Source organism: Ziziphus jujuba, chromosome 12 (assembly GCF_031755915.1).
Source record: "Ziziphus jujuba cultivar Dongzao chromosome 12, ASM3175591v1".
NCBI classification, from domain to species: Eukaryota; Viridiplantae; Streptophyta; class Magnoliopsida; order Rosales; family Rhamnaceae; genus Ziziphus; species Ziziphus jujuba.
This window is the reverse complement of record NC_083390.1, coordinates 19,696,922-19,841,100: the sequence shown is the minus strand read 5'-3', so window position 1 is coordinate 19,841,100 and position 144,179 is coordinate 19,696,922. Positions and strand designations below refer to the sequence as shown.

Below are 144,179 nucleotides of genomic sequence, written 5' to 3'. Positions count from 1 at the left end.
AGATATAAATATCTGTGATTGAAATTCACCGCCACCATCACTTTGAAAGATTTTAATTTTTTTATCAAATTGATTTTCAACCATCTTCTGAAATTTGAGAAAAGTTATCATAGAAATCTGATTTCCTTTTTAAAGGATAAAACCAAATGAATCTACTGTAATCATCAATAAAAATAATGTAATATTTAAAACCTTGAGTAGATAAAATAGGAGCAGGTCCCCATAGGTCACAATGTATCTTATTCAAAGGAGCAGTAGAAAGATTATTGGAAGTACCAAAAGGAAGTTTACATTGCTTCCCTAACTGACAACTTTCACACACAGAGGAATTTGTCATCCAACTTGAAACAAAAATATTTTTATTTTTATCTAAGATTTGTAAGAACTGAGTGTTTGGATGACCCAATCTGAGATGCCACAATTCAGATGAACCACCTCCACATTTTATTGCTGCCAACGCTTGATTGTAACTGTCATCATTCAAAGCATACAGTCCACCTTGTCTACGCCCCTTGGCTATTATTTGATTGTTGAGGTCCTTAATCAAAAAACCAGTAGAGGTGAATTCCACACTACAAGCATTATCATCAGTCAATTTACTAACTGAAAGTAAATTTTTTTGTCAATTCTGGAACTACCAAAACATTTTTTAAAGAAATATTTTTCTGACGAGATTTAAGTGTAGTGTTTCCAAAATGGGAAATTGATAAAGCTTTCCCGTTACCCACATAGATAACATCTGATCCCTTGTAAGGTTTAGAAATTGATAAGGTACCTAGGTCATTAGTCATGTGGGATGTAGCTCCAGAATCTGCAAAAAATGTGGGTTCTTCTTGAACTTTATGGGCAACATTAGCTTCATGGTGTTCACCGAGTTCATCTATAGGATCATATTTGTTCCAACAATTGGAAGCAGTATGATAGGGTCTACCACATATTTGACATATGACTGCTTCTTTTTGAGAGGATTTCAAGGTCTGAGTGCCATTAGAAACTGGTGCAGGAGCCATATTACCGGAAAAATAGCTGCCACGGCCTTGTGTTGAAAAGTGACTTCCTCCACGATTATGGACAGAAAAGTTTGTAGGACTGAAAACTCCACGATTTGGCACAGAGAAGCTTGCGGGTCCAAAACCACGTCCACGGAAATTGAATCTGCCACCACGTCCTCTTCTTGTTCCACGACTTCGTCGCCCAACAAATGCATATTCTTGATTTAGGCCCTGTTTTTCTTCTGAAAAATTACTTAGAACCTGTTCATGAGACCTTAAAGAGAGAACAAACTGCGTATATGTCGGATATAGGGGCTTTGACGACATAGCCAACCTAAAATCTTGATAAGTATGGCCTAATCCTCTAGATAAATGAAAGCATTTATCCAAATCATTCACTGGTTTTCCAATTGTAAATAAATTATCACAAATAGAGTTAAATTTTTTGAGATACTCATCTAAGGTTGCAGATCCTTTCTTCAAACCCATCAAACAATCAGTTAAGTAGATTTCCTTCTCCTTTGTAGCTGGCAGCAGTTGCTCTTCAATGGCGTGCCAAACACTGAAAGCTGTCTCCAGGCCGAAGGTGAAGCTGAGCACATCTACTGTCATTGTCCCTAGCAACCAAGTTAAAAACAGGCCATCATTGTTGATCCATAGTTGATAATTTGGATTACAAACTTTACTACTTCCACTGCCTCCACTAGTTTCTATCTGAAGTTCTTCTAATGGACGTTCAGCATCAGTAATGTGATGTAGAATTCCCAAACTTCGAACCAAGGGAAGCATTTGTGATCTCCATAGTAGATAATTTGAAAAATCAAGTTTTAAAGATATCAAACTGGAACATTGATGAAAAGATTGGATGGTTAATCTTGGTTCAATTTCCAAAGCTACATTCAGATTAAGCTTTGGAGATTTTCCAAGCTCTGATACCATGATAAAAAACAAGAAAGGAACAACAAATGTGCTTGTGTATATTGTATTACTTAACTGTTTACTGCACTTTTTTCTGCATCTAATATTGACTTTTACAGCATTATTTATACAAGTATTTTCCCATACGTTAGTTACAAGAAAAGGCAAAATAAGGATTACCAATGACAGATAACTACACCAGCTACACCAGCTTTATCGCTGATAACCTGTATCCTGCACCAGTTTTGTTTTTATCACTTGGAGGTGATTTGTTTGAAGCAAACTCTTGTTGATCCAGATTGTATGATGACGTGGCTATGTGATGACATGGCTACGGCACAGTCAGCTTATTAGTTTTAACTTTGGAGTTCTGTTGAAGTCTGAAATCAACCGTTCTAAAAACACTTTGGTTTTATGAAAATGACTACCATTGTATTTGAATCATTTTCTATTCCAACCCCAGACAACATAAGACTGGACACCAGGTAACGTGCTAACACATATTGTACCCATTTACACTGATCATCACAATTGAGCTAATATAAATATAATGATAATGAGAATGATCCATTTTTAAGCAGCTTAAATTTTTAAAAAGAGTAGTAGTTTAGCTTTACAACATGTGAAAGAAATTTGGAAAAATTATAATCTTGAAGTCACAAATTGGGAGGATTAACTATTAAGAGAGTATATAACCAAAACTTACTTATGACGGGTACAATGCTGCTTCCGGTAAGACTATGTGATCGGTAACTGTAATAACCCCTTTCATGACATATCAGTAAGAATGAATTAGCTTTTGATCACTTTTTATACTTTGCTCATTAGAATGAGTTAGCTTTTGATCAAATTTTATTCTTTGCTCATTTTCTTATCAAAACATATACAAACTTAAAAGGTTATTAATTAATATATGAGTAGCCTCTTGTGATTATTTATATATTAAAAATCAAAATAATGAAGTTTTTGATTTTCCCCCTCTGAATCCATATCTCTAATCTCTATCAGTTTTTTATTTTCCCCCTCTCAACCCATATCTCTAATCTCTATCTTTCGGTACATAACCGAAAGAAAAAATAGCATATAATTTGTTCACAAATTAATACATATAGGATATATAAGCGTTACATATATTTAGTAGGTGGGGTGTATTGTGTATTGGAAGTAGTGATATTATTTCATATGGGTTGGGGGCTGATGAGACAAATGTATGTTTTGCCTGGGCCTAGTGCCAGATGCTGCGGCTGTTCCATGACTGAATCAAAATATGAATAAGGGGAACACATTTTATCAGGAGAAGACAAAGGGTCAATTTGATTGAGATGTTTTATTTTATTTATTTTTTGATAAAAAATGACATGTTTTATCAAACTACATAATAATTTTAAAAAGTGTCGGTGACGTTCGTGACAGTTCCCCCACTTTAACATGAAAAAATTGATAGTTGCTTCCACAACATCCCAGTGGAACCAACAACTCAGCGATAGAAACCATTATAATGGGTTCTAGCTGCATAGTGATATAACAGTTTAATAAACTACTATAAAAGGTTTAATTCTCCATATTAAAGTTTTAAAAAATTAAAAGAATATTAAATGCAATTATTTAATATTTGTTATACAAATTGCATGAGTTCTACTGGGGATAGCAAAGACAAATAGCAAAACATAAAAAAATAATTTTTCTATTGTTTTAAGAGAGTGTTTCGAATTCAATTCAGATGAATTTTTTCGGCACCAATTCCCTCCAAAGTTCCAATATTTTTGCTCTTCAATCCTTATAGACAGTATCAAATTAATATCAACATTCCCTCAAAGTCGTAAAGATAATATCAGGCACGTGGAGCATATAATTCAAGCCCAGTGGTAAAACCATTAAATTTTTTAACGCAAGTTCATAGTTTGAAATTAATATCAACATCCCCTCAAGTTTAAAAAGATAATTTTAGGCGCATGGGGCATATAATCAAAGCCTAGTGGTAAAACCATTACTAATTCTTCAGATTTGTAGTTTGAATTTCTTCATCCCACATGGTACATTGAAGCTAGACTGTCCCTACACAGATTAAAACTGCCTCTTTTTTTTATTATTATTTTTTTGGGGCAAAAATTACACTTTTTTATATTAAAGTTTAGGATTTATGTGATTCCTGCCATGAAGTTCCAATTTTAGCGATTTCGGCCTTAAAGTTTCAAAATAGTTGTAAATTGGTAACCTTAACAGAATTAAAAATTAATAGTACTGAAGGTAGTATGATACGGTGTTGACATCACTCTAACACTATATTGATGTCATAATTCACTTTTTAGAAATAAAAAAATTGGAAAAAGTAAGTTTATTATCTTTCCATTTTATACTTATGGTTCTTTTATTTGGACAATTATATCTATTCTTTTTTATATTTAAATTAAGTATCCACAATCATAATTAAATCCTTTTGAACCTAAAATTAAATAAAAAACAATAATTAAAATAGAATTGGAATTTTTGGTTTAATAAAAATAATTTTATTAGACTAAAAATTAAAAATAATTTTTTATGCCCCAAAAAAAGAAATGAAAACACCAAAATAAAAATTAGACCAAAAATTAAAAAATAAAAATAAAAATTTTTGGTCCAAATTTTTGTCTATTTTTTAATTTTTGGTCTAATAAAATTATGTTTTTTGGGTCTAATTTTGGTTCTAATGGTCAAAGTTTTAGTCTAATTATTATTTTTCTATTTTTGAATGGTTTATTTTTTAGTCAAACGGAATTTTTTTTTTCAAAAAATGAAAAAATAGACCATAATTCATTTCCATATTGATATTTTGATCTATAAATATAATTCATTTGGTCAATTAGAATATTTTTCAAAAATGAAAAAATAACAAATGTATATTTTATAATTTTTTAAAAAATTATTATTATTATTTTTTGTTTTGAAGAATGAATTAAGGCATTTGCATGAATTAATTTTTATTAAACCAAAAATTAAAAATTAAAAATTAGGTAAAAAAAATTATTTTAATTTTGTAATTTTGGTCTAATTTTTATTTTGGTATTTTGGCCTAATTTTTTTTTTTTTTTTGGGTTTGGGCATAAAAAAATATTTTTAATATTTGGTCTAATAAAATTATTTTTATTAGATCAAAAATTTCAATTTTATTTTAATTTTTATTTTGTGTAGTCTAATTTTAGGTTCTAAAATATTTAATTATGATAGTAGATATTTTAATTTAAAAATGAAAATAAGTGAAAACAAATTTTCGAATAAAAATCGTAAATACAAAATGGGGAAATAATAAATTTATTTTTTAAAAAATCTTTTTTTCTTAAAAAATTAAATTATGAAATCAGTATATTAACATTTTGAGGTCAGCACCATTAATTTTGAACAGTGTTGTTATTTCAAGTAATAATTTATACCGATTTTGAAATTTCAAAACTAAAATGGCTGAAATTGAAATTTTATAAGCGAAATCTAGTAAATTCTAAACTTCAAATTATTAAAGTGCTATTTCTCCCTTTTTTATTTTTTATTTTTATTTTTTTATAACTTCAATTGTTAATTTATGTATATTTTTTAAATACTAAAATCTCGTTTAGGTGATAAAACATAGAATACTAGCTAGCTAGCTAGAAAATCACTATAAAAAGGGAGGTCACTGCGTAGTGTTTTTCAACCTCAGCCTCCTCTAGCTGCCATTTAGTTGTCTTAGCTTAGCTAGTGTTAGGTTAGCGAAAGAGTATTTGAAGAGAAAAGCATGGCTTTGGTATGTAAACTTGAGACTGAAGTGGAATTCAAATCCTCTGCTGAGAAGATGTACAACCTAATCAAGGGCCGAAACCACCACATCCCCAATGTTTCAAACGGTATTCATGCAGTTGATGTTCATGAAGGTGATTGGGAGACTTCAGGCTCTGTCAAACTTTGGAAATACACCGTAGGTAAGAAAGACCATATATATTTATTTAGGAACTCTCAGGTTATAACTGTTTTGAATTAAAAAAATATATCAGATCTTTTTTATCAGCTTTTGGATTATTTTAATAAATCCATGTTTTTGGTTGTGAATCAGAAATAATTATTATTAGACTAAACTTAATTTGTTGCGGTTTGAAATTATACACTACAGAAGAGAAAGAGGAAACTTTCAAGGAGAAGGTTGAGATAGATGATGAAAACAAAAGGGTGACTCTGGTGTGTCTTGAAGGACATTGCTTGGATCATTATAAGAGCTACAAGGCCAGCTTCAAGGTTACTCCAAAGGGACAAAGTGGAGTCGTGGCAATAACTTTGAATTATGAGAAACGACAAAACGACAGCCCAGATGCAAACAAGTACCTTCAATTTTTGGTCAATGTTATCAAAGATATTGATGCATACCTTATCAAGGACGCTTAATATGCACTGCTATTAAAGCAGTAAATAAAAGCATGGAAACTATAGATATATATGTAATTATGTACATCAATATATATGTCCATCACGCATGGTTGGTTCATCAATATCCCGTGCTATGTATATATATCCAATAAATGAGGCATATTAATCGTTTGTTTCCCTGTGACCTTTGTAGTTTGTAAAGCTTGCTTGCAGTCTTTTATGATGGTTTTAATGAATATTTAGTGCTCCATTTCCTATGTGTTTCTTTTATTCTTAAAAATTTTCATTGTTTAATTCTTACTTCTAGATTTTCATATAACAAATTATTAATTAGTCACATTTTGTGAAGATTTATTAAGTTTAAAATTTTAGGATCAGTGGTGATTAAATGTAGCAATGTTATAAGGTGTGAAAAAAAATATAGTTTTAGTATTGACTGTTAAATTTAATGAATTGAAAAAATAAAAGGTTGTAATCATAAATGATGGATCCAAATCTGGTGTACAAAACCTAAATTTGAGTCCAAAATTGGTAACTTATTATTATTATTATTTCCATTACTTGCCTATTTTCTCTATTATTTTGCACCCTTTTAAATAAGATACCTGGTAACAAACAAAGTGGCACATAAGCAAGCAAAATATGCGGTTTCTAGTGAACATGTAGAAATATGGATGGAGGGTGGGCCATTTTGGCTTCAACCTCTAATCCAAGCTGAAAGTGGTTCTATTTTTATTTCTTAATAAAAGTTTATTTCAAAAAAAAAAAAAATCTAATGTACATAACTCATGACTATTTTGAACAAATTAATTATATATGGAAAGTCCCTATGAAACAACTTAGTGTAAAAATTAATGTTTCCTCGAATAATGATTTGAATTTGAATTTTTCTACCTCTACTATGATAAGAGTTATTAAATAAATGTTTCCAAAATAATGAGGCAAGTATTTTAAATTGCAATTTCATCCTATTTGTAGATTATTTAGCTTAATCTATAATATAACAACTTCTAAATTTTTTTAGAAAATATTTGAGTTTAAAATTTATAGAATCTCTAGCCCCCCAAAAAAAAAAAAAAGTGAATAATTTTTGAAAAAAAAAACAAAAAAAAAAGAAATCTTTGAATAAATTATTTGGTTTAAATTGCTTTATTTACTACACAACGAGCTTCATTATCAACCGTCTTCAATGGATTCCAAGAGGTTGTACAATCGTGCTGCTCATGAGGCCTGCAAAATTAAACATGCTCCCTTCAGAATTTGGTTTTTTGTCCATTTGTTTCGCCACAAGGACTTTAAGATAGAGCTTCATTTGGGTGGTTTGCTTGCCTGAGTGTATTTTTATTGTTCTGTGTTTCTCCCATTAATTTGTTGAATATTTTGGTGCTATTATGTCTGTAGTATGGGGCTACTTTGGACTTTCTTCGTGTAATTTGTTGCTCTTTTTTAAGGATTTAATTTCCGGAAGCAAAAACCAATTACATTTGAATTATTACTATTTTTTTTATTAAATTAAAATTGTACGTACAAGCCACCTATATATGGCACATGCATATATATCTTTAAAACTTAACCATAATTCACCAAACACACTGTTTAACTTTCCACTACATGCAGAGATCTGACCCTACATAGAGCACGAAAGATTCATCAAAGAAGTCAATTATTGGTACTGTCTTTTTAACTATGGTGCCTATATGTACACGTCTGGGGTTTATCAACTAGTACTGTGGCACATGTCCAAGTAACAGCCACAAATTTAGGGTCGATTATTGGTGTGTACCATCTATATAATTTTATTCTAGAGAAGAAGATTTCTTTTTTTTTTTTAGTAAAAATTTTAGAATTAAAAGAGAAGGGGATGGGATTTGAAGCCATGATATATGCGTGTGGTGTACATCACTGCCCCAGTTATTAACTAAATTGTTTTAGAATCCTCATCGCAGGCACCCTCAATTTTACCATCATAAGAATAATAATAATAAAATTCTAGTAACAAGTATAATTAAGAGTGTATTTAAAAATGTTTTTGGAGTTCTAATAAGTTTTTTTTTTTTAAATAAAAAAAAAATGACACTTGTGATTATGTTTAGAAAATAAACACCAAAAGTGCTTCTCTTTGCTTCTAAGAGAAGCACCAAACTAAAATTGATACTTCTGCAAAATACATACTCTAGAATTTTAAAAAGTAAACATTAAATATATTAATTAAAATATAAAAATATCAAAAATAAATTTAAAAGTATGTTTTCTATTATAAATAATAAAATATTCAACTACAAATTTTATGAAACACTTATTACAAAAAATGTTACAAAAATAAATACCATGGAAAATAAATACTCTTAAACAAACAATTCCACACACACTCTAAAACGTATGTTGGACTTTTTTTCTTTTTTCTTTTTTCTTTTTCTTACATGCTATTAAAATGTATATTAGGTTTCAATTTTTGGACGCATAAATGTATATTACATTGATTCAGAAAAAAACCAAAATAGAAAAGAGACATGTTACATCAATTGACTTAATATGTCCAAAGGCATATAAGGAATGCTAGGAGTAAATCAACTTGTGGCCCAACAAAATTCCAAAACAAGTAATCAAAACAAGTGTTGGATTTTTTTCTTTTTTCTTCCGGGCTATTTAAATGTATATAACATTGATTTAGAAAAGTAAAAAGGTACATCTTTTTGAACGACAACATTTTCTACTTACACTACTATTTCATTTAAAATTACCAAAAAATACCTTTTTTAACTTTTTTTTTTTTTTCTCTTTTAAATATTTTATTCTTCTTTTTTCTTTCTTTCCAGGGTAAATTTTCTTCCCTATTACACAGCAGCAACACAGTTCTTTAAAATTAAAAAAAAAAAAAAATTGCAGCTGATTTCTTGGTCTCCAATGGTTGGAGAAAGGCCACATGTAACTGTGACCCTCGTGGCAGACCACCGACCACTATCCACGGCGATTATCTTGCCACCGATTGGATTCTGGATTTGCAGGGGAATTAAAACTTTAAAATTTTCATTACCAGTTGCGAAGCAAAGCCTTAAGTTGCCGAATGTTTGCTGTTGAGCCTTGAAGGATGCTCTTCCCATAGGGTTGCTGCATGTTGGGGAAGATGATAAGAAAATAAAAAAATGGCGTATACCAAAAAAAGTTAATAATAATTAATAAAGGATATTTTAGTAATTTTACAAAAATTGGATGTGTGGATAGAAATTTGGGTCGTGTGAAAAAAGCTCCCACTGTACGAAGAGTTTTACCTAGAAAATAGAAGTAAAAAGACAGACATGTTACATCAATATACTTAATGGACCGAAAGACATAAATGGATTACTAGACGTCAATCTCCTTGTGGCCAGTGGCTCAATTATTATTCTTTTCTCTTTTTTTTTTTTTTTTTAATTTACTAAATTTATTTATAAAAATTTTAATAAACAATTATGATTGATAGATTATTTACGATTTATGATTATGGAAAAAAAAAATCTAATTATACAATGTATTAATACTATTTACCAAAATGTTGATACATATAAAATTACCAATACAATTATTATTCTATATTGAGCAATTGGAAGTCCCTTGTTTTTGCTGTAGGATAAATATCAATCTGCCATCCTCTTTTTAAAATTTTTTTCACAAATACATTTTTACTTTGAAATTTTTACTATAGCCGTTTTACATTTTATTTTTGTTTTATTTTAACCTCTCACATTTTATGTTTGTTTCACTTTAGTCCCTTTTAGTAGTTTAATTGTTAGTCAACTTACATATTTTGTTTGAATAAAACTTCTAACCTTTTTACTTATTTATACATACCAATAATTTATTTATCTTTATAATTTTTATAGTTTTTTCAAATAATAATTATACTTTTTTTTTTATAAATGTATAAAATGTCACAAGAACATTTATAGTTAATAAATTTTAAAAAAAAAATTGTGAATGGTTTGACTAATAAAACGGGCTAAACTGCAAGAAAAATGAAATATAAAAAAAAGATTATACTGAGATTTTCTATAATAAAGATACATTTGTGAAAAAAATAATAAAAATAGAGGGGCAAAGTGATATTTGTCTTTTAAATTTACATATTGTTATGTCATAAGATCTTATATATTGTTTTATTTCAATTTTAGACATCACACGTTCCATTAATGAAATCCAATTAATCCTTCTTTTTAGATTCCGATGTCATAAGTAATTTACCGATAAAGACGACAATACTAATTAAAATGGTGGTTTCAATCAACTGACGCAGATCCAAATCTCATAAGATTTGGTGAATCCATATGTATAAAATATGTGGATCACAATCAATGAGTCACCATGTGCTCTACAGACAACTCAGGCCTTGCCGGGATTAGCAAGACTTGTTCACTGCTTATTGCTTATCCATTCAATGTTGCAGCGTCTTCAATGTGGATGTGATGGGACAATATCGATGGCTAATTCAAAAAACTATTTTTCACTAATCTCCAAAAATATTATTAATTTTTTAAAATTGACTTTTTAAAAAATTCTGTTTTTACAGAAAAAAAAAAAATTACGATGTTTATAAGAACTTTTTGTATTAATAGTAAACAATGAATGTACCGTGTTAACCTTCTACACGTTATTATTGAATAATAATTTTTAAAAATAATATTATATTTATATATGTATTATGTTAATTTTTACAATTTATATTATTATTAAGTTGCTTTTATATATAATTATATTAAAAAATATTTCTACCACTACTAATAATATTCATCACTCCTAATATTTATATTTATATGGCAATTTAATTCAACATTCAAAAAGTTCACTTTTATTTGTAAGATTTTTTTTGTTTAAATTAGAAATTCATTGAATAAAAAAGAAAAGCTATTACAGCAATAATCTAAATTTAGAAGACTGGGCCAATTCATTTGCTTTTTTTGGGGGCCAACAAAAAGAGTAGTTACTAAAATTATCATAATACAAAGTAATGTCTTTGAAGAAATTACTTGAAAGACTTTTAGCTCAAAAAAGTCAAAACATAAATTAAATGTATCCAATTACTCATATCTATAATGAAATTCATTAGTGCTCGTTGACAATGGTGAACTGTACACTTCATGGTGAAATAATTTACTAAACAATGTTATTAGATTTATGATAAGCAACGTAACATGGTATCATATTTTCAGTTTTATTTATTTATTTTTAGTTACGTCATTGTATATATGTAGTTATTTTTCATTAGGCCAGCCAAAGTTGATAGGATGTATGATTAATATATATATATATATATATATATCTAGAAAAATTGACAATATCAATTCATACACTTCATCAAAATTGATAGGATATGTGTCATCTATATTATACCATCTTAAACCGAATGCAAGCTACTAGTAGGAAAATTTTATTTAAGGAAAATAAGATTTGTTGGAATCTGATGATTAACAAATATATTTTTAAATTTCAATTTTTGATATAATTCAAAAGTTAAAAAAAAAAAAACATTAATTTTGATATTAAAAAATTGATTTGAATTGGAAATTATATTCACATACATACATGTGTATATAAACTGTAAATAGCAAAATAATAAGGTTAAAATCCAGAAAAAGCAGTTTAAAAAAAGATTTTACATAATAAATATTACTTGGAATAAGTTTAACAAAGTATGAATTGAATCACCATATTACAGGTAGTAGTTTAGTGAAAGAAAACCACTCAATTATCATATATGGGTTTGAAAGATGTTACTCAAATCTTAAAAAACTTCATTATTATCTTAGAAAGTTCCATACTGCTATGCCGCATGGTGCAAGACCTTTAGTTTGATGTCTATGATATGACCCTAAACATATTTTTTATTTGAAAAAATAAAAAGTATAAATTGAATGATTTCTATTTCTAAAATCTTAAATTGATGTAACATGGTTTATCATTATTTTTAGGGATAATTAGACTCTATCAATTTTGTCTTAATTATATTTTTAGGAAGAATTTTATTTAGACCCCTTCAATTTTGATTTAATTATATTTAAACCACACTTTTAAAATATCATCATTTAGATCCCATTTTTTAGTTTTTATCAATAATTTTAACAGTTAAATATCATAATTATATTTTCATAACATTATTCAATCATAAAAGATTGATTATTATTTTTCTTTAGCATTTAACAGTAAAAAAAACAAAAAATTGATAAATGGGTTGTTTTTGATAAATATAACAAAAAAAATTAATGATAATTTTTCAAAAATATATATCTAAATGTAATTATAGTAAAATTGAATTAAAGTAAATGAAATTTGCCCTTAGTTTTATACATTACCTTAACAGTATATAGATATCAATAATACTAAAAAAACTAATGTTATATACTTGTAGCAATTTAGAATCTAGATGATAAGTAAATGATCGAATATATTTATTTATTTGTGTCTGTGTTTCTTGTTTTGAGGTAATCTTGTGTATCACAGCAAAAGATCTGAAAACGAAGTGTTGAATAGATCTTTCTGAACCATCAACTGGTAATATTATAATGTACGAGTGAACGATAAAAAAAGAATTACAGAGTGAGAGAAAGGGAGAGAGAGGAGCAGAAATTTATAATAGATAGTAATCGTACATGCACTTCCTTCTTCTTTCTTTTATTTTATTTTTTCCCTCCATTTTTGTTATGGGCATAAAAAATATTTTTAATTTTCAACAAATTTCAATTTTATTTTAATTTTAATTTTTGATCCAAAAATATTTAATTCTGATTATGGATGTTTTAATTCAAATAAAAAGGTAATGGTACAAATTTTCAAATTAAAAACCATAAATATAAAATAAAAAAATAACAAATGTACTTTTTTTTTCAATTTTTTAAATATATATTTTTATTTTTGAAAAGTAAATTAAGATATCAGCTTTTAAATTTAGTAGCTCTATTAGAAATTAGATCAATTTGCATCGAATTTTAAACTTTAGAGACCAAATCGTTTAAATGGAAACTTTACAATTCAGATTACGTAAACCCTAAACTTCATATAATAATGTGCAATTTTTCTGAAAATTATTAATTTATGTACATAATATATGAATTATAAATTGTTAGACTACGGTTTAACCCTATAGGTATGTATAGCGTACTAATAGGGTTGCAAATTAATTTGCACTGATGAAAAGGAGGGTATAAGAAAGGGCATTTCTAGAAGAATAATACAGAAAGAAGCATATCCTACCCAAAAATATATGTAGAATCTTCTATATACCAATATTATGTAAGCTGGAGTTGGTAACCATGAAGACTTCTATATTTCAAATGCGGGAAGATTAATTTATATATTAGTAAACTCAACTTGAACTTTTACATGATTTCAATTTTCCATTATATCTATATATATATATAAACATTTTTCTAAGCAATTTGCTCCTCGATTATGTTATAATTAAAGTCAAATTGTCCATTCTCTCCTTTTTTTTTTCTTTTTTTTTTTTAAACAAGGTTTGACAAAATTACACCAAAAAAAATAGACAATAAGATGAAACAAAACAATATAGTCTGAAGTAGTACTAATTCAGCTCAAAATGGATTGAAATGTGATTGCTATATTGTATGATTGGAGGAGCTATTGTGGCTAGCGTTACCAAAGAAGAAATAATAGTAATAATAAATAAATTAATTAAATAAGAGCTAACGTGGCTAGCTAGTGCTAGCTCTCAAAGTCTCCTTTATTATTATTGTTCTATATTATACCAGGCTTATATTAATATTATAATTTAAAAGAGAGGAGATGATTTAAACCCACGATATCAAAGGTGTGGGTGCAACAAATGGCATGCCATTAGATTAATTTTACTTGTAAACTCTCGCAGTGTAGTCTCCATAGAAATGATTTTCCTTTTCTTTTTCTACTTCTATAATATTATATATATATATATATATATATATATATATAATCGTCACCAAATATTTCAGTAAAAATTTAATTAGTTAAGGCAGGGAGTGGGACCGGAGAGAAAGAGAAGTTGAGTAATTCAATTTCTTAATTAATAGTCTCTATTTAAAGGTTGAAGGAAGCGATCAAAGAAGGCCAAACCATAGCCAAAATATCAATCAGGTTCATAATCAACTGGGATTCTGGATTATTATTCCTAAATAGGGAATAGGCATAAATGGCCTTGGTTGGTAAGTTGGAGGCAGAGGTGGAGATAAAGGCTGCTGCTTTTGTGGTTTACAATATCTTTAAGACCCAGCTCCATGTTCTTCCCAACATATCCTCTGATATCGTTCAAAAAGTGGAGTTACAAGAAGGCGATTGGGGCACTCTCGGCTCTGTCAAGAACTGGGATTATACCTTAGGTAACGTGTGTGTATATATACATATACAAAGATTTGATATTATGCCTTGTCCCTCCATTATAAACCGAGAGATCTGCTGTCTGATTATACATAATTTATAAGATATATTTTCAATTATATGTGGCTAAGCTAAGCAGTGATGCCCAAACAAATAAAATTTATATATATATATATATATATATATATCTTCTCTTACCAATGAATCCTTAATAAATTTTTGTGTAGGAAAACATTTTTTGATAAGACTTTAATAAGGTAGTGCCATTGTACTTTATATAATAGTGCTGGACTTTATAATTTTTGTGGAATTCAATAGCTATAAGGTAATTATTTTATTCATGACATTTTTATTGGGAAACAATATGTGGGATATTTTCCCAACCAAGCTATAAAAAATTCCATGAAAATATTAAAACATTATAAATATAGGATTTTCTTTTGGATTGCTTCAGTAGCTAAAATTTAAAAATATATTTTAGGTTTATCTTACCATTTCATAATGGTTTATATTGTCCTCATAAAATATTAATATTTTACTAAACTCATATAATTCAAGATAAAATTTTTGAATCTCATCTGTTGAATTAATTTCATGATTAATAATAAAGGTTATCATGGGAAAACTATTAAAACATTTTGATAGAAAAATAATAGAAGTATATAAATATATAAAGTCTCTAATTAGGTTGATTTAATGGTTTTACTAAAAATTTTCTTTATCAATCATTGTATCACTTTAAGAATTAAGGTTTAAAAATAAATTTATGGATCCCTGGTCCCTATAGCATTTACTTTGTTGGTATAACTATACTTTACTAATCACGAATTAATTTTTAAATCTTAATCTTAATATAATCTACTTAATATAATCTAAATGCCAATAAAGAAGAACTACTTTACATTGAAAATTTATTGACATGACAAGTGCAAAAAGGTTGCCACTCATCTTTCAATTCAATAAATGAATTGTAATCTTTTCTGTTTGCAGCATCAACACTTTTCCATGTTATGTAAGGAACATAAACATGAAGACATAACTCTCACCCTCTTTTAACTCTCTCTCTCTCTCTCTCTATATATATATATATATATAGCAGTGAATCTCTATTTAATTTATTTGTGTAAAAATAGCAGTAAAAAATATATCAAATATATCTAGTATAAAGAAAGATTTAATAATTTTAAATTTATATGCAACAACAGAGTATATAAATTCAATGAAACATTTGAATTTTGTACTTATAAGCTTTATTACAAATTATTTGTTAACTATAACCATTAAATTTATATTGTCTTAAATACTATAAAAGCCCTATTTTCCTTTTAATCAAAATTATTTAATTATTTTTGTGGAATAACTAATATTCATAACTCAAATATTGTTTAAATACGAATATTTGGCTGTTAAACCTTATGTAGCATGGGAATTCCTTAAAAAAAAATATAAAAAATCTTAATGTTAGTTTTTTATGTGTATATATATATATAAGATATGCCAGTATTACCCTTTGCTAATTAACGCATATTTTATTTTATGAAAAATTAATCGTAGATGGAAAGCAATTGAGTATTAAGGAGAAAGTTGAAGTTGTGGACGATGATAACAAGTCTATAACATTCAGCATCTTGGATGGAGCAATTTTGGAGCATTACAAGAGCTTCAAGGCTACTATTCAGGTAACCGATAAGGAAGAGGGCAGTTTGGTCAAATGGACTATGGACTATGAAAAATTGAGCGAGGAAATCCCACATCCACATTCTTATATCGACCTTGCACTGAACATCGTCAAAGATGTTGAAGCTCATCATCTTAATCCTAATACTACCGTTACAAATATCCTTTAAATATTATACTACTAGTGCTTAATGAAAGCGATTATGGTATGGAAATCAAGTTTGAAATGTTCCATCTATATATATATATATATATATGCATATTGTATGAAATAAGTTTTGAGAGTGTGGAACAAGGACCTCTTGCCACATAAGCTGCCAGGTCATCGTCTGTAACTATACAGTCAACATAACTAAGTTTTCGTCACTGTCAATTGTCTCTTGCAATTTTGCAATTAATCTATGTTTAATTAGTCGGTGCCGTGATGAGAGCTCTATATAAAGCACTTGTATATAAATTCAAATCTTTAGTAATACATATATTATAGCTTTTACATAAACCTCTTGTCTGTTCTCTCTGTTTTCCTCTTGTATTTTGTTTCCTAGCTAAGTATATAAAACATGGAAAATGAAGTGAATTTGGATTTTGATGGAACATTGATTTAACTAGGATTTAATTTATGTAGGATATTCGTATACATTTTACCCTCAAATTGACAAATAGATTAGAGAGATCCACTTGAGTTTGATGGTATTTTGTAATTCTTAGAAGGAAAATTTAAGTTAGAATCACAGAATTTTGGAAACTTTATGTTAGAATCACTAAATTTATTAACTAACATTTTGAATACCAATTTATGTAACACTGTTTTTATTGAGTTCTTATTTATACTAACAAAGGGGATATAACAAAGTAGCATTGTTCATTGGATGCTAAATCTTCCTTTCCTTCAACGTACTATGCTTCAACTTCTTGTTTGATAAAACATTAAGTTGGTTCAAATTTTAGTAAGTGGTTAACTTATGGTGAATTTGTTCACTAATTTTGAATATGTTCCTGGTGTTTAATATGGTTATGGAATTATTTATACACTGAGGAAGGAGTTGAAATGAAGATGAAAATTTTATAGAGTTCAGCAACAGAACAAAGAAAATATCAGGGAAAGTCAACTTGGATTATATTGAAATTATTGCCTTTTAAAATTCAATAAAATAACGCCTAATTCTTCAGACTTCATTAGCATATTTAAATGTCAATCGTAACCCATATTCCAAGTGCAATTTCATTTTTCACTGACTTGAGAATTTACAGTCTTCTTGATTACTCTGACCCTCCTCCACATTCCAATTTGTTGTGTATGTTAAAGTCATAAAACATTAATTAGCAACAACGAAGAAAATACAGAATTCATGGCTATTGGGCCCCAACAGAGTTTGAGGCTGCATCAGTGAGTTACCTTTCCCGTCCGTCCTCCCTCGCCTACTATGAGCTCTGGATCGAGAGAGACCAAGGGCGCGATTCCTGGCTAATGGCCTAGCTAGAGTGATTACGAAAGCTGTTTGCGCTGAATACTGAAAATCAATTATGAAAAATTCCAAATTAGATGCAGGCTTAAATAATATTAAGAAATCTTAATATTATGATGTACCTCAACTATTGTAAAAAAAGAAAAATGAAAAAAAAAAAAGTACTTGCTAATTTTTTTTTAAACAAGCTTGTGACCATAGCTTTGTTAAACAAGCATCACACAGAGTTGACAATCCGATGTTGTGCAGTACCAGTCATTATTTTTAATTAAATAACGCAAATGACAGAGAAAAACCAAATTAATTAATAAAATTGTTGATTAAATTGATTGTCCTAGCCAAATGGTTTGGGACATGATCCTATTCCTAGCCACATATCGCAATTAAATGTAGTTGGCTGAATTTGCTTATCATGTTAAATTATTATGTGCTACCTTTTATGGGTTGTGTAGGTTATGCCATTTCCACAGTTCAAAACTTCTTCTTCTTCTTCTTCGTCTGTTGCTTTCTTTTTTTTTTTTTTCCTAAACATTCTAAAGTTATCCTTGCTGTAGCATTTCAATTAAGGCAAAGCAATAGTATTTTAAATAAGGAAAATGCTAAGTAAGCATTCTAGATTTTTTTTTTTTTAAAATGACGCAGTAGATTTATAATAACCAGCCATCTAGGAGAAAAATAGATCTAGATGGTCACCTATATAATATAAACCCAAACTGGAAGGTGTTCCACGTTAATAAAAATGAAAAGTACAATTTGAATTGCATATGTATATATATATATATATATATATATTAGGATAAATTATATTTTGTTATCTCGACATTTCAGAGTTGTGTAATTTCAGCTCTGAATTTTTTATTTGTGTGAATTAAATTTTGAAATTTTAAAATCGTTGTAAATTGGTTCAATTTATAATACCAATATTAAAGTTGATGATGCTGACATTAATATGATATCATGATTATTTTTTAAAAAATTATTTTTAAAAAAATTTAAAAAATACATGTAACACTCCGTCCCAAAGTATAACGGAAATTTTCCAACTTTTACCGAGGTTGACTGTTGACCATTGACTTTGACCATTGACCGTTGACCGAAGGAGTTAAAAGTTGACCTTTTGACTCGAATGGAATTCTAGGTTGATTGAGGTACCGTTACGAAGTACACATTGACACGAGTTCGTAAACTAGTAGCACGTTGAAAACGGAGCTACGGTTTGAAAGTTATGAGCAAAACAAGTCGAGGTCCAAACAGTCCAAGGGGTGCCCAAGTTGACTTTTTATTCATACAAAGTTGAGCTTTGACTCATGCATAGTTATGAAGTACTCATCGATACGAGTCCGTAGACTAGCGGCACGTCTGATTTGGACATGTGGTTTGAAAGTTATGGACATGCGAAGTTTTCCAATTAACGCAATATGTTATTCTATTTTCGAATTATGCACAGTGCATGAACAATGACTCCACGTGTCGAAATCTTAGAGGTACACATGGGTGAACAGTGCCACCCACGGTGGCTTTAAACCGGTGTGAAAAGAGTGTGGAGGAGAGAGAAAGAGAGAGAGGAGAGAGAGAGAGAGAACCATCGGCTGCTGGAGTTGCAAACTTTTCCGGCCGAATCTTGCCTTTAGCGCCTCTCCATTTCGGCCAATCCCCAAAATTTCATGGCCAACCGACCGGCGACGAGCCCGGATCGGGGCTTTTTCCGGCGACAGTGCCGCCACATTCAAACCCAGATTTCTCCCAATTCCGGCCACCGTTTGCCTCACCGCCGGTCCCATTGGAACACTCACCTCGAGACCTACCTCTCTGCCGAAAATCAAGGTCAATGGCCACCGCACGCGCCTCCGGCGGCGACAGTTGCCGGTGATTGTGACGGCTCACCGAAGAAATTACTATTCCGGCGAGTTCCAGGTTGCACCACCCACCTTTTCCCACTAATTCCGACCCCCTGAACTCAGATCCGGGATCATTTTCCTCTAATTCGTGACGGTTTAGGAGAATCGAGACTCTAAAGGCTGAGAGCTTTCCGACGAGATTCCGGCCACCATCGGTCCAATCTCCGAGAAGTAAGACCAGATTAGTAATCCTTGTCACTCAAGCTTCGATTCGGTATATTACTCGTCAATTTTGGTTAACGTTTGTGTTTAACCCCCCGAATATCGGTTATTATTTATCCGAATAAAATATTAATTTATTTGAGATGTGTAATGTTGTTGTTCTAGGAGCATGTGTACGTCATGGAATTGATCTCATGGAGGATCTTGGATTAATTGCATGCTTCAGGTGAGTGACCCACCTTAAAAACTATTTTTGGGTAATAATTTATATTTATTTGGTGATATTTGAATATTTGGAAAATATATGTATGTGGTTGGAATTTTATAAAATTGGGTATTTATTTTATAATGTCAAATTTCGGATGTTTGATTATATGCATACATATATATATATTTTGATGCCATGATTGAATATTGGAGAAATTTAAAGAATTTATGATTTAAATTCTGGATTATTATTATTATTATTTTAACCGAGAATTTTCATGTACAATCAAGGGCTTATGAAGAGAGATTATATTTAAATATTTTTGTGAGCCTTATATATTATTTTGGAGGAAAAAATTGATTTAAAGGATTTGAAGAAAAATATTGGTATGATGGTACTGTATGTTTTAAAAAGGTAATTATGCATTTATAATGCGAGATGGTTGATTTCATGGTTTTGAGTAAACCATATTTCTTTTCTATATTGATGATTTATGGTGAGAAATGCAAGGAATGTGGGATTGGAGATTTTTATAACTCCCACGGTAAATTTCGGAAATTTTTGGTAATAATAAAAATGGGCTATTGGTATTTATTTTATTTTAATTATTTTAGACGCACTTATGCAGTATTGGTGTTCTGTACTGTACATGAGATTGTGATTAGCGCGCAGGTTTTAGTCTCCCGTAAGTTACCTATGGACCTGAGGGCAGACCGATTTAGTATAGTGCACATAACCGCCCTCCTCCTAGGCCGGGATGACAGTCTCCCATGAGTTACCTATGGACCTGAGGGCAGGCCGGTTTAGTATAGTGCACATAACCGCCCTCCTCCTAGGCCGAAATGACAGGTTTTAGCAACGGCGCTATCGGGACGCCGAAGCGACCGTATGCCGGTTCTCTCTTTAATCCCCGCCTGAGGGTGCTTAGGACGCTGAGTACCATAGGGCATCACTGGTATATAGTGTGGTGCGTCAGGCTATTTTTTATTTGAATTTTTAAACTTATTATTTGGAAATACTATTCAATTAAAAATGGTTAATTTATTTAAATTTTACCGTTTATTTCAAACAAATAATTTTTATGACATTTTTTATATGATTTATTGTTTGTTATTAAAAATTTACTTTATTCCGGATTATTTTTCTGAGTGCATTGGATTTCAAAAAAAAGAAATTGTTGCATTTTATTGGTAATTATTGAGTAAATATTTTCATATAAATTGTGGTGCTCTATATTATTATTTGCATGATTTTGTATTTTAAATGTTGATATTCCACTTATTTATTATTTAATTAATTATTTATTGGCTACCTTGATTTTGGGGAAATATAATTGCTGGGTTTTGTGAAATGTTTTAAAAGGGGAACTTTTCCAACCGAGTGAACCGTGAAGGTTTTGATAGAAATATTATTTTCAATTAATTATTATTTATTTACTCATTTATTGTTAATTATTCAAATGTACTATAATATTCGTTACTATTGTAATTGTACAGTAGATAGGGTCACTCACTGAAATGATTAGCATCTCGCGTTTTTAAATTCCGTTCCTTTAGGTTCGGGGTGGTAGACGACATCAGAATCAAGCTCGACATTTGTTGCTGTTGAGTTTCAAAGAGTTATGCTTCCTTGTATTCTATTGTATTATAACTTTCACACTCATCTGTAACTTATAATGCTCTATATACTGTATTGGACATTTAGTTACTAATTATGCACTGATTTACTGTTATTCATTTTGAAGTGCTGTAAATTTGTGGAATCAAATTGTAGTAATGTGGGAGGAATAAGGGGATATTTCTAGAAGTGTGTTTTCAGTGCAGGAAAATTGTGGTAAGTCCAACCTTTAGGGGAGGTTCTGTCGAATTTTCCATTGGAGGGTCTGGTAGGGTTTCCCTGAGATCAGGGCTTGTCTAGGGTTCTGGTGAGGAATTTTGGACGGGTCATGACATACATCTGTTATTTTTCTATTTTATATTTATGATTTTTTATTTAAAAAATTTTATTCATTCCTTTTTTGGACATAAAATTATACACCAAAAATGTTAAAATAAAATTGAAATTTTTGGTCTAATAAAATTGATTTTATTAGACCAAAAATTTTAAAAAAAATTAACCCTAAACCAAAAAAAAAAAATGCCAAAATTAAAAAATAAAATAAAAGTTTTGCTCTTATTTTGACCATAATTCATTTTTCAGAAACAGAAAAATAATATTTAATTTTTTTAAAAAAAATGCATTTTTTATTTATTCATTTTATAGATAAAAAAAAAAGAAAAAAGACCAGAATGGTTTAATTTTTCCATTTTGAAAATTTTTCCCTTTGACCTAATGAATCTTAGACCAAAATACCAATATGGAAATGAATCATAGTCTATTTTTTTCCATTTTTGAAAAAAATTTCCGTTTGACCAAATAATAAGCCATTCAAAATGGAAAAATAAAAATTAGACCAAAAAAATAAAATGGAGACCATTTTTCCATTTTTCCATTTTGGTCTATTCTAATTTTTCCATGTTTCCATTTTTGGCCTCCATTTTGGTTTATAAAATGGTCTAATTTTAATTTTTAAAAAAAATTCCAATTTTATTTTAATTTTAATTTTTTGGTTTAATTTTTGGTTGAAAAATATTTAATTATAATTGTGGGTATTTTAGTTTAAAAAAAAAAGGAATGGATATAATTTTTCAAATAAAAAACTATAAATACAAAATGGAAAAATAATAAATATATTTTTGTAATTTTTTACAAATATATATTTTTATTTTTGAAAAATAATTATAACATCAACATAATATCATACTAATGCTGGTGCAGTCAATTTTAACACTACCATTAGAATTTGAACCAATATGCAGCAAATTTGATCAGCTTACTAGCTTACGAATACGTTTTAAAAGTGGCCTGCCACTCTCAATTATATGTACATACGAGCAAAATTTGAGTATATCCATACATAATATAACTAACTCATACAGATATATTATATACTAATTAATATAAGAACTTTCAAGATGGAAACAGTCAATTCACAAGAAGTGAAGAATTCTTGGGTGGCTTCCAGTGATTGGATACTGTCTGAACCATGAGCAAAGCTAGAAAATACTGACCCAAAAAAAAAAAAAAACACACAACCTGTCCATAGTTGCAACACATAGTTACAAAAACTAGGGTTTTTGAATGATATTATGTGTACTTGGCGTAAAGTTAATGATATATGGCATTGGATATCCTTGTTTTTAAAAAAAATTAGCTTATCAAACATTAACAGGCTAGACTAGGAAAGTACTAACTTTCTTAAATTGTTTGATTCAAACGATTTTGCTATCATTTCACAATACATTTTGATGCTAAATAGCTGACTTACTCTCTCATATGATTTCACAATACTTTTTGATACTAAGGAAATGTAAAAAATTTCCAATTACTTTCTAAAGAAGAAATTTAGTGTTATTTAAACACCTTATAAGAATTTATTTAACTTGCATTGAAGAATTCACATTTTGATATTAGGTTTTTTGTATTTAAAAAAGAAAATATTTTTTTTTTAATTAACACTACCATATATTATTTGTCAATCTTAATCCTAAGTAATAGTAAATGTAAATTAAGGTAGCTCACTAAATTATTATTGTATGAATATATATATATATATATATATATATATATTAATTTGATTAAATGAATTTTGGGGTACGAAATTTTAACAAAGAGTGCTTTTATTTGCAAGACTCTTTTTTCTTCTTTCAGAGTTTTATATACAAAAGTTTGTAAAATATACTTTTTAGTATTCTTGTTCTATTTTATGTTATATTTGAAAGAGAATTATTCATCATCTTCATCGGTGGGTTTTTTGTGGTCCATCATGGTGTTGCCAAAGGTTGTTCCATGGACTTATCATGTGGAACTCTCTTTTTTTTTTTTCTTTTTTTTTTTTTTTGCATATTATTTTTCAATAAAATGTATTTAGGGCCGGAAAAATTTATTTTGGTTGATAAATTACTGAATCAAATTAAGTAGATTCAAAACTATCAAATAAAGTTAATAGGTAAAACTATAGCATTTGAGCTAAGCAAAACCCTCTATTTTTAGCCATGAAAGAAAATTCTTTTTCTTTTTTTTCTTTTTTTTTTTTTTTTTTTTTTGCTGTGAAAATTTATTTTTATTAATGCCGGACTTTTGCTCACTCTGGTTTGCTGAACATATCTAGATGGCTTGGTTGATATATACTGAATCTTACATTTCACTGTTGTTTGAGTGGAAACTACTGAATATTTAAATAATGCTTAGTAATATAAAAACAAACATTTTTTTTTGCCTAAAGTAGATAAGGATAGTTTAGTAAATTTAATATGAAAGGCACTGTAAAGAGCAAATCCGCCATGTGAATAGAAACCCCTTTAAGAAAAGTAATTGGGCTACATAAACCCCGAATATGTAATTTCCGTCGCAATAGCCCAAAGTTATCCAAAGAGGAAATCCAGAAAAGACATTTTTTAGTTTTTGGTCTAATCAAATCAAAGGAAGAAGACTCGGGACTCGGGAGGTCGCTCAGTTTGAGAAGGAATATAGCATTAAAATATTATTGGACTTGGTATACGAACTTGATGTTAGAATTTTGTTTATATAGAAAATTTTTGTAATTTTCATCATCATTTTTACAACAATATTTGAAAATTTTTTTTCATTAAATTATAATTTTTTTAATAAAACTTTTAAGATTTATTGTAAAATTTCATTAAAAATTAATGAAATCTTTACTTTTTTTTCTTTCGTTGTTTTCTTTTCGATACCAGAGTAGACTAGAAGATTCAAATTCCAAACTTTTTATCGAAAAAATAGAACTCTGCCATTAGACTGTTTTTTGAAATATAAACAAGATCTTTACCTTGCAAATATAATTATAAAGTTATTATTTAACAAATTTTACTATTTTAGGATTTCACATGTAAAAACTAAAAAGAATTTTACATTTGATAAATGACAACAAAAAAGATGAAGTAATTCTTATTCTTTTATAGATAGGCAATATATGGTGTCAACTAGATAACTTTTAAATTCTAAGTTTAAGACGTGGTGCTAAAATTTCACTTCATAAGTTATGGAGAAAAAATAAAAACGAAAACACAAAGCTGGTAATCTAAAAGTTCGTAGCAAAATTTATATTATCATGATAATTAAGAACATATCTACCTAAAAAGACATCAATTTATAAATAATATTTTTCTCAATATTTTTGTCTGCACTCATATTTAAAAAACCTTTGGCAATTATTGCCTAGAGATAGCGACAAATGGTTTGCATTTTCCATATGCAGAAAAAAAGTTTCCACCATATCATGTTTTTTGTGATTTCCTTTATCGTTTTCTTTTTCTTTTTCTTAATTTTTCCTAAAGTGATTTCAAAAATGGTAAGAAAAAAATATTTCTTAAAGTGGTAGGGCATATAAGAGCCAATGAATCTATAATATGATTGAGAGTCAAAATATGGTTCAGAAATTCTTTTTCGATTGTGGGAGCAGGTAAATAAGGCGTTCGTTTTATATAATATTCTGGACTTTTTTTAATAAATTAATGTAACGTTTTTGTTCCCTGTCGATCAATTTGTACAAGACCCCAGCCATTGAATAAAAAATACAGAAAAAGAAAAAAAAGAGAGAGACTGGTCGGTTGGTAAATAATTCAATTGGATTGATTGTATATCTTTGTGAAATGACGCATTTAAGACTTTATACAAACCTTATCCCAAAAATAAAAAAATAAAAAAAAGCGGTATATTCACACACTTAAATGTGGTATCCAATGTCTCACACCTATTTTCTTTTTTCGGTTATTTCTTTTCCAAATTTTCATATACTTTTCTTTTCAATTTTTTCATCATTATATATATATATATATATATATATATCAATATAAATTAGTTGTGGTAGCCAGCTAGGTGGACCTGGACTTAGCTATCGGCAAGGCAACTGTCCATAGGTTTCGGGCCCCTAAGTTTTCATGAGTCGGTGGTGGTTTTTATGGCAAAACAAAAGGAAATGAACAATCTAGAAGTATAATTGAAGATAATAAAATAACAAAGTTAGAGAGACATTTTTTTTTTTGTAATTCTTTCCGTAAATGGCCATAGTGACGTATTATTTATAATATAATATAATCCTGACGGTTGGATTTCATGTGAAAAATCAATATTTTTTCAAGATCTAATCATTCACCATTGATAAAATCTATCAATGAGATTAAAATCCTAAACATTAGTTATAATGCAGGATTGTAGAAAAGAGCACTATTGTTGTATGGACAATTTGACAAATTTTTATTTTATTATACAAATAATTTCTTAGCCTTTTAAATAGTTAATTTTATATCCAATTGAATTTGTTCAAGGGAACAAATCAAGATGACGACAGTTTTTCAAACAAAAATTAATTTTGAGTTACAATAATCTCTACTTTAAAATTAATTCAATTATTTAGATTGAGTTTGATGAAGTTAACCAAACACAATTTATGTAATTTTATTGGGAAATTATTTTGTTTTGTTTTGTTTTGTTTCATTTTTTACAGGCGTGTATGCCTCATATTTTGTAAATTCATTAGGCAAAATCGCATAATGTGACAAGAAAATAATAGATTAGGGGAATTTAAATTGAGAGAATTGGATTTCAAATAAAAAAATGATAAAACTGAAAAAATTGATTGATCAATGATCGATATAAAAGTGGATGCGGCGTGAGTAAGTAGTGGACAGAAAAATCGAGATTCGCCCAGTCGAACATATTTGGCTCGTGGTTTAATCGCCGTTGCTTTTTGATAATTTTTTTTGAACACTTGTTTTTCAATAATTGTTATTACTTTCCCCATTGTGGTTTAATTAATCTAGTTTCATGATTGACCCAGTTGTTGGATTAAGGAGGCAATTGCAAATTGCAAACCTATACGTCATGAAATAATTAAGTAAAGTAATTAAGGTCGACGAATTATAAAACTTTTGAGTAGAACATTGTCGGTACGTCTATATATATATATATATATATGCATAGAAAGACAAAGAGAGAGAGAGAGAGAGAGAGAGAGAGAGTAATTATTATATCAGGATATTATAACAATACTGAGTGATTTGCATACCCTGATGTGACTATATATATGTATCCTGTTATACTGATATTATTTCTCATTTAGTCATCGTAATCTAATGCTATGAGATTTTTTTTTTTTGTTTTGTTCGGATGTTCAACTTTTTGAAAAAATCTCGGATGTTAGTGAGTGTTAATTTTAAAATTTTCAGTTGTTAAAAAGTGTATTTTAAAATTTCAGTTAGATATAGATTCTGACATCATTTGTAAAATTTCATACTACTATTTTAATCTACCAATATTATTTTCCATTCAGTCATTGCATATCAGATTGTATGAGATTTTTTGTTTAGACTGTAATGATCCCACAGGTAATCCATTTTGAATTGCTTCTACTTAACTTCTGAATGCTTTCAAATATTGAAGTCAACAATTTGAAAGAGACTCATTTGTCAATAGTATATATCTTATATTTAAACTATCATCGTTCGATGACAGAATTCATCCCGAGAATCGTTCCAGAACCTCCCGAGTAATCCCATCTAGTGAAGTTCCACTGGACAATCACTAGAAAATATCCAATAAAACTTCATCTTAAAACGTAGATAATCAAACATCAACATTAACATTAATACCTCAATATATATATATATATATATAAATAAGCCTACAACTGGCCTACTGTACTATAGGCCATAACTACACACATAAGTACCATGATCTCTACTGAATCCCATATTTAAAATCAGAGCATTCTAAGAGTGCCAACAAAGTCTATGAGTACAAATAAGTAATAAATAAGTTCAGAAGATAACAATAGGTAAAGAAAGGATAAATACGGCTGCCGTAGTGGAAGGAAACAAGCGATAAACTGTGCGCGAGGTAGACTGCTACTAACTGTCTGGGCCTAGGGGAACGAATTTAAAACAATAAAACATGAGATAAAGAAATCTCAGTGAGTGGCATAGTATAATAGAAAAATAATGATTTATTTCTGAAAAATCTTTCTCTCAAGACCTCTCATTCCATTCGTTGAAAAGTTCCGCGTTTAAAAATTATTTCACAAAACCCAAACTTGTACCCCAATTAATATTATAAAAATCGATACTCAAAAGTATGAATGAACGATCATTGTAATATTATGAAATGTCTCAAATCAAGATATAAAAATTTGAGCATAAACTATAATAAATACAGTTCCACCAAATAAATATGAAAATGCAGAAATCACCACAATATTTATAAATCAACAATATATACAAACATATACAATGTACCATACGATGTACAAATCTGTAAACCGTGAGATACACCTACCTCACGACCCTCAATATATGAACAGTGTCGTGGAAATAATAAATAACCGTCGAGACGTATCCAGCCTCACGGTCCGTGGTAATAATAAACTATTGGATGATACCAACCTCACGGCACCGTGGTAATAATAATAAACCGTCGGATAAACCCGACCTCACAGTCGGTGGTAATAATAGATAACCGTTGGATGAAACCAATCTCACGGCACCGTGATAAACCCAGCGCACTGTAATATAATATAATATAATACTGATCGAAGGTATTGGCATTACATGGTACATCAATTTAAAAATGACCAATACAGTATACATGAAATAATCTTGTAAGATTATATATATACTTTTCCAAACGATACTGTATCGTAAATCATAATTTAACATTTAAACTTCCACTGCTTAATTAAATATTTCAAAAATTTCAAAACATCATTTCATACGAAAACCAGAAATACCACAGTGAAATATATTCACCATAAACCAATTTTAAGCATATAAAATTATAAAATATTTAATCATGCTTAAAATCATATAATTTTTAATCTGGTTTCTCAAACCAAATAGTTTCCAAAATTATTTAAAACCTCAATTTAATTACCAAAATATTTAAATACCACAAGTCCATTTATGGACCCATTAAAATTGGAATTCACTTAAAATATTATCAAAAGTCACATAAAATGATAACACATATATGTGAAAGCAGATATTTATATATGCATAAAATAACATTTCAATCAAATGGTATATACGTAAAATATTTAAGCCACATATGTATTATACTATATACCCAAAACATTTAAAAATAATATAACCACTCACAGTACTGTAGATACTCATGCCTGCTCCTCTACAGGATTGCCTCCAAGCTCAACGCGAGTGCCTGTAATATAATAAAATATTTCTCAGGCTCCAAACAACTAAACCAAAGACACTTGTATAACCAAAATATCTTAAAATAATTTACAGTACTACAAAACTGCATAAATTGGACACCAGGCAGTCCAATTATACCACGTGCCCTTAAGATCCAGCACCCAAAATTGGGGATTTTCACCCAAAGCCTAATTTTTTGAAATCGAACCATCTTATGGGTCCTAATAATATCCAATGTCACTAATTCAACTCCAATTTTAACTAATTTGACCAATTTTGTCCAAACATAGTCCTCAACTTATCCGAAAATTAACTAATGGATTCAAAAATGGAAAAATTATCAAACGACCTCCAAAATTTATAAACTTTATATTGACAGAAAGCCCAAGAGACAAGGAACTCATCAGTATGCTCATCTTGGTCCAAAGTTTCCTCCGGTGGCCGGAAAACACTGTTGAAGCATCGGCCGAACTTCCCGTTGTCAGATCTTTCAAACGGTGAGGAATCTGAATAAAATAACCATGGAAATGAGCTCAGAGGGGTCGAAAATAGTGGAAAAGGTGTATGGGTTGGCCTAAAAAGGCCAAAAAATGAGAAAATCCTGGGACCCACCTCGCCGGCCACCGCGGACTTCGCAGGCTCGATCTGGGCGTGTCTAGCCACTTCTTGCTGTGAAATTTCACGGCTGAGCTCACCTTCAAGTGATCTTTCTAGTTGGCCGGCCCGTGTAAGTGGTGGTTGGCCGGAATGGGCAAAACGGCGGTGATCCGGTTTGATGATTAACGGGTCGAAACGATCCAGTTCGGATCCACGGGTTTGAGGAGAGAATTTCTCGGGTTTTGGGAAAAAAATGGATATTTTGGGCTTTTGTTTCCTGTTTGAGACGCTTACCTAGGCTTATATAAAGTCTTGGGTCACTAACAGATAAAAACTGGGGACTGGCTTGGACATTGATTTAAAATTTATGCTTAAAATTTTTCAGAACCATAACTTTTTATTTGTAACTCAAAATTTGGTGTGCCACCAGTCTATGAACTCGTATCGATGAGATCTACACAATGGTACCTTAGTCAAACCAAAAATATTGGCTATTGAAAAATTCACATTGAACCCATATATTGTTCACCTGGTCAAACTTAGTCAATTTGATCAAACTTGTTTAATCATGTATATTTTTTTGGTACGGGGTGTTACATTCGATATCTGGACAATGTAAAATTGGATATCGAATAACTTTTGTCAATAAAGTAGCTTATTACTGTTCTGTATTCACCCGCACTTGCCCTGGTAGCCTCATACATTTTCAACCTTAGTCGTGATAATCCACTCCAATGTGTTATTCACTGATCTTTCCTCTGCTTATTTCGTATCTTTCAAGACTTATATATCTTACAATATATAGTTTTAACCGGTAATAATCAAATTCCACATTTTTAGGGATGGTAACGGGGCGGGTTGGGATTGGGGCAGCCTTAAACCAGCTTACTTGGTGGGTATAAGAGTATGTTTAGGTTCAAGCCAAGACAGCCTCCCTTGTACCCCTTCCCACCCCTAAAAATACTCCTATACCCACCTCATAACCATTTTTTTTTTTTTTTTTTTTTGGTAATTGGGACATGGCAGGGATTCCATGCTAGGGAAATGGGGTGGGGCGGAATTTTTCGTTTCTTCATTATAAAAAAAAAAAAAAAAGGGTTAATAAAAAATATTTTGTAACAAAAAAATATAAGCATCTTTAAAAATATATTATATATTCATAAAATTTATTCATAATTATTAATATAATTATATTTAAGAATAAGAAATATATAAAATATAAAAATAAAACATATTTTATTACTAATATATATATATTTTTTAATAAAGGGAGTGGGTATGGAGCGGAAAATATAATCCCTGTCTCTGCATTGATCTCAAACCGGGTATGGGGTTTTTGCTCCGTCCTTGCCCCAGTTCCCCCATTTAATTTGAGATTTCCCACCCTTTAGGGGCGGATCCACAAGGAAATAAGCGCATGCAGGGCAAATTGCCATTTTCATATACTAATTATTATTAATTGATTTATTTTAAATCTCTTCTGACTATTTTTAAAATAAAAACTTGTAAGGAAAAAGTAAACCTATCAAATGCAACTTCCACTCATCAATCATTACAATAACAAATAACAATTTCATTTTGCTCCATTTTGACACATGGTTGGCCCTTTTAACCATTGGTTTTGGGATTACAATCAAAGACCAAAGCATGATCCGAGCAAAATTGTCGACATGTCTACGCGTGGAGTCATTTTTTATGCCTCTTGCATTCCACAATTGTGGAAATTTTTGAAATCTAGTGAGATAGGGCTTAGCTTAAGTTACACTATGTTATAGAAAGAAAAAGAGAGGAAAAGATTTAAACCTTTTATTTGGATGGTTAAAATGAAGTAGAAAGGAAAAGGGATAGAAGAAATTTTTAATTTTATTTTAATCAACTATGATTTTCTCCCAAAACTTACACAAAACTAATGGAAAGGAAAAATATTTTAATGATTATTTTAATATTCCAACATTACCCTTATTTTTATTGAATGAAAATACTGATTATCTTTCATGTTCTTTCTTTCCTTTTCCATTCAATAAACATCCAAATAATAATTATTAATAAATTATTTCCTTTAGTTTCGAAACTATAAACTTTATATTGGAAAATGATTAATAAATGATGTTTATAGTTTCTTGCAATTGTTGTTATTATTATTATTATTTTATTTATTTAATAAAATAAATAATGCTTGTAATTTTTTATCCAAAAATATACTTTGGAAAAAAAATGCTCTTAGAATAGCGTTTTTTAATATTTTAAAAGCCTTTTCAGAAAAATTAGTTTAGTCGCATTCTCAAATGGAACCTGTACCTTCCTTTTCTCGCTTTAAAAATGGCTCTTAAGTCTTTTAATAGTCCTATGGACAGCCTTATGCCTTGATTTCAAGTAGTTTTGATTCCATATATACGTATATAGATATATATTGATTTCCACCAGTAAAAATATATATAGATATATCGACTACAAACTAAAAGTATTGATGTATTTTCACTAAGTTTTAAATAAAAATCACTTCCGTGGTTGTTTCAAAGGAAATTAATACTTTGAAAAAAGAAAAAAAAGAAAAAGGAAATAGTAGGAAAAAAGAAAAAAAAAAGAAAAAGAAAAAAAGCAACACATTATACAAAACAGATCGACCCTTAAAGACGCTATTGAAGCAATTATTGAAAGAATAGACATGATTCACGTGTTTTTGAAATTCTAAGAAATTAAAAATCAAAACTAACAGCTGTTAGGTATTCCACATATAGACAAATTTTTTTTTTCTTTTTTTTAATGAAACAAATCTTGGTTGCTTGATTTGTCCTTTTAGATGGATTAATCGATAATGATCACAGGGTGATAATTAAGACTTCGAATTAAGATTATTCTTCTTTTTCACTTCTATAGGTTTTTTTTTCTTTTTTCATTTTTTTGTTTTATTTCAAAGAACTTTGAAAAAACAAAAACACACACACACACACACAAATATACATATATATATATATATATATATATATATATATATATATATATATATATATATTTCTTCTAAAATTGTTAAATTTTTAAAATATGAGTGCTAAAATTCCCCTTGACCAATTTACTTAAAAAAAAAAAAAGAGCAAGTTATGTATACATAATTGTCTCAAACACAAAATTTAATAATTAAATTTGATATATTTGAAACAATTTACTTTTTCTTAAAAGAAAAAAAATTAATTATAATTTTGATCATATTATTTTTATTCATTATTATTTATCTTTAAAAATGCATAAAAGAATTTTATAAAATAAAAGGCAAATGGATCAAATTTTAATTTAATTGTTAATTTTTTTAAAAAAAAAGATGCTATATTGAAAGAAAAGTGAAATACGAGGAGGTTATACTGATATTTTTCATAATAAAAATGAAGTATTAAAAAAATAGCAAATTAAAAGGGGTTATAGTGATATTTATCCTAAGATCTCCCTCTCCAATTCATTAAAAAATAAAAAAAAAGTCATTGCTTGATTTCAATTGTGTTTTGTATAGAAATTGGCATATTACAAACAATATACATATAAAAAATATTAGTTGTCCCCATTGATGAATGATTATTAATAGAACTATATACCGTATGATAATTTAAATGGTTACTATTAAACGGTTCATTAAAATTTTAGTAAAAATAAAATAAAAATTAGAATTAAATGCCTTCAATTAAATTTTACAGTGACAAATATCGAACTCTATACATATATTTAAATTAAAGCAAATATGTAATAAAAAAAAATTAAAGCTTATATATGCAATTAATTAATTTGAATAATACAAAGTAAATCTCTAAACTAAGATAATCTCTAATAGTTCTGTTTATTAGTATTTTTTTTTTTTTTTGGCTACATAAGTTATTAAAAAATTCATCTCTAATCAATCCATCTAAACATTTTGTAAGGTTAATGTGATTAAAAAAAAAAGGCAAGGTTAAAGTGACTCTTTACTTTAGAAATGTTTGTTAGATATTCTAAAATTTTTTTAAGAACAATTTTTCTTTAAAAAAGTCAATTCTTAAAAAAAAAAAAAAAAAGCTAATAAAAAATTTAATTAATTAATAACTATAAATAACTTTCATGTATATTATCCTTCAAAAACAATTTTAGAATTTTCGTGCATTTGTATTGTTTATATTTATACAGTATCAATTTATATATCACATATAGAGTAATCCACATTTATCATTTGAAATGCTTTAAAATAATGTATGTAATTTCGGAAATAATATCAATCCAAATGAAGTGTATCAATCAAGTTATTAGTGTATTTATAAGCTTCATTTAATGGTATAATCATTAAAAATACATCTTCAAATTCAGAATTTTTAAATAAAATTTCTTTATCTCAATTGTAATGAGTTTAATATTGTGATAATCATAATAATAATAATAATAAAGTATCCATCGCTGACGTGGCATTCCATTAATTTAATACAGCATATGGAACATTGGAGAACATGGAAAGTAATGACTCGAGAGCGGAGATCATGATAGATCAACACATATACATACACTCTTTCCTATAAAAAGGGTGATGGACAAAGCTATTCTCTGCAAACAAAACACTTGCTTTTTCTTTGATTTTCTTGGGAAAGATTTTCTTCAGAGAGAAAAAAAAGAAAAAAGGAAAAAATGGCTTCGGCTCTGGTGGGTAAGCTGGAGACAGATGTAGAGATCAAAGCCTCAGCTCAAAAGTTTCATACTATTTTCAAGCACAGGCCACACCACATCTCCAACGTCTCCGCTGACAAAATCCAGGGTTGTGACTTACATGAAGGTGAATGGGGGAAGGTGGGCTCTGTCATCATATGGAAATATTTCCATGGTAAGACCATCTTCAAATCCTATCTAGCTATCTACTTTTATTATGTAGTTGTACATATATATACGTATATTTATATCAACCAAACTAACATCAAGCCGATCATATGGTTTTACTATCATGATTTCTTTTATCAAATTTTTGAATTGTTATTGGTTTATTAGATTCATATACATAGTGCTTATTTTGTTCACATAGGATTTTGGTAGTTCATTAGCTTCGATATTAGCCGCTAATATTTTTCAAGTTTCAGCCATAGAAGAGATTCTAAAGCTGATAAAAGAGATATTGATATCATGTCATCTTGTGAGCCTCTTAACATATATATAATTTTTCTCCTATCCACACTCTTTTATATATATATATATATATAAATGGATGTTGTTTATATTTGCATGCATATATATATATATATAGAGAGAGAGAGAGAAAGAGAGGGAAAGTATTAAATTGAGCAACATCTTGTGTGAATGAAGTCTGATATATGCCTTTGTGCGGAATTGATAGATGGGAAAGACAGAATTGCTAAAGAGGTAGTGGAAGCAGTAGACGAGGAGAACAATCTGATAACATTCCGAGTGATAGAAGGAGACCTGATGGAGCACTACAAGACCTTCAAACTAACAGTCCACTGTCTCCCAAAAGAAAAGGGAAGCGTGGTGCACTGGACCATTGAATATGAGAAGCTTCATAACGAGATCATTGACCCACACACCCTCGTTGAGTTTGTTGTTGCAGTTTCCAAAGATCTCGAAACTCACCTTCTGGAGGAAGACGAAACTACACAAGCCAATTGATCCATCCATCAATCAATCTCCCAATCATATGGTGTGTGTATGCTGTATCGCTTAATAGTTATATATATATATATATATATATGTGCAGAGCTACTGTAATAAGAAAGTTTGGGAGCATTTGTGTGTGTGGTGAAAGGTGATGACCAGTAATCAATGTTTACTTTAATTAATTATTAAAGATGAAAGTGGTGTTTATGAATGGTGGATAACCTGTTTCTTAGCCTAGCTTGTAATTGCAAGAAACTGTTATCCTCTTATGGGTAATGTATGAATCTTAATATATTAATTAAATCATGGGTTTTTGAGCTTCCAACATGTACATATAACTCTCCACTTGTTCCTCATATACTCAATGGCAAACAATCAAATTCATATTTGCTATTTCGAGGATTTGGGTTTTAAATAAAAAATATATTTATATAATTTGTTTCATATCTGATTAACTCTTATAATATTTTATCAAGATTTCTAATATTATAATAAAAGGATCCGAGTTTAAAGAAATATATAAATTCATATCCAGTGGATTATTATTTTAATAAATAATAATAGAATTATCAAAATATTTATGAAATCTATTTATCAAATAATATGATAGATAATATAGTAGTTTTTAATTGGTTTAATTTTTTTATTCACTTATTCATTTAAAAATTTAAATATCCATATTTAGATTATATAAGTATAACAAATAATAATATCTTAACTTATATCATTTAATAAATAAATTTAATAAATATTTTAATATTTTTGTAATATATATATTTTTTAATTGAGTTACAATAATTTATATTTTACGGGGGAAGGGAGAGAGTCTCAACCTACCACTATTTCACTTAGGTTATATTTGGCATGGTTTTTATTTGTATTTTTACTTATTTGTAAATGCTTATTAAGGAAGCTACTTTTTATTAGCTTTGATTAGAACTATTTTTAAAAGCCTAAGTACTTTTTGAAAATTATTCAAACACTTTGAAAAACAACAATGAAGACTCAAAAAATTTACTTCTCATTCTCAGAAACCATTCCAATTTCTTTTTTTTAATGTATCAGTCCACTTATAACATTATAATGGGGTCTCTAATATTATATTGAAATTTCTTATCACATTGAGGCATATCTTTTATTTTTTAAAATTATTTCTTTTTTTGATAAAATCTTTTTGAAATTAAATTTAAAGGATTGAATTTTGAATGGCTATCTGCACTTCATTTCCAACTACATAGAGTTCTTTTTTCTTTCCTTTTTTTTTTTTTGGCTAATATATCACAGAATTATATTCAATCTGAATTCAATACAAAGCTTATCTTTAAAAAGTTTCATCGGGACAGTCCAGTAGATATGTCTATTGTCATGCATTTTGATGAGGTAGCAGAAGTTTTGATTAAAAAATTATCTTTTAAAACATGTTTGGGATGTTGGATAGTATGCTATAAGCTAGCATATGTAACATATTAATGCACTGACTATTTCTTTATTTTAATTTTCAAATAAAACATCCAATTAAGTCATAATTATCTCTAACCATCTAGACAAATGTTATTGGTGTGTGACACTACTAAAGTTGAAACATTAATTAATAATATCTAATACAAATGGTGGAGACGGATATATATTTACTTCTGCCACGATATTGATATATGATGGGAAATTGAATGCCTTAAAAAATATATGAAAGCTATTTTGATATTTATTCATTTATTTTAATTTTATGTCAGTTTTATCTTTATTTGCCTACATGTGCTACCGTCTCGAAGATCAAAGGCAGGGCTTGGACCTCATTATTTAATATTGTTAACTGTTATCAGTGCTGAATGCTCTGCAATCATCAACGCAATTGATGGTGTCAGTTAATGAATTATTGAAGGTAGTTGTGACAGGAAAATAATATTTATTTCCGTGTGATACAACTGTTTATGCATGAAATATTCATATATATATATATATATAGACAGACAAATAATAATAATATAGATTGAGTAGCGGATCAAAATAATTCGTCACTTTCAAAGATATTAACGATGGGGACGATTTTCAAAGAAAAAAAGAATGATGAAGGAGACATGCACTACAAGCGAGGTCTGAAATGCAAGACTGGACTGGGAGAAAATCTTAGTGAAACGGTGGTACCAGCTGATCTGTTACCACTCCAAATAATTGAATGCCATTTGTTAAAAATTAACCATAATTTAATGACACATGTTAAACACATTTGCCATGTCATTTAAAAATATCCAGCTTACCATTTTTTTTTCAAAAAGATAACTTTTATAGAAAAATAAATAAATAGGAGAAGGTAAATATTTTTATTATCAACTAGAGATCACACAGAACTATTTGAAGTAATATCTAATTATTATGGACTAAATTTGAAATCAAATTCAATTTGATTGGGATGGATTTAAGATAGTTGAGTTCAATTTGTTTCAGTCTTGAATTTTAAATAGGCTAGAGGCCCTAATGTTTAATTACACATACAATATAATTGATTAGAGTGTTCCCATGAAGAAACCATTATTTTTTTAAAACAATAATTGTGAATTTAAATCCTTTACACTCAATATTAAAAAAAAAAATGATATCTATGAGATTATGGATTATAAACTCACGTAAACTGCGGCTGGTTAAGTTTGCACGTAAATGATATCTCTAAATTAATTAATCAGATGTTGAAGCTCATTTATGGAGTCATAAATAAAAAATAATACAAAAAATTTCTTCTTTATTTTATATAATAAATTATTGCACATAGACATGGTTAATTAGTAGATCGATCTTGAATCAAGCTGGTTTTTGGGATCTTAAATATTTGCTGCACATTTTGCAATGAATGAGAGCATGCATATCTATCATTATATATAATGTTAATTAATAATTAATTACAATAAATTGTGTACAGAGATCATATATATGGATGAGAAAATTGATGTGTGTCGTTTTGCCCATAACTAGACCTTTTTTTTTTTTTTTTAATAATTAGGCCTGCCTTGGGGAAAAAAAAAATAGATGATCCTTGGATTACCTATTTTCATATGATTTTCTCATAAAATTTTAACACGTGGCAAAAACATGATTAATTTAATTTTAAAATGACTAATATAATTTAATAAAATTTTAATATTTATGCCACATATAAAAAAAAATTTAAAATATCATATAAAAATAGTTGATCCAAAAACCATCTAAATTTATCTCACTTCTCTTCATATGCACCCGTATTAGAGGTGGCAATTTAGGTTATGACACAACTCAAAAACGACACAGAATAAATGAGTTGGGTTTATCATAAATGGATTCAGGTCATAATCGAATCAATCCGTTTAACACGATTATTAATCATGTCATTTTCATATTGACCCATTTAACTCGAAATTTATCCGTTATGACCCATTTATTAAACGTGTTAGTTTCAGTCTGACACAATTATATACTTATTACAACCCATTTAAATTTAATTTTAAATTATAATTTCACCCATAATATATTATTTAATAAATTAAAAATATTATAAATTAAAAAATTTATAAAAATAATTTTTTATAAAAGCACATGTATTGAGATTTATGTATTGTGGATTAGGATTTGTAAATATAATTTGAGGGTATATTATTATGAAATTTAAATATTATATCTTTATTTTTTAATGCTTAAACTATTTTTATGTTGTTTTTTTAATTATTATTTTTAAATCATTTTCAAATGGAGAGCTTGATTTTCAAATTAGTAGAATAGATATATTAATAAACAAGTTAATTTTTAATAAATAGGTTAATTTTGAATTAATATGTTAATTTTCAATAAATAGGTTAATTTTAAATTAATATGTTAATTTTCTATAAATAGGTTAATTTTTAGGTTAATACGTTAATAGGTTAACAGGTAAACATGACTTGTTAAAGTAATCGTGTTAAACAGGTCGTGTCAGGTTAACCTGTTTATAAACAGGTTGAGTTAGTATTTTAAATACCTAACACGATTAATAAACAGGACAAGTTAGGGTTGAGCATTTTTGACATGATTATTAAATGAGTCAACATAAACACAACACGTAGACACGAATTACCACCTCTAACCCGTACTAGTATTCAAACTACCTAAAGTAAATCCACTCTCGTACTGTGTTATACCTTTGGGTTTTTATTCTATTTTATTATTTTTAAAATTTTTTGGATATCCTAGGATCTTGCGGAGGTCTGAATAAACTAATCTATTTCAAATTTGCTTGGTATTTTGAATTGTTGACATTTTTTATTTTTATTTTCTATTTTATAATTGAAAAAAGCTCACTATTATATAACGCATACACACATAAGAGCCTTTATTATTATTGTTATTATCATTATTTATTTTGTTGAACACATAAAAGATTTGTCAATCCTACTCTTCTTTGTACATTATTTATCATTTTTTAAAATACCAGTCCAACCGGCGATGTAGAATAATATGGCTTAAATACGTACGTAACATAAATTTATTCATTGTTTTGTACTTATTGGTATTAAAATGTTAAACAAATTTGGCTGTTGAATTAAAGATACTTTTGGTTTATAGATTAAATAGTGGAATAAAATAAGTACTTTTAAAATTTTGGTATTTTTTTTATTTGATTGTATTTTTGAAATTGAATTTATCTATTTCAAATTCTAAATCCTCAAAATAAAGAATTTATATATTTTTTAAAAAGTTCGAAATTTATATTTATCTAAAATAAATTAATATAAGTACGGGATACTTTACATTTATATTTTTTTATGCCTTCTTTTTTTCAATGTTATGTTCCATTATTACTGTCAAACTAAAAAATAAGAATAACTATTCTATTTTGCACTTTTTTATTTCTAGGATTACTAATCCTATTCTCTTAAAAATAATTATTCTCTCAATCAAACATAGCCTAAAATTCCCAACAATATTGCTTTATTTTTTTTAATATTTACAATAATTTTCTTGAACTCATTACTTCTCAATCATAGATATAAATGGCTTATCAACTAATTAAATGATACTTTACTATATTGTTTTAGTTGCTCTTTGCTATATTAAACGTCTAGGCCCAGTGCCAGTTGGGCTTTCTTGTACACCACAAAGGGTGATCCTATTAGACATAAGAATTTTATACACCCACCTTTAGGTATAAGCTTTTTTATTTTGTGGCCTTTTTGATATCAGGGGTGGAGAATTCTAGCTAAGAACATATTTAAGTCCAGCATTTTAGTTGCTCTTCAGCAAGGCTTAGTTGGGCCTCATATTTGTGCTATACACACCCACTTCAATTTCAATTACCAAAATACATTTTTTTCCTTTTTTTTTTTTTTTTTAAATCTTGAACGTGTAACCCAACATTTTATTTATCATTAGTATTTTATTCTGAACTTCTCTCCTCCACAATTACATCGATCCCTTAGGGGTCATTTTTGATGCACTAGGTATATACGTAGCCAGCAGCCTTCTGGAACTCAAGCAATGGGGAAATTTTTTATTAAAATGAAGAAAGTGTCATTTGGCTATATATACATATAGGACTGTTCCTAAATTGAATGAGATGTCAAAATTAATTCTTTGCCAGTTGATATTTATGCTTGTTGAAATTGCGGTCTGAAATAATTGCAAGATGGGCTTTTGCAAGAATATGAACTACTGCCTCGCACATAGAAGCCTCTTTTGATAGGGATCTTTGCCAAGGCCCTTTGACGGGCACTAAGTAGGTGGTAAATTGTTGCTGTTATTATTATTATTATTATTATTGTTATTATTATTATGGAAGTTAATTATTTCCACAATTATAGGCAAAAATACATATATGGTAGGATATGTATATGAATTGTTTTATTTGTATTAAATTATTTCCCATCATTATAGCAAAAATATGTATATGATATGTATGTGTATGAATTGTTTTATTTGTGTACAAATATGGATAAAAATTTGGCCCCAAAAAAAAAAAGGGAAATTGAAAGTTTATAAATTCGATAAAGAGAAGGTTTTTTTTACAATTCTAAAAGAACTCTATGCAATATAGTTCTTTACATACTACCATTTAAATATATAATAAATATAAAATAACTTTATACAATATTTCTAATATCTAAAATATACATAATTCATAGAATTTTAACTAGGTCAAAAAATATTTTTTTTTTTCACAAATAGCTTATAAATCAAATACCACTTCAAGAAAACTTTTCACAATGCTTTTGGAAGAAACTGATAGTTATAAAAATTTCACAAAATTTTATTTCTAATTAAAACACTTTTGGACAATGAAAAAATATATTCGTTAAAATGTTCGGTATTAAAATTATAAACATCTCTAAAAATATTTGGTTGTATATTTTTAAATACATTTGAGATATTTAGTCACATATTTTTGTACATATTTAAATATTCATCTCTGAAAATGCTCAGTTGCATACTTTGATATTCATATCTAAAAATGTTCAATCACATAATTTTAAATATATTTAAGATGTTCAATCATATATTTTTAAACATATTTGAAATATTCCATCATGTATTTTTGAATACAAATATGTTTAATTGATAAATATTTTTAATAATAATTTTAAATAGAGCTAAAAATATAAATTTATAATGGAACTATATAGAATTTATTTGGTAATACAACTAGAATTTCTCTTCAATATATATATGTGTGTATAACACGATAAATTAAAAAATACAAAACCAAAAATACAGGTATAAAATGTATATTAAAATAAGTTGTTTTTAATATACATGATAAAATTTAAAGAAGTTGTTTTTAATATACATGATAAAATTTAAAGAATATGATTTGAATCAATTTCAGTTGCAGAGATTTATATATGGATGATATTGAGAAGCCATAAGATGCTATTAATTAATGTTATATGTCGTTTTCGCCCATATTATCAAGGCCTATCTCTTTGTATGTGCACCCATACTGCTTTGAGACAACTAAAACATGCAGGGAAAGACACTGGTCAATACCATTTTGAGGCTCCATTTGGCATAATTTATGAAAAGTTAAAAGTAATTTTTAAGGTTTAAAAATTGTTTTTAAAAGTGTTTGGAGTTTTCAAAAAGTGTTTAGGATCTGCAGAAATAATTTTAACAAAGCCAATAAAATAACTTTTTTATAAAGCATTTTTAAAGAAACAAAAGCAACGCAAAAGCTATATATGCCAAACAGAGCCTTAATGCTGTACTTTTGGATATTTGACAGGTCTCAATAAACTAATCAGTTTCAAATTTACTATTTATATTTTGAAAAGTGAAGATTATTTAGTGAATTCCACTTTTTTCTGTTTTGTAATCTGGAAATTCTAAGAAAGAAGATTATACATTGAAGGTCCTTTTTTTTAAAAGAAAAAAAAAAAGAAGAAGAAGAAGAAGAAGAAGAAGAAGAACTCACTATTACAAAGCATAAGATGTGGAAGTATATATTCAATTTTTTTTGAATATTCAAAATAAAAAATTCGAACTTCAATCATAATTCGAAAAAAATCAATGGGCTGTAATTGCAAAGACGTATATGTGCCAATTGTTATTTGGTAATAAACTATGTATGAACTAATATAGTTTATTAAATGCATAAATATAATTGCAAAGAGGCATATGTGCCAATTGTTACTTGGTAATAAACTATGTATGAACTAATATAGTTTATTAAATGCATAAATAAGTAAATTTAGTACAATAATATCAAATTAAATGGTATTTAAAAAAATTAAACAAATTTAATAATACTAGTATCACATTGTGGCTTGGCCACATATAATTTAATGACACTGTCATTGCTTAATTTGGATTCCTTAGTAGACAAGAAAGTGTTTCATAATATTGTAGTTTATCCTATTCAAGACATTCTTTTTCAACTGCATCCTTGGATGCCCAAGAGAGGTCCCAATTCCATGTCTAGACGGGCACTAACCTGCAATAAGATCTATAGACACCCCATCTTCAATTTCAATTGCCAAAATACCCCAAAAGTTAATTAAAAATTTGTGTATACATATAGGACTGTCAATCAAACGAAAATTCAAAAATAATTTGTCTTCGACAGTTGAGATTTTTGGTGAAATTGCAGTTTGTTTTGCAACATCAGTGTTCCAAGAATCTGAACTGCATATATTACCTGAACATAAAATCCCCTTTTGATACCAAATACTCTGACATGCTCTATTGGTTGTGTGTATATGGTATTAATAGGTGGTTAATTTACCTCATTAGGTACTAATTTTTGTAATTAATGGTTTTGCCGTCAAAATGAATAAATAAAGTAGATGGGTTGAAGAAGTTGTGGTTAATTGTTTGACAACTATGTTCCAACAGAAGCAAACGAAGTGGCTAATGTTTTAGCTAAAAATATGCTAGCTCTTGCCGTTGTTTCTTCTGAATCTTGGATAGAAATTGGTACTTGGTGGTTGATGTCTTCCATTCAAGATGATCTATGTAATTTTTTTGGGTTCTTAATAATATTCTGATTTTCTTATTGGCAAATAATAATAATAATAATAATAATAATAATTGTTTGATAACTAAGATACGTTTCTATTTGCACATCGAACTATTAAATAAATTTTCATAAAATAATGATTTTGGAGAAAGTTACTTCCTCAACAAAAAAGATCCTGTTTGTTTTTTTATATTAGTACTTAATATAAGACAATTTTAAGTGCTTTTCATAAATTTTTTAATTGTCTTTTTTCTTCATTTTTAAAAAAATTTAATTAAGTGTTAATTGAAAAAACAAAAGAAAAATACAATTGTCTTATTAAATTTTTTTTAAAAACAGTCCTTTTCAATTTGAAAAAACAAACCCACCCAAAATAAAATATAAAAAATTATGAGACATATACTACTATTTTTTTATTTTTTTTTTCTTTGGATTGAGCGCAAAGAAATCATTACTTTTGGGCTGCAAAAAAGTGGTGATAAGATTTGGCAGCAACTTGTAAGGATTGGCAGGCATAGACGTTAATAAGGAGAAAATCTTGGGTACCACGGTGGTACCACGTTGTATTATACCATATCAATATATTTATTGCCACATGTCATCTTTTTATTTTCAAATATTAAAATTTTGAAAAAGCTTTTTGCATGTTCTAGAAGAATGACGGTTTATGTTCCAATTTAAGTTTCTCCTTCAGAAAAAAAAAAAAAAAAAACTCATGAAAAAGCGTGCTTAAAAAAAATGGATTCATTTATATATGGATTCCTTTGTGCACCTCTTCGAATGGTGGCTTTATATATGAATGCTAAAACCTTTCCTTAAAGCATACATGTTACATAAATTATATGCTTCTTCTTTGAAAAATACCTTAATTAATTTCCAATTTTAATTCCTCATCAATTTCTTTTTCATCAATCTTTCTTGTAAAAATAATAAAAAAGAAATATATTTCATATAAAATTTTTAATATTTGAATTAATTACATAAGTTATATATATAAATATTAAAAATTAACATATATGAGCTCTGCCTTTATTGTAGTACAAAATGATATTATCATCTTGATATATATTGCGGCCACCATCATCTAGAAGAAACCCGAAGAGAAATGAAGAATGCATAGTATCTAAGTCAAGCTGAAGAATAACTTCTCTTAGAGAAGCCAACTAAGCTCCAGAAAAATCGTATTTGCCAAACCAAAAATGTTATTGTTCTTTTTGAATTAAATGATTTGCAAGATAATTTTGAAAGAAGAGCTGGACACTTTCACGCTAAAACATAGCTAGCTAACAATGGGTAAATGAATCCATTTTTTTTAAGCACACTTTTTCATGAGCCAAACTTTATTTTCTGGAGGAAAAGTTTAAATTGGAACACAAATAGCCGTTCTTCTAGAATATGCAGAAAGCTTTTTCAAAATTTTAATATTTGAAAATAAAAATCTAGCATGTGGTAATAAATGTATTGACATGGTATAATACGATGTGGTACCACTGTGGTACCCAAGATTTTCTCGTTAATAAGTGTTAAAACTGACAATTGTTACGGAAGTTCATGAAAGAAACCAATGATCCATGATTTTAGTGGTTAAAATTTGAGAAGAATTATCAAACTTAAATTATTTGGGAGTATTGAGAAGTGGATAATTATTATATTTATATTATTTTAAAATTATCTGATCATTCTTAAGGTCAAATTGGCTTACATGTCATCGGAGTTTGAAGATTTTGAACACAAAACTTTGTGGATCTCTTAGTTGGACATTAATTTGAATCGTTAATAAAGAAAGCCTGATTAAATCAAATTTTTTGACTCCCAAAGAATGATAAAGTACCATCTTTCTTTAAAAGTTCAGCGCTTGAAAAGTGGACTAGACTGTTATATTGGTTAGATATGCTGGTTAAAAACTCCGTTTTGAAGATAAAAAAGCTCTGTTCTACTTGTCTCTCTCTTTTAGACTTTTACAATAAACCTCTACTCCATTTTTTATATTAAAGTTTCTGTATTTGTTTTGGATCTGTGACTTCTCTCCCAGTTTTATCAATTCCTCTCCTTCAGAAGCTCCAACTCTAAGGAGGTTCATCAGGATTGAAAATTGAAATCCTAGTTAATACTATATAATGTTAAAAACAACTACTAGATAGTATTGTAAAATTAAGCTACTTAAGCTATAATCATAATGTCTGCATATGAGATTTGCTTAAATTTTTATAATATCATCCAGAAATATGTGGAATATTAACTTGATTTATTTAGTTAATTAACTGACCAATTACTTTCATTAGTTAAGTAAGCAAGTAGCCTGTGAGATGAACTAAATAATATTAATTGTTATTCAATTTCGAGACTTTAAATAATTAAGTAGATGAAATGAATAATTAAATTATGTTTAATTTATTCTAGCTGTAGAGCGTGGTGAACCTTGACACAATGAACAACAAAAATTAAGATCTTAGCATATTTATCATTTCGAGATATTAAATCCAAAAAAAAGATGGGTTTGCACCCAATTAAATACATATATTAATGTTAAGGGGAAAAAAAAAAAAAAAGATCTAACTCATAACCAGGCCTTTTAGTAAATGGAGGAAGATGAAAAGTAAACATGCTTCTCAATTAAATACACATATTGATGAAGAATCAAACAGGCCAGAAGTGTAATGCCTGGAAAGAGACAATCTATCCAGGCAACAAAAAGAGTTGACAATAATATCTTATTAATAACTAGAAATTAATTTGGAGAAAATGGGCAAAAAATTAATGAATTAAACCAGATCAATTGATACTTATATTATTGATTAAACTGATACGTAGTCTTAAATTAATGGCATGACATCAAATCCTGCATGTCAAGTTTGAATTTAGTTCTTTTTGGGTTATTATATGTATCATTAAACTATTCCATTTGCACTCAATCTCTCCTTTTCAATAATATTTTATTTGATCCAAACAGTTTTTTGGGTCAAATTATCTTCCTTATTTTTTGGCCAGCTGAGATCTTGGTCAAAATAAATAACTTTAATGCTACTGGTAAAGATATATCTAGCAGGTTGGTAGGTGTAGACTTTAAAAAGTGTTAAAATGCAAGAATTTTTATGAAATTTGAGAAAATAAACCACTGATCTATGATTTTACTAGTTTTTTTTTGTTGACCCTCAAATCAAATTCCATATACAATGAATGCAGAATGATAAATTACTATTTTTCCTAAAAACTCAAATTTGTGTTTAAAGTAATTAATCAATTGAAGAATATTAATCCATTGCATCATTCTCCGGTAGTCATAAGCAGCCCTTTTTTTTTTTTTGGGGGTCAAAATAAGCCGCCTAAACTGTCATGTGGGTTTAGATATACTGGTCAAAGCTCTGTTTTGACGATGACAAATCTCTGTTTTACCTTTTTTTTTTTTATAACATTAAAGCCTTTCCTCCATTTTACATATATGTTTTTGCATTTATTTGGGAACTGTGACTTTTCTCCCACTTATCTAAATTCTCCTTCCAAGGCCCCAGCTCTTCTGGTTTTTGTGGAGGTCTCCGAATTTAAAATAATAAAATAGTTTCCAATATGGTGCATATATATATATATATTTTTTTTTTATTTATTTATAAGGAATAGCTTTAGATGGAAAAAAAAAATTTCATGTTCCTCCCTCTCACAAATAGATAAAGCCCACGTGTCTTAAGATACTCAGATAAGCAAATTAGAAATTTGACAATCAAGTATTGCTAATTTAGACTAGTCATTATAAATTGAAACAAACGGAAGAAAAAGATAAGCAAGAATTAATTAATCACTTATATTAATTAAATTCATGGTCTTAAATGTTAACATCAGATCCAAAATATCACATTTTATTTTTTTATTTTTTTAATTGTTTGCAATTATCACTTTTGAATTTAGTTCGTCTGACTTGGTTTATAATCGTTAAACTATTTCATACTCACTCAAGCTCTCATTTTCAATAATATTTGATTTGGTCAAGCCTCAAATTATTGTCCTTTTGTTTTTTTTTTTTTTTTGTTTTTTACTTTATTTCAAACACATTTCTTTTTATCTGAATTGAGTTGTGAGGTTAATGTGGTTTTCAGTAATTGGATTGTCCATGAATTGCCATAGAAATTAAGCAAGTCATCCATGGAAAAAAACTCTTCTATATAAAGGGTCACAAGCCAAAGCCACTTCTTGTCCAAGCAGTTTTTCAATTCCTCCTTCGAATTTTATTTTTCTCGGTTTATATTTGATTAATTAATAGAGAAAAATGACAGTCATCAATGATGTGGAGGCTGAAGTAGTGATCAAATCCTCTGCTGAGAAGTTCTTTGGGATCTGGAAGGACAAGCCATACGAAATCCCGGTTGCTGCTTCAGACAAAATTCAGAGCATTGAATTGCAAGAAGGTGAATGGGGAAAAGTCGGTTCTGTCCTCTACACCACTTATATCTTTAGTAAGTCAACTTCTAATTTTACCCTTTTTTTATTTTTCTTTTTTTGAGATTTTGGAGATTGGATGATGGGAAATCAAATTCGAAATAAAATATATGATGATCTAACCTATAATGGCTTAAGCTTGGGAGAAATGAGAATTCCATATAGTATGAGAATTAAAATTTGACAACTTTCTATATATATATATATATGTGTGTGTGTGTGTGTGTGTGTATGTATATGTAATTAGAGTTATTTTTTACTTACATGTGAATGAGAGTTCTAGAGAGAAATGGTAATTAACAAATATGCTTTGCTATCGGGTGTTTCCGATGGGACTACTTCTAATCCTATGCGATTATGCAATTCATATATAGGAAATATAAGAAATTAGTACTGAGAGTTGTAAATACAAGGCTAATTAAATACTTGGTTATATAGATACACCTTTTTTTTATTTTATTTTTTTAATTTCTATAAGTTGTATGCATACAATTAATTAGCAATTGAGCTTAAATTTTTTATGGAAATTTGAAAGATGGGATAGCTAGAAGTTGCATAGAGAGAGTTGAAGAAATAGACGAGGAAAACTATACGATAACTTTCAGAAAGATCGGAGGGGACGTTATGAAGAACTTAAAGAGCTTCAAAGCCACACTGAAATGCATACCAAATGGGGAAGGAGGGACTGTAGTGCAGTGGCTTAGGGAATATGAGTTTCTGAATGGTGGAGTCCCAACTACCAACCCCAAAAACAAGGATGAATTTGCACTTGATCTTGTTAAAAAGATCGACGCTCACCTTTTAAAGTCATAAAAATTGCCCCAGAAGAAACCCATCAATAAATTGCTTTCCAAATATATATTTCAGTGCAATAAAAAGTTCACGATTTATATGCTTTGTGGTGGTTCTCTATGTTTTCTCTTGATATGAAAAGTTTTGTGTATTGTCAATCAAAAATTTGTTGGCCATATGTATTCCATATGTTTTTCTCTTAATTAGTATTATTGTCTATTGGATTCTTGTATTTCTTTATTATATCTCTCTTTTCCTTCTATAAAGTTCGTTAAAATTGAAGATCTGGAAATTCAAATTTGGTTAAACATCAATGACCATTAACAAAGTTTTGTATGATAAATTTTTTGTGTTTTTGATTATTTACAACAATTCTCCGCTTTGGAATCTCCACCCACAACTTTCCAAATGTAATTGTAGACAGCATACTAACTAAACTAAACTTATTCTATTAATATCCCCTATTAAAACTCTATTATTGAGACTTCAAGTATCATAAAGAGTTCACTATCTTATTAATAAATAGTAGTCATAAATCAATAACACGACTGTTGCTATATTAATTTCTTAAATTAAAAAAAAATTAAAAAGATAATTATATGCAAATTAGACATATGTTATATTTTTTAAGTTTAAAAACATGAGTTGACAAACACTGAAGAAAAACAAGTAGATGATGAAGGCCCTTAATTTAAACCAACCTCACCTAAGTTTTAAATTAAAGTCAGATTACATTTAAGCCACAGAGTAGTCCCAATAGTATGGTCAACAATTTTATCTGTATCAAAAGTTGATAGTTGATAGTTGATACTTATCAACAATTTTTTACGTCAACAGTTGGCAGATGAAGACCAATTACAATAATAAATATTAAAAATATAGTAGTATAGATAGCTACATTGGAAGTGGTAGGCCGCGATAGCGATAACATATGTTAATTGTTACGGAAATGGAAATTTCTTTGGGTGACATCATTGGCCTAAGTTTTCAATGTTGTCCTTTGTTAATGACCACATCAACTACACTAAAATATTTATATTTACCAGAAATAAAAACAAAGTAGACCATCAAATTTTTATAAAATAAATGTTATATACGACCTTATAATATAGGTTTCCTAATCCTTGAATCATGCTCATAATGGCATTTTGGTCTTTTAATATTTTTTATGCACTTATTTTTATATAGACTACATCAAGTGCACCACATGCTTGAAAACTACTAAAAAGTAAACAAAAATAATTTAAAGACTGTGCATCATATATTCAAGGATCAAAATGAAACCATTAACATTATATATAGTCTTTTAAGCTAATAATCCACATAAACTTGCTCACCCTTTTATCCTATTTATCCCATAGATAGACTATTCTAACCTAGTAATGATTATGATAGCATTTGTAAAGGTCCACTGGACTAATGCATCTCCTTTAAAAATGCTAGCTAAGTTGTTTTTGGAGTCTTATTATATAACCACATTAGAGCATAATTTATGGCCGACAAGGAATTTCTTTAACCTTGGTGATACCCAAAACGTAGGGTTTCTATAACAAATACAATACAATTATTAGAAAAGCCTATCCGTATGTTACACATTCAAACCCCTTCAATTATGAAAATATTTCCTTCTTTGATTTACGAGATAATGAGGCTTTTATTCACCAAAAAGAGATAATAGGGGTTTTGATATTAGGGAAGATATTTCATCCACAAGAAAAAAATGTCTTCTCTTGTGTGTAAGTTGGAGATAGATGTAGAGATCAATGTACCAGTTTGCCTCCATTGGTAGATTTATCACTCTTTGTCGATATTGTCTCCAATATAGCCACCATATTAGATATGAGATTTTTTATTTAGAGCTTCCTAGGAGGTCACCCATCATAGGATTGCTTTTGTCTGAGCACGTTTAACTTCGGAATTCTTTCTAACTTTGAAGTTAACCTCTCTAAAAAGGCATTAGCATTATGAGAGTGACTTGTGGGTAAGTTGGAGATAGATGTAGAGATCAACGTAACATCCCGTCTTCACTGGTGGCCCTGTCATTCTCTACCGATATGTCCCCAATTTAGCCACCATATTCGGTATAAGATTTTTTGTTTAGAGCTTCCCACGAAGTCACCCATTCTAGGAATGCTTGCCTAAGCACATTTAACTTTGGAGTTTTTTCGTAAAACCAATTGTCCTAAAAAGGCCTCAGCATTATGAGAGTGATTGGTGGGTTAGTTGGAGACTGATGTAGTGATCAATATAACATATAAAACATCCCGCCTTCACTAGTGGACTTGTCACTCTCTGCTGATATTGTTCTCAATTTAGCCACTACATTCGATATGAGATATTTTATTCACAGCTTCTCAGGAGGTCACCTATTCTAGGTGCCTGTTTGGCAGAGTTTTTTTTGGGGGTCAAAAGCTCTATTTGAAGGCCAAGAGCTCTTTTATTGAAAAATAAGAATATTTAGCAAAAGTCAACAAGCACTTGTTGATAAAAAAAAAAAGTTTTTTTAAACTGTTGTAGATAAGTCTAAATTTTATGTTTTTTCTAGAAAAACTCTTTTTTTTTAACTTATATGGAAACTTAATGAGCATTTAATACAGCTATTTTAGCTTATATGGAAACTCATTGAGCATTTAATACAGTTTTTTTTTTTTTATTTACAACCAAACACTTATTAACTTTTTAATAATAGCTCTTTTTTAAAAAAGATCTATTATGCAAAGTTCTACAGATAAAAGCTTCATTTTCATTAGCTATACCAAACAACCCTAAGATTGTTTTCGTCTGAGTATATTTAACTTTGAAGTTCTTTCGAATCCTAAAATCAACAGCTCTGAAAAGACATTGGCCTTATGAGAGCAATTATTATTATATTTGAATTATCTACTGATGTACACCCGTATAATGTGGGATTGGACACCAAGTAACCTATCATTGCCTAGTACCTGCCCACATTGGTCGTCATAATCTACTCTCTTGGAATCCAACATCCGCACTGGCACATTTCTGATCGGGTACAGACTCTGATACCATTTGTAACATTCTGCCTCCATTGACGAACTTTTCACTCTTTATCGATATTGTTTCAAATTTAACCATCACACTTGGTATAGAGTTTCTTGTTTAGAGCTTCGTAGGAGATCACCAATCCTAGGATTGCCTTTGCCTGAGCATATCTAAGTTTGGAGTTCTTTCGAATCCTGAAGCTAACCGCTCTGAAAAGACCTCGATATTATGAGAATAACTAATTATTACATTTGAATCATTTCCTAATTTATACTTGAATGATATAGGATTGGACATGAAGTAGCCTACCAGTGCCTTACACCTGCCTACACTATTGGTCACATAAATGTCTCTGCTGATAAGTGACAAAATTTAGGACTTTGAATTACATGAAGGTGAATGGGGAAAAGTCAAATCTATCCTCTATTGGAAATATTTCCATGGTACATTATACATTTTCAAATCCCATTTGATTACGGCCCATAATATATATACAACATAGAGATGACAATTTACCGCATTCCATCCCGAGGTGCCCTGCCTTTAAATGGTATTGAGAATCCCCAGTTAATCAAGGTGGCGGGGCGGGATGGGGAAATTTTTTTTTGCCCCGAATCAGGATCAAGGGAAGGCTAGGGAATATAGTCCCTACCCCTACCCCACCCCATTTACATATAGATTATAAAAAATTATTATTATTATTATTATTATTATTATTATTTATAATTAATATATATATATATATACACATATATATAATATTTATTTTAAAAAGACTAGAAAACATTTTAAAATATATTCTTTTAAAAAATTAAAAAAGTATTTTTAAAAATAAAATAAAATAATAATTAAATAGGAAAATGGATCGAAGAGCAGGTATTCCCACCCCGCTCTGACTCTCCATTACGTGGGGAATGGGGCAAAGATGAGATGGGGAATCTCCACCTAGCGGGGATCGGGGGAGGCCGCCTCGATCTCGTTCCACCCTATTTTCGTCTCTAATACAACAAGTCTCTCTTAGTGGGTCATGGTCAATTTGATAGTATTACACTAAAGTCTATTTTAATGGTTGAATCTAATTGGTTTGTTTAGTTAAATAATAATGCTAGACTTAACAAAATACGATAATACTTAATTAATTTATTTTTTAATTTATTTTTATATAGAAAAATTTATTCATTTAAATTTAAATTATATAAATATACTAACCAATAACATTTTAACATGTATTATTTGGTAAATATATTACTATTGTTAGTTTAATTGGACTTGATCTATCTTTTAAAACAAAATTTAAATGGTCGATTTTATAAATTTTTTTAATATAATATTATAATATTGATCTAACTAATAAAAGACTTAACTATACATAAATTAGCATCTTATTAAATAGTAATACACGTAAGGTGTCCAATATGAATGAAGTCTAGTAAATTTCTGTATAGGTGTGTATGCATATTTTCAATAGTAAAAAAGTAATTACTTTACTATTTGCCAAATTGATAGATGGGAAAGATGTGAAGAGTTGCTAAAGAGATGGCGGAAGCAATAGACGAGGAGAACAATTTGGTGATACTCTGAGTGATAGGAGACCTCATGGAGCATTAAAAGACCTTGTAACTCGCCGTTCAATGTAATCCCAAAAGAAAGGGAAGTTTTGTGCATTGGATCATAGAATATGAACGAAATCACAGATCCTTACACTTAGGTTGAGTTTGTGGTTGCAGTTTCCAAGGATCTCGAAGCTCAACTTTTGGAGGACGAGGATGAAAACACAAGCCGCTTAATGTGTGGAGTATAATAAATATAATACTTACAATCCAAGTAATAAAGAATAATTGTATGGTAAATCTTCTAATTTCTTCCATCAGGAAAGTTGGCTTTTCACAATTTCTTATGGTTATTTTTGTATTACTATAAATGTCAACAAAATTAATTAATTAATCAATTGGTGCTTGAGCTTATTAACTATTTTTAACAAAACCTTATTGTTACTACATAATGATTTGGGTTGTGATCATCTGGGATTGGATAGAGGCATGGGTCTGTTGTGGATGCGTCCAAAACCACACCAAGCTCTTTTGGACTTTTGTTACTAATTTAGATGTGCCACAACCATTTGGCATTTTCGTTTCTTCTTCCAAGAAAAAACAAACTTGAACACACTATTTTCTTTATTTATAATTGAAAATATCTAAATTAATTATTTGACTGTCTTGCCGATCACTTGTGGATTTGTTCTGTGATGGGTCAAGAACTTAACAAGGAATGATAATGTCTCTCACTGTACTCGTATAACTGCTAAATCGATTTTTATTTTTATTTTTTCTAATTTGATTTTACCTTCTTTTGTTATTTTGGGGAAATTGGGCTTCTATTTGACAAAGTGCAATTCGGCCCAACTTATGCAGACTATCAAAGCGGGCTCCGCAGCCGTTGTGAACAAACCATTAGCCCATGATAAAAGCATGATGTGTGACGAAACGAGGGAAAAAAAAAAAAAAAAAAAGGGTGGAATTGAGCCCAATACCTTCCAATATTGGTGGATAAGAATATCTACCCTTCTCTTTTCAGATTTAATTTACCCTTTAATTTCAATTTTATCCTCGATAAAATCAGAAAATTACTTTGGTTTCTTTACCTCTTCTTCCGAAACGGCTCACAATCCCATTGAGAAAAGTCCGCAAGGGTCTTCCTTTCCTATCTTCATCTGAGGAGGAAATTGGCCTGGACTGGTGGCACCGATGAAAAAATTAGTGTTGAAGGTTTTCCTATGACAAAGCCTTCATGGAGGAACTTTGACTATGCAGAGCTTGCGTCTGCTACTGGAGGAGTCGGTGGAGATAGGGGCTGTCGAGGAGGGAATTGTCGTCGGCGGCGGCGGCGACGGAGAGGGGGAAGGGGATGTCGGAGGAGGAATGAGGAGGAGGAGAAAGAGGGGATAAGGAGGAGTCCATGAGCTCGAGGAAGTTACCGAAACAGTGAGGGCAGTGGAGGGAAGAGGAAGCAAAATGAAAACAAGAATTATAAATTGCTTTCCAAATAATTTTTAAAACAAAAAACAAAAGTAAAGATTGGAGAGCTTAAAAAAGAGACTGAAAATAATGACTTTGGATTTTTATAAATATATTTTGGTTTGAGCAGTTTCTTGTCTGGTCGGCAATCTGAGGTGAAGGCTACAATAAACTTGAACGCAATGAATCAAGCTCCCGACGTATGGCATCTCTCATTCTCCTGTGCCAGAGGTCTTCAAAACAACTGCCTGAAGAAATGGGGAGGCATAGCTGAAAATGTGAAGAGTGTTAATAAGAAGCAGGGGAATGGGAAGAGTGGTGAGAAGAAGAAGAGGAGGAAGGAGCAAGGAGTTTGTTGTAGACTCGCTCGCCGACCAGGAAAAATGCTGAGAATAATAGTTTTTGATCTTGGTTTTTCTTTTAAAAAAATAAATGAATAAAACAAAAAATATATAAATGTAGTGGGTAATTTTCATAATGCCGTTTAAAACAGGGTATTGGATCAAATTCCCCTGATGAAATTGTAGATCCTCACACCTCGATTTCGTTTGTCAAAGATGTCACTAAAGATATCGAAAATCATCTTATAACCACTCCTTAATTAAAAAGCTCTGTCAACTAAAGTATCTCTATTAATTTGTATGAGTGTTTTTGTGTAATAAATTAATATTTTGTGTGACAGGAGAGCTTTAGGATTCGTTTGGGATTGATTATGTAGAAGTGATTCTAGTTTGTAGCACTTTCTCCCTGTAGCACCTCCCTTTTGCAGAACTTTATAAAAATCAATTTAGTGTTTGGTTAACAAGCATAGAAGTGTTTTTAGAAATTTTTATAAAGTTTTTAAAGATAATAGGTAGTGCCCCTTTATTTCTAAAGTTTGTAAAGAAATTTATTTTATAAATTTTTATAAAATAAAAACAAAACTACAATATTTCACATAACAAATAATAATAAAAACAAAACTACAATATTAACTATGCTTTTTCTCCATAAATTAACTATGCTTTTTTAATGTGATAAAAATAATATAGCAATAGATGGGATTCTTTTAATAATTGGAGTCGCATATCCAACAATCACAAATAGCAAGACCATGAATTTACCATCACTATTGTAATCAATTTCATAGTTATTTAATAGTTAGTGGGAAAAAGGCATTAAATAATTATAAGATCAGTCAGTCCAGGCAAGCCAAGAGGCACCATGGGTACCGTGGCAGTATCCGAATTTTTTTTTTTTAATTTTTTCCTTCATGATGTGGGCCTTACAATTTCAAATTGGGGAATTTGGCCCAATACCCCTATAGGACCGAGCTTCATAAATTTTACCCCCTCAATTCATTTCTTTTTTGATTTACCCCTCCAATATTTTAAAATCCCAAAATACCCTTATGTGTTTTTTTTTTATATGTTTTTTTCTTTCCTTTCTTCGACTTTTCCCCTCCATCTCTTTATCCATAACCAGACCTTAGGAGCCCTCTGTTTCCTTTCATGAATCGGCCGGATTGTAAGCGTGGAGACTGCGCGTTTTGAAGGAGATGGTGAAGAGGCGACTCAGAGAGAAAACTGCAGGATTTTAGAGAGCCCTAGGAGCAGAAGCAGAAGCAACAGGTAGGCAACAGCTCTAATTTTGATTTTCTGTTAGTGGTGTTGGGAATTTTTTTTTTTGGGAGAAATTGTGAAAGAGAAATTGTGAAAGTTGTGTTCTGGTTTTTTTTTTTTTTTTTTTAAATAACGGTGGTGGTAGGCATTTCTTGCTGAGAGATATGTATGATGATATGATGCTGGATGGAGTACAGCCAAGTAGGGATACATTCCATTCTGTCATCAGTTAGTGGAAAGGTGCTTTCATGTTTGTTATCATGGACTTTCATTCTTTCTAGAATTTTCCGTTTGGTTGATTTTGTTTTGTTGCAGGTGGATAAGCAAAATGCTCATTTCTTTGGTGTTACGATCAACGAGCAACAAGCCGAGTGTGGTATTGTAGAAAGAGTTACTTCAAATGCACAAAGCAAATTTAAGGTATGTATATTTCATATTTTTGCATTTAAATTGTTTATATACCATGTTTGATGACTATGAACTCTCTCTCTCTCTCTCTCTCTCTGCATCTGCATTTTCTTTTGTGTTGCTGGTGTGACATTAAATTTATAATCTAATTGCTTTATTTTCCAGTTACTTTATTTCGAGCAAGATGTGAATGGCGGTTATGGTTTGGCCCTACAGGTATCATATCTTCTTTCCTATTGTGTCTCCAATCCATTTTCCATTTTATAGTGCATATGGTTTTTGCATTCTGAAAGCTGTCATGGTTGTTTAAAAAATTTGAAGCATAGATGGAGTCAACAATGCCAATGATCATATACAATTGGTAGAAATGTTTTGTAATAATCTTGTCATGTTAAACTTTCTGCTGTTATATCCTTCAATTTCTAAGTACTATGCGTCTCTAATTTATTTTCAAAGCATAAAATTGTGGTTGTGATTTTGAATATCACACATGGGTAGAACTTAAAATTAGTAACCTACCTGTGAATGTGACAATGATGCTTAACTTCTCTTTTCAAGTGAATGTCATTGCATTGTTTCAAGTGGTCAAGTGGTATTGGTGTGGCATTTCAATGTATTTCTGTTCAGTCCTCTGACCTCATTCCCAAGGGCTTTCTTACTTGCAATTTGACTACAATCCTTTAAACAATTGACTTATATAATTGTACTATGATTTTATGTAGCATGCTTCTTTTTATTTTACTTTGGTTCAGCAAATCTTTACCTTTAGTCAATAATTTTGTCATATGGAAATGCTTTTTTTCCCCCCACCCCTCATCAAGCCATCTAAATTTCAATATATATCATTGACACACAAAAATCATGACAGTCAATTGCTTATTTAATTAAAATTCATTTAGCAGAATCTCTTCCTATGCACATGCATTTGACATTAGTGTGGTCTCTTTACAGATGGATAATTGATCCTCCTCTGGAGGTCAATGTACCATCAAAACGCACACCATTGCCTGATGCCCCTCCTGAACTCCCTACCAATGAAAATGTAGTGTTGGGCATCCAAGAGCATGCTGTAAAGCATCCTACAAAGACCCGCACATCTAGATCAAAGAGACGAAGCAAGAGAAAGCATGACACAAGAACGCTGGACACACAGGTTGCTTCAAAGCATTCTGAACAAATTTGAAAATCTTAGCACGAAGACGGCTAGAGATGCATGCTGCTGTGTGAATTTTAGGCATCATTCTTCAGCATCATAAAAAAATTTGAATTGCAAAGGCTTATTAGCACAGAGGTAGATGGCCTAACCTGGTATATGTGAAAAGAATTCTTCACGCTGGGCCAGTTGATAACAGGCATTGGAGTTTGAATTTTCACTAATTTTTCACAAATTTTTTCTTTCTTTTATATATTTTTGTTTGGGATATCAGGATTTTGGTTCAGCATGAGGTATGCCAGCAAAGTCTTGCCGTGTCTGCTACCTTGTAGGACTTTGTATCCAATATGTTTCGAATCTTATACATAATCTTGGAACATAGGAATTATAGAGTTGTGTTTAGCTGGATTTTCGTAGAAAAAAAGATACCAAAATGTAATAAACAAAAAAGAAAAAAAAAAAAAAAAGGAAACTTCCATATTTGTGAAAGGATCCAATTTCTTCCATATTCAGATTTTGTTTTTAGTTTTTGTACATGATTCTCTTGTCAATAACTGTTCACCATCGGGAAATTACCGACGAAACTGTCGGGAAAATACAAATGCCCTCTGGAAAAATTACCGACAGTTTCGTCGGTAATTTCCCGAGGGTGTACAGTACGGCATATTTTGCCAATTTTTTGGACCCCACAGGCCCCTAAGGTGTGTTGAATGAAAAAACATGCTAAACATGGATTCTATAATTGTACTAAGGAGAGAAAATCAAAAAATTTCATAAAAGTGTATCAAAGTTTGCAAAAAATTGATAACTGTTCACCCTCGGGAAATTACCGACGAAACTGTCGGGAAAATACAAATGCCCTCTGGAAAAATTACCGACAGTTTCGTCGGTAATTTCCCGAGGGTGTACAGTGCAGCATATTTTGCCAATTTTTTGGACCCCACAAGGCCCCTAAGGTGTGTTGAATGAAAAAACATGCTAAACATGGATTCTGTAATTGTACTAAGGAGAGAAAATCAAAACATTTCATAAAAGTGTATCAAAGTTTGCAAAAAATTGATGACTGTTCACCCTCGGGAAATTACCGACGAAACTGTCGGGAAAATACAAATGCCCTCTGGAAAAATTACCGACAGTTTCGTCGGTAATTTCCTGAGGGTGTACAGTGTAGCATATTTTGCCAAGTTTTTGGACCCCACAAGGCCCTTAAGGTGTGTTGAATGAAAAAACATGCAAAACATAGATTCTATAATTGTACTAAGGAGAGAAAATAAAAAAATTTCATAAAAGTGTATCAAAGTTTGCAAAAAATTGATGATTGTTCACCCTCGGGAAATTACCGACGAAACTGTCGGGAAACTACAAATGCCCTCTGGAAAAATTACCGACAGTTTCGTCGGTACGTTTCCGAGGGTGAACAGTCATCAATTTTTTGCAAACTTTGATACACTTTTATGAAATTTTTTGATTTTATCTCTTTAGTACAATTATAGAATCTATGTTTTGCATGTTTTTTCATTCAACACACCTTAGGGGCCTTGTGGGGTAAAAAACATTGGCAAGACAATACGTACTGTACACCCTCGGGAAAGTACCGACGAAACCGTCGGTAATTTTTCCAGAGGGCATTTGTAGTTTCCCGACAGTTGCGTTGGTAATTTCCCGAGGGTGAATAGTCATCAATTTTTTTCAAACTTTGATACACTTTTATGAAATTTTTTGATTTTCTCTCCTTAGTACAATTAGAGAATCCATGTTTTGCATGTTTTTTCATTCAACACACCTTAGGGGGCTTGTGGGGTCCAAAAAATTGGCAAAATATGCTGCACTGTACACCCTCGGGAAATTACCGACGAAATTGTCGGTAATTTTTCCAGAGGGCATTTGTAGTTTCTCGACAGTTGCGTCGGTAATTTCCCGAGGGTGAACAGTCATCAATTTTTTTCAAACTTTGATACACTTTTATGAAATTTTTTGATTTTCTCTCCTTAGTACAATTAGAGAATCCATGGTTTGCATGTTGTTTCATTCAACACACCTTAGGGGGCTTGTGGGGTCCAAAAAATTGGCAAAATATGCTGCACTGTACACCATCGGGAAATTACCGACGAAACTGTAGGTAATTTTTCCTAAAGGAATTTAGTGGTTACCGACGATTTCCTCGGGAATTACCGAGGGTGAACAGTCATCAATTTTTTTGCAAAATTTGATATACTTTTATGAAATTTTGGGATTTTCTCTCCTTAGTACAATTTTAGAATCCCTATTTGCCATGTTTTTGCATTCAACACACATTATGGAACTTGTGGGGCCCAACAAATTGGTAAAACTTGATGGATTGTACACATTCGGAAATTACCGACGAAACCGTCGGTAATTTTTCCAGGGTTTATTTGTTGGTTACGAAAAAGCGTTTCTGTAATTACCGATGGTGAATTGGGAATTATCGATGCACCATCGATAATCATCTTTCCTTTAATTTTTACCACAACCGAGGGTTTTTTTTTATCTTTTATCTTTTTTCTTTTTTTTTCAACGGTTGTCATTAGTAAAGATAGGTTCAGCATATTAAGATAACATTAGTATAACATTAGTATAGACCGTCATAACATTAAACATACGATCTACATTGAAAGTTTATTAAAGTACAAATCAACAGCATATTTTTTTCTAAAAAACATAATGTCTTGCGGACCAAATGAAGGGTTCTCCTCACTACTCATGTACTCAATAAATTTCAGAGCGTAGACGCCACAATCACCCCTGCAGAATAGCATTAATGATTAGCATTAATGAAAACCAACTACGTGTATTTTCACACGTAACCACAATAAAAAACAGCAGCAATACAAGTTGTTTGAAATGACAACACATTCATACCCATTATCTTGGCGTGGTGCATCTTTGATCATGGTCATCGTGAATGGATCTAAAGTGGGAGACACGTCCGGATTCTTCCCGTAATATCCCCCATCCCTCAATAGGTAAGGCAGCATATACGTAAGGCATTCCGCATTCTTCAACTCTCTATTCTGGACATATTTATTTCCCATATGTGGATCGCATAAATCAATATGTCGGGCCTTCAAGTCCACACATGCTGCCAACCAATGCGCGCCTCCATTGTTGACAGGGATGTACACCTGTAAATTAGAACATAACCTCATTATCCACAAAATGGGAAACTTAGTGAGAATTTTTTTCAATATATGTATGGACTTACATAATCACATATCCGCCATGACACGCTAGGTTTGGGTGACCTCCCACGCACATAGTTACAAAGGGTCGCATCACATGAATATGTGCTACGAGATGCGCTCCATATGGGATAACGCCCTTTGATGGATGACTGCCAAATAATGAAATATATACAATATAAAATATCATCAATATAACATTAAGCAACGCAGTAGCATCCCATCATCTTACCCAAAATAACACGTCTAATATGGCACAGGTGTTGGTGAACATCTTCTCATTATCAAACCGTCTTTTTCATATGAAATACAAAATAGTGTCAATATGCTACAAAACCACATTAAAGGAAATAAGTAACAAGTGCGAGGTGATAAATAAAACATCATTCCAAACATAGGACCACAATGATTTTGCATGAACATAAAACATATAACTTACATCGGAATTCAACCATCCTTCATCGGTCAATAGCTCAGCAAAAAATTCCTTTCCCACCGTCATATAAGATGTACACACGGTTGCTTCCTTCGGTGCCACCCTATACCACTCATCGAACGCCCTCTCCTTTGATGCATCAATAGGTCGAGTAAGATTAAATTTGACCTTCTTTTTACACGGGTCGGTGTAAGGAGAGATGACGTGATGTGACTGGTGGTAAACTCGACCGAATCGGCTTGTATCACCAACGTTATGCTTCCGATCTTCCACCTCAATCTCAGCTGATTGGTCATGATGTGGATTGTCAGCTGAAGCACCAATATCCCACCCGAAATGTAAAGGCCGATATGGCACCAAAGCCCAGGAATCCTCCACATAGGGTCCTCCAGGTACGATAGGCTCAACCGGTGTATTACAATCATCATCCTCCTTCCTACCATTGGAACCGTCTATGGGTGCATCAAATTCTTCAGCTTGCTCTCCAACAGACGGTGCCACAGGGGATGATGGTCTAACCGAAGATGACGGTGAATGGCTATGCATATGATGCTCGGCCTACAAAACACAATGATTATTTTTGCAGTTCCCAAACTCTAACAACAAATAATTGCTGAATTACAATATGTAATTTAATAATGCTGAAACACTAAAGTAAAGTATACTAAGTTGTCTAAATGATACCTGATGCTTTTGTTGGTCAATAACAGAACTAAGCATCTTCCTTAACGCTGCCATCTCTTTATTTAATTCACCAACTTTTGCCTCCAAGCAAGCAAGCTAATCAATATCAATATCCAAAACATAAGTCAACATATATTAGTACAACATATGAAATACAAATTTGCGTGCAAGTAACAATTGCATACCCTGAAATTAGAATCTGGAGGGCCACTAGAATGCTCCCCAGCTTTGGACGCATCTTTAGCTCTAACATCTTTAGCGCCAACTATTGGTGCTACAATTGGAGGTGACGTGTAGCGAACTTCATGTATGTCAACTGCTATTGTTCGCCAGTAATCTATAGTCTTCTTCTCATCGGTAGCATCTAACGTCCAGTGCACAACATACTACATGCAATGAAGAAAGGAAAAAAAAGTAAATTTGGAAACTGACTATGGTAATGTAACTTGAATGTAGTCGTACCATGTAGTCTAAACAAAATTTGCCTTACATTGCTATTGGAGGAGAACCAATTATGGACAGCAAAATGGTTCGGTTGCCTTGGAGTATGCCATCCAAGGATCCTCGGACAAAGGGTTTCCAACCGGTCGGCAAATTGGTTACCAAAATCAGGGATTGCTTCAAACCCCCACACCTACAAAATACAAATTATAGGTTATTAAATATAAATTTTAAGTAAACGCTACATGTATTAAATATATTACCGTACCTGAAACACCAATGGAAAACCTTTTAGGTCATAATACTGTGATATATTCTTTACTGCACGTCCTCGTCCTCGTAGCTGGAATGCATTGTGGAATGAGTTGATCGTCTCCTTGTAGCTCAGAATGCCCCAAGGGTAGGAATTAAATACGTCGAGATTAGCAACCAAATCAATGAATTTTTTTTTTATTTGAACCTTCGGATCCATTCCGAGTACACCATGAACTAAGAAATATAGTAACGCAATTCTAACAGCATCCCAATCATCCACAAAAAGTGTATCCTTGAATAATCGTTCCAGTTCGGGCGGTTTCAAGTCACTCCTGTCATCTAGCAACCTCGTGCGCAACTCATTTCCTTTGAAAATTTGCAAATCATACATCGAAGGGTACCTACAAAACTTTAACCCACTAATGAGTGCGAATTCCCACTTCGTAAACCGCACTGCAGATCCACCGAAGTTAAACTCCAGTACTTCTGGATTGTTGGACTCAACTTGTCTGCAAAGCAGGTGATGCACTAACTGACCAGAGAACCGGAGGTTCTTCATGTCAAGTAAGTGTCCAAAACATGTTTGTCTATACTTTTCGAGCTGCTCACTTGTGAGGACACTTGTAATTACTTTGTTCGCCCCTATTGGATTCCCGAATGAATGTGCCCTACCTTTATTTATATCGGCATCCTGCAACATCCGTTCCTTTGGAGCATCGATGGGCTGCAATATGAATTACATAAATGGAACTGACATCAACGATTTAATCATACCCTATTTTTCCACCCTAACTTGATAATAATAATTTCCAACTAAATCTTAAGACATATGGGTTCACATTTTTGCACAAGTGGTAATTACCGATGAAACCATCGGTAATCAACCTACAATGAACTAAAAAAAAAGCCCGATGGCCTATCGGCAATTACCGATGGCCATCGGGTGAAGTTTTTCTTCAGTTTTCACATTCATGAATAAATACTGTCACATGTCTTATCATTTACCGCACAAAACAACCTAAATGAATATAAAACTTACCTTATCAGATGGGGGAGAGGAAAGTGGAACGTGCCTTCGAAGTTTGGTGCTTTCCGTCTCAGATTTGGATTTCTTCCTAGTAGTACGTATACGCTTAGAGTCGGGTGCTGCTGCTGTGCTACCACCGCGTCTCTTACTTTCCACCTTCTTAACTCCCTTCTTTGGTTGACGTCGCAAGTTCCTCTTTGGTGCCATTATAAAGTACAACCTACAAATGTACATTGACAACATTAATAAACTTTTATCTACCTTTAACAACATTGTCAACTATGTATACATACATGTATAAATATCCGCAATCCTCAATTTCATACGCTCTCTTCCTAAGGATATTGTGCATGCCATAACATTTACTGAACATTTAATGTATAGCAGTGTGCATGCCATCTAAATATTTCTTTCTTCTTCTTCTTTAATTTTTTATTTTTTTCTTTTGTGGGGATAAAGTGTTTGCGTGTTTGCTTCTAGCTAACCATGTACCTAAAATTTTATGCATCGATCTTCTCTCTCTCTTTCTCTCTCTCTCTCTCTCTCTATATATATATATATATATATATCTATACCTTTAGAAAGTACTAACTCTGGAATTCTCAACTTCAATTCTAATTAATCATAAAGTATTTTTCTCTTTTCTCCTGGTCAAGGGCCACCACCAGGAAATCCAAATCCGGGTTGGGGCACACCAACAGGGAACCAAGGGAAATGGGGAAGCGAACGGAACCAAGGATGGGTATGTTGATGTTGCTGCTTGTAAGGGTCCTTTTGGTCTTAGTCAACAACCGTTAAAACATATTACCTTTATCTAGACAGGATGCTTTTATGCTTTTTGGATCAAATAAACGCCACCCTAGTTTTCATACATATTTGTGATCCAAAATTCATAATATATTTCATTATTTTGTATATGAATACAAGGAAAAAAATCTAATAGGGAATTCTTGACGGTATTACATTCCTTTATGAATTACTATTAATTTCTCTCTCTCTCTCTCTCTCTCTCTCTCTCTCTTTCTCTCATTCTTTCCCAAAAAATACCCAAAAAAATAATCATAAAGTATTTCTCTCATTTTTTCTCTAATTAATCTCTCTCTCTCTCTCTCTCTCTCTCTCTCTCTCTCTCTCTCTCTCTCTCTCTTTCTCTCTTTCTCTTATCTTCAATTCTATATATATATCTATACCCAAAAAAAAACATTTTTTATAAAAATTAAAAAAAAAAAAAACGACGTGTCGTCTGGGTGTCGTTCATCCCAGACGACATGTCGTTCAATCCATCTTCAACCCTTGTCCGGGTCGACCCGAACCCGCCTAAACCAGCACGACCCGATTCTTGACCCGTTTATTTCTTCCACCTCCGGCCACCGATCAAGGCCAAACCGGTCCCATTTTTTTCCTCTCTTCATTTCCTACTAATGCCCAATATCAATCTATCCTAAATCTTCAAAAAATAAACCCACCTAAACCACTACCGACCCGATTCTTCACCGGCCTATTTCTTCCACCTCCGGCCACTGATCAAGGCCAAACCGGTCCTATTTTTTTCCTCTCTTCATTTCCTACTAATGCCCAATATAAATCTATCCTAAATCTTCAAAAAATATAAACACAAAAATTATAAATAAAAACCCACTCCACGGCAACTAAAGAAATAAACATAAAGCCAAATCCACACAAAAACAATCCACACCGGTCCCACGGCAACAAATAAAGAAAGAGATTCAACCAATTACCTTATTCCCTGTGCTGAGATGAGATCCTAATGTGTGCCTTTTCCACGACAGCTTCGGTTTGGTTGTTTGTATTTGTGTGTTCGTGTATAAAGCCGTTTGTTTGCTTTTTTTGTATTTTTGTATTTGTGAAAGTGTAAAGACGTTTAGAAAAGGAATAGTTTATTTTTGTTTGGTTTTAAAAATAAAAGGATATGTAAGTAATTGTTTTTTTTTTTTTAGGGTTATAAGGGATATTAAGGGGTAGATCAAAAAAAGAAATGAATTGAGGGGGCAAAATTCATAAATCTCGGTCCTACAGGGGTATTGGGCCAAATTCCCCTTTCAAATTTTTAATGGAACAGGGCCTTCATCAATTGCCTGTGGTGCAATGAATGGATGCCACACCATCTAAATTGTTTTTAGGCCCACTGAGTTGTTCAATTTCCCTTTCATATTTCTTGTTGAATGCTCCAACTTTCAAATCGAAAGAGAAAAAGAAAGGGAAGCGGCTAAACGCTCAATGTAAGTTTGCTAGATTTCAACTTCACATTGGAACAATGAGTAAGTTGTTTGTTTTTCTGAGAAAAATTCCCCCGTTTTAAATATCAATGTTTTGACATTTTTTTTTTTGGTTACCCTAAATGCCAAGTGGTAAGATTGAAAGCCGATAAGGAATGGGCTGGTGCTTAGAGGACAGAGAAAGCTCTTGGCATCAACAGGCAGGAAGTAGTGTTGTGTTAGTTCAGATGCATATGATGGATGATTAGGCAAAAAGGCTTAGGGCATTGGCTTGGACAAACACAAAGATAAGATCATTCTCCAACTTTTCTGATTGCTTACTCAATCACGACATATTTCACCAATTTGGCATGCCTATTCAAAGAGATGTTTTTTTTTTTTTTAAAGTTCTCTTTAGCGTAATGGTCAATGGAAGAAATTAGCACCCACGGAATCTTGTTCCAGGAAAATCAGGCTTGCCAGGAAAAGATAAATTAAGGAAGTAAGCCTTCAGGACAAAAATTTAGCAACTATATGTGTCAACTATTTAGAATAAGTTGTAAATTTTGATTAAAAAAAAAAAAATTTGAAGCTTGCATAGAAAATTAAGGAATTAACCTTACCTTCACCTTGCGAAGTGTGAACTCTACATTGTTTTTGCCAAAAAAATTAATAATAATAATAATAATAATAATAATAATAATAAATATATTAAAAGTGAACTCCGCATTGTGACTACTTTTTCATAAAGGAAACGCCGGCGGCTACTTTTTCATAAAGAACCTCCACGCGTCTGCTGAATTGAGTGGTAAATAGAAGGAAGACCATCAATCAATTTCGGGTTATTGTTTTTTTATGTCTTGGGAAGGTTCAAGAAGAAAAGATAAAGCTTCTTTTTCTCATGCTCTCCGAACAGAGAAACAGAGAATTTTGGGAAAGTAATTTAAAATAGTCAAATAGGGTTTCGGATTTTTGTGTTATGGGCAGTCGATCAATCTGCCAGAGAAAGAAACCAATAATAGGAGAGGCTGAAACGGCATCGGCTTCCGACGGAGAGCCTAGCTGCAGCAACGACGTAGTTGTACTTGTTGGAGGCCCAAGTTTTGGGAACAGAGGCATGTTGGTTTTCCTCCTTTTGCGTTTGCATTTTCTTTTTTATTGAGTTCGTAAATTTTTATATATTTCATAAAATTTCATCTAAAAATCAGATCTTATCTATAATGCATTATACGACCCATCAATAAACAAATTTAATTGTGTTTGAGATGATTTTATTTTTCTGAGCTGATCAACGACCAGAAATGTTATCTATATATATATATGAAGGGGCATTAGAATAGAGGGTTAGGAGGAATATATGTAAAGAGAAATTAACACAACGGTGGGTTTGGGGTTCCGAAATCTGAGGCTCTCTGCAATGAGCATAATTTATAGATCCAGAAGGAGAATGATTAAAGCTTCTTCCAACTTCATTTTATTTCGCTCCCTCCAACCAAAACGAGAAACAGAGCATTTTGGTTCTTCACCAATTAGTAATTAAGGTTAATTATGGGACTTTCAATTTGCTCTAACATTTTGTTTTACCTTGCAGATTATAGAAATATATGGCTTCTTCTTCTTCTTCTTCTTCTTCTCAAGAAGAGTACGAGTATGAGGTGTTTCTCAGTTTCAGAGGTGAGGACACGCGCCGTGGTTTTACTGCACATCTTTACGACGCTTTTCATAAAAAGAATATCCGAACCTTCATGGATGATGAAAAAGCTGAAACTGGATATAAGATTTCACCACAACTTAGGAAAGCAATTATGGGATCCAAGATTTGGATAATAGTTTTCTCCAAAGATTTCGCTTCTTCCACATGGTGTTTGGATGAAGTGCTTCAAATACTTGAATGCAACAGAAATAGAAATGGAGAAATTAAAGGCAATGTGATACCCATTTTTTATGGCATAAGACCAACCATTGTACGGAAACAGAAGGAAAGCTATGCAACTGCATTTGCCCAACACGCAGAACGTTTTAAGGATAGAATTGAGATGGTGCAGCAATGGAGGGATGCTCTAAATGAAGTGTCCGGTGTGACCGGTCATGATTCAGAAAATTTTAGGTAACTTTCGTACCGATTATTATTTTGTGTGAATAATTAATCATGTCAATAATTTTGCAAACCATCATTTTCCAATGCTTTGAATTTATTCTTGCCTGTATATGCAGTAGGAGTTAGGGTTCAATGCATTTTAGTATCCTTTAGTTTTGGACAAAGTAAAAAATAAATAACAGATGTAGTAATCAAGGCTTGCCATTCCCATTGATACAGAAAGTATTTATATAGGTTACAAGAGATTGAGATAAGACATATGATAACAACTTTAAGGTATAGAGATAGAGAGAGATAGAGATATACATAAATATCCAAAGTCATAATGCTAGGATTAATCACAACAGGTTGGGTAAGCCTCTCAGCAGAAAAAAAAAAAAAAAAAAAAGAAAAAGAACAAAAAAGGCCGTAGCAGCATGTAAGCATCAGGAAATATCTAAATTGTTATTCTAACAGGTTGGCCTTACATTTACACCGTTAGGGAGAATTTTTGTAATTTATATGTGTGAAAAATTAGTGAAATTATTAATATTTGTTTGCATTTAATACCATTAAGTTTGAAAAAATTACATTTTGTTACTGCAGAAACTATTAAATTTATCCATAGTTTTTTTACCCTCAATCCTTTGTTTCTTTCTTTCTTTTTTTTTTTTTAAAGTTTTTTAATCATTAATGCATCAAAGGAATCCAAAAACTCACTGTTTATTGGACAAATAAATATTAAAAAAATAGAATTTAGGTAAAAAATGTATAAACTGTTAGGGTTTTCTTACATTTTGGTAATTAACGTAATTTTTTGGAATTTAAAGCTTATTAAATGCAGACAATTTTTTTAAAAGCCTTGAAATGAACTTTACCCATAATAGATGATATTAATATGCATATAATCCGAAAAGTTAGGTCCAATCCTTCTCACCATAATAAAAATAAAATTAAAAATAAACTTTTAATTAGCTTATACGATAGATCGACGGGATACATAGTTACAAAAGTATCCATGCGTATACGGATACATAGTTAGAAAATTATCTATGCATATATTTCCGATTAAATCTTAATTTGCTCTGTCCTTGCGGGGACAATCCAGTGGCTATTACCACTGCTGTCTTGGATAAGAATCCAAGTTTGAATTCCCCTGCCCATTATGAAAGGGAGAAAAAAATAATAATAATAATTTGGTCTCTATTTTATTCTTACTGAGCACTTAAGAACGACAAAGTAATATTTTGGCTTATCAATTTCAAGGTCAAGACAAAGTAATATTTTGGCTTACAACCTGTTTTTTCATTTCCCCCCCTCTAAAAAAGAAGAGTCAACCTTATCATCTTTTGGAACGTTTGTCAAAAACATTTCTCCATAATATGGCCCTCTTAAATGGGGAAATGCATTGACAAATTATGGAGACATGTTTTTGACAAATTACCCATAAAAGAGTCAACCTTATCATCTTTTGGAACTATTTCTTCTTTGGTCAAATCAATCCAATGAGCAGTTAACGTTTAAATGAATAATGGCAATTGTGGCATAACTTAACATAATGGGAGTAATGAGTATAAGACTTGAAAGGATGCTTTTCTTCTTTTTATTTTAACACACCATTAGATGAGTTCTTTCAATTACAGGGATAATTTGTCAAAAACATTTCTCCATGATATGGCCCTCTTAAATGTATACACACACATACATCTATATATATACATATATATCAAACAATTATCTACTCAGCGTTTATATTAGATGTTTTGCACTTGATAAGTCATGTGCCATCCTGTATAAATTTAACTCATGTTTTAAATATAATATTTGTTTTAAAAAAACTAAAAAATAAACTTAGCCACTCATAAAACCTGATATTCTCTGCTACTTTTTTTTTTTTTTTTTTTTGGGTTGGGTTTTTTTTTTTTTTTTGGTTTGGGGGGGGTATGTGGTCATTGTCTATGTTCTATTTTTACACTAAAATATATACATATCAATGCATGCTTAATAATTATCATTTTACATTATTTGTTAATAAATAGTTTGATATTAACAATTCGTAGTTGGATTGAAAATCAAACATATGTAAACAAAGATGTAAAAAGCAAAAGAAAATCCTAATTCTTTTTGTCATCCCTAAATAGTACAAATTATTTCCAGCCAATAAAAGGGCCGGATAATGTTTAGCATCTAATATTCAGAACTTTTATTAGAGTATTTATTAAGCATAATATTTTTGTGTGTTACATTTCATTATTTACAAACAAAATAATAAAATTAAACTAAATAATGAAATTTTGACCAGCTCGGCATTCTAGTAAATGAAACTGATACAATGAACACAATGCATTTTATTTTTTCCGACCCAAACAATGCATTCGTTTAAAGTAATAAAAGACTTTATTTAACAAATGTAAACAAGTGAAAAAAATAAATAACACTATCTCCTTATTAATCGGCAAGAACAACTAATAATATCCAGATAATCTAGTTATATAACTAATACATATATATATATATATATATATACACATCAGTTATCTTGAAAAACAAATAATATATTGAGAGTTGAAACCTTCTATTTTATTCTTTTAAATGCCTAAATTTATTTTGGAGCCTTTGTTACTAACAAATTGTATTTTATTTATTTATTTATTTTTTGGTAGGTATGATCACGAGCTAATTGACAAGATCGTTAATGATGTTTTATTGAGGTTGCCAAAAGAGCAGTTAACAATTGATCATTTCAAAAAGAACTTGATTGGAATTGAAGAGCGTGTCAAGGATATTGAATCATTTTTATGCATTGACTCAGAGGATGATGTTTGCATAATAGGCATTTGGGGCATGGGAGGTATTGGTAAGACCACCCTTGCTGGTACTGTGTTCGAGATGTATAAATCTTTTTTCGATGCTGATTTCTTCCTTAAGAATATTAGGGAGGAATCCAAAAGACAAGGAAAAGAGCATTTGAGAAAGAAACTTTTTTTTGGCTTATTAAATGATGAATCTATTCTAATGAAGGACACCCCATTCGAAATGTCAACTTTTATTCAAAAGCGGTTGGGCAAAAGAAAAGTTATTGTTGTTTTAGATGATATGGATGAAATATTATCATTAAAATATTTTCTTGAAGGGCATGAACAGTTTGGTACTGGAAGTAGAATCATTGTCACAACTAGAGATGTGCAGTTGCTTAGGTCAGTCACTGATAAAATTTACGAGGTTAAGGGGTTAGATTACTCTAAAGCTCGTAAACTCTTCCATAAGCATGCTTTTGGAAGACAAGTTTCTGTTGCAGCAGACTATGAAGCATTATCAAAAAGAGCGATAGCCAGGGCAAATGGCAACCCGTTAGCTCTTAAAGTATTGGGCTCTTTCCTTTGCTCCAAGAGTAAACAAGAATGGAAAAGTGCATTGGATAAACAGGAAATAGATCCACACAAGGAGATTCTTCAAGTATTGAAAATAAGTTATGACGGATTAAGCAAAGGCACCCAGACTATGTTTCTTGATATTGCATGCTTCATTACAGGTGAAGTTTACAGAGAAGAAGTAGAAAACATGTTCAGCTGCAGTGACCATTATGATGTGACAATAGAAATAACTGCTCTTATTGATAAATCCTTATTAACAGAAAGCCCATATAGAAGAGGATACTTGTTAATGCATGATTTACTTAGAGAAATGGGTCAGGCAATTGTTTGTGATGAAAGCAAAATACCTGGAAATCGTAGTAGGTTGTGGACTACTAAAGATATTCTTCATGTATTGGAAAAAAATAAAGTAAGTGTCTATATAAATGTGCCATATTTAAGAGATTAAGAGATTTTCTTATATTGTATCTTTATGTATAACAATGGTTTGTTTTTCAGGGAACTGATGCAATCCAAGGCATATTATTGAATCTTTGTAATCGAGGTATTGAAAAAAATGTGCAAGTGAGCCCTATAGTATTCTCAAATATGTGCCATCTAAGATATCTTAAAATATATGGAGACAAACAAGATGATCAGGAATTTGGTCATGAATACCTAGGAAAGCGGTTTTGGCTATTCAGATATTATAATATATATGCTCCTGAAGGTCTGTTGGATATTTCTGATGAGCTAAGATATTTTCATTGGGATTCATGCCCGTTGAAATATTTGCCAAATTTTAGTCCGAAGAATCTTGTTGGACTTATTATGCGTGGAAGCAAACTTGAAAAACTTTGGAATGAAGTCCAGGTACATATGATCGCTTAATACAGTAATTGTCATGTATATATAGATATATAAGTTTTATACACATAATGAGATGTTATGTGGTTATTTTTAATTAAAGTAGATGCATGCAGTTGATCCTTTGTTTTCTATTTTTTATTTTTTGGTTTGTGACTGACATGACAGCACGTTGACCTCGAGAAGTTAAAGAACATTAATCTTAGCTATTCTGAGCACCTTACTGCAATACCAAATCTATCTGGGGCTATCAATCTTGAAACTATAAAGCTCCAAGGTTGTAAAAGTTTGGTTCAAATTCATTTAAATCTTCAGAATCTCCGCAAGCTTCAGATTCTAGATGTAAGTCGTTGCTATAATCTCAAAAAATGCGGAGCATCTGAAAGTCAAGAGGTGCCCTCATCAGTTCCCGTTGGATTAGATTTCTCATATTGCAATGAAGTTCAGGTACGATTGCTTAATTTAGTTATATACAATATATGTTGTTATATATGATATGTTATGTTTAATAAAAGTAGATGCAATGCAATTGATCCTTTTCGTTTCTTATTTTATTTTATTTATTTATTTATTTACTTTTTGGGTTTGTGACTTACATGACAACTCCTTCACCTCGTGAAGTTAAAGAAGATTGATGCTAGTTATTGTGAGCACCTTACTGAAATACCAAATTTGTCTGGGGCTATCAATCTTGAAACTATAACACTCCGAGGTTGTAAAAGTTTGGTTCAAGTAGCTTTAAATTTTCAGAATCACCCCAAGCTTCGGATTCTAGATTTGAGTGGATGCGACAATCTCGAAGAATGCAGAGATTCTGAAAATATTGCAACCAATAATACAACATTTATAGAAGAGACCTCATCATCTGTTCCCGTTGTATTAAATTTCTTATATTGCGAAAGACTGAGAAGTATACCAGAAAGCATTGGGAAATTGAAATATCTGAATCGGCTGAATCTTAGTAAATGCCCAAACTTGGAAAAGTTTCCAGAAATCTCTTCAGGCTGTATGGAATGCTTGCTTGAGCTTTCATTAGATAGAACATGGATTGAAGAGTTGCCCGAATCAATTGAAAATATAAAGAAGCTCAAATACTTAAGTTTGAATGGTTGCAAAAGATTTAAAACTTTACCCCAGAGCATTTGGAAGTTGAAATATCTGGAAAAGCTGATTGTTTGTCACTGCCCAAACCTGCAGGGAAAGTTTCCAGAAATCTGGGATGTTATGGAATGCTTGTATGAAATTGATTTAGAGGGAACAGGGATTGAAGAATTACCCGAATCAATTGAAAACATAAAGAAGCTCCAACACTTAAGTTTGAATGGTTGCAAAAGACTTAAAAGTCTACCCCAGAGCATTTGGAAGTTGAAATATCTGGAAAAGCTGATTGTTTGTTATTGCCCAAACCTGCAGGGAAAGTTTCCAGAAATCTGGGATGTTATGGAATACTTGTATGAAATTGATTTAGGGGGAACAGGGATTGAAGAGTTACCTGAATCAATTGAAAATATGAAAAAGCTCAAACACTTATATTTGAATGGTTGCAAAAGACTTAAAAGTCTACCCCAGAGCATTTGGAAGTTGAAATATCTGGAAAGGCTGATTGGTCGTTATTGCCCAAACCTGCAGGGAGTGTTTCCAGAAATCTGGGATGTTATGGAATACTTGTATGAAATTGATTTGGGGGGAACAGGGATTGAAGAGTTACCTGAATCAATTGAAAATCTAACCGGGCTCACAATTTTAAACCTTGTAAGTTGCACACAGATAAAGTTTCTCCCAAAGAGCCTCCGTAAGTTATCAAGGCTCGTTAGGTTGAACCTCATGGAATGTTCATCACTTGAAGAATTGCCTCTCCTTCCACTTGGTTTGACAAAATTGGATATAAGTTACTGTGAGAGCTTGAAATCAATGCAGCAGATTCCATCTTCATTATCTGAGTTAGATGCTACCGGTTGTACATCAATGAAAACAATATCAAGTTGTGAATCGGCTCACATTCACAACCGACAATATTTTGGGCCTGGTCGGCATATGTTATGGAGTTTCGAAAATTGTCTGGATTTGGATCACAACACACGCAACCATATAGATGCTGATCTTGTATACAATAGAATTTATGTATGTATTATTTTTCTCTCCCTGTTTGTATATGTTTATATGCGATATTCTCGCATGCTCTTAGTTACTTTTTATGATAATTAATTTCTCGTCCATGGTATAGGGCAGGGCATGTCCATTGGTTGATGTTGTGTACCCAGAAGATGAAATCCCAAAGTGGTTCGACAATGCAAGTACTGATGCTGGGAATTCGTTCAATTTTCAGCTTCCTCTAAATTGGTTTAAATTTACTGATATCCAGGTCCCTTTTGTTGTCTGCATTGTTGGTGTGTCGAATAATTTTGATGATGATAATCATGATAAGCGAATGCGGGAAGTTTCATTGGAATACAAGATCAAGTTCAAAATCAATACCATTGATGGCCATCTTCACGAATATATTGGTGGTTGTGCAAGTACTCATTTACAAGCACAAGCCCATAATGCTGATCACGTGTTCATTATGCACAACCGAGATATGTGTTTGGAGGGGCGAGTGTTGGGACAACTGATTGGACCTCATTGGTGCTTCAATCATAGGGGACTGCAGTCTTCTTTCAGTATACGATTGATGGAACGTGTAGGTGTCAATTTGAACATAAAAAAGTGTGGGATACACTTCTTCATCCAATGACCACGATGAAGCAAATGTAGACAGGACTTGTGGTGATTGTTCTGATCAAGCAAGTGGATATCAAAATAATATATATCCTCAGCTTAGTTCCAAGAGAATCAAGCTTATTGGACAAGATACCTCGTCCAAATGAATCGGTACGTACACAAACCAACAAATTTACACGTTATCTAATGGTTCGTATTTAAAAAAAAAAAAAAAAAAATCATATTATTTTTCTTAACCAGAATTAAATAGTTCCATAAATCTAAATTCTGAAATCAACCCTTTGTTGATTATAACTACTTTTGAATCTGCAAACACAGAGGGTAAATGAAAAAAAAAAAAAATTTCAGGTTTTCATAAAAATTTCTAATTTTTAAAATGTCTATATGCTAGCGAGCATTACTTTTATATTATTTATGTTTAGTTCTTTTATAATTTTTTCTTAATCAAACAATGACAACTTAAATATTGATATCTGACAACTGATTTTGTATTTTATTTTTAATCTACAGGCTGTTTAAGCACCCTAACAGTTTCTCCTTCCAGGACTTCTACCATGATCATGCACGTAGGCATATCAAGTATGAATTCCATATTATAAACATTTAATGGTTCCTTTTTTTTTTTTTTTTTTCCCTTGGTGAAAAAAACAGAGAACAAAAACTAATATTCCTGAATTTTGTTTATGGTGTGTTACAAATGGATGATATCTCTCACTCTACTCGTATAATTGCTAATTCGAATTTTTTTTTTCTCCTAATTTGATTTTACCTTCTTTTTTTTATTTAGGGGAAATTGGGCTTCTATTTATCAAAGTGCAATAAGGCCCAATTCATGCAGACTGTCAACGCGAGCCCCGCAGTCGTTGCGAACAAATAACTAGCCCAATGATAAAAGGATGATGTGTGAGGAAATGAAGGAAGAAGAAAAAAAAAAGAAACATTTTGTACTAAATTTTTCTGTTTCGCTGAGATGTTTTCTTTCTTTTTTGGACAATATAGAGAAGATATTATTACGTTTGTCTTCACAACTAGCCATGACGTAATTGTAACTAAAATTTTAGTGGCCAGATAACATGTATTTTCTTATGTTATATACAAAATGATTTTATCATAGGCCCCAAAATGAACATTAAAAAGTTTGTCCCATAAGTTCCAATAAAACCACTTTATTATGTAATGGTATTGACCTGTGGATGCAAATTATTTAACGTTATATATTATGTCACCTTTTTTTTTTTTTCTTTCAACCCCCCCCTCATACACAAGAAACGCGGTAGATGAGGTTTGAATTTAGAGTAAATTAAAACAAATAAAAAGTAGACATGTAACCAGCAAGCAATAAATCAATATATATGCCAAGTAAGATTGATTCGGTCAATGTATAACTCCCATTCACTCCTAGGAGATAGAAAATTTGTAATATCAGGATAAAAAAAAATTTACTGTAAATGATCAAAAAAGAAGAAAAAAATCAACAGATACAATTATATATACACAGCTAAAATATTTCACATAAATAATAGATACACTAACGAAATTCGCTCTCTGTAATAAATATAACTAATTTTTTAACAGTTTTGTTTTATTTTGTAATAAACATTGCTATGGTTTCTTTCTGTCAATCCTCTATAGTAATTTAGCGCATTAATTAATTAATTGATTAAATTTAATTTTTTTTAAAAGTACTATTTATATAAACTGATTGACAATTGAATACGAATCTTTACAGAGATAATATAAAATTATAAAAACATCCGTTCCATGTGAATAATTTATTATATGTGACTTTTTTTTTAGTCGGTGAATAGTGTATGCATGATTTTTTTTTTTTTTTTTTTTTTTAAAACAGATTCGAACCTAGCTTATAAATTGGGATTTTGGTGCTTCTTACTATCAGAGCTATCACACGGTCTCTAGTATGTGTAACTTTGTAGTTGATGAATGAAACTGGGAAATATGACTGGAAAACCTTTCTCTATCGCAATGTGATATCACCTCTATCTTTGCAAATAAATAAATAATATCACCGATATATTTATGGATATTTTAAATATTTTCGATGGTTATAGCATTCCAAATTATATATCCTGATTATATTTCAATTTTATTCTATTTTTTAGTCAAACAAAACTTTTTTCAAAATGACACTTTTGACCCTTGTTTGATGATACAATCAATTGATTTAAGTACAATTCATCATTATTACCAAAAAATAAAGTGCAAGATTCACCTTTTTTTAGTAATTAAATTGGGGATAAACTTGTGATTCAATATCAAATTCTCACAATATTTACAATGTTAGATTGTAATTTGAAAAACAAGATTGAAAGGTGAGGCACATAATTAAATTGTAGTTATGAGAAACAAAGAGGCATATTTGTAAATATCTATTTCAAAACTAACTCTATATTACAAGAAAATAAATAAATAGCATCTTCTATATATCACGGTCAATTCAAGCCATATCTCCAAATTAATTCCTCATCCTTTCTTCTACTTTCTTTGCTAATTTGGAAACGTAGGCATACTAATTATCAGGAAAAGCAAAGCAAAGCACAATGTCTCTTTATGCTAAGTTGGAAGCTGATGTAAAAATCAAAGCTCCTGCTGAGAAATTCCAAAATCTGTTGAGAAAGCTGGAAACAAAGGGCAATACTATAGGCATTTTTTTTTAATTAAAATTTTCATAAACAATTATGTGATTTCTTTTAATGTTTATTAAATTAATAATACCTTACATTAATGAAAAACAAAACCACTCTTATATTTACAAGAAATAAAACCACTACAAAAATTGCCAAATTATCGAATATCAAAATTTTGATACAAAATTTGGTTATTCTAAATTTACTCAAAAACAAAAGCAAAAATTGAAACCCTCCCCACAAGTTCCACGATGTTATCACTTCCAGCATACAGTATACTCGGCAGATGGTTTGTGAAATGCATGTATGTAAATGGGGAACTCTGGTTTGGCTGTCGACAGCTTCCAATAAACTATTTGTAATACAATTTTTATTTAAATTTTGTTTTAATTTTAGCCGTTATTTTTTTTTTAATTACACATAATTTTGGTTATTTTTTTCAACTTTTCAATTACTTTAGTTGTTTAAATCCTAACAAAATAAAATTTTGTTTTCATTTTGCAGTGTGGATTCTATTTATTGTATCAATGCGTACTAAGTTCAATATTTACTGGCAAAGTACATTTTTTTTAAAGATTGTGCCAAAGTACATTTAATATTTTCTATCTACAGAAAAAAAATAAAAAACGATTCAACCTTTAGTTGACGTAATACTCTAATTAATTGGACTACAGTATGAAAAAAAATCGTTACCAATACTATAAAAAATCGCAGTATTAGTGATGGGTTTTTATAGTATTAACGACGGTTTTTTAGAAAATCGTTACCAATACTATGAAAAATCGTCACCAATACTGTGGTCCGCATGAAGTCCGCACCATAGATGGACTGTATATATATATATATATATATATTGAGGAAAAGCAAACTGAATAAATAATCAAATAAATACCGAAAATAATCAAATAATCATACAACCAACACAAGAAAGTAATAACGACCATAAAAGCTAAACAACAAATACTAGTCAATTTGGTGTGGTTTTTTTTTTTTTTTTGGTTGTTTTTGTGGATATGTCACTTCAATTTGGTTCGGTTCATTTTATTAATATATTTAGTTAGGTTTGATATTTTTGCTTCATTAGAAACTCATCCGTAAACACAGGAATCAAGCAACACAACCATCATAAACAATGGATCGAACCTCCAATATCAAACAAAATACTATGGGAAAAAGGGGCCAAAAAAAAAAAAAACGTAAAGGGATTTTAAATCCCATATTTGACTCTAAAAATTAATATGGGAAAAAAATTGAAAGGAAAACTGAGGGGAAAAGTTATAATTGAATTCTATTTTCTCCCACACTGGGAGGGAAATTGAAATTCTTTGGGAAAAGTGTCCTCTCCTCTCTCTCACGCACGGTCTCTCTGTCTTTCTCACCACTCTCTCTTTATAACTATGTATCACAATCTCTCAAGCCGAACTCCATTGGCGAGCTAGTTACAGGGAACTATAGGTTAGATCTCTCAAGCGGAACTCCATTGACGAGCTTATAGTTTCCTAAATGCATGGCTTTGAATTTAAACTGTGGGTTAGATCTAAGACTCCATTGACAAGCTTATAGTTGCAAGGAATGCTCCAATCCCATTATATGAATTGTTATTCTATTTATTTTTTCCCTTTTTGGTTCTCTGGGTGAGTTTTGTATAAATCAAACACAGGAAAAATTTTGTATTTTTTCCTCTGACTCTTTTTTGTTATTTTTCATTTCCTCTCAGTTTTTCTTGCTTTCCTCAAGCTTGTTTTGAGATCCGAACTATGCCTTAAAAAAAAAAAAAAATACAAGTAATCTTCTTTAGAGAATGAATTTAGCTAGTTAGAAAATGAAAGATATCTACAAAGTTAATAATTAAAAGCAAAATAAGAATCAAATTAAAAAACTAAGCTAATAAAAAAATATATAAAATCTAAAACAAACAAATTCAGATTAAAGAACCAAAAATTCTAAAAATAAAAATAACTAAAATAAATATTAAGCATTAATATTTGTGATTTAATGCTTAATTAAACTACAAATATAAATTAGTATATAATATTTAAATTAATAAAGTCTCAAATTTAAAATAAAATTTTAAGACAAATTCGAATTTTTGTATCCATTTAAATAAATCAAATTAGTACTTATATCAACTTAATCTTTTTAATCTGTTAGATAAATTTAATAAAAAAAAAATTCAAATCACCCCCCAATTTTTTAACCTTTTTTTTTTTTTTTTGGTGGACAGGAGAAGTGGACACCGTTCTGAATGTGGCAATTGTTTTCGTTTCTTTTTTTGGATAAGGTCTTCTTTTGTGATTAAGTGACAATTGTTTTCATGGAGGCATATACTACACAACCAAAACAATTGGTAGGCGATGCCCAACTTTAAATCAAGACAATAGAGATTGCGATGAGCGACAAGCAGGCCGGGAAGGCCTTCCTATTCCCCTCCCGTTGGGATTCCATCCCATCCCCACCCCATATTCCCCACTTAGTGAAAGGGGTGATGTGGGAAGGTATGAGGATTCCCATTCCCTATTTTGCTTTTTTGTTTAAATTTTTATAATAAATTGCTCATGATTAGAAGGTTATAAATTTAAAATATGAGAGTGAAAGAAAAAATTATTGTAAATGATAAAAAGTTTTGACCAAAAAGAGGAAATAGAGTGATTGCTTTGTGAATGTTGAAAACAAAAAACAAAAAAAGAAAAAAAAAAAGAAAAAGAAGAAGATATAATTGTGATTGGATCCTCCAAAAAGAGGAAATAAAGTGATTGCTTTGTGAATTTTGAAAGTATCGAAGAATACAAATATTCTAAACCAAGTAGTTAAGTGAGCTTTTCAAGAGCATCATTAAAAAAAAATGAAACAAAGTTTTTTGAAACATTAGAAAAAGTAATTTTTGTTTTTGGCCATTTAGACTAATAAACTATTATGTTTATTCATAAATCAACAGACTTATTCTCTCTTTTTTTGTTTGATTTGAATAGGATTCTGTTGAGTTCTTACACTTTCATATCATATCTATAACTTAGTTCATCTGATTATTAAAAAAATAAACTTAATCCAAAATAAAAACCATGAAAGAAATTACAGATTAAACTTTTTACAAGAATATCAATTACATTACCTCATTTTTATAATTATATTTTTATAAAATTATTATTATTTTTTTATAATTTTACATAATATAGGATTTATTATCAATATTATTTATTAACTATGACGTATGTGTGCTGTAGATGGTTTAACAAGAGAAATGGAAGTGACATTAGAGCTCCTATAAGTGTTTTAGTTGGAGAGCGATGTTAGGATGTTAGATTTTGTAACTATTTGTGATATTTCACATCGGTTGGAAAGAGAAACGAAGCATGCCTTATAAGTTAGTGTGGATATCTTTCCTGTGTGACTCGTTTTGACAAAACCATGCGGGCTGCGTCGAAAACGGACACTATCGCATGCAGATGGTCTGGACTATTACAGTTGGTATCAGAGCTAGTACATGGATCGGTGTGCCAGCGAGAACTCACAGTTGGTATCAGAGCTAGTACCTGGATTGGTATACCAGCGAGGACGCTAAACGAGGACGCTAAACCCCAAGGAGAATGGGTGTGCCAGCGAGGACGCTAAACCCCAAGGAGGATGGATTGTGAGATCCTACATCGGTTGGAAAAGAGAACGAAGCACGTCTTATAAACTCTAAGGAGGATGGGTGTGCCAGTGAGGATCCTAAACCCCAAGGAGGATGGGTGTGCCAGCGAGGATGCTAAACTCCAAGGAGGATGGATTGTGAAATCCCACATCGGTTGGAAAGGGGAATGAAGCACGTCTTATAAACCCCAAAGAGGATGGATGTGCCAACGAGGACGCTAAACCCCAAGGAGGATGGATAGTGAGATTCCCACATCGGTTGGAAAGGGAAACGAAGCACGTTTTATAAGGTGGTGTGGATACCTTTCCCGTGTGATGCGTTTTGACAAAATCGTGCGGACTGGACCCAAAACGGACAATATCGCATGCGGATGGTCTGGACTGTTACACTACTCGCACAACATCTTTTATTTATAGTGTTACAAATATCACATTATTTACTAAATAATATAACAAAAAAATTGTGCTATTATTTTATTTGCTTACATTAGTTTCACTTATCCCTGCGGAGGCGGCTAGATGGCAATGCCTACTCTTCCCATGTGTGAGGTTTTTTGGGTTCAAATAATCCATGATAAAAAGAAAAAATATTTACCTTCTCTTGATTGCTTTTAAAAATATTTATTTTTTTTTTAAGTTACTAGTATTTGATTTCACTTATCTAAAATGAGTTGGTAAACAACTTTTTGTAGCGCTGTATCAAAAGAAATAAATATTAGAAACAATAAAATTGTACAAAATATGTCCCTGTGCGACAGCCTAGCGATAAAAGTCATAATTTTCTCCAACGATAACCTTTGTTCGAAACCTCCATTCCCAACGTCCCAAAAAAAAAAAAAAAGTTCACTATTCTTGTACTGCCATTTGAAAAAATTAAAAGAACATTTCTATTCAAATCTATGAAGAAACAGCAGAAAAATAAAAGAAAGAAGCTTTAGCAACAATCATAATTTAAAAAAAATAATAAAAAAAATTCCATTTGATAGCAAACTATTAAAGATTTAAATTTTGTATTTCCTTAATGAATAAAAGCTAGAATGACAAAAATCCTCATTTAACCTGATCCAACCGTATCCTGTCTCGTTGCCATCTCTAAATAAACTTACTATAGAAAGACCCCATCAAGTTTAAATTTTAAAACGCTTTAATTGTTTTATTTTCTGTGCTTTTGATCAAATAAAAATTGATTCACATGATCCCCAAAAAAAAAGTGCATTAATTTCTATATTGTAATAGGGGACCCTGACTAAAAGAACTAGGAAATTATTTTTTGGACTAAAAGAAATTAGTAATAAAAAAGTACCTTGATTCCATTTAGTTGATCTAATAATTTTACTATATTTACGTTACATCGAATTTGATATATCTTATATATGTTACGATTCCCAATGTCTTAAGAAATTTAATGTTGATTAACCTGACTTGTTTTAATTTGCAATTTTTTTTTTTTTTTGGTTGGCATTTTAATTCTACATGTGTTACTTAAAGATTTGAATAAATCGGTATGAATAATATCATTAAAAAAAATCTATAAAAACGTAGCTGAGCACAAGGATTCTCCAACATGGTTACTTTTGATATGCTTACTCCTTAAAGTTAAGAATAATTTTATAATGGAATATGAAATTTTTTTTTTCTTTCCATTTTTGGGTAAGGGAATATGAAAACTTTTAATATGGATAAACTAAACCAGTATATGCTTACTTAAAACAATCAACAATATGTGCTTTGCAATGTGTGAAATAGGAAAGCATGATGCAATGATATGGTACCATTTAATTGGATAAGCAATAAAAACAGGTTGTAGGGAATAATAAAGCATGAAAATGAGCAAAATCTTCTCTATAAAAGAGTTATGTGGGAAGCCTAAATTCTCACCAAAATTTGCCTGATCCTTTTCCAATTTTTCAGCTATTAGGTGTTTGAGTGTAGAGACAATCATTTTCCAAGAAAAAGAAAAAGAAAATGCAATCTTCTCTCGTTGGTAAGCTGGAGACAAACATAGAAATCAAAGCTGCAGCTTCAAAGTTCCATGAAATCTTCAAGCACCCACATCGTATTTCCAATATCTCCCCTAATTTTGTTCAGAGTTGTGAACTCCTTCAAGGTCAATGGGGTACCGAGGGGTCTGTCATCTTCTGGAAATATTTTCTCGGTAATTAATTAACACACCCTTCATTTCATTTCATCTATAACTCTAATTTTGTTTTTTGGAATAATTTAATTTTTAGTTAATTGATGTCGCCATAGGCTGATCTAGCAATTTTTGTTTTTCATTCATAAAAAAAATATATACGTATTTATTTTTTAAAAAAATTTGGTAAAGATAATAGGTAGTGCCCCTCTCAAAAAATTAAAGTGTCCATTTTGTTTTTTGTTTTTTGTTTTTTGGTTTTTTTTTTTGTTATTTAGAAAATATGTATTAATATGTATTATTTTCTTCATATTTATAAATAATTTATTGAAATGTTTTTCCCCCATATCCGCTGCTTTTTATTTTTTATTTTATTTTTAATTTTTTTTTATGGGAAACAAGTGAAATCATTTTATATCATTACTCATCCTAAATTTTTCTATCTATTCTAATAATTATTGGTGTCTATATGGATTAAAACCACTATTTTATTAATTCAATTAGCTCTTCTTTTTTTTTTTTTTTTTCCTTAAACCTTTCTTAAAAGTTAAGGGCTCTTATATGCGAAAAAGAAAAAAAAAAATTATTCATTTCGGTTTGACTCCAAATTATAACAAATAAATCATACTTTAAAATATAAAATTAAGATGAAAATTTTTCATACATAATAAGTAAGCTAATGCAGCAATTTACAATACCATCTATCACTATGCAATGGTGCCCTCCCTAAACTAAATTTTTAGATCTGCCACTAGATATCACCTACCTTAGTACTGACCCTATGATGAGTGGCAAATCCATAAATTTGTTTAGATGGCACATTGAATAATGGAGTTCTTTTGGAAGCCATGATAATGTTAATTTTGTTTTATCAAACTAGTAATTGTGTGAAATTTATTTATTTATTTATGAAATAAAAGATGGGAAACACAGCGTTTCCAAGGAGTTGATGGAGGTCGTAGATGATAAGAACAAATCCCTTACATTTAAGGTGATAGAAGGAGACCTGTTGAAGCACTACAAGAACTTCAAGTTCATTTTGAAAACAACCCCAAAAGGTAGTGATCAGCAGGGCAACGTAGTGCAATGGACTCTGGAATACGAGAAGCCGCACAATGGAATTGTAGACCCTCACTCCATGATTCAGGTGTTGATTAAAGTCTCCAAAGATATTGACATTCACCTTATAAACACCCCTTAATTGATAGATAAGCTCCATATCCCATTCCCTAGGAGATTTACTATGTATGCTAAATAATTCCCTAGGAGATTTGCTAAAAGCATTCGCCAGGAGATTTACCAAGTAATTTGTAATAAAGCAGCGTACCGGGTTGCTGAAAAATTCCCTAGGGGATGTAGTTGTATGTGTGTTTTGTGCAATAAATGTTTTATGTGGTAAATAATGTGTAATTAAGGCAACAGATTTTTGCCACAGGGCTGGAAACTACTATTTTAGTATTTAGGGGGGTGTATTCGATTAGGAATTTAATAGATTTTAAAAGATTTTAAAAGTCCAAAGGTATTTAATTAAGATTTTTATGGAATCCATTAAAATATTAGGGTATTCAATTCAGAATTTTATAGAATCTATATAAATCTGATGTTATTCAATTATGACTTTTTAAAAGTCCATAAAAATCTGTTGGTATTCAAAAAGTCATTAACTTAGAAGGATTTTATAAATTGATGGATTTGATTGGATTTTGAGACATTAGATATAAATACTCAAGCCTTTCACAAATCCAGTCTCCACCCCAAAGATTTCATCGGATTGTAAAACACAAAACATTGAGTGAGACCCTGCTTTGAGACAGAACGAAGAACGAAGAATAGACAGACAAACCCAACCCGCTGGATGAACAGTCGAACAAAACTGGCGAACTGACGGTAACCAAAACAACGATCTTTCCTGTGGGTTCTCTCCCTGTGCTTCCTTGGTTGATCTGATTTTTTGGGTATGATTCAATTTTTCTGCTTTTTTTGCATTATTCTTCTATTGTTTGATAAAAACCCAAATCAATGTTGTGAAAGTTTTGAATTTCAAGTGAGAAGTTTTGAGTTAAAAAAAAAAAAAAAGTGAGAAAATTTCTAAGGAATGTATCTGTTATCTGCTATCTGCTATTGTAAATATATTCATATATGTTGTATATATGTTTAGCCCTAGTGTAAAAAGAAATAGAAGGTTGTGAAGCCGTACTTTAGTGCCAATTAACTTATTCTTTTGAAGCATTATTAACAGTATATGTCCACCATCTTTATACATAATCTCCATCGATCTTTTCCAGCACAGCCCCCCCTCTTCCTTGAGCCATAAACACATAGACGAAAGCCCCAACACCCCCCCCCCCCCCCCCCCCCACAACACACACACACACCAAAGCAAGAGCATAGTAACAACTGCCAGATGATAAAAATTTTGTGGGGTTAGTTTTCAGGAGGGTAAAGATCATCTCTGATCAATGTATTTTCTTTGTTCCCAAAAAATAAAATAAAATAAAAAAAGGAAACAGATGGATAGTGATGATCACCGTCTCTGAAGAAAGGAAAAAAATGGTTGGTAGATTAGGCATAATGAATGTGTATGTCAGAAGCTAGCCTCACAATTTTCCATCAATTAATAAATTTATATAGCTTTGAAAAAAAGAAAAAAAGAAAAAGAGTTGGTGGATTAGGCACAACGAGTGTTCACGTCAAAAGCTAGCCACACAATTTTCTATCAATTAATAAATTTATATTATAATATATATATATATATATATATATAGTTTCTTGTACTTAATGAAACACACTTCCCCAAGAATTTGTGCTTTGGTTACCATTTCCACTATGAGTGACTGATTTGGTGTTCCATCATTATTATTGTTATATATATATATACTTCTTGTACTAATTTAACACACTTCTCCAAAAAGTTGTGTTTTGGTTTCTGTTTCACTGTGAATGGCTGACTATGTTTAGTGTTCCATCATTATTGTTATTTGTTACGAAAATATTACTGCCTACTTGCACTTAAAAAATATATACTATGCTATAGTACTACATGTTCATGCATATATATATATATATATATATAATTTCAGAAAAAATTAGAAAAATACATTATTGTTTGGTTGTAGTTAATAGTCTTTTAAAATGCATTATGAATCTAATATGATTTATTAAATATTTTTAATCTGATTTTATATTTTGATGAGTTAGAATGTGAATATTTTGATCTTGTTTATTATATGTTTAATTTATAATATATATATATATATATATATAAATGTGATTCAACTATTCATGGGCTTTATATTTAGATATTCATTGTTACAATGGGAGATTCACAACGAAAAGGTAAAACTGCATATAACACATGGACCTCACAAGAGAGTAATATGCTGTTGGAACTGATGGTTGATGCTGCTAATCGTGGATGGCGTGATAATAATGGTGTATTTAGCAAACTAACTGTGGAAAGTAAGATACTTCCCAAGCTAAATGAAGCACTTGGATGTAATAAAAATTATACTCAATATCAGAGTCGCTTGAAATGGTTTAAAACGCGTTATCAAACATTTTCTCAACTCATGTGTTTCAACTCTGGTTTTGGATGGGATGCAACCACACAAAGATTCACTGCCACATATGAAATATGGGATAATTACTTTAAGGTGAGGTTATAAATTTTCATAAGAATGTATTTTATATTATTATATCTTATATATATCTATATATATAGATATATTTTTTTTGTATTTTTATATGTTAACAAAATATTATATTTATTTTATTTTGTTTTATTTTTTTTACAGTCTCATCCAAACCAGAAACACCTTCGAACAGACACTTTTGCTGACTTTGAGGATTTAAAAATTGCTGTTGGAAATGGAACTGCCATTGGAAAAAACTCTATTGGATTGGGAGATGATACAGATGCAAGAATTTATGGACAAGATGAAAGTACACATGGTAGGATAGATGACTATGTATATGATGAGATTAACGAGGTATATGTTCCAACTCAACTCGATCCATCATGCCAAGCACCTTCACCCGGACATAATGAACCATCAATGTCAGAGTTCGATCCAAATTTAGAAGTTCCCATGGAAAATGTTGTTCAAAGAAAGCGAACTAGAAATGAATATGAAGGAAATACTCGTTCATTTGATCAGAATGCCACTCGAGTTGATCTTCTAGAAAAACTTTCTCATGGTTTGGACTCGATTGGAAAAATTGCCACTGAAATTCGGGGTATGTATAACCTAATGGAGAAAAGGGAAAAGGCAATTAGTGAAAAGGAGAAAAAGAATGATATTTGGAATGCTATTAAGGAAACTCCAAATTTAGATAACATTGGTCACTATAAAGCACTTGCATTGATTCAGAAAATGGGAGTTAAAGATGCATTCTTGAAGATGTTACCTGAAGAGCGCTCAGAATGGATATCATTTAATATGGAATGAGTGTTAAAACATATATTTAGCCATAACTATTTTATGAAATAGGTTTTTTGTCAGGACCCGTCCAGAATTCCTTCCCCGGAACCCTAGACAGCCCTGATCCCAGGGAAACCCTACCGAACTCTCCAACGGAAAATCCGGCAAAGCCTCCCCTAAGGGATTTACATACCACAAACTACCTGCACTGAAAACACACTTCTAAAAATATCCCCTTATTCCTCCCACAATACTACAAATTGATTCCACAAATTGCAGCACTTCAAAATAAATACAGTAATCCAGTGCATAATAAATACAACAAGAATGAAAGAAATATTACAACTGCAATAAAAGCAAAACAGGGTACAGCACGAACTAAAACAGCGAGGAAGATCAAGTCCGCTCCGAGTGAACGCCGACAACCTGGTACCTAGAGGAACGGAATTTAAGAGTGTGAGATGCTAATCATCTCAGTGAGCGACCCTACTACTATACAATATAATACCACGGTAATAGGTATATCAATAATAATTATTTGGAAAATAATAATTTCTCTCAAAACCCTTACAATTCTCTCAGTTGGAAGAGTTCCCCTTTTAAAACATTTTCACAAAACCCTTTATTCATACTCCCCGAAAACCAAGACATCAAATAAATACCAGAACAGTAATAGTTAATTTTTAATTCCCATACAGTTTCAAAACATTTTATTTTTAAAACACAGTTCTGAAATCATTTGATGCACCCACTATATACCAGTGGCGCCAGAGTACCCAGCGTCCCGAGGTACTGCCAGACAGGAGGTTATAGAGAGAAACCGGCATACGGTCGCGTGGCGTCCCACTGCGCCGCTGCTAACCTGGTGTCCTGGCCAATGGGGGGTGGCCACCCTCTCCGATGGCATCCACAGGACACCCTCATAATATCATCTGCGCGCTACTCACACCCACCTGCGCGCTAATCATATTCGTGTGCACAATATCCATATCACATATACCATATCACATAATCAGCACACCAGTACGTGCACGGTGCATCTAAAAATCATAAAATCCATAAATTTAAATCATAAAACAAATTTCACATTTTTCATAAGCATAGCGGGCATAATCCATCCGCTTGAACCGGGAAATTCTCCACAATTTCTTTATAATCAATGCCATAAATTCCATGATTTTCAAATCCACCAACTCCCAAATCCATCAATTCAAATATCCACATTTTTCCAAGCATAAATAATTTCTCGAAATATCATAATCAAATCTCATAATATTCCATGGGCATATTTTATAAAAATTGAAATCACCAACATAACCAAATATTTTCTTTGAAATATTTGAAAATCAAATCATGCCCAATTTACCATTAAAACCACACCAATTTCAAAATCCTCAAAACCATAAAATAATTTCACATGGCATATATTTGTAAAATGCACATTTTCTTAAATCCAATAATTTCATAAATAATTCCACAATAAATCCAATAAATATTTGGCACATAGAAATTAAATTCCAAATATTTAAATCACACATAATATATTCATCAATTAAATTCCCCAAAATTAATTTGAAGGTGGGTCACTCACCTGGAGCACGCAATTAACCCATGATCCACTACGGGATCAATTCTACGACTCACCGGTGCTCCTAGAACAAAATTCACAGACAGTCAAAGAAATTAATATTTTATTCGGGTAAATAATACCCGGTACCCGGGGGGTCAAAACACAAACGATATCTAGAATTTACGAGTTATATACCGAATCGAAGCTCGAGTGATGCTGATCACAGATTCGGTCTTACTTCCCGGTGATCGGACCCGACGGGGTCGGAATCTCGCCGAAAAGCTTTTCGAGTTTCGGCTCCGCAATTCTCCCAAACCGTCGCGAATTGGCGGAAACGGAAGCCGGATTCGGATTCGGGAGGTCGAACACAGCGGACTGGAGCTGGTCGGAATTTCGGGTACTCGCCGGAACAGTAATTTCCGGCGGGCTGCCACGGTCACCGGCAACCGTCGCCGGCGGCGGCGCGTGCGGTGGCCGTTGGCTGTGAAATTTTGCAGACTTGTAGATCGTGAGGAGAGCAATCCAACGGGACCGGCGGTGAGCAAAACGGAGGTCGGAAGGCGGAGAAATCACCGTTTGAAGATTTCCGACCCCTCGCCGGAAAACGCTCCGATCCCGGTGCGTCGGTGGTCCGATGGCCGTGATTTTTGGTGGATAGGCCGGACTTGAGGAGAGGATCAAGGCTAGCTGGCGCGTGTACTGTAGATCAGCCGGAACAGGGTCGATTCGCGGTGGCCGGCGGTGGAGGGGTAAAAATCGCCGCCAAAATTCGGACGTCCGATCCGGGCGCGTCCGGCGGCCGTTCGCCGTGAAATTTAGAGGTTTTGCCGGAAATGAGGTGGGCAATCTGGATGGCCGATGCGTGTACAGTAACTAGGCCGGAAAACGTGAAAATGACCGGCGGCCGGTGACTCTCTCTCTCTCTCCTCTCTCTTTCTCTCTCTTCCCCGAGTGTTTTAACAAATAAAACCCCTGCGTGACACTGTTCATGCCACGTGGACCAATCAGAAGCTGACACGTGGCGTTTCACTGTTCACTGACCCAAAAACATTAAAATAATACGGTATCCGGTAAACTTCAAACGTCCATAACTTTTTAACTGGATGTCCGTTTTGAGCGTGCCGCTAGTCTGTGAACTTGTATCGACGAGCACTTCAGAACCACACACGAGTCAAAGGTCAATTCCCCATAAACAAAAAGTCAACTCCGACACCCCCTGGACAGTTTGGACTGCAACTTGTTTCGTCCATAACTTCCAAACCGTAGCTCCGTTTTCGACGTGCTACCAGTCTACGAACTCATGGCATCGTGCACTTTGCCACGGTATCCTGGTCAACTCAGAATTCTCACCGAGTCAAAAAGTCAACTTTTGACCCATTTGGTCAACGGTCAACGATCAACCTCGGTCAACGTGCACGGATTCCGATGCGATTTGGGACGGGGTGTTACATTTTTTGTTTTGATATATTTTTCTCTCTGGTTTGTTTAAATGAATTTTTTCATTTGCTTTATTGTTCAATTTGTATTGAATTGAATTTTTCATTAAAGATTTTTTTTTCCCTTCCTGATATTATTATTTTTTATGACATTTCATATTTTCTAATAATATTTGATGTTATGTCTTAGATTAATAGAGAAAATGGAACGGGAAGAACTGGGAGAAAGAGATACACAAAAAGATGAAGAATTTTATGAAATCATTAAATTAATGTTGTTGGCAATTCAAGCAATACTTGAGGTATTAGATGCACTAATGATTAGCATATGTGATGAATATATCGAACGTCCACTGGCTCGACGACCAATCACTCCTAAAGGGTATAATTATATTCATAAAGTATTGAAAGAAGATCCTCAACATTTTCGGCAACTCTATAGGATGTATCCTAATGTGTTTTTGAAGTTATGTAAAATTATTAGAGAAAAAACATATTTACAGGATACAAGATTCATTTGCATTGAAGAAATGCTTGCAACATTTTTACTTATTATAGATCAAAATTCTCGCTATCGTATGACTCGTGAAACATTTAGTCGATCACATTTCACAATGAGCAAAAACTTCAACAAAGTTTTGAGGGCTTTGAACACAATAGCACCAGATATGATGGTTAAACCAAAATCTACAGTGTCAAGTAAAATAAGAGAACATACAAGATTTTACCCTTACTTTAAGGTAAGTAATGAATGTTTTACCTATTTATTTTTTTAGTAATAATAATTATTTTGTTATTATTAGTGTTGTAATTATTATTCAGAACATCTTATATTTTATGTTAGTTATAAAATTTATTATTTCTTTTAGGATTGTGTTGGAGCTATTGATGGCACACATATACCAGCAACAGTAAAGGGTCGTGATGTAAGTAGCTATCGTAATCGCCATGGAAAAATTTCACAAAATGTATTAGCAGCTTGTAACTTTGATTTGGAGTTCATATACGTGCTTAGTGGATGGGAGGGTTCGGCTCATGATTCAAAATTACTACATGATGCTTTATCAAGGAGGAATGGACTTAAAGTGCCACAAGGTATATATATTTTTTTATTATATATATTTTTCAATATGTACTAATTTTTACAAAATAATATTTATGAATTAATAATTAATATCTTATATTTTTAGATAAATATTTTCTTGTGGATTGTGGATTTCCAAATCGTCGACAATTTTTAGCTCCATTTAGAGGGGTTCGATACCATTTGCAAGATTTTTCTGGTCCAGGTCGCCATCCCGAAACTGCAGCTGAATTGTTCAATCTCTGTCACTCTTCTTTAAGAAACGTAATTGAGAGGATATTTGGTATATTCAAATCTAGATTCACAATTTTTAAGTTTGCACCTCCATTTCCATTTAAAACACAAGCAGAGCTAGTTTTAGCTTGTGCAGGATTGCACAATTTTCTTCGCAAGGAATGTCGCTCTGATGAGTTTCCTATAGAGCCAAATGATGAATCTCCATCATCATTATTAACACAAGAAATTGAAGAAAATAATTTTGAAGAGCTGCTTGAAAGTCAAGAGCAACAACGAGAGAATGCTAATAAATGGAGAACTACAATGGCTTCAAATATGTGGGTGGATGCCCAAAATGCAAGAAATCAAAGTAATGAGCAATGAGTTTTTTTTTTTTTTTAAATAAAATTTTGCATACAATAAAAATAATAATAGAGATGATATAAGACTATTTGATATATTTATCTACTTTTATTTTAATTTATCTTGACAATGTTTTTTTAAAAAATATTTTAAGGATAATATTATTAAAGTTTAATATTCATGTATATGTTGTTTACCTATTTGTTAATATTTGTTAATTTTTTCGATATCATAAATGTTCAACAATGCTAATGGTATGATTAAAAAAAAAAAAAAACTATGCTTATAGTATAGAATAAATGATATTATTCACCAAAATAGTAAAATAAATTATATAAAAATATTTAAAATCATTAGAATTCCATCAAAATCTATTAAAGTCTATAATATAAGTCTCATAAACTCCATTAAATTCCATATAGAATTGTGATAAAATCCATGTGGAGTTTGTTGAATTCTAAGTAAATCCATGAGTTCCATCAAACATTTTAACTCTTTTAAAATTTATTAAATTCCTAATTGAATACACCTCCTTTAGTAAAAAAAGTAGTGGTTCTTTCTTTCTTTCTTTTTTTTTTTTAATTGTTTTTTATTATTTTTATTAGGATGTATGGTCATTATTGTCGATTGACCCTTTGGAGTGTTGAGGCATCTATTATAATATATATATATATATATATATATTTTCCAAAACTGAAAATTGTTCTCTAAAAGCAAAGTACCAATGTCTTATTGTGCATTGTTTTCCTTAACAGTTTTTAAACAAGTTGCTTTTATATTGGATTGGTACATAGACCCATAATTATTGATATCCAGTATTCTAAAAACTGTTTTTTGTTTTTTATATCCAATATTCTAAAAACGGTTACATGACTTTCTTTTTTTGTTTATTTATTTTTTATATAGCATGTTCTAATAGTATTCCAAAAAAATTAATAGGAAGAGTAGGAACCCAGTAGAACCTAATTTAATAGTAGTACTGCAATTCATATCCAGCTAGAACCTAATTTAGTCGAGAGGAAAATTTATGTTATGCATAATAAAACACAGGTACAGGCGGGCAAAAACCAAAACCAAATTTTCAAATATGTTGGATGGGTTCAAAATTTTGTCCAAAACCTATTGAACTTTTTTCAATGTATAACAATAATACTAGAGTCATCAAAATATTTGTTAAGCCTATTGACCAAAAAATGTGATAATATTTAATTGGTTTATTTTCTTTCATTCCCTTATTTATTTAATGGTTCATTTATCAATATTTAAATTATATAAATATGTCAACTAATAATATTTTAGCACGTATTATTTGATAAATAAATTTGATTAACATTTTAGTGTTTGTAGGATTATTGATATTATAAGGGGCCAAAAACCCAACCAATCATACCTCTCTAGTTGGATTGATTTGAATATGTTCTAATTAAACCATTTTGAATATGTTCAAACTGGTTCAACATTTTGGCCAAACCAAACCATTCCGTTAGAATTTTTGTAACTCCTCGTACCAAAATACCCATGTTGTATAAGTTTGACCAAATTTGACCAGGTAGATCGTGTGTGAGTCCTAAGTTGACTTTTTCTATGGTTAAAATTTTGGTTTGACTGATATTTCATTGTGTAGAACTCGTCAATAATGAGTTCATAGACTGATGATGGTACACCAAATTCTAAGTTACAGATAAAAATATTTGGTTTTGAGAAGTTTTAAACATCAATTTTATATCAGTGTCCAAACCAGTTCTAGATTTTTATCTATTAATGATCCAAGGCCCTATATAAATGTTGGAAAGCATACCCAACAAGAAACAAATCCCAAAATATTTATTTTATCCCTTAAACCCGAAAAAGTTCTCTGCAAAGCCATAGGTCCGAACCGAGTCATTTCCAACCCATTTAACGCCCAATTGAGTCACCGTCATTTTGCCCAAATTCAGCCATTGTACTTATACATGCGCCACACAAGAAAGAAGACCACCCAAAGACGATCTCAACCATGAAATTTCACAGTGAACCACTAATTGACGCGCCCAAATCAAGCAGGTGAAGTCGGCGGTAGCCGACGAAGTGGGTTGTTGGAGTTTTGAGCTTTTTGGTTGTTCCAAGCCAACCCACATACCTTACTCCCTATTTTTGGACCCTTTGAACCCATTCCATGCTCCGTTTGCCAAGATTCTTCACCATTTGAGAGATACATCAACTAGGAGTTTGACCGAGTCTTCTAACAAGTTTTCCGGCCACCGGAGTCACTGTTGGACCGAGGTGAGCACAAGACACCATTTTATTTCTTATCTCTTAGGCTTTCCATTATTGTAAAATTTGTGAATTTTAGACGTCACGAATTTTGGACTGCGTTTGGACAAAATTGATTAAATTAGATAAAATTGAAATTGGATTAATATAATTATTTTAATAGGACCCATTGAAAGGTTCAATTTCATAAAATTGACTTTCAGATGAAAAGCCCCAATTTTGGATACCATTTTAAGGATATGCAATATAATTGGACAGTCTGGTATCCAAGTTATGTAATTTTGTAGTGGTATAAATCATTGTAAGACATTTGGTACACACCTACGTCTTTTGTTTAGTTGTTAGAGCCTGAGAAGTATTTTATTATACTACAAGTACTCGTGTTGAGCTTGGAGGCAATCCTATGGAGGAACATGAGTGAGCATCGACAGTACAATAAGTGGTTATATCTTTTTAAAATGTTTTGGGCGTGCTAGTATAATATATATGTGGTTTGAATATTTTATGTATATATCGTTTGATTTAAATGTTTATTTTATGTATATATAAATATCTGCTTTTACATATATGCGTTATTATTTTATATATATTTGATAAGATTTTAAATGGTTTCCAACTCTGATGAGTTCATATGAACACGTTGGTCATGTTATTTAAAAATCCTCGTATTTGAATTGAGTTTTTAAATCATTTTTAGAAACTAATTGATTTTAAGAAAGCGGATTGAAAATTATATGTTTTTAAGCATGTTTAAGTGTTTATAATTATATGTGCTTAAAAATTATTTATGGTGATATATATCTTACTGTGGTATTTATAGTTTTGATATGAAATGATGATTTGAAATATTTGGGATATTTAAACAAATGGTTGGATTTGAATATGGAATTAAATTTTAACATACAATATTATTTGGAAAAGTATAATCTTACAAATATTATTTTATGGATACTATATTGTTTATTTTTAATTAGTGTACCATAAAATACCAATATTTCGGATCAGTATTATATTACGGTGCACAAGTTTGCCATGATATCTGTAGTATGCTCAAGGCCGTGAGATAGGTTTATTATTGCCATTGTATCGTTCGCACATTAAGGGTCATGAGACGGGGTTTATCCCATGGGTTTATATTGCCACATCACTTTAGGACGCTAAGGGTCGTGAGCTGGATTTATCTCACAAGTTTCATTTATTTTATTGTAAGGTGGTGCTCTGAAATGCCATTTACCGCTTGACAGTGCTAGATATATTATATTTATATATATATCGTTTATGTTTCCAAGTGTATTATTGGTTTTATGATATTTTGACAAATATTATTTTACGCTCAATAGTTATTATATCATGATTAAAACAGTTTATATAATATGTTAACAATCATGCAATTTATATACCTTTTGATCATTAATTTTATGATATATTTAGGGTACAAGTTTGGATTTTGGAAAATGATTTTGAAAGAGTTTTAAAGAAATAAAGTATTATTTTCATATTATACTATATCACTCATCGAGATATCTTTATCTTACATTTTATTCGTTTTTAAATTTGTTCCTCTAGATTCAAGCAACTAGCTGGTAGATTTTATCTCGCGCACCAGTTGTTCATGCTTCCTACTGCAGCAATAATACCTACTTGTCTATTTACCGTCATCTTTCCACATTTCTTTGTATTAGTTATTCTTCTAAATTTTACAAATACAAAAAGAATGCTCTGATCTAGATATTGAACACTATATGGCCTGTATGACGGGCTATAGTTATGGACTAGTTGTGGATCTGTATAATATCGTGGTTTTATCATTATATTGAGGCATTCGCTTGTTGACGTTTTAAGTAGGGTTCCATTAGGTAATTCTCTAGTGATTGCCTCGTGGAACATCACTAAATGGGACCACCTGGGAGAATTTCCGGAGCAGATCCTGTCAATTTTTGTCAAGCACAAATTGAAATCGAAAACAAAGCAACCCTACGTAGCATAATCAAGTAAATCAGCCAATGAAAACAATAATTATCATGGGATGCAACACTAAAATAATTGACAATGACAACAATCACTAGTCGGTGAAGTTGATGCAAACTAGTTTTTTTTTGGTTTTGACCAAAATGCCAAATTAAATCGAATGAAACATATCAAAAAACTAATCAAACCATGCAAAACATATGGGGAAAAAAAAAACTAGTTTGCATCAACTAAATTTACGGTTAGGATTTTGCTAAAAAACCAACTAAAACCGAACCAAGCTCACTCGTAAAAACATGAGTCAAGCAACAAAACGATACATCCTGAACAATGGCCATTCATCCCAACAACATAAACCTCAAGCAATACAACCAACATAGACAATGGCCATAAGATGCAACCAATGTAAGAGAGCTGGAATGATCAAAGCACAAACAACACACCAAAGAAATGCCCATGCGAAGCAAGACTAAATGCAAAATAAGAACGCAAAGCTTAAACATAATAATAATAATAATAATAATAATAATAATAACAATAATAAACACACACACACACACACACACACACACACACACACATGAAGCTCAAATAATCAAACACAAACAACACACAGACACACACAACACAAGAAAGCAATGGCCATAGAAGCATAAATAAATAAATAAATAAATTTGTAAAAATGTACAAAAGAAAATGAGGTATGAAATGGAGAACAAAAAGAACTTATCCAGCCATAAATTAAAAGGTACATTTTGACCCAAAAAGATAATTAATTAATTACAAGGTACATATAGAAAGTTATAAACAAAGCACAAAGAAAATAGAAAAGGCACCCACAAAGACCAAAGAACACAAACTACTAAAAGACAAAACTTAGCTGTCTTACCTAGGAAAGCTAATTCAATTTCATATTTCATAAATAAATTTGAAATTAAAAAAAAAAAAAAAAAACACGTTGTTAACAAAGTAGAAACCACGAACCTTATAATAGCAGTTTTATTCGAACAACAACCAAACAAAACTGCCCAAGAAGTGTAAGCACATCATAATAATTAAAAATATATATATAAAAGAAAATAAAAAAATTTCCAAAAAAAAAACATTAATTACCATTATCAGAAATTTGCAAAGTTGATGCAGTTCTGGTTGCTCTAGCGTCTAACATCGATTTGGACATCAGATCATCTATTTCCTGAAGAAATTCAGATCACATCTGGAAATCTATGGAAGAGTAATAGGGGACCTAATATTAATTGAGAGAAAGTTTAAAAGAAAGATAAATAAAATTGAACCCTTGGAAATCTTTACTTTTAATTCTTACAACTATTTGTCTGTTCCTCAATAACAAACCATGTATCATTATCTCGTAAAGATTTGCACATGCTCCAAGAATTTCTAGACTTGTACTAGCCGAAAGAAGGAGATATCATTATCTGCTACAGTTCTTGAAGAATACTAGAGCAAAATATCTATAGAGAAAAATGAAAAGCCAATAACTACCAATTTTACCTTTAGTTAATTGAACCAAAATAAACTTTTCTTTGCCTTTTCCAATCAAGAATCACAATCCAAGGAGAAAGAAGTCATCATTTACCTGAACAAATCTGATGAAAGCTCATCATCAGCCCCTATATTAGATATTTTTTAGAGTTAGATCAGAAGTAGACCAATTCTGCACATTACCTTCTAAGTACTCTGACAGAAAAACAACTAAAAATGGGGTAAAAAGTTCATTATTCCGTCAACATATCCAGAAAGAAGTCACCATTACTTGAAGAAATCTGTTTAAAGCTCACTAAAAAGCATTTTAAAAAAGCATAAATACCCGATTGAGGGAATTTTCATAACTACACACCAAAGTTCATTCAATTTTCTTTGGAGCTCAAAACATCAAATCAAAGACTTATTTACCAACAAGAAGTAGCTCGTTAAGAGGAGTAACCAAAATAGGTATAATTAAAATACAAGAGGCCTTAAAATCAAATTGGAAAATTTGAAAGGGGAAAAAATTCTTACAGTAACTAATCATGAATAAAGCACCAGATTAGAGGATTTCTGAACACAAGACTGGCTGAAAGAAGGAGACATTTGGTACTGTTCATGGATAATCAACAGAAATAATGAAAAATATAAATGTGCATAGTAAAAAATAAATAAATAAATAAATAAAATTTGCACTTGTTGCATCTTAAAAACACCACCACAATTTTCAAAAAATGAACAAAGAAAATAGTCAAACACTTTCTGCATGTAGAAAAGCTGAGTAATGTACAATGTAATGAGACAAATCACCATAACTAGAGAAATATGTTCAACGGAATAGGGTTAAACTATCTACAGCATGATAACCAAATTAAGATACTGCGTAATCAAGACTACACTATTATACTACCCTCTCAGGAGCAAGAACAAATAACTGATCTACAAAAAGATGCAATGAGAAAAACCAATGGTCTTTTCTATATACTGCCAACCCATATTGTAAATAGAAGGATTAAACTCAAAAAAAACACCTAAAGCCTTTGTTCTTTTCTCTACCAAAAGAACAAGACATATTCAAAAATGCTCAAAAAGAATGATGAACGACAGAGAGCTAAAAGTATAAGACATGAGCAATATACACTCAGCCTTATAAATAGAAAAAAGGTACAAAGATAGCTCAAAGAATCCATAAAACAATGGCCATAGATACAATAATTTTTTTTTTTTTTAAAAAAAAAAACGACGTGTGCCACAAGAAGTGGTAATGATTACAAGGAAATCAACAAAGAATAAAAATAATAATAATAATAATAATAATAATAAATGAATAAAAGAAAAAGAAAAGAAAAGAAAAGAAAACTTATAGTAAAGCAATGAATGCAAACCATAGAAGAAAGCAAGAATTTCGAGGAAGCACTAATAAATACAAAAAGTGAACACAAAGCAGAAAACAAATAAGTAAAGCAAGGGCTACGACAATCAAGTAAAGCAAAGGTATAGACAGAACTTTAGACAAAGCATATAAAGAATCAAGGCATCCACAAGGAATAACAAACACAAACTACACACAGAAAGTGGTAATGAATACCAAATTTGACAACAAAAAGGTCCCTAAAAACAATGAATACAAATAACACAAGAAAGCAAGAGTTTCCAGGAAGCAATAATAAAAACAAAAAATGCACAAAACAGAAAACTGAAAATATGTAAAGGGCAATAACAATTGAACAAAGCATAGGTACACGCAGAAACCATAAACAAAATACAACATATCAAGGCATCCACAAGCAATGACAAACACAAAAACTACATAAAGAAAGCAGCAAGAAGAAGTTGTAATAAAACCAAATGTACCAGATGCCCCACCCAAATAATCTAAAAGCTTCTTGAAAGAATAAGACATCTGGTACAGTTCTTGAAGAATCAAAAGAAATAGAAAAAGAGGATTTACAATTCAGCTCTAACCCAAGGAGAAAAATAATTTTTTTTCATCGTTTTCTTAATCAAGAATTGCAATTTAAAGAGAAAGAAGTCATCATTTGACGGAAAAACAATTACAAACAAGGTAACAAGATCATTATTGCATGAACATATCAGGTAAGAAGCCACCATTACCTGAATAAATCTGTTAAAAGCTCATCAGCCATTCAGCCTAGACATTTTTTCAAGAGTTAGAACAGAAATACACCAATTTTGCACATACCCATCCTCATACTCTGACATAAAAACTACTAAAAATGGTGTAACAAGATCATGATTCCATGAACATATCTAGAAATCATTACCTGAAGAAATCTGTTGAAAGCTCATCGTGAGCACCAGTAAGAAGATTCATTTATTCGCTGAGCATTTCCGCTTGCAGGATTCCAAATCTTAAAGAAAATAGGAAAGTAGCATGGAAAAAATCACTAAAAAGCATTTTAAGAAAACAGAAATACCCTAGTTAATAAGAGACGTTGCACAGCTATCACACCACACTTCATTCAATTTTCTATGGTCAAATCAGAGACTTATTCAGCAACAAGAGTAGCCAGTTAAGAGGAGTAACCAAAATTCATAATTAAAATAATACGGCATGTAATACATATAGTATATATTTATGTCTTAGGATACTTCCATGAACACCCTCACCACTATCCACCCACCCTCAATCCAAATATACATAAACACCTCTGGCAAACCAACTAACATGACCATGAACCTCTTAATAACATTTTATGCCGAAGGAATGAAAAACTGACCAAAAATGCAAAGGTCAGAAAAACTGGCACCATTGTCCATGTGGGATTATGTATTTTATACATAAAGAAATTTGTCACTACATGAAACAAAATAGGAGAGGGGACGAAAGAAAAGTGAAAAAGTAAGTCGGATTGTCAAACTCAGACCATATCTGAAAATCTATGGAAGAGTTATAGAGGACCTAGATCAATTAAGAGAAATTTTGAAAGGAAGAAGAAAAACATTGACAATAACTAACCATGTAAAAAGCACGTGCCCGAAGGATTTTTGGAACATCTGGCACCATGTATAAAGCATGTGCCCGAAGGATTTTTTGAACATCTGGCATTGTTCTTGGAGAATCAACATAAATAATGAAAACTATCAATGCGCAAAAAAATAAAAGTTAAAATAAAATTAAAAAATTAAAAAAATAAAGAAATAAAAAACACTTGCTACATCTACAAAAGCAGGACCACCAAAATTCAGAAAATGAACAAATAAAGGGTCAAACACTTGCTGCATCTAGAAATGCAGAGTAATGTACAATCTAAAGAGAAATAAATCACCATACCAAGAAAAATATGTTCAATGCAATAGGTTTAAACTGTCTACAGCATGATAACCAAAATAAGATATTTCGTAATCAAGAATAACAAAACAAAACGATTATACTGCTCTATCATAACATGAACATACAGTTGAACATTTTAATGAAGAAAGAGCAAAACTAGTAGTCGCCCAACCAAACAAGAAGGACAAAACTATGACCCCGATTTTAATAATGAACATAATGAAAATCAACAAAAATAGAAGGGATTTAACTAAAATAAACAAATAAAACTATGATCTCTGTCCTATCCTCTACCAAAAGGCCAAACGATGAATACAAAACAATAAAAAAGAAAGCAATGGCCACAAGAAGCAGTCATATACAATAAAATGCACAAAAAGAATGACGAATGAAACATAGAACTAAAAGTTCAATACATCATGCATATACATGAACAAAATACACTCAACCTTATAAATAAAAAAAGACAGATAGTTGAACTATTTAATGAAGAAAGAGCAAAATTAGTAGTCACTCAATAAAACCAGAAGGCCAAAACCACTACCCCAATTTTTAATAATGAGCATAGTGAAAATCAACAAAAATAGAAGGTATTAAACTCCCCCAACCCCACCCAAAAAAAAAAAAAAAAAAAAAAAAAAACTACAGTCTCTGTCCTGTCCTCCACCAAAAGGCCAAACAATACACAAGAAAGCAATAGCCATAAGAAGCAGTCATACACAATAAAATGCACAAAAAGAATGATGAATCAAACATAGAGAACTAAAAGTACAATGCTTCATAAGCGAAAAAAATACACTCAACCTTATGAATAGAAGAAAAAGGTACACAACCAAAACTCAAAGAATCAAAAGGCATCCAATGAGAACAATGAATGGAAAAATAAACAGCAAACAAGGGCCACAGGAAGCAAAAATAAAATCAAAAACAAAAGCAAAACAAGTGCCACAAGGAGTGGTAATGAGCGCACAAAGAAAGAGGAACATAAAACTTACAGTGCAACAAATGTACTCAAAGGAAGGACCCAAAAAAAAAAAAAGAAAAGAAAAAAAAAAGAAAAAAAAGAAAAAGAAAAAGGAAAATCAGAAGGCACAACAATGAACACAAACAATACAAGAAAGCAAGAGTTTCCAAGAAGCAACAACATATACAAAATGCACACAAACAGAAAACTATAAATAAATACAGCAAGGGCCAAAAGCAAAAATATAAACAAAGCACAAAGAATTAAGGCATCCACAAAGAGTTTACAAAAAGCACAAACTACACATAGAAAGCGGCCACAAGAGGTAGTAATGAACACAAAACATGGCAACAAAAATTAAAATTAAAAAAAAAAAAGTCCATAAAAAAAAAAAAAAAAATAGAACAACGAAAACAAACAACACAAAAAAGCAAGAGTTTTCTGGATGCAATAATAATAAATACCAAAAATGCACACAAAACAAAAAACAAGAAATAGGTAAAGCAAGGGCCATATCAATTACATAAAGCAAAGCTACATACAGAAAGCACAAACAAAGCACAATGAATTAAGACATCCACAAGGAATAGCAAACACAAACTGCATATAGAAAGCAGCCACAACAGGGAGCAACAAACAAAAACGAAAAAGTAAACACAACCCAAAAAAAAAAAAAAAAAAGGTTCATAAAAAACAATAAACACCAACAACAAAAGAAAGCAAGAGTTTCGAGAAAGCAATATTAAATATAAAAAATGCACACAGAAAAGAAAACTAAGAATTAGTAAAGCAAGGGCCACAACAATCACAAAGAATCAAAGCATAACGAACACAAAACATGACAAACAACACAAGAAAGCAAGAGTTTCCAGGAAGCAATAACAAATACAAAAAATGCACACAAAACAGAAAAATAAAAATATGTAAAGCAAGGGCCATAACAATCATATAAAGCAAAGGTACACAAATAAACCATAACCAAAGCACAATGAGTCAGGGCATCCACAAGGAGTAGCAAGCACAAACCACACTTAGAAAGCAGCCATAAGAAGCGGTAATAAAAACAAAAAAATGACAACAAAAAATTTTAAAGTCCATAAAAAAGACAATAAACACCAACAACAAAAGAAAGCAAGAGTTTCGATGGAGCAATATTAGATACAAAAAATGCACACAAAAAGGAAAACTAAAAATTAGTAAAGTAAGGGTCACAACTATCATCTAAAGCAAACGTACACACAGAAACCATAAACAAAGAACAAAGAATCAAACCATGCACAAGGAATAACTAACAACAACAACATATATAAAACATCATAGCTGCCACAATAAGCATTAACGAACAGAAAAAATGACATAAAAAATAATAATAATAATAATAATACTAATAATAAGCAAGTAAAAAGCAGTCACATATAGAAACTAATGACAAAAAACAGAGATTTAAAAAAGATAAAAACAAAATTTCACCCCAAAAAAATATTCATAGAAAAACTGTCAAAAAAATATGAAAAGCCAACTAAAAACCAAATGTTTGGAATTCGAGAACTCTTAAAGAAACAAGAAATAAAGGAATACTAGAAAAAAAAAAAAAAATTCTTCCTTTTTCCAATCAAGAATGACAATTTAAAGAGAAAGACGTCATAATTACCTGAAGAAATATGCTGAAAGCTCATCAGTCTCTATATTAGATTTTTTTTTCTTTTTTTCTTTTTTTTTTTTCTTTCTGGAGCTAGATCAGAAATAGACCAATTCTACGCACTCCCTTCCAAGTACTTTGATAAGAAAACAACTAAAAAGGGTATTAAAAAAAAAATCATTCGTTCCCTGAACAAATCGAGAAAGAAGTCAACATTACCTGAGGGTGTAAAAAGATCATTTATTCCCTGTAATATCCGCTTGCAGGATGCTGAAGGGCCCTGAAACAAGTTAGGAAAGGTAATAAACTAGGAAAAATAATACCGATAAAATCACTGAAATAAAATAAAAGCGTTTTAAGGAAACACAAATACCCATATGAGGGAATTTTTCACAACTACACACCAAATTTCATTCAATTTCTATGGAGCTCAAACATCAAATCAGAGACTTATTCAGCGCCAAGAAGCAGCCAGTTAAGAGGACTAACCAAAATAAATAATTAATGCATCTACTACACCTTTGTGGATTAGAATAATACCAGAAACATGGAGAAAAAAGGACTCGCAATTCGCATAAAAAGTTGTTTATTTGGAATTAGAACAGACGACCCATTTAGAAAAATGAACAATATTTCATCAATGGCTACTTCTAAAAATTGGAACACCTTAACCATTACCCACAAAACCCACAACCCAAATCTCCATTAAAACAAAGATACACACGGAAATACAGAGGAACTTACCAAATGAACCTCCGCATTGAAGTCCAAAAAACCACAGCAAACGGAGAAAAAGAAAAAAGCGAGAGAGAATGGGAGATGAAGCTGAGCAATTGGGCAGAGTATGATTAATTTAGGAAATTTTATACTACCGTTATCGGTTTTTGGCTTTGGTCCTACTAGGGTCTGGATTTTATTTTATTTTATTTATTTATTTATTTATTTTTTGGGGGAAGGGGGGGTGCAATAGGAGCGCTTGAATTTTGAAATTTGAAATTCCATCAGCAGTAACGGCTAGAAATTGGAAGATTATTTTGGGTTGGGAGCGTCTGGAATTTTGAGATTGAAACGATTGGACGAAGAATTAAAAAACATTCGGGAAATTGTGTATCATTTAATGGTTTTGGCATACGAGTGTCTGGATTTTGAAATTTGAAATTCTCTACCAGCAGCAATGACTGGTTTCAATTCAAAACTGGGGGTGATTATCTTGGCTTGTGGGCTTCTGGGATTTTGAAAATCTACTGCAACGGCTATTTTTCAAGCCCTGATCGAACTCTGTTTGTGGCCTTCCGGCGAGAAAGAAAAATGCAACTCCATTAATTGTTATTTATTTATTTTTTTTCAAACGTAGGATATCAATAACTTTTTTTAATGAAAAATTACATTTTTATAAGAACAGAAGAATTTTAAAGTGTCATTTGATAGTTAAGGTTGTAAATAAACTAGAATAAATTGAGATTGATTTAGTTTTAGCTTGTTCAAACTCCTAAAAAAAAAAATAGCCAATTTTGAATAATAAACGAAGTCCATGAGTTGTTGTAGAACAATATTATTTTTTTTATTTATACTTATCTATATAAAAGTTTCATTATTAATTTAAACATATTGGATACTTATAATATTTAAATAATATTTTTATATTTACTTTTATAAACTTTTCTAATAAATAACTTTGTAAAAAATAATAGTATAAATGGAATTTTATTAATATTTAGTGTTAAAAAAGAAAAATAAAAATAAATAATTGTTCAAAATTTTATAGCTGAGCCTGAGCCAATCTTAATTAATAAGGCATTTCTAAAATTTGGAATGTTGTGTTGAATATAAGTACTTTTAAAATTATAAAAATTAAAGTTGAAAATTATAACACGACTCAACTCTATTCATTTACAAGTCTATTGGTAACGTGTTCATATCTATATATCTATATATATATATATAATTTATTTATTTATTTCAAATGTTAGTTCCTATTAGTTATAAGGTTTGTTAATTATTTTAACTAATTATAAAATTAATGGAAAAAAAAACTTATACACATCAAATTGAAAATCATTTGAAATGAAAATAAAATGGTAAGCGCGCAAGAATTTAAAACTACTGAGGAAGCTTGTTAATTATCCTAAAAATATGAATATGGATGTGATGTTTGGAAAAGAAAACTCAAGGAAGAAAGAACTGAAAATGAAACAAGCTCGACCCTGGGGCCTTAGTGACACAATTGATAAGAATTTATAACTACCGAGGAAGTTTGTGAAATTATCTCTAAATAAATGAATATGGATGTGATGTTTGGAAACGAATACTACATTTCAAACTTTATTATTTGTAGGTTGACTTTGAAAATTCAAGGTAGAAAAAGACTGAAAATGAAACAAACTTGACCAAGAGGCTTTACTGGCACGGCGATTAATTGTGTTATTATTATTTTGGAATTATATCAAAAGCAAAATTTATAGAAAGGTTAAATTTGATTGGAATGATATACTAATTTTATCTTCCCTGTTTATTTAAACAAAAAATGACAAAAACAAATAATTTTTTTAAGAAATATAGTCTACATAGAAAGAAAGATACTAATTATTATCATATAAAAAAGGAGCAAAAATAAAATAAAAAATAAAGATAAACCAAATTAAGGAAAGTGATTTTTTTTTTTTTTTTTCTGTGGATGGAAAAGGAAAGTGAGTTATAGAAAAGCCTTTTATTGTCCGGCTGAGAAATATCCTGAATGATAAGACAAAATAGCCTGTCTTTAATTCTTAAATACCAAAACGCGTAGTTTTGTTTACGTAGTCAAAGAGTGGCACAGAATTTTCAACCTGTTCATATATATTAGCAACAAAAAATTTCTTTATTTTGTAGTTTTACAAAATAAGGTTTTTTGTTTTTTATGTTATATTTAGATTTGAATTTATTTGATTGAGTAAAGAAAGAAAGGTAGTGAGCCAAGAAGAAGGAAGAGAATTTGTTTAGCATCATCATGTCGTATGAGATTGACCAAGAGTACAGATCAGTATCACTCTTGGAAGCAGATGATGATGAAGAAGAATCTGAAGAATCAGAAAGTCTGTTTTCCATTGATATTTTTCGTGATCATCATCATCATAAGGAGGACGGTGAGAATGATAGAATATATGTAGCAGTAGGAAATAGTGGTAAAAGTAAGTCAAGCATGGATGCTCTCCTATGGACCTTAAAGCATGCTATCTCTTCCTCCTCCTCCTCCAACACAAGCATCTTTCTCATCCACGTCTTCCCTGTGATTCGGCAAATTCCATCTCCATGTAAGTTTTAACCAAGTTTAATTCTCTCTGTTAAGCAAAGTTTAATTGAAAAGGATAACACAGTTGACTTTTCTATGTAAACTAATGGAGGAAGAAATGAAGCTTTAGCCACAATTAATTGATGAAGAAAATACGTTTCTGAGAAAACAAATTGTAAAAATTCACATATTCCAAATGACAGATTTTATTATCATTATTATTATTATTATTATGGAAGGTATGAGGATTCGAGCTTAAAATTATTTCGTTGTTTGAAGAAACCTTTAATTCATGTTATCAAAACTCTCAGTATTTCTGATGATTTATGTTTAGGCCACTTTAATTTTGAGTTTTTATTATTATTATTATTATTTTGGTCGAAATTTGAGTATTTATTTGAGGTGGACTTTTTTAGACATTTTGAAGTAAAATGGATGGCAAGGACCTGAACCCTGCATAACCAAGTTCAAATGATTATTGTAGTTGAAGTATATATTTAATTAAGATTGGCCATGTCTAGATTAGAGTTTACTTAACAACAAGATTAAGATAATCAATTAATTGATTTCTTTCATAGCCTTGACTTATTCTATAAATGAGTATTGCCACATAACAAAGGGCCTTACAAATATTCAAATAGATTGGGAAAAAATGTTTAATTTAAGGCAGTTGCTCGAATTGAAATGATGAAAATTTTGTTTTGAATTCCAGTAGGAATGCTTCCAAAGAGTAAAGTGGACCCAAGGCTTGTAGAGAACTATGTGGCCAAAGAAAAAGACAAGAGGAGGAAGCTCCTTCAGAGTTACATTGAGGCTTGCTCAGCTGCCAAGGTACAAAAACCAGAAATAAGAAAGCTATATAATTATATTTATATATACATTAACTTGAATGTTTTGGGTTCAAATTTATTACCCATTAATGAGGCAGGTTAAGGTAGATACTGTGATAATTGAGAGTGACATGGTTTCAAAGGCTTTAATAGACTTGATTGCTACTCTCAACATAAGAAAGCTAGTTGTTGGAACCAGCAAGTCCAATTTCAGGTACAAACCTCTATCATACAAAACATTGATTTATTACGCATTGTTGCTGTTTGTTTTTAATGCTCTGTTTAATATTTATCACTATAAATACCATATATATATTTTTTCAATTTATGAAGGAAATTGAAGTCTAAGAGAATAAGTGGGGTAGCAAAGCAAATTATACAGAATGCACCAGAAACCTGTGATGTTAAGATCATATGCGACGGGAAAGAAGTGATTGAGCATCTGATAACTTGCTCGCCTTGTTTGCACGGCAGTAATGCAAGTTCCTTATTTACCCTAGAGATAGATCAAGAACTAGAAAGTCCATCAACCCAAATAACAACAAGGTCTCCTCTCAATACTTCACCTCTATCAGGACAAGTCTGGAGTATGTTCAAACGGGTTCGAGTAAGACCCATCTTGAGTTTTGGTACCAGAAAAACTCAGCCAAATACCCCAATTTCATTATAGAAAGATATGCTTAGTTTCTGACTTGTAATAGAATTTAACATGCTTAGCTAATGTTACGGAACAATAAAGCTCTGTGCATAGTATTTCTCATGGGTACACATACACCAATATGTATAGCCGTATCGGTTAGTACTTTAGAATATACAAGCAAGATTTTTTTTTTTTCTTTTCTTTTGAGAAATAATTTGAATTTGGCCCACATTTCAGAACTATGGACTACAACCTATTAAATTGGACCCATTTGCCAAATCTTTATTTAGTAATCCATTGATAAATCTTTAGATTCTTCTGTGTAACAGTATGACAAAGAAAAAAAAAAAAAAAAGAAAGTTTATAGCAAACACAAAACGATGGGATGTTAAAAGGAAAGCATGAGTATACATGAAACAAGTTGTATTTCAAAACAGAACTCGAGCAGAGGAACTCTGCCATAACCACCATTTCATTTTCTTTAATGTTTCAATGGTTCAATGACTTGATGCAAACTAATTACATCTCCTCTATCAGGGGGATACTTATACACTGTAGCTGTAATATGATGATCTGGGACTATGTATCTCTCTAGTATCTCCCATCTTCTTTGCAATACTTGCAGTTTATCCTACTTGTCCACTTTTTCCATAATTATTCGTCCTGGCTAATTTCAAGGATTCTATTCAGCCCCACTAGGAATCAGAATTTTACAAGTAAAGTTTCAAAAATTTAGTTGATCATACAAGAAAACCAGATTTGTATGAAATGCTAATTTGTCCAAGCAAGCATTTTTTTTTTTTTTTTTTTTTTGGCATCAATGTAGCATGTACTTGTCTCTTGTCATTGTTTGTTAATGCTCTGTCAGATGTCTTCCTCATCCAAAACTTCTGCTCTGAAATTGCATCAACATCAATTTTTAACTGCCCAAAAAAAAAAAAAATAGAAATAAAAACCCCCTTGAACTGCCAAAAAAAAAAGTGATACAAGTTGAAGAAGAAGTTAAACAAGAGAAGAAGACAAAGGGGAACAAAGATAAAGGAGAAGATGATGAGAAATATATATTTAATAGGGAGCTATTGAAAATTTTACCCTGTGTGAATATAAAACTTACTACTTTTCGGAAAAAAGAAAAAGTTTTCCTTATTAGACTCATAAGAGTATAATACAAGAAAACCTTTTTCCATAATTATTCGTCCTGGCTAATTTCAAGGATTCTATTCAGCCCCACTAGGAATCAGAATTTTACAAGTAAAGTTTCAAAAATTTAGTTGATCATACAAGAAAACCAGATTTGTATGAAATGCTAATTTGTCCAAGCAAGCATTTTTTTTTTTTTTTTTTTGGCATCAATGTAGCATGTACTTGTCTCTTGTCATTGTTTGTTAATGCTCTGTCAGATGTCTTCCTCATCCAAAACTTCTGCTCTGAAATTGCATCAACATCAATTTTTAACTGCCCCAAAAAAAAATTAAAAAAACAGAAATAAAAACCCCCTTGAACTGCCAAAAAAAAAAGTGATACAAGTTGAAGAAGAAGTTAAACAAGAGAAGAAGACAAAGGGGAACAAAGATAAAGGAGAAGATGATGAGAAATATATATTTAATAGGGAGCTATTGAAAATTTTACCCTGTGTGAATATAAAACTTACTACTTTTCGGAAAAAAGAAAAAGTTTTCCTTATTAGACTCATAAGAGTATAATAAAAGGATGAATATGAAAGAAAAAATTTCCAAAAAATGACATAAAATAGATAATAAAATATATAATTTTAATTTTTTTTTGTGATGTGGCATCATCTAATTGGATAGAGTATATGAACCAATGCATATTTTAGGAATTAAGCTATTAAATTTCTTCTAGAAGAAGGAAAAATGAAACGGAGCATTTTTTTTCTTTTTTTATTTTTTCTAAGTGGAAAATGAAGCATTCTCACCAACATTCCCTGATCATCTTTTACTATTCTGATCAAAAGCTATTTTGAATATTGTGAAAAATGCCATCCTCTCTGGTGGGTAAGCTAGAAACAGATATAAAGATCAAAGTTCCAGCTTCAAAGTTCCATGAAATCTTCAAGCACAAACCTCACCACATTTCCAATGTTTCCTCCGACTTCATTCAAGGTTGTGAACTCCATGAAGGTGAATGGGGAACTGTGGGTTTTTGTAATAATCAACTGGAAATATTTCCATTGTAAGAATTAAAATATTCATAAACATCTTATATATATATATATATATATAATTAGAAGGATAATTGATGCAGTTAGTCCCTGAACAATACCTATAGTTGCACTTTAGTTTTTGAATTTTTCTTCTTTTTTTTTCTTTTTTTTTTTTTTTGGAAACTTTGATCCTTAAACTTTAGTTTTGGATGCACTTGGATCCCTAAACGTTTTTTTTTTTTAATCTATTTTATCAGTTTCGAGATATTCAGTGTACTATAAGACGCAAAGATCTTGTGTGGTTGTTTAATTTTCCATCTCCTCAATCAGGGGGAAGATTTATACATTGTGGCTGTATTATAGTGATCTATGTGACAGGACCCACCCCGGGAACCTCCCAGGACCTCTCAAGTGATCCCGCCTAGTGAAGTCCCACTGGGCAATCCCTAGAAAATATCTAATGGAACCTCACCTTAAAACATAGATAATCAAACACCAGAATTAACATTAATACCTCAATATATATATATATATATATATAAATAAGTCCACAACCGGCCTACTGTAATACAGGCCATAACTACACACATGAGTATTATGGTCTCTACTGACTCCCATAATTAAAATCAGAGCATTCTAAGAGTGTCAACAAAGTCTATGAGTACAAATAAGTAATAAATAAGTCTAGAAGATAACAATAGATGAAGAAAGGATAAATACGGCTGCTATAGTGGAAGGAAACAAGCGATAAGCTATGCGTGAGGTAGACTGCTACTAGCTGCCTGGGCCTAGGGGAACGAATTTAAAACAATAAAACGTGAGCTAAAGAAATCTCAGTGAGTGGCATAGTATAATAGAAAAATAATGATTTATTTCTGAAAAATCTTTCTCTCAAGACCTCACATTCCACTCGTTGAAAAGTTTCCCATTTAAAAATCATTTCACAAAACCCAAACTTGTACCCCAATTAATATCATAAAATCCGATGCTCAAAAGTATGAAGAACGATCATTGTAATATTATGAAATGTCTCAAATCCAGATATAAACATTTGAGCATAAACTATAATAAATATAGTTCCACCAAATAAATATGAAAATGTAGAAATCACCATAATATTTGTAAATCAACAATATATACAAACATATACAATGTACCATACGATGCACCAATCTGTAAACCGTGGGATACACCTACCTCACGACCCTCAATATATGAATGGTGTCGTGGAAATAATAAATAACCGTCGGGACGTACCCAACCTCATGGTCCGTGGCAATAATAAACCGTTGGATGATACCAACCTCATGGCACCGTGATAATAATAATAAACCGTCGGATAAACCCGACCTCACAGTCCATGGTAATAATAGATAACCGTTGGATGAAACCAACCTCACGGCAACGTGGTAAACCCACCACGCGGTAATATAATATAATATAATACTGTTCCAAGGTATTGGCATTACATGGTACATCAATTTAAAAATAACCAATACAGTATACATGAAACAATCTTGTAAGATTATATATATACTTTTCCAAACGATATTGTATCATAAATCATAATTTAACATTTAAACTTCCACCGCTTAATTAAATACTTCAAAATCTCAAAACATCATTTCATACGAAAACCAAAAATACCACAGTGAAATATATTCACCATAAACCAATTTTAAGCACATAAAATTATAAAATATTTGATCATGTTTAAAATCATATGATTTTCAATCTGGTTTCTCAAACCAAATAGTTTCCAAAATGATTTAAAATCTCAATTTAATTACCAAGATATTTAAATACCACAAGTCCATTTATGGACCCATTAAACTTGAAAATCACTTAAAATATTATCAAAAGTCATATAAAATGATAATACATATATGTGAAAGCAAATATTTATATATGCATAAAACAACATTTCATTCAAATGATATATACGTAAAATATTTAAACCACATATATACTATACTATGTACCCAAATCATTTAAAAATGATATAATCACTCACAGTACTGTAGATGCTCATGCCTGCTCCTCTACAGGATTGCCTCCAGGCTCAACTCGAATGCCTGTAATATAATAAAATATTCCTCAGGCTCTAAACAACTAAACCAGAGACACTTATACAACCCAAATGTCTCAAAATGATTTACAGTACTACAAAATTGCATAAATTGGACACCGGACAGTCCAATTATACCGCGTGTCCTTAGGATCCGGTACCCAAAATTGGGAATTTTGACCCAAAGCCTAATATTTCAAAATTGAACCACCTAATGGGTCCTAATAATACACAATTTCACTAATTCAACTCCAATTTTAACTAATTTGACTAATTTTGTCCAAACACAGTCCCCAACTTATCCGAAAATTAACTAATTGATCCAAAAATAAAAAAATTATCAAACGACCTCTAAAATTTACAAACTTTATATTGACAAAAAGCCCAAGAGACAAGGAACTCATCAGTATGCTCACCTTGGTCCAAAGTTTCCTCCGGTGGCCGAAAAACACTATTAAAGCGTTGGCCCAATTTCTTGTTGACGGATCTTTCAAACGGTGAGGAATCTTGACAAAATAACCATGGAAACGAGCTCAGAGGGGTCGAAAATAGTTGAAAAGGTTTATGGGTTGGTCTGAAACGGCCAAAAAATGAGAAAATCCGGCGATCCACCTCGCCGGCCGCCGCGGACTTCGCCTGCTCGATCTGGGCGCGTCCGGCCTCTTCTTGCCGTGAAATTTCACGGCTGAGCTTGCCTTCAAGTGACCTTCCTTGGTGTCTAGCGCGTGTAAGTGGTGGTTGGCCGAAAATGGGCAAAATGGCGGTGACCGGTTCGATGGTAAACGGGTCGAAACAACCCAGTTTGGACCCACGGATCTGAGGAGAGAATTTTTCGGGTTTTGGGAAAAAAAATGGGTATTTTGGGCTTTGTTTCCTATTTGACTCGCTTATCTAGGCTTATATAAAGTGTTGGGTCATTAACAGACAAAAAGTGGGGATTGGCTTGGACACTGATTTAAAATTTATGCTTAAAATTTCTCAGAACTATAACTTTTTATCCGTAACTCAGAATTTGGCGTGCCACCAGTCTATGAACTCGTATCGACGAGATCTACACAATGGTAACTCAGTCAAACCAAAAATATTGGCTATTGAAAAAGTCAACTTGAACCCATATATTATTCACTTGGTCAAACTTTGTCAAACTTAGTCAATTTGGTCAAACTTGTTTAATCATGTATATTTTTTTGGTACGGGGTATTACAACCTATCCCCCTTAAAGAAATTTCATCCACGAAATTTGTACTTTAGTTTTGGAGGAGGTAAGGATACTGACTCCGCATTTGATCCTCTAGCTCCCAAGTCGCCTCCTCGACAATTTGGTTTCTTCAAAGAACCTTCACCAAAGCTATAGTATTGTTGAGAAGCCTTTTCTCTTCCCTTCCTAAAATCTGCACTGGCTGCTCCTCATGAGACAAGTCATCCATAAATTCAATCTCCTGTGTCTCCAACACATGTGATGGGTCTAAGATATACTTGCTGAGCATGGAATGTGAAAAACATCATGGACTTGAGAAAGCTCCTCCGACAAGTCAACCCTGTAAGCCACTGGACCTATCCTCTCTAATATCTCATATGGTCCAATGTAGCAAGGACTTAACTTCCCTCGTTGTCCAAAACGTACTACACCTTTCCAAGGACAGAGCCTTAAGAATACTCGATTGTTAACCTCAAACTTGAGATCCTTCCTACGCACATCCGCATAGCTCTTTTGCCTGTCTTGTGCTACTTTCAACTTAGCCCGTATGATATTGACCTTATCCAATATCGCCTGAACAATCTCAGGGTCTAGAAGTTTCCTTTCACCCATCTCATTCCAACATAATGGAGTCCGACATTGTCTCTCATACAACGGCTCATAAGGTGACATCTTCAATGTTCGAGTGATAGCTATTGTTGTAGGTGAACTTTGCTAAAGGTAGATACTCATTCCAATCCCCTTTGAACTATAGCACACATGACCTCAACATATCCTCTAAGGTTTGAATAGTCCTCTCAGATTGTCCATCGGTCTGAGGGTGAAAAGCGGTACTCAAATTCAACTTGACACCAAGTTCATTCATTAATCTTCGCCAAAATCTCAAAGTGAACCGTGGATCTCTGTCAGATATAATCAATATTGACACTCCATGCAAGCTCACTATATGATTCATAAAGAGTTCCACTAACTTTTGAGGAGAAAACTTCTCACGAAAGGGTAGGAAATGTGCAGACTTAGTGAATCGATCCACAATCATCCAAATACCGTCATGCCTCTGAACTGTGGGTGGAAAGCTTGAATACAGAATCCATCGTGATGCGCTCCCATTTCCATTCTAGGATGGGTAAGGGCTATAGAAGTCCAAAAGGCATTTATCTCTCTACTTTCACTTATTGGCAAATGAAACACTTGGATATATAATCAGCAACTTCTCTTTTCATCGCTGCCCACCAATAATGCTTTTTCAAGGTATGGTACATTTTGATGCTACCAAGATGCATGGCATACACAGAACTATGCGCTTCATCCAGTACTTGCCTTTTCAGCTCTTCATTTGCGGGAACACAAAGCCTAGAACCAATCACCAATGCTCTATTGCCTCTGATAGTGAAATCTGACTTCCCCCTTGTTTAGCTTTCCTTCTTATACTCATTAAGTAAGGGACTTCAAATTAGACCTTAAAAAACACAATCCATAGGTATTGGTCGTAATCAAAAGCTAGTAAAAAGTCCTCATGAAGTATGCATGCACAATTTAACACCCAACTGTGCAACTCAAACATCAAAGAAATAGTGCAATCATAATCCTTGAGCAATCTTACCCATCTCCTTTGCCTTAAGTTCAACTTCTTCTGAGTAAACAAATACTTAAGGCTCTTATGATCAGTAAGGGTCCGACAAGCAACTCTATACAAGTAGTGCTCCAAACTTTCAATATAAAGATTATTGCAGCAAGCTCTAACTCATGAGTCGGATAATTCAGCTCGTGCTTCTTCAACTGTCTAGAAGCATAAGTAACAACTCATAACTTTCTAAAAAAAAAACTACATCCATTAATTCAAAAAGAAGGCTTAGAACTTAAATCTAATTTCCTCAAACCAAATACTAGTGTCACAAAGTTAAAATGTAAATTATTCTCCTTGCCTCCGATTACACTCCTAGTACTTGCAATTATAAGATCCATGTTCCTCATTGATTATCCAATTTCCTTAACCTCGACAACATCTTTCTTTTAACCAAATCCATCAAAGTCATAAAACAAAGTTCCTTATATTTATTCCGATGGAGAGCTTTAGATTGCTTATAAAGCCTAAAAGAAATCCCCAAGATTGTCAACACCAAGAAATATGAAGCCAAAAGATCAAGTTTGAGTCCTCTCATCATCTCAAATGTCATTCTTGAAGATACCTCAAATTCTTCCAATTTCAAACAAACTCCAAGAATACATACCTCGAGCAATAAAGAAATTTAAATTTTTAATTCTAATATCACAACCAAATAGTATAAACTAGTTACTAGATTCTCAAACCATAAGAAAACATTCATTACTTGCTTATATTCTAGCTATGCCCCAAAAATCATATTCCTTAGGAGATGAAGTTATCATCAAGAATATCAACCACCTTAGAACCATAAAACATCATCGATATAAAACCCTCAATCTTCAAGAAAACAAAATATCAAAACCAAGATCTAAAATCATCATCCAAAAGCAGATGCTACAAAACCAACTTATGAAATTCACCACTTAATTCTCAGCAAATTATCCTACTCAAGATCACCAAAATGCATAAACAAACTTTATCTATACTAGATTCTAATATTAAGAACCTTAATTTCCATGCAACGAAGATAACTACTCTTAAACACCTGACGAGGTTAAAAGAATCCTCCTATGGATGTGGAACCTTTTAGGTAACACCCCTAACGAACTTGAGTCATCTAAACTAGTGTAACATATTCACGTAAAACAAAAGAGTGTGTGGTCCTTGAGCCAATAAAATATATCCCTCACTACCAAGCATAGATAATGTATTTGTCACAACATCAGAGTGATCCTCTTAATTGATCATAGCATATACCTTACCTCTGGTAAGTTGTCATCCCTTCTGACCTCTGCCTTTGGATGTGGACGAAGACCGTTGTCCAGTGTTGGTAGAATCTCTTGAAGTCTGGCCTGTTTATGTATCATATACTTTGTACCCATCAATCAGTTGAAATTGTGCACCCAGTCGTAAAGCTCTAGCATGACCATATTCTCGATAAGGTTAATCATTTTTAAAGTGTTCCGACTGCTTGTAATGAAAGCATGATCCATCCCATTGGCACTACCCATCATGAAACCTGCCACATAAGCTACCTCGGACTGCAGATCTCTAAAAACAAAAAAAAACCTGTTATCGTTGTTCACTGTCCATTATCCTGAACCCTGAGTGGTGTCTCAACTTTAACCTCTTAATCTTAATAAAGGTTGGAGAACAAAGCTCAATGTGAAATGTAGTCTTAAACTATGTTTAAGGGTGATGTCTCCTAGTCTTTCATACGTCCACCACTTCCACGAGTTTCCTTCTAGCATAAAGCTAACTAATGTGACCTTGTCCTCATCCAGACATTGCACAGGATCCATGGAGCTATCACAACCAACTGCTCTAAGTCTACAAGCCTACTTAACAGAATACCTAATAAACCCATTCCTCTCGAGTGATCAAACCAGGCGCTCGACAAGATGCTCCAAATAAATGGACACACCTGTACCTCTAGTTATAGCATGCTGGCAACCACGTCCACCTCCTCGCGCGACATCAAGAAAAAGTTATATATGATAGAATAAGCCAAAATATATTTAACAACCAACAAAGGTAGGTATGGAAGGTAAAATACAGGATGAGTTGTACAGCAATGCATAACCTCAAGGAATTTAGAACCTAAAGCTCTGATACCAAGCTAACAGGACCCTCCCCAGGAACCCTCCTAGGACCTCGCGGGTGATCCCGCCTAGTGAACTCCCACTGGACAATCCCTAGAAAATATCCAATGGAACCTCACCTTAAAACATAGATAATCAAACACCAGCATTAACATTAATACCTCAATATATATATATATATATACATATAAATAAGTCCACAACCAGCCTACTGTACTACAGGCCATAACTACACACATGAGTACTATGGTCTCTACTGACTCCCATAATTAAAATCAGAGCATTCTAAGAGTGTCAACAAAGTCTATGAGTACAAATAAATAATAAATAAGTCTAGAAGATAACAATAGATGAAGAAAGGATAAATACGACTGCTGTAGTGGAAGGAAACAAGCGATAAGCTATGCGCGAGGTAGACTGCTACTAGCTGTCTGGGCTTAGGGGAACGAATTTAAAATAATAAAATGTGAAATAAAGAAATCTCAGTGAGTGACATAGTATAATAGAAAAATAATGATTTATTTCTGAAAAATCTTTCTCTCAAGACCTCTCATTCCACTCATTGAAAAGTTCTCCGTTTAAAAATCATTTCACAAAACCCAAACTTGTACCCAAATTAATATCATAAAATCCGATACTCAAAAGTATGAATGAACAATCATTGTAATATTATGAAATGTCTCAAATCCAGATATAAACATTTGAGCATAAACTATAATAAATACAGTTCCACCAAATAAATATGAAAATGCAGAAATCACCATAATATTTGTAAATCAACAATATATACAAACATATACAATGTATCATACGATGCACCAATCTGTAAACCGTGGGATACACCCACCTCACGACCCTCAATATATGAATGGTGTCGTGGAAATAATAAATAATCGACGGGACGTACCCAACCTCACGGTCCGTGGCAATAATAAACCATTGGATGATACCAACCTCACGGCACTGTGGTAATAATAATAAATTGTCAGATAAACCCGACCTCACAGTCCATGGTAATAATAGATAACTGTTGGATGAAACCAACCTCACGGCACCGTGGTAAACCCAGTGCGCTGTAATATAATATAATATAATACTGATCCAAGGTATTGGCATTACATGGTACATCAATTTAAAAATAACCAATACAGTATACATGAAACAATCTTGTAAGATTATATATATACTTTTCCAAACGATATTGTATCATAAATCATAATTTAACATTTAAACTTCCACCGCTTAATTAAATACTTCAAAATCTCAAAATATCATTTCATACGAAAACCAAAAATACCACAGTGAAATATATTCACCATAAACCAATTTTAAGCGCATAAAATTATAAAATATCTGATCATGCTTAAAATCATATGATTTTCAATCTGGTTTCTCAAACCAAATAGTTTCCAAAATGATTAAAAATCTCAATTTAATTACCAAGATATTTAAATACCATAAGTCCATTTATGGACCCATTAAACTTGAAAATCACTTAAAATATTATCAAAAGTCATATAAAATGATAACACAGATATGTGAAAGCAAATATTTATATATGCATAAAATAACATTTCAATCAAATGATATATATGTAAAATATTTAAACCACATATATACTATACTATATACCCAAATCATTTAAAAATGATATAACCACTCACAGTACTGTAGATGCTCATGCCTGCTCCTCTACAGGATTGCCTTCAAGCTCAACTCGAATGTCTGTAATATAATAAAATATTCCTCAGGCTCCAAACAACTAAACCAGAGATACTTGTACAACCTAAATGTCTCAAAATGATTTACAGTACTACAAAATTGCATAAATTGGATACCGGACAGTCCACTTATACCGCATGTCCTTAGGATCCAGTACCCAAAATTGGGGATTTTTACCCGAAGCCTAATATTTCAAAATTGAACCACCTAATGGGTCCTAATAATATCCAATTTCACTAATTCAACTCCAACTTTAACTAATTTGACTAATTTTGTCCAAACACAATCCCCAACTTATCCGAAAATTAACTAATTGATCCAAAAATGGAAAAATTATCAAACGACCTCTAAAATTTATATAATTTATATTGACGGAAAGCCCAAGAGACAAGGAACTCATCAGTATGCTCACCTTGGTCCAAAGTTTCCTCCGGTGGCCAGAAAACAATATTGAAGCGTCGGCCCAATTTCTCGTTGTCGGATCTTTCAAACGGTGAGCAATCTGGACAAAATAACCATGGAAATGAGCTCAAGGGGTCGAAAATAGTGGAAAAGGTGTATGGGTTGGCCTGAAACGGCCAAAAAATGAGAATCCACCTCGCCGGCTGCCTCGGACTTCGCCGGCCCGATCTGGGCACTTCCGGCCGCTTCTTGCCGTAAAATTTTGACGGCTGAGCTCGCCTTCAAGTGACCTTCCTTGGTGGCTGGCGCGTGTAAGTGGTGATTGGCCGAAAATGGGCAAAACGACGGTGAGCCAGTTCGACGGTAAACGGGTCAAAATGACCCAGTTTGGACCCACGGGTCTGAGGAGAGAATTTCTCGGGTTTTGGGAAAAATAAATGGGTATTTTGGGCTTTGTTTCCTATTTGACTCACTTATCTAGGCTTATATAAAGCGTGGGGTCACTAACAGACAAAAAGTGGGGACTAGCTTGGACATTGATTTAAAACTTATGCTTAAAACTTCTCAGAACCATAACTTTTTATCCGTAACTCAGAATTTGGCGTGCCACCAGTCTATAAACTCGTATCGATGAGATCTACACAATGGTAACTCAGTCAAATCAAAAATATTGGCTATTGAAAAAGTGAACTTGAACCCATATATTATTCACTTGGTCAAACTTGGTCAAACTTAGTCAATTTGATCAAACTTGTTTAATCATGTATATTTTTTTGGTACGGGGTGTTACATATGAATATATATGTATCTATCCAGTATCTTCCCACTTCTTCCAAATACCTTGCAGTTTAGCCTACTTGTCCACATTTTCCGTACTGTTTTTTCATTCTGGCTAATTTCAAAGATTCTATTCAGTACTCAAGAATCAGAATTCTGCAAAAGTTTTAGAAATTTAGTTGATCCTCGGATTTGTATGATATGCTAATTTGTCCAAAGCATTTTTTTGGGGTCAAATGTGTCCAAAACAAAGCATTAGCAAACTCGTTTCCAATGGCTCTAGTCATTGTTTGTTGATGCTAGCTCTGCTAAAACTTTTGCTCTAAAATTGCATCAATCAATTTTTAACTACCAAATGAATAATAATAATAATAAAAATAAAAGAATAGAGAAAACCGTTGAACTATGTTTTGGGATTATTCTAACCTTAAAATGCGAGCAACAACGGCAGCCGGTGTAGGCAACCTTAACTCACCCCAACAATGTGTGTACTTCCCACCTTTCAAGTCCTCCTTCCTACAAACAATTGTTTTGTAAACACCAAAGATTTTTGTCCATTTGAAAGTGGATTAATATAGTTTCAACAACAATGAATTATGAGGGTTCTTCAAGACCATTTATAAGGCTTTTTATTTATTTATTTATTTATTTGGTGAATAGATCATTTATAAGCCTAACAATGCCTTCGTAAGATATTCGTGCAAGCTTCGTCCCAAGCCATCTCATTGTTGTTTTTATGTGTGCATATATAAAATATAAAGACAAGTAAAAATATAATTTACACATACCAACAGAAGTGCCAAAAAATAAATAACAAAATTGACAACAACATCATATTCTCTTCTAGTGGCCTTGCCACTTTCAGTCTTATTATTGAAATGAATTAATGACACCACCCAAATCACATCCATGAACTTAATTACATATATTTTAATTAGCAATACTAAAGTTATCAAATTGTTCACGAAATTTATTTATCAAATAATGTATAGAGATGATGTGATAATATTTAATTGATTTATTTTTCAATTCATTTATTCATTTAAGATTCATTTTTTTCTATATTTAAATTATTTAAATATATCTATCAATTTTAATATATGTTATTGAGTAAATAATTTTGATGAATATCTTGATAGTTATAACATTACTATTTTAATAATTTAATTTACTCATAGTCACACTCTAATTAATTTATATTATATCATTCAAACCCATTTTCTAACGTGTTATATATAAAAATATAATATTATCCATACATGTTTTTCATTAACCCAATTGCATAACTTTTAACCAGATTCATTTGATATTTTAACCAGCCAACTTTATGAACAATATTATTACCGACACCAAATTGTTTAGCCACTTGTTTACTTAGTGATGATATATCTTTGTATTGGTTTATATTGAGTCTCACATATCATTTTATGGCATATTTGGATAATGGTAAAGTTAGTAAAAATCTAATTTCTTTAGTAAAGTGATAACTTTCTTTTGTTTGGACATTTATTGTGAGGTGGAAAAATATGAGTTCAGGAAATTAGATTCCTACCAATGTAGGAAAATATGTGAGAAAGTTGTTCCTACCTATATAGGTGTCATTTTGAGAATTCTGAAGAAAATAATTTTCAATTTTTTTAAAAATATATATTTGCTCTTAATTTATTATACAATATTAAATTTAATTATTTACAAGTCCTAACTTTCCTATTACTTACCAAATATACTAGAAGAAAAATTAATTATCACAAAATTAAATCCCAAAAATTAGTTTCCCTCTCAATTTTGACACTTTTTAAACTAGACCTTAAGGTTTATGTGTTTTTTATTTTATTTTATTTTTTGAAAGACACTTTAAGGTTTATTTATTAATATCTAATTTATATAATTTTTCAACTAATAATCAATTAACAATTCTTGCATCACTGAGAGTATACCTTTAGGTTTAAGGTTTAATATTGGATCTGATTGAAAAATCTCCTCTTACCCCATGTCGTAATAAAATAAATAAAAACTAATAAAATTATTTTTGCAAAATAATAATAATAATAAAACTATAAGTAATATAGCATCATGAAACATAATTTTCTAAATAACTTGATACCATAACACTACTGTTATTTAAGAAAACATGATTTAATAGATAAGACCCTATTTAATAACAAATTTATTTTTTATTATTTTTTATTTTTATTTTTTCTCCTAAGCTGTGTGTAGTTGACTTACTTAGTTGATAGTAGTTTTATAATATTTTATAATTCTATTTGGACCATTTTGGAATTTTCCCCAACAAATAAACTGGTGGACCGAGAGTACGGTGGTGCATGCAAGAAAGGCAACGACACAGTAAAGTAGTGGATGGAGATTTTGCACAAAAGGTCATGAAATTAAATCTCCCACCAACCCGAATTAAAAGAACAAAAAAACAAAAAACAAAGGACTCCATGTTTATGTCATGTGAGAGTAAATGAACCAGTACATGTTGAATTAGGGACAATACTTGTTGATGAGTTCCTACTTAACCTTTTAAATATAATTTTATTAGTGTTTTATAAGTTTTATATAATCAATACTTGTTGATGAGTTCCTACTTAACCTTTTAAATATAATTTTATTAGTGTTTTATAAGTTTTATATAATCAATTGAGGAGTAATTTTTGTTGAGGATACGTTTCCAATATAAAATGAAAATATATTAACAGATTAAATAATGAAAATATCATCTTAATTAATAACTTAATGCTAAATTTTTAGTTGAAGAAGTAGCAACTCATTGCCTAAGTGCCCAATACAAAATGATAGCTATGTTTCCAAAAAATCAAAATTCATCAGTTCATATCTTTTCATTAATATTGTGGGCTCTGTAATTAAATAATTAATGTTGCTTTAATTAAATTTTTAACTATTACTTAATAATCTATGAGATTTTAACAATTTTTCACTAGTCTAGCATCTTCTTTCTTCTTCTTTATATCACTTTCAAGGGTTGTTTTCTGCATCTTTGAAAATTATACACGGGAAGAAACTTAACTGGTTCAAATTTTACCACTTTGAGAAAAAAATGTCCTTTTGGGGTTAGTAAACAAGCTAATGAATAATGACTTAAGTACTTGTATGTCCATGTCTTCTTGTTCCTTAACGAGTAGTATTTTATTTTATTTTATTTTATTTGGTAACATCCATAAGGTGTAGCATGAACCTTTTTTATTTTATCTTATTTTCATATATCTACAGTATATTACAAACACAGAAACAGAGGTTTTGAATTTTTACCAATGCGTTTGAATGGAAAAGAAAAGTTACATAGGCACTACAATTTAATTAATTATAATTTAATCCGTAGATAATCTAGGATTACATGATTTGAATCGGTTTAGGCTAGTGTCAAAAGAAAAATAAATAAATAAATAAAAATAAGAAGAACTCTTGGAATCGATGGAGAAGAAGAAGATAGGCCTACAGTAATATTCTAAAAAAATGTTGAAATCTCACAAATTAATAGATAGTTAAAAATTAACTATAGGGCCTGCATTATTAATGAAAATATATACATCAATAGTACAACAAACGCATAAACCACTAATAAAGTGACACATAACAAGGTAAGTAGGGATGCATTTTCACTGGTGTGGAAGCAAGTACTATCTTTAAAATAATTAAGCTATGAAATTTCTTTTATAAAAAGGTAATGAAACCAAGCATTTTCTCACCAAGATTCCCTGCTCATCTTTAGCATTCTGATCAAAAGCTATTTTGAGTATTGTGAAACATGTCGTCCTCTCTAGTGGGTAAGCTAGAAACAGATGTAGAAATCAAAGCTCCAGCTTCAAAATTCCATGAAATCTTCAAGCACAAACCTCACCACATTTCCAATGTCTCCTCTGACTTCATTCAAGGCTGTGAACTCCATGAAGGTGAATGGGGAGCCGTGGGTTCTGTAGTCTACTGGAAATATTTCCATGGTAAGAATTATAATATTCATAAATATCATATATCTATATAAATAGAATTTTAACTCCACAAACTCTTTTAAGAACTTTGACATGAACTTGCCTTTTTTTTTTTTTTTTTCCCTGATTGTTATTTTCTTGTAAATTAATGACAAATTAAATTATTAAGATGGGAAGCCTAGAGTTGCCAAGGAGTTGGTGGAAGCTATAGATGATGAGAACAATTCCATCACATTCAAAATTCTTGAAGGAGACCTTTTGGAGCACTTCAAGAGCTTCAAAGTCACTCTTCAAAGTATACCAAAAGGTGAGGGAAGTGTAATTCACTGGACTTTGGAATATGAGAAACTTCATGATGAAATTATAGACCCCCACACTTTGATTCAGTTTGTCTCTGATCTCTCCAAAGATCTTCAGAAGTCCCTTGTCGAGGCATAAGAAACGCACGCATATAACAAGGTCCATGAACCTTGGGTTTATTGTTATGGTTTTTATATTAATAATTTTCTAAGTATCTCCGCTTGATGTTTTCTGTGTGTAATAAAAGATCACATGTTGATCGTTTGGTTTCGTTTCCTCTACTCGAGGTTTGAAACCGTTTGCTTGAAATAGTACTATTTCCTAAATTATATATATGTTGTTCACCGGAAGTTTTATACTTCTGCGACGATTATGATGTTTTATGTCATAAGATGATGTTTAAAGGAAACTATTTGGAACCCATGCAATAAATTGTAGCTCCAAACAGGGCTTGAGTGGAGGAACTATTTTCCTTATCTAATTCTCTATTTTTTTTTTCTCTTTATTGTTTGTTTCAATGGTAAATGAAACCTTGGAACATGGTATACAATAGCTTCAATCATTTATTACATCTCTTTAATTACTAGAAAAGTTAGCAAGACATGTTGGCTGTACACTATACCTGGAATTATGAATAATATATATGCAATATGATGATCTCTATCTATATGCTTATAAAGGTTCCTGTCAACTCCTCATCGATTTGCAGTTTAAGCTACTTATCCACTTTCCATACTTATCTATCAGGCTAATGCAAGAAATCCACTTAGGCAACAGAAATCTGCAGAAGTTTCACAAAACTGAGTCGATCACATAAGGAAACCGGTATTAATTAATTCTATGAAACGCTAATTTGTGTAAGCAAATTTTCGTGTTAATGTAACATATACTTGTCTGTTAAGAGCTCTTGTCATCGTTAGGCAACAGCCAGTCACAGACGGCCGCTTATTTACAGCTATATTTGGATTGTGAATGCTCTGCTAGATGTGTATCCAACCATGTTGTCCATGTTCCTCATCCAAAACCTTTGCTCTAAAAATTACTGCAATATTTAATTTTTAACTACCAGATGATAAAACATAGAAGACCATTGAAATTCATTAATTCCTTCAAAACTATGTTCTGGATTGCTCACCTGTATATGTAAGCATCAATGGCTTGTGGGTTGGCATCTAAATCAACAAGGCAACCCTCATTCTTTTGCTTCTTACATGTAATTGAATTGAACGTGCTTAGTTTTTGTAGTCAACATGCTTAGTGATCGTAATTAAGGAACAATAAGTATAGTGTGCATAATATTTCTTTGTATAAATAGGCATATACAGCAATACGTATGGTGTACATTAGAACTTAGAACACAAGTAGGATTTTGCTTTTTTGGACATTGCAGGACACCGGACTACAACCATTTTTAATTACATTTTCCAACAAACTAAAATGAATCTAGTTTAAAATCTATTAGACTTCTGCTGTTTTATGTGATTGGTTTTTACTTAAAACTAGGAAGAATAAATTTATGAATAAATTATACTCTGCTATAAAAAATAAAAAATAAAAAAAACTAATTTGTTTTTAACAGAAAAAATATGTTTAGTTATGGTTAGTCGAATATATTTATATATATATATATATATGTATGTATATTGATTGGTTGATTTATTCTGAACAATTGAATATTTTTTAATAAAAAGGATATTTTTAAAAATTTATTTAAAAAATCAATGAAAGAATTAAAAAAGGTTGTGTTAAAAAAAAGAAATATTCAAATTCTTTTTTTTTAGCTTAATATTATTTAGCTGGCGCATTTGTGTCTGCTTCATCAACTCCATTCATTGCTAGCTGTCTGCTGCTTCTTGTATTCATAGATTTATATCAACCTTGGTAGTTTTACCATTTTTCACCTTATAGCTAGCTTCAAGATTTTTTTCATAAATCTAATATATTTACCTTATATCACAAAGACATTTCATTCTTGTGGTAATAATTATGTAAATTCTCCTATTGACAATACGCTTCCTTATTCTGTTTCTCCCGTGACAGTCCTTTTAAATTTTAATGTTTTACTAAACAAAAAGTAAATCAATTATTCTATCCATACGGATATAAAAGTACCATTATGAATGCATGAAAGCTATTTCAAAATACAAACATTGGTACAGGAAAATACAGTACACCCGCTCTCAGACTATTTTTTTTTTTTTTTTTTATCAAAATTAAAGAGGACCGCCAAATTAAGAGAACCACACATAAAATGGGAACAAAAATCTTCTCCATTTCATTTGAAACAGAAGATCTCAATTTAAGTTAATTAAATTCAGTCACGCTAACTTTTTAGATTCAAAGTTATTCCATGTCGTTCCGTTAATTTAGAAACAATGCATCAACATTAATCATTGATCGATACCAATTTTTTTTATTTTATATAATTTGAAATTTTAAAAAATCATAATAAAATATAATTATCCAAAACTGAATTACTAATTGATTGTTTTTATGGGAAAACTTTTAAAATATAATCAATATCATATATAACATAATATATTTTAATAATATGTTTAGAATTAGATAATAAAATAAGAGTGTGTTTGGAAGTATTTTTTATAAGTATTTATTTTTCCTATCATATATATCAGTCGCACTTTTGTTAATAAATACTTCATAAAATATGTGATAAAATGTTTGACTATAGGAAAAAAAAAACTTAATTTGTTTTTGATATTTTTATTTTTTTAATTAATGCGTTAAATGCTTTTGCTTTTCTTTTGTTCAATCTTGAAGATTTATTTAGAAAAGTACCAATGTTGATGCTTATTTTAAGAGAATGTTTAGCGCTTATTTTTTATCAAAAAAAATATTTTTTAGCTTTTTGCCAAATATGATCTCAATTGTTTTTTTTTTTTTTCCCTTTTGAAAATACTTCTAAGAGTTCCAAAAATACTTTCAACACATCTTAAGTTAATACAAAGTTAACGTTTGAGATCTTTCATCCTTTTTATACATATTGTACATTTCATCAAATATGCACTTTCATGATGCTATACTTTTTCTGCTTATCAAAATCTTGTAGTATTTTTGCATGTTTATTGTTAAATGAGGCTGATTCAATTAGTAAACCACTCATATTTATATTTAAAAAGCTATAGGTTTGAGATATTGAAATGAAAAAAGGAAATTATATTGTGAATGATCAAAAAGAATTTTATACTTTTTTTAGCTGTAATTTAATAATTTAAAAGTAATTAACTTGTTGTAAGAGGAGGATATAGTATTTTTGATGCATCTATTTTAAAATTCAAAATTTTACATAGAATTATTCATATACTATTTACAAATTCATGTTCAATCAGTTTCACATATACAGAATTACAAATACACAAATACATAAGTATTTTTATTTAGGGAAAAAAAAAGTATGTTGTATTTTACAACCAAAATTATTTTGATTATATATTATTACATTTAAAAATACTATTTGTTATCATTGGTGAACGATCATCCGTATTCACTAGTAGCTCATACACGCTTGATAACAATTTAGATAGTTAAAGTTATCATTCTTAAAATTTTAGTTGAAAAAATAATAAAATTAAATGTTATCTTATTTCATATTATATATTATTTTGATGGGAAAACTGACTTTAGTATCCCATGTTTATGGTTGACCCAATTTCGGTTTTGAAATTTTCGTTTCAAAGATTTTGGCCTTGAAGTTTCAAAATTGATATAAATCAGTCTAATTTCTAATAGTAACAATTAAATTTAATGGTTGATATCAGCATAACATCATACTGACATCATAATTCAATTTTTAAAAATAAAAAATATATTTTTTAAAAAAAAATTTAATTTTTTTTAATTTAAAAAAATAACAAATTGTTATTTTTTGATTTTATATCTATGGTTTTTTATTTGAAAAATTGTATTCATTCCTTTTTTACTTAAATTAAAATATCTACAATCATAATTAAATATTTTGGACCTAAAATTTGACCCAAAAAAATTAAAATAAAATTGGAATTTCTAGTCTTCTAAAAATAATTTTACTGAACCAAAAATTAAAAAAAAAATTATGCTCAAACCAAAATAAAAATTAGACCAAAAATTACAAAACAGAACTAATTTAAAAAAAAATCAAAATTATACATGTATTATTTTTCCGTTTTATATTTATGATTTTTTATTTCAAAAATTGTATCCATTTCATTTTTATTTAAATTAAAATACCCACATTCACAATTCAATATTTTTGGAACTAAAATAGAACCAAAAAACTAAAATTAAAATAAAGTTAGAATTTTTGGCCAAATAAAAAATAATTTTATTGGACAAATTTTGTACCAAAATTTTCATTTTTAATTTAGTTTGACCATTTGACTGGTATGGGTATTGGAATTGACTTTTTATTTGTATAAATTAAAGGTTTTACTTATGTATTATTGTATAATGCTTGTTCACATGAGTCCGTAGATTGATAACGCAATTAATGTGGAGCTACTCTAGAAAATTTAGCTTCATTTATTAATTTTTAACCAATTAAATAGTAATATCTATATACTTAATAAATATGGCCATAGACTAAATAATATTTATAGCATTAGTATATGGCTCAATAATTTATGTATTCACCACCCAAATCACATAACTTAATTAAACATATTTAAATAATTTAATTTAATCTACTCACCACACTCCTTAATTTATAGTGTATCACTCAAATTACTTCCATACAAAAACACCTTTTAACGGCTTCAGTCACTCTGTCTCTTTTGTGTTTTTTATTCTTTTTTTTTTCTCATTTTCTAAACGTGTTATATATAAATATCATATTTTCTATGCATGTTTGTTATTAACAATAATTGCATAACATTCATGTTTGTTATTATGTTTGTTAGAACATAATATTGCATTAATTTTAAGTGTACCTATTTGATATTTTAGTCAGCCAACTTTATTAACAATATTATTGTCAACACCAAATGTCACACCCCAAGTCTATATACTTAGGATGTGACAAAAGTCATACTTAAAACATAATACAACTTATAGTGCGAAACATAAAAAAACTCTCCAAACATCAGTTATAAAATAATATCTAATATATCTCCAAAGAAAAAGAACCAAAAAAAAAAAAAATCAACTCCGACATCCAAAAGTCTTTCAAGCTAACTAATATAAAAATAAAAACTAAACACCATTATCATATGCCAAATCCAACTACCTTGAAACTATGGCGTACCTGAAGCCATAACAATAATTAATGAGTATAAAACTCAGCAAGCTCTTAAATTCCAACTAAATGAATAAGAGTTGATACCATAAGATCATCATAGCCTAAGCCCCGAATTTTAAAACCATAAGCTTACAACAAGATTAAATCACCAAAATACGAATAAAACCTATTAATCCATAAATAGTCTCTCAACAAGAAAATAATTCCTTATTCAAACAATATCATCTAAGTCAGAAAAGTTATGAGGATACTGTACACATGCATAAGTAATTGTGATTAAAACAATTTCATAAAATAATAATGAAAAACTATCCAAAACTCATCGAAAGATTGACAAAGAAATACTGAAGCTATTAGATTTTCAGAAACCTTAATTTAATGTTCAAATTGTTTCTCTTTCATGAAATTTGGTATTCAATTGAAATTTTACAAATTAAGACTAGACACTTATATATACTCATATAAAATTTTAAAATCCCAACAAAGGTCTAAAACATGGACAAATAAAATTTAGTAACTATTTGACAAAAACTGAAAATCAGCATTTCATAGGGAACCCCGTCTATACCAAAATTCATTAAAAATAAAATACATTTCCAAAATCAGTAATATTTTACATATTTTGACTATATATAGTAATGATTCTATAAAAAAAATTATTAGATCAAATAAAGATCGAAAACTATTTTAAATCGAATTTTATTCTTTACTAAACGAACCTGAAAATAAATTTAGCCAGCTGGATATAGGTAATTTAGAAAATCACCACGGAAAAAATATAAGGAATTTGAAGATGAATTGTTTTTATGGTAATATTAGACATATAGAGGATAAATTATACCAATTTTCAGATAAAAATAATTTCTTTGGATCTGTTTTGAAATTTTTACTTACGAACCATACTGCAGCCGCACACAAAAACCAGATAGAATGTGTAAATTCAAAATTTCATAATAAATTGAAAAAAGATCCAAATCAACCCAAATAAATTTCTACAGATTCATAAACATGTATATTTTCATAAATATAAATTTCAGTTCCAAAATAAACCTTTAAATATTTTAAATAAATTCGAACAGTCACTTTATACAGATCCTCATATAAATTCCAGATTAGGGTTTCAACAATAATACTTCAAATTAGCCTTAATCAATGTTACCATAACCCCACAAATATTTCAAACAATCTCATATAACATAAAAGAGATCAGAAAACCAACCTTGAGAAAACTTCAAAGTTTCAAAATCTTCCTTTCTATGCCCCAAAAACTTGTTCAGAAATCGAAATTTCCAAAGATACTATATCCCTAACAATCTTAAATAGATACCAAAATCCTAAATTAAGATCTGAAGCCCTTAATGTTAACTCTAATAGCTTTTAAGGTTAGAAGAAAAGAAGAAGAAGAAGACTTACCCGAAACCCTAGCTGCGCAAAATGGAAAACAACGTAAAAGTAAAATAAATGTATTTTTTTCTTCCTTTTTATAAAACCAAAAATATAGAGCAAATACCCTTTTTTTTTTCTTTTTTTTCAATTTCCTAATAAAATTGAAATATACTTATAACCAATCCTATTAGGATAAAAACTCTATTTTATTTTTTTTTCTTTAAAAAAAAAATAGTTATAAAACCTTTTTTTTTCTTTAAATATATATATATATATTACCCGTATATTACACCAAATTATTTAGCAATTAGGCATATCTTTTTATTGATTTATATTGAGTTTCACATATCATTAAAGATTTTTTTTTAAAGATATTTAAGATTTACTCATCCATGTTTAATTTATATTAAGTTTTCAACCAATAACATTAGTTGTATGACTGAGAATACATCTTCAAATCTAAAGTTCAATTTTTAACTCAGGTGAAAAGTTCTCCCTAAAAATAATAATAATAAAACAACTTTTGCAAAAAATAAAAAAATATATAAGTTATATTACATCATAAACATAATTTTCTAAATAATTTGGTGCCTATTTAATACCATTTTTATTTAAAAAACGTAATTTAATAGATAAAGCTCCACTTAATAAAAGTTCTTTTTAATTTTTTTTAACTTTTTAAAACTATATGTAATTGTTTATTTTAATAATTTATTAATATTAGTTCTCGTAGATTTTGCAATATTGTTCCAACCAGCTTGGAATTTTTCCCAACAAATACACTAGTGGACCGAGAGCGGTAGATTTTTTCCTACGATTTGGTAATCCATGATTGGCAGACTTTTTGCTTTTGTTAAAGAATGAAAAGTGATTTCTCACAAAATAAATAAAAATAGAAAGTGATCAGCAAAGAAGCTAAAAAATAGAAGACAAAGGCAAGAAAGAAAAAGGGAGAAAATAATGAGAAATATATATATATATATATACTGAATAATTATCCTATATACATGCAGAGAGCCATTGAAAAATTTTACCTGCATTTGGATATAAAACTTACTAGTTTTTGGGAAAAAGTTTTCGTTGTAAGACTCATACCAATGAAAAAAAATAAAAGGACGAATATGAAAAGAAATTTTGTACAAGCAAGTTTTTTTTCGTTGAAAAGAGAAGTATGAGGAAAAGAAAAACATGACATAAAAAAGATAAAAATTATATCTATTTTTCATTTGGGAATTTTCATTTTTCATGATTGAATATGTGAGTTTTTCAAAATAATTGAACAAATATGTAATAAATATTTCTTTTTTTTTCATTTTCATAGTTCCAAATATGGATATTATTGGGGTTCAAGTGTACTTGCAATTATTTGGCCGACACAATAAAGTAATCATGCTAGTGAGATTTTGCACTAAAAATCATGAAATTAAATCTCCCACCCACCCGAACTTAAGAAATAAAAATCAGAAATCAAAAATCAAAAAAAAAAAAAAAAACCCAAAAACCGGAAACAAAATAACAAAAGATTCCATGTTTTTGTGATATCACATAATCTAATTGGATGGACTAAATGAACCAATAAATATTGAAGTGGGGACAAAACCTGTTGATGAGTTCGTACTTACCATCTAAAATGTCATTATGAGTTCCTACTAACCTTTTTAAATGTCATTCTATTAGTGGGTCGTAAAACTTTAATTATTTGTCAAAATAATACACTTTCTTCTTTCAAATTTCAATTTTTTTTTTTATATATTGCTATTTTTTCTTTTAAAATATCAATCGAATTCCATTTATATAAATTGAAATAAACAAATTAATTAATACAATAAATGCTTTAAAAAATCAATGTATAAAAAGACTTAATTCTAAAATAAAAAAATACAATATTTAAGTTCTATATGTGTATATATGGGTGTATATATATATATATATATATATAACAGAACATAGTAATAAATAATTAAAAAGAACATATAGTTCAAAAACATATGGTATTCTCTTTTTAAAGGGAAAAAAAAAACAAAAAAATTAATATATGTATATATATATATATAAGAAAGAAGATTAATTGTCTATTTAGAATAGATTAAGAGTTAGTTACAAATTCTTAAAAATAATATTTTATAATAATAAATTAAATTGGGTCCAAAAAAAACTAATTTGGTTTTGAGGGGGCATTGAAAAAAAAAACAATTTTTCTAAGGGTGGCCATAAGGTAAATCATATAAAATAAATATATAAAATATTTAAGAAAACAAATAGAAAAAATTAGTAAGGCAGGACAGCCATGGCCCTGGCCTAATCATGGTTAGGTCCATATCTAAATGTTCAATATAAAGTGAAAATTAAGTTTCTAACATATCAAAACTTATCAACTCATATCTTTTCATTGACATTATAGGCTTTTTAATTAAATAATTAACATTGCGTTTAAATAATGTTTTAACTATTATTTAGTAATCTATGAGATTTTAACAATTTTTACACTAGTCTAAGCATATTTTTTCTTCTTTGGTATATTACTTTCGAGAGTTGTTTTCTGCAACTTTAAAAATTTTACACGGGAAGAAACTTAACTAGTTCAAATTTTAACACTTAGAAATTTCCTTTTGCGGTAAGAAAACAAGCTAATGAATAATCACTAGAGTACATGTAGGTCCATTTTCCCTTGTTCCTTAACGAATAGTATGAATCTTCTTTATTTTATCTTATTTCATATATCTCTAGTATATATATTACAAATAGAAACAGACGTTTTCAATTTTTAGCAATATGTTTGAATAGGAAAAAAAAAATACATAAGCACTACAATTTAATAAATTATAGTTTAATCTGTAGATAATCTACGATTACATTGATTTAAATCGCTTCAGTCTAGAGTCAAAAGAGAAATAAATAAATACAAATAAGAAGAACTCTTGGCATATATCGATGTAGAAGAGGAAGCTAGGACTACAGTAAAATTCTTCAAAGATGTTGAAATCTCATAAATTAATAGATAATAGTTAAAAATTAATTATTGAACAAAAGCAAAATTAATTTTAGGGCCCACATTATTAATGAAAATATATACATTAATTGTATAAAAAACTTATTAAGTGAGTTGACTTACCACTCCATTTATGACTGAGTCAAGCTATGAAATTTCTTCTATAAAAAAAGGTAGTGAAACCAATCATTTGTCTCACCAAGATTCCCTGCTCATCTTTTAAGTATTCTGATCAAAAGCTATTAAGAGTATTGTGTAAAATGTCATCCTCTTTAGTGGGTAAGCTAGAAACAGATGTAGAAATCAAAGCTCCAGCTTCAAAATTCCATGAAATCTTTAGGCACAAACCTCACCACATCTCCAATGTCTCCTCTGACTTCATTCAAGGCTGTGAACTCCATGAAGGTGAATGGGGAACTGTGGGATCTGTAATCTACTGGAAATATTTCCATGGTAAGAAATAAAATATTCATAAATATCTTATTTTAGCTACACAAATTCTTTTAAGAACTTTGATTTGCATGAACTTGTTTATGTATTTATTTATTATTATTATTTTTTTCATCTGATTGTTGTTTTCTTGTGAACTAATGACAAATAAAATGATTAAGATGGGAAGCCTAGAGTTGCCAAGGAGTTGGTGGAAGCCATAGATGATGAGAACAATTCCATCACATTCAAAATTCTCGAAGGAGACCTTATGGAGCACTACAAGAGCTTCAAAGCCACTTTGAAATGTATCCCAAAAGGTGAGGGAAGTGTAATTCACTGGACTTTGGAATATGAGAAACTTCATGATGAAATTATAGACCCCCACACTATGATTCAGTTCGCCTCCGATCTCTCCAAAGATCTTCAGAAGTCCCTTGTCGAGGCATAAGAAACACGTGCATATAACAAGGCCCATGAACCTTGAGTTTATGGTTACGTTTTTTATATTTATAATTTTCCCATTATCTCTGCTTTATGTTTTCTGTGTGTAATAAAAGGTCACATAGCGATCTTTCATTTCGTTTCCTCTATTCGAGATTTGAAACCGTTTACTTGAAATAGTACTATTTCCTAAATTATATGTTGTTCATCTGAAGTTTTATACTTCTCAGATGATTATGATGTTTTATGTCATAAGATGATGTTTAGAGGAAACCATTTGAAACCCATGCAGTTAATTGTAGCTTCAAACAGATCTTGATTAGAGGAACTATTTTCCATATCTGATACTCTGTTCTTCTCTTTATTGTTTGTTTCAGTGGTAAATGAAACCATGAAAATATGGTATACAATGGCTTCAATCATTTTAATTACACCTCTTTAATTACTAGAAAAGTTATATATTTCATGTCTACTCCTCATTGACTTTTTCCATACTTGTCGGTCAGGCTTTTATTGAGAATTCTATCCACTAGTCAACAGAGATCTGCAAAAGTACCAGAAAACTTAGTTAATCGCATAAGAAAAACCAGTATTAATTAATTCTATGAAATGCTTATTTGTCTAAGCAAATTTTTGTGTCAATGTAACATATACTTGTCTCTAAGAGCACTCGTCATCGTTAGGCAACGGCCAGGCACAGACGACTGCCTATTTACAGCTATACTTGGATTGTGAATTAATGCTCTGCTGGATTTGTATCCAACCATGTTGTCCATGTTTCTCATCCAAACCTTTGCTCTAAGAATTACAGCAAATATTAATTTTTAACTACCAAATGATAAAACATAGAAGACTATTGAAATTCATCAGTTCCTTCAAAACTATGTTCTGGCTTGCTCACCTATACATGTAAGCATCAATGGCCTTCGGGTTGTCATTTAAATCAACAAAGGCAGCATTCATTCCTTTGCTTCTTACATGTAATTGAATTGAATATGCTTAGTTTTTGGTAGCCAACATGCTTAATTAGTCATAGCAATTAAGGAGCAATAAGTATGCTGTGCGTAATATTTCTTTGTATGTGTACAGGTTTGTACAGAAATATGTATAGAGTGTGTTAGGAGACTTAATGTGTATTAATCTACATATTATACTAAATAATACATAACTATATAATGATTAAATTTTATTTAAGTAACATATAAAATATAAAAATGATAATCATATAAAAACAAACAGAGTTTATAGAAAAACTAATAATATAATAAGGCTACAATTGAATTTTAAAGTTTATAGAAAAACTAATAAGTTGAAGTCAATGTTTTTAAAATGAATTTATCCCATATGTTTATCATATTCTAAAATACAATAATTTATTTATAATAATAGTATTCTAAATTATCCATATCAACCAATAAAACTTAACTTGAACTCTCCTACAGTTTATGCAACGCTTACCTTATATCACAAAGATATTTCATTCTTGTGGGGATTAATAAGTAAATTCTCCTATTGCCAATGCACTTCCTTATTCTGTTTCTCCCGTGACCGTCCTTTTAAATTTTAATATTTTACTAAAGAAACAGTAAATCAATTATTCATTCCATACGGGAATGAAAGTACCATTATGAATGCAGGAAACCTATAAAAAAATAAAAACTTTGGTACAAGAAAATACAGTACACCTGCTCTCAGACTATTTGTTTTTTTATCAAAATTAAAGAGGACCACCAAATTAAGAGAACAACACAAAAAGTGGGAACAAAAATCTTCTCCATTTCACTTAATATAGAGGATTTCAATTTAAGTTTCTCAAATTTACGTTAATTTCTTAGATTCAAAGTTTTTCCATGTCATTCTTTTAATCGTGAAACAATCTCCTTTGTCGTTGATTAGTATTAATTTCATTATATGATTTAAAATTTTAAAATAATAAAATATAACTATCCAAAGCAGAATTGCTAATTGATTAAATTTAAGGAAAAAAAATCTCAAAATATAATCAAAATCATTATACGATTAGAATTAAATAATAAAATAAGGGCATATTTGAAAGTGAATTTTTGTAAATATTTATTTTTTATAACACTTAATTTTATAGTACTTTTATTAATAAATGCATTATAAAATAAGTTGTAAACTGTTAGACTATAAATAATAGAAAATATTTTTAAATTTATTTTTGATATTATTTTTTAATTAGTGCATTGAATATTTAATTTTTTTTCATCTTGAAGTATTTATTTAAAAAAGTAGCAACTTTAATGCTTATTATTATTATTATTATTATTATTATTATTATTATTATTTTACCCAAAAAGCACTTTTTAATTTGTTTATCACATATGATCACAATTTTTTTTTTTCTTTTGAAAGTACATATTGGAGTTTCAAAAGCACGTTCAAATACTTCTTGTGTTAATTCCAAGTTAACTTTAATTCCAAGTTAACTTTCAATATTCTTGTGCTACCTATACATATTGTACAGTTCACCCTTTCTACATATTTATTGTCAAATAAGGTTATTCAAGTAATTAGCCATTTACATTTACATCTGAAAAGTCATAGATTTAAAATACTAAAATAGAATGGGAAACTTATATTGTACATGATCAAAAAAAGATTTTATATTTTTTGAAGTTGTAATTTAATAATTTCAATGTAATTAATTTATTATAACCGAAGGACATAGTAATTTTGATACATCTTTTTTAAAATTCAAAATTTTTCCTTCAATTATTCATATATTATTTACAAATTCATGTACAGTGAGTTGCACATATACAAATTTACAGGTACATACATACATAAATACGCTACATTATTCCACAACCAAAATTATTTTGATTATATATTATTATATTGAAATTTACTATTTATTAAATGACATCATTTTATTAGTGGACCCTACATAATTTAAATAGTTAATCTTAAGATTTTAGTATAAAAATAATAGAATTAAATACTATTGTATTACATATTATATATTGTTTCGATTATATTTTAGAATTAGTTTTTCCTTAAAAATAATCGATTAGCAATTCAAATTTAAGTAGTTCTTTTAATTAATTTTTTCAATTTTAAATCATATAAAAAAATTAGCACCAACTATATTGTTTCCAAATTAAAAATCCCCTATCTTTTTTAAAAAATAATTCTTATCTTTTTTTTATTTTTTGAATGAAAATAATCCTCATCTCGAACCCCATTAAATGAGTAGACAAAGAAAGCCACGATCATGCTTTATCTTATAGGCATGAAGGAGCCATCGCCCTCCCACTCCTACCAAAATACTTTTCCCATTTATCTTTCACAATATTCTAAAAAAATACTAAAATAAATAAATTATTAAAAAAAAAAAAAAAAAAAAAAAGAGGTATTGCCACCGTTGGCCCGCACCCCCAAATAATAATTTTTTGCAAAATTAAGGCCCCAGCTTCAAAGTTCCATGAAATCTTCAATCACAGACCATACCACATTAATTTCCAATGCTCCCTCTGACAAAGTTCAGGGTGCACTGAATTAGATGAAGGTATATGGGGTACTGTAGGTTCTGTCGTCTTCTGAAATATTTCCATGGTGATTGAGACAAACTTCATAATTGATTTGTTTCAGTGGACATCTATGCCCTTCACATTGTCATGACATTACCGATAATAGGGAATCATTACCGGTAATAAGGGGTCAACACTCCCCCTATGGTTGGCGTGGAATATATTATATATATATATATAAAAGATAATTTTATAGTATTTATCGCATGCGAATTCATATTGAAATTAATATTTTTTTCAAAAATTTCGATTTTGTTCTGATTCTATCAATAAATTGATTTTATATTTTGAATAAAAATTCAATAGCCATTAAATATGAATTTTAATTTAATAAAATAATATACAATTTATTTGAGCCTCATTATACATGTATATAAAAATCATCTTATCCAGATCCAATTGTTTACACATACAAAAGAGCGACACTAGTTATTCCAAATTCCTAATACAACATATTAGACAATATTTTGAGGGATATTGATTGTTCCTGGTGTTCCCTCAACATGATAGTAGAGATAAATGCAATGAGTAATGAGTTTTCAATATTTACTATTATATTTGAGGAATAATATCATTATCCTATTGCAGGTTTCATTGTTATTAAGCACCGAGAATCTAATCAAGCTAAGAGTTTTACATACAGAGTCACCACATAATATATATTGTGCAATCAATATTTTGGGTGTTCCCAATACTTAAAAAACTCATATGCATATTTTTGGGTTAAATTGTGTCCATGATGACCCATTTAGGTTGACTTAGGCCCCCTTCTATGCGTACTAGTTTGCAGCTCTTTTGATAGTAGAACCATGAGGAAAAGAAAAATATGACATAAAAATGTAATAAATCATATATTTTCGTTTGGGAATTTTTAATTTGTCATGATAGAGTATGTGATATTTTTTTTTTCATTTTTATAATTCCCTTTTTGGATTTATTGGGGTTAAAAAGTAGGTGCAATTTAAAAAATCATTTGGACGACACGGTAACATAAAAAATTGAGATTTGCCCCCAAAAAAAAAAAAGTTCTTTAAATGATCAAATCTTGCGCCCTACCTTTTTTTTTTTTTTTTAACCAAAAAAAAAAAAAGCTTCATGTTTTTGGGATATGGCATCTAATTGGATAGAGTATATGAACCAATGTATATTGAGGTAATTGTTGACCAAGCTTGATAAGTATGATAGATTTGTGTTCTAACAGTTTAATTTTTTGGAATAAGTAGTAATTTTATAGTAATTAAGTTGTGAAATTTCTTCTATAAAAAAGTAATGAAACAAAGGATTTTGTCACCAGTATTTCCTGATCATCTTGTATTGTGAAAAATGTCATCCTCTTTCGTGTGTAAGCTAGATACAGATGTAGCAAACAAAGCTCCAGCTTCAAAGTTCCATGAAATCTTCAAGCACAAACCTCACCATATTTCCAATCTCTCCTCTGACTTCGTTCAAGGTTGTGAACTCCATGAAGGTGAATGGGGAACTGTGGGTTCTGTGATCTACTGGAAATATTTCCATGGTAATTAAGAAAATATCCATAATACATATCGTATTTGTACAATTACAATTTTTAATTTGGCAAATTTTTTAAGAACTTTGATTGGCATGAACATTCCTTTTTTCCTTTTTTTTTTCATTTTCTGTTTGTTGTTTTTATGTGAATTAATGACAAATTAAACGATAAAAAGATGGGAAAGCTAGAGTTGCCAAGGCCTTGGTGGAAGCCATAGATGATGAGAACAATTCCATCACATTCAAATTGCTAGAAGGAGACCTTTCGGAGCACTACAAGAGCTTCAAAGCCACTTTGAAATGTATCCCAAAAGGTGAAGGAAGTGTAATTCACTGGACTGCAGAATATGAAAAGCATCATGATGAAATTACAGATCGCCATACCTTTATTCAGTTCCTCTACGATCTCTCCAAAGATCTTGAGAAGTACCTTGCGGAGGCATAAGAAACAAACATATATATATTTACAAGGTTCATGAACCTTGAATTTATATGGTTATGGTTTGTATTAATAATTTTCTAAGTGTAAATTTCTACTTGATATTTTCTATGTGTAATAAAAGGGTTACATAGTGATGTGATCGTTTCGTTTCCTCGAATTTGAGATTTGTAACTGTTTGCTTGAAATAGTATTTTCCTAAATTATGTGTTGTTCACCGGGAGTTTTGTACTTCTCCAATGAAATATGGCATTCTATATCATGAGATGTCTAAAGAAAACCATTTGAAATCATCATGCAATAAATTGTGGTTTCCGAACAGAACTAGAGCAGAGGAACTATTTTCCACAACTAATTAATACTTTAATTATTTTTTCTTTATGGTTTCAGCAATTATCGAAACCTCGGAATACGGTATACAAAGGCTTCAATCATTTTAATTACACCTATTTAATTAGTAGAAAAGGTATACATTTTTGTCTGTACACTATACTTTGCAATATTATGATCGCTATATAAAATCTGCAAAACTTTCATAATTAGGAAGAAAAAAAATAATAATAATAACCCCTAGTTGATAACACAAGAAAACCAGAATTAATTATATAAAATGCTAATTTGTTTCCAAGCAATTTGTGTGTCAATGTGACATACTGTCTCTAATAATTCTTGCTATGTGAATGCTCTGCGGATGTGCTTATGCTTTAAAAATTACAGAAAATATTAAATTTTATCTACCAAAACATAATACTATTGAAATTCATCAATTTCTTCAAAATTATATTCTGGATGGCTCACCAACACATGTGAATATCAATGGGACGGGTTTCTCATTTAAATCCACAAGGCAGCCTTCATTGCTTAGATTCTGACATACTGTGATGAAAACATGATTTTTTTTTTTTTTTTTTTTTTTGGGTAAGTAGCATGCTTAGCCATTGTTACGGAACAATGATCAGTATACTGTGCATAATGTTTCTCTTGTATAGGTATATACATCAATAGCTATAGTGTAGGTTAGAACGTCGGAAATTAGAATAATAAGTACAAAAAACATATGGTTTTCAATATGTCTCCAGATAAGGCGCTCTCTCGTCTGGTTAGCTAGTGAGCGGTTCTTTTCGACGAGAAACGGGCGGCCCCTGGGCATCACCGACAAAGGAAGCTGCACCTTTTATATACAGTTACCGCATGTTTGGCACGCCGCACGAAGCAGCTGCATGGTATAAAATTAATGCAGATCTGTGAAACCCGGATCCACCATTTTCTTGCACAACCCCCCCGTACCATATGACCCATTGGGGAGGTGTGGTCTTGGCTGGACTGAATCTCTTATGCACCTTTTTTCTTTTTCTATGGGCATCCCAACTTCAGATTTTTTTTTTTTCCCCTAATGTACAATTGTTTTTATTCACAAATAATAAAAAAAAAAATGCACATTTTTTTCCTTTGCTTAACCAGTGCAGATTGTATTCAATATTATTTTTTTCTTTTTTTAAAAAAAAAAATTTGCTCTTCTTATCTTTCTTTTTGTTTTCTTTTATATTTATATTTAAATTTTATATTCTTGCTTAATGTAATAAAATCCATATAATAACTATAACAAATTATTTAAATATTTTTAATTTTTTAATGTTAAGTTTTCCAATAATTATTTTAATCATTATTATTATTTAACTTTGAATAATGTAAATGCTATTATTAATGACAATAAAATGACTCAGTTTAATATATTATGAGTAATGTAATAATTATAAGAAAAATCAATTTAATCTATTTTGAACAATGTAATTATTTTTAAAAAAAACTAGGTGAATAAAAAATAAAAAGATAATTATTTTGTATTTTCAATTATGTAATTATTTTTAAAAAATTATATAAATAATCATAAAAATCAGAAGTATTTATCAAATTTAATTTTTTAACAAAAATTTATAATACGGTATAATCCTGTACAAAATAATAAACAATATTACTATGATATAGTATAATACAAAGCAATTCAATTCAGTACAGTATAACAAAATTAATATAATATAGTTCTGCATGCTAAATACACAAAAGTCCAGTAACTGTACCGTGGCTCATAAGCAGTCTTCACAGGACTACAACCTTTTTTATTTAGATTTTCCAAAAAGCTAAAATGAATCTAATTTAAAATCAATTAGATTTCTTTTGTTTTAAGTTATTGATCTTCAAATAGAACTAGGAACAATAGATTTATGAAAAAAATCTGTATCAAATATTTTTTGTTTTTGCTATGAAAAAATAATTTAGTTTTTAATATAAACAATACGTTTATATTTAGTTAGTTTAACATATTTATATTATTTGGTTAATATACATTAAACAATTTAGTATATTTAATATTGTTTTAGTTGGAGTCTAACAAACAATTTAGTATTGTTTATGTGGTGTTCAATGAACATTTAACTAAAAATAGAT

At 30.7% G+C, this 144,179-nt stretch overlaps 12 protein-coding genes, 2 long non-coding RNA genes and 1 pseudogene across 24 annotated transcripts; 14 read left to right on the top strand and 1 right to left on the bottom strand.

The window, feature by feature from the left end:
* The first annotated feature begins 5,552 nt into the window (after positions 1-5,552).
* Positions 5,553-6,535, top strand: LOC107407053 (MLP-like protein 329). The gene is made up of 2 exons (XM_016014279.4): positions 5,553-5,839; positions 6,028-6,535. Exons 1-2 carry the CDS (start codon positions 5,656-5,658, stop codon positions 6,294-6,296), a joined length of 453 nt encoding a protein of 150 aa, XP_015869765.3. The 5' UTR covers positions 5,553-5,655; the 3' UTR covers positions 6,297-6,535.
* A 7,712-nt stretch (positions 6,536-14,247) lies between these two features.
* LOC107429304 (kirola) lies at positions 14,248-16,760 on the top strand. The gene is made up of 2 exons (XM_016039968.4): positions 14,248-14,620; positions 16,173-16,760. Exons 1-2 carry the CDS (start codon positions 14,434-14,436, stop codon positions 16,463-16,465), a joined length of 480 nt encoding a protein of 159 aa, XP_015895454.3. The 5' UTR covers positions 14,248-14,433; the 3' UTR covers positions 16,466-16,760.
* A 17,700-nt stretch (positions 16,761-34,460) lies between these two features.
* Positions 34,461-35,824, top strand: LOC107429316 (MLP-like protein 43). The gene is made up of 2 exons (XM_016039983.4): positions 34,461-34,717; positions 35,222-35,824. Exons 1-2 carry the CDS (start codon positions 34,525-34,527, stop codon positions 35,509-35,511), a joined length of 483 nt encoding a protein of 160 aa, XP_015895469.3. The 5' UTR covers positions 34,461-34,524; the 3' UTR covers positions 35,512-35,824.
* A 12,156-nt stretch (positions 35,825-47,980) lies between these two features.
* LOC107429317 (MLP-like protein 34) lies at positions 47,981-49,411 on the top strand. The gene is made up of 2 exons (XM_016039984.4): positions 47,981-48,393; positions 48,912-49,411. Exons 1-2 carry the CDS (start codon positions 48,207-48,209, stop codon positions 49,187-49,189), a joined length of 465 nt encoding a protein of 154 aa, XP_015895470.3. The 5' UTR covers positions 47,981-48,206; the 3' UTR covers positions 49,190-49,411.
* A 1,477-nt stretch (positions 49,412-50,888) lies between these two features.
* On the top strand, positions 50,889-53,779 carry LOC132800157 (MLP-like protein 28; annotated as a pseudogene).
* Positions 53,780-56,561: 2,782 nt separating this feature from the next.
* LOC107424614 (uncharacterized) lies at positions 56,562-58,507 on the top strand. Its single transcript, XR_009635198.1, has 5 exons — positions 56,562-56,795; positions 56,932-57,026; positions 57,102-57,206; positions 57,360-57,410; positions 58,146-58,507. It is a non-coding gene; the product is annotated as an uncharacterized LOC107424614 (long non-coding RNA).
* Positions 58,508-66,757: 8,250 nt separating this feature from the next.
* Positions 66,758-76,735, top strand: LOC112488884 (disease resistance protein TAO1). 4 transcript variants are annotated; one of them, XM_048462385.2, is made up of 9 exons: positions 66,758-67,721; positions 68,198-68,713; positions 71,347-72,466; positions 72,556-72,909; positions 73,072-73,350; positions 73,525-75,024; positions 75,128-75,774; positions 76,135-76,190; positions 76,412-76,735. In XM_048462385.2, exons 2-7 carry the CDS (start codon positions 68,211-68,213, stop codon positions 75,635-75,637), a joined length of 4,266 nt encoding a protein of 1,421 aa, XP_048318342.2. In that variant the 5' UTR covers positions 66,758-67,721; positions 68,198-68,210; the 3' UTR covers positions 75,638-75,774; positions 76,135-76,190; positions 76,412-76,735. The 4 variants fall into 4 exon arrangements, with proteins under 4 accessions (XP_048318342.2, XP_060669449.1, XP_060669450.1 ...); XM_060813466.1 differs by having other exon boundaries at positions 76,135-76,203; XM_060813467.1 differs by having other exon boundaries at positions 66,758-67,725; positions 76,135-76,203.
* A 6,977-nt stretch (positions 76,736-83,712) lies between these two features.
* LOC107429335 (MLP-like protein 28) lies at positions 83,713-85,448 on the top strand. Its single transcript, XM_016040007.4, has 2 exons — positions 83,713-84,054; positions 84,954-85,448. The coding sequence occupies exons 1-2, from the start codon at positions 83,865-83,867 to the stop codon at positions 85,232-85,234; spliced, it is 471 nt and encodes a 156-aa protein (XP_015895493.3). The 5' UTR covers positions 83,713-83,864; the 3' UTR covers positions 85,235-85,448.
* Positions 85,449-85,598: 150 nt separating this feature from the next.
* On the top strand, positions 85,599-88,487 carry LOC107430816 (uncharacterized protein At2g29880-like). Of its 2 annotated transcripts, none has more exons than XM_060813468.1 (3): positions 85,599-85,920; positions 87,333-87,686; positions 87,828-88,487. In XM_060813468.1, the coding sequence occupies exons 2-3, from the start codon at positions 87,348-87,350 to the stop codon at positions 88,479-88,481; spliced, it is 993 nt and encodes a 330-aa protein (XP_060669451.1). In that variant the 5' UTR covers positions 85,599-85,920; positions 87,333-87,347; the 3' UTR covers positions 88,482-88,487. The 2 variants fall into 2 exon arrangements, with proteins under 2 accessions (XP_060669451.1, XP_048318632.2); XM_048462675.2 differs by having other exon boundaries at positions 85,599-85,988.
* Positions 88,488-92,131: 3,644 nt separating this feature from the next.
* LOC125418478 (uncharacterized) lies at positions 92,132-93,144 on the top strand. The gene is made up of 3 exons (XM_048462026.2): positions 92,132-92,200; positions 92,330-92,545; positions 92,956-93,144. The coding sequence occupies exons 1-3, from the start codon at positions 92,132-92,134 to the stop codon at positions 93,142-93,144; spliced, it is 474 nt and encodes a 157-aa protein (XP_048317983.2).
* A 3,838-nt stretch (positions 93,145-96,982) lies between these two features.
* Positions 96,983-106,146, bottom strand: LOC112493182 (uncharacterized). 7 transcript variants are annotated; one of them, XR_009635196.1, is made up of 6 exons: positions 105,472-106,146; positions 104,740-105,007; positions 101,810-101,931; positions 101,115-101,201; positions 98,458-100,981; positions 96,983-97,303 (listed from the first exon to the last, which is right to left on the bottom strand). It is a non-coding gene; the product is annotated as an uncharacterized LOC112493182 (long non-coding RNA). The 7 variants fall into 7 exon arrangements; XR_009635195.1 differs by adding an exon at positions 98,329-98,368 and having other exon boundaries at positions 98,458-101,931; XR_009635193.1 differs by having other exon boundaries at positions 98,458-98,816; positions 98,942-101,931.
* A 1,446-nt stretch (positions 106,147-107,592) lies between these two features.
* On the top strand, positions 107,593-109,654 carry LOC107429334 (U-box domain-containing protein 35). Its single transcript, XM_016040006.4, has 4 exons — positions 107,593-108,017; positions 108,708-108,826; positions 108,924-109,039; positions 109,159-109,654. The coding sequence occupies exons 1-4, from the start codon at positions 107,714-107,716 to the stop codon at positions 109,493-109,495; spliced, it is 876 nt and encodes a 291-aa protein (XP_015895492.3). The 5' UTR covers positions 107,593-107,713; the 3' UTR covers positions 109,496-109,654.
* A 15,547-nt stretch (positions 109,655-125,201) lies between these two features.
* Positions 125,202-126,230, top strand: LOC107429336 (MLP-like protein 43). The gene is made up of 2 exons (XM_048462829.2): positions 125,202-125,466; positions 125,624-126,230. The coding sequence occupies exons 1-2, from the start codon at positions 125,274-125,276 to the stop codon at positions 125,890-125,892; spliced, it is 462 nt and encodes a 153-aa protein (XP_048318786.2). The 5' UTR covers positions 125,202-125,273; the 3' UTR covers positions 125,893-126,230.
* Positions 126,231-135,510: 9,280 nt separating this feature from the next.
* Positions 135,511-136,572, top strand: LOC107429330 (MLP-like protein 43). Its single transcript, XM_016039999.4, has 2 exons — positions 135,511-135,812; positions 135,971-136,572. The coding sequence occupies exons 1-2, from the start codon at positions 135,620-135,622 to the stop codon at positions 136,237-136,239; spliced, it is 462 nt and encodes a 153-aa protein (XP_015895485.2). The 5' UTR covers positions 135,511-135,619; the 3' UTR covers positions 136,240-136,572.
* Positions 136,573-141,064: 4,492 nt separating this feature from the next.
* Positions 141,065-141,883, top strand: LOC107429299 (MLP-like protein 31). The gene is made up of 2 exons (XM_016039963.4): positions 141,065-141,302; positions 141,472-141,883. The coding sequence occupies exons 1-2, from the start codon at positions 141,110-141,112 to the stop codon at positions 141,738-141,740; spliced, it is 462 nt and encodes a 153-aa protein (XP_015895449.2). The 5' UTR covers positions 141,065-141,109; the 3' UTR covers positions 141,741-141,883.
* The last annotated feature ends 2,296 nt before the right edge of the window (positions 141,884-144,179 follow it).

What these genes read in the sequence shown, in the direction of transcription:
- LOC107429299 (XM_016039963.4), top strand. Translation starts at nt 141,110, where the DNA reads ATGTCATCCTCTTTCGTGTGTAAGCTAGATACAGATGTAGCAAACAAA. An exon ending in CTACTGGAAATATTTCCATG is followed by an intron (nt 141,303 to 141,471) that starts GTAATTAAGAAA and finishes AACGATAAAAAG; the next exon opens with ATGGGAAAGCTAGAGTTGCC.
- LOC125418478 (XM_048462026.2), top strand. Translation starts at nt 92,132, where the DNA reads ATGGTTAAACCAAAATCTACAGTGTCAAGTAAAATAAGAGAACATACA. An exon ending in GATTTTACCCTTACTTTAAG is followed by an intron (nt 92,201 to 92,329) that starts GTAAGTAATGAA and finishes TATTTCTTTTAG; the next exon opens with GATTGTGTTGGAGCTATTGA. An exon ending in CAAGGAGGAATGGACTTAAA is followed by an intron (nt 92,546 to 92,955) that starts GTGCCACAAGGT and finishes CGCTCTGATGAG; the next exon opens with TTTCCTATAGAGCCAAATGA.
- LOC107429334 (XM_016040006.4), top strand. Translation starts at nt 107,714, where the DNA reads ATGTCGTATGAGATTGACCAAGAGTACAGATCAGTATCACTCTTGGAA. An exon ending in TCGGCAAATTCCATCTCCAT is followed by an intron (nt 108,018 to 108,707) that starts GTAAGTTTTAAC and finishes TTTGAATTCCAG; the next exon opens with TAGGAATGCTTCCAAAGAGT. An exon ending in ACCAGCAAGTCCAATTTCAG is followed by an intron (nt 109,040 to 109,158) that starts GTACAAACCTCT and finishes CAATTTATGAAG; the next exon opens with GAAATTGAAGTCTAAGAGAA.
- LOC112488884 (XM_048462387.2), top strand. Translation starts at nt 68,211, where the DNA reads ATGGCTTCTTCTTCTTCTTCTTCTTCTTCTCAAGAAGAGTACGAGTAT. An exon ending in CATGATTCAGAAAATTTTAG is followed by an intron (nt 68,714 to 71,346) that starts GTAACTTTCGTA and finishes ATTTTTTGGTAG; the next exon opens with GTATGATCACGAGCTAATTG. An exon ending in TTGTATACAATAGAATTTAT is followed by an intron (nt 75,025 to 75,127) that starts GTATGTATTATT and finishes TCCATGGTATAG; the next exon opens with GGCAGGGCATGTCCATTGGT.
- LOC107407053 (XM_016014279.4), top strand. Translation starts at nt 5,656, where the DNA reads ATGGCTTTGGTATGTAAACTTGAGACTGAAGTGGAATTCAAATCCTCT. An exon ending in ACTTTGGAAATACACCGTAG is followed by an intron (nt 5,840 to 6,027) that starts GTAAGAAAGACC and finishes TATACACTACAG; the next exon opens with AAGAGAAAGAGGAAACTTTC.
- LOC107429335 (XM_016040007.4), top strand. Translation starts at nt 83,865, where the DNA reads ATGCAATCTTCTCTCGTTGGTAAGCTGGAGACAAACATAGAAATCAAA. An exon ending in CTTCTGGAAATATTTTCTCG is followed by an intron (nt 84,055 to 84,953) that starts GTAATTAATTAA and finishes ATGAAATAAAAG; the next exon opens with ATGGGAAACACAGCGTTTCC.
- LOC107429317 (XM_016039984.4), top strand. Translation starts at nt 48,207, where the DNA reads ATGACAGTCATCAATGATGTGGAGGCTGAAGTAGTGATCAAATCCTCT. An exon ending in CTACACCACTTATATCTTTA is followed by an intron (nt 48,394 to 48,911) that starts GTAAGTCAACTT and finishes GAAATTTGAAAG; the next exon opens with ATGGGATAGCTAGAAGTTGC.
- LOC107429330 (XM_016039999.4), top strand. Translation starts at nt 135,620, where the DNA reads ATGTCATCCTCTTTAGTGGGTAAGCTAGAAACAGATGTAGAAATCAAA. An exon ending in CTACTGGAAATATTTCCATG is followed by an intron (nt 135,813 to 135,970) that starts GTAAGAAATAAA and finishes AAAATGATTAAG; the next exon opens with ATGGGAAGCCTAGAGTTGCC.
- LOC107429304 (XM_016039968.4), top strand. Translation starts at nt 14,434, where the DNA reads ATGGCCTTGGTTGGTAAGTTGGAGGCAGAGGTGGAGATAAAGGCTGCT. An exon ending in GAACTGGGATTATACCTTAG is followed by an intron (nt 14,621 to 16,172) that starts GTAACGTGTGTG and finishes AATTAATCGTAG; the next exon opens with ATGGAAAGCAATTGAGTATT.
- LOC107430816 (XM_060813468.1), top strand. Translation starts at nt 87,348, where the DNA reads ATGGGAGATTCACAACGAAAAGGTAAAACTGCATATAACACATGGACC. An exon ending in TATGGGATAATTACTTTAAG is followed by an intron (nt 87,687 to 87,827) that starts GTGAGGTTATAA and finishes TTTTTTTTACAG; the next exon opens with TCTCATCCAAACCAGAAACA.
- LOC107429336 (XM_048462829.2), top strand. Translation starts at nt 125,274, where the DNA reads ATGTCGTCCTCTCTAGTGGGTAAGCTAGAAACAGATGTAGAAATCAAA. An exon ending in CTACTGGAAATATTTCCATG is followed by an intron (nt 125,467 to 125,623) that starts GTAAGAATTATA and finishes TAAATTATTAAG; the next exon opens with ATGGGAAGCCTAGAGTTGCC.
- LOC107429316 (XM_016039983.4), top strand. Translation starts at nt 34,525, where the DNA reads ATGGCTTCGGCTCTGGTGGGTAAGCTGGAGACAGATGTAGAGATCAAA. An exon ending in CATATGGAAATATTTCCATG is followed by an intron (nt 34,718 to 35,221) that starts GTAAGACCATCT and finishes CGGAATTGATAG; the next exon opens with ATGGGAAAGACAGAATTGCT.